The sequence below is a fragment of the Aphidius gifuensis genome, linkage group LG4, assembly GCF_014905175.1.
Source record: "Aphidius gifuensis isolate YNYX2018 linkage group LG4, ASM1490517v1, whole genome shotgun sequence".
Lineage (NCBI taxonomy): Eukaryota > Metazoa > Arthropoda > Insecta > Hymenoptera > Braconidae > Aphidius > Aphidius gifuensis.
In genome coordinates this window covers 15,092,881-15,237,059 of record NC_057791.1, presented here as the reverse complement: position 1 = coordinate 15,237,059, position 144,179 = coordinate 15,092,881, and the positions used below count along the sequence as shown (strand labels likewise).

At 27.9% G+C, this 144,179-nt stretch overlaps 2 protein-coding genes across 5 annotated transcripts; one reads left to right on the top strand and one right to left on the bottom strand.

The window, feature by feature from the left end:
- Window positions 1–34,271: 34,271 nt before the first annotated feature.
- LOC122855182 (protein tiptop) lies at window positions 34,272–111,123 on the bottom strand. 4 transcript variants are annotated; one of them, XM_044156358.1, is made up of 5 exons: window positions 110,353–111,123; window positions 58,315–58,475; window positions 56,923–57,052; window positions 41,304–41,541; window positions 34,272–40,353 (listed from the first exon to the last, which is right to left on the bottom strand). In XM_044156358.1, exons 3-5 carry the CDS (start codon window positions 56,987–56,989, stop codon window positions 36,741–36,743), a joined length of 3,918 nt encoding a protein of 1,305 aa, XP_044012293.1. In that variant the 5' UTR covers window positions 56,990–57,052; window positions 58,315–58,475; window positions 110,353–111,123; the 3' UTR covers window positions 34,272–36,740. The 4 variants fall into 4 exon arrangements, with proteins under 4 accessions (XP_044012293.1, XP_044012296.1, XP_044012292.1 ...); XM_044156361.1 differs by lacking the exons at window positions 58,315–58,475; window positions 110,353–111,123 and adding an exon at window positions 75,316–75,931 and having other exon boundaries at window positions 34,272–37,006; window positions 37,148–40,353; XM_044156357.1 differs by lacking the exons at window positions 58,315–58,475; window positions 110,353–111,123 and adding an exon at window positions 75,316–75,931.
- Window positions 111,124–112,328: 1,205 nt separating this feature from the next.
- On the top strand, window positions 112,329–141,973 carry LOC122853939 (zinc finger protein 420). Its single transcript, XM_044154349.1, has 9 exons — window positions 112,329–112,467; window positions 126,141–127,032; window positions 127,921–128,283; window positions 128,362–128,688; window positions 128,753–129,336; window positions 129,448–129,930; window positions 138,007–138,204; window positions 138,797–138,965; window positions 141,758–141,973. Exons 2-9 carry the CDS (start codon window positions 126,151–126,153, stop codon window positions 141,971–141,973), a joined length of 3,222 nt encoding a protein of 1,073 aa, XP_044010284.1. The 5' UTR covers window positions 112,329–112,467; window positions 126,141–126,150.
- Window positions 141,974–144,179: the final 2,206 nt, after the last annotated feature.

The following is a 144,179-nucleotide window of genomic DNA, read 5'->3' as shown; positions in this document are numbered from 1 at the left end:
TTCTTTTATTTTTTTTTTCGAGTCACCTGACTGAGTTATTATTATAATTTATTTTCGTCACACATGATAAGATACCCGAGTAGAAATAATAATACATATATTTCGGGATTTTACCAATTTTTAACCACCTTCACAGTGATTCATAACAGATTCGTCATATATTTTATGAGTCATGCCAGTTAAATAACATTTCAAAATATAATGAAATGAAAAAAGCCAGTATTCGTAATTTTACTATTATTTTCGTTAACTGAGCTTGTTTATAGTAAGTAAAAAAAAAAAATAAATTAATTGACACTATTTTTTTTTGATAACATGAAATTAATTAATTAATTATTTTTTTCAATCTAAATTTTGAATTGTAAATTTTTAATTCAATGAAAAATATATCATTGGTCAATTGAGTAATTTTTAAAAGTTATTATTCTCATCATAATTATTGCATTAAATATATATATCGATATATAATTAATTATACATGGATGTATATATATGTATATATTTTTTATTCGACAGGTAATCGACCTTCTTCTACTGAAAAAAATGTTTCTGATATTTGTGATACACCTGCTTTTATTATTAATAATTATTCATTGAAATAAAACAGTAGATAAAAAAAATTATTCTTGATTACTTTCCTTTCAAATGAAATTGTCATTAAGCGTATGATTTGATCATTCTATATATTGTAATTATAATTGTACTCTAGTAATAATATATTTATTTTTTTTTCATCCGGATATTTAGCTTCTCGAATGTTAAAAATGATAGATCCAAGTGTTGAGCCTTGTCAGGATTTTTATCAGTTTTCCTGTGGAGGTTTTCTAAATTCTACCGAATCAACTGATGGTTTAAGTCAAGCAGAAAGATTTATAGAAGTAGATGATAAATTTCTTAAATATCTTGAAACAATACTTAACCAAAATATTTCAATTAATGAGTATAAATATTTAAAGCTTGCCAAGACGTTATACAAAGCTTGTGATAATAAAAACTATGATATACTTGTCGATTTGGTGGAGCCCAGTGGAGGATGGCCTGTTTTAAAAAGATCTCAATGGAATGAAAGTGTATTTAATTCCAACAAAACCATATTTAATGTTGGTAATACAACACAATGGAACAATTATTTTTTTGAATTTGGGTTGTATCCGAATACTTCTTATATCGTCAAATCACCATATTCATCTAAATTAAGTTTAGAAGATTTTTTTGAAGGTCGTAATAATACCAAAGTCAAGGCTTATTACTCAGAAATGTTCGGGTATATTCTTAAATTGAACTTTCCAATTTACAATACGAATTTCAAAAATGACCTCGAAAAAATGATCGATTTTGAAATTGAGCTTGGTCGTGCAAGACTTTCAAAAGAACAACAATTAAATCTATTTTTTGATACATTTATTTAATATATTTTTTGAAATGACACTCATTGATTTGAAAAATAATTATCCGTTTTTTAATTGACAAGAATATATCAATTATCATCGTGATTCTCCAGTAAACTCATCGACAACTATTATTATTTTAAATATTAGTTACATGAAAAAATTACAATATTTGCTAAATTTAACAGAAACAAAAACTATAGCTAACTATGTTATGTGGAAACACATATACAGCAATTTGGAGTCAGCTAAATTAGCCCTCAACTATAATTATCTTGGTTTTATAATAGATAAACTTCCAATTGCAGTGGGAGCAATTTTTGTTCAGTATTATAATCTTTCTAAGTTAAAAAATGCTCAGAATAATTCTTTAAAAATAAGTTTGAATATCAAAGAAGAATTTTTAGAATTGATCAAACAGGCTCATTGGATGGACGATGAAACAAAGAAAAAAAATACAGAAAAACTTGAATTATCCAACAATATTATTGACTATCTAAATAAATTTACAAATAATTCGATAGTTGATAAATTTTATGAAAATTTAGAGCTATTTGATGATGAAAATGTTTTTTGAGTAGTTGGACTTCATCGAATATGCCAGAGAAATGGCATTAAATAACAGTTCAAAATGATAAACAGGCATCTCAATATTATTGAGTAAAATATTCATAAAAAATATATACCTACTTATATCATGCAATATATGAATGTTATTTGAAGCTACTCGATTAGAATTTATACAGCCTTGAAGCAAGTAAAACTCAAAATAATAAAATTAAAAATATAAAAAAAAAAAATTTTTAAATATAAATATTGCAAATTTAACTTGATACAAAACTTCATTGTTACTTGAAGGTTATAATGATAAAATCCAAATAAAAATTTCAACGTTATTTTTTGTCAGTAAAAAAATAAGTACATGCGCATATCAATTATCAATATAAAAAAGAAATATGCGGAAGAATAAATTGAAACAATATTTATATTATAATAATAATATTTTGTTGTAAAAAAAAAAAAAAAATAATAAAATGAAATAACACGTGCCTCATAAATGTTTGAAAATAATTCTTAAAAATTAATAATTTTTTCGGTTATCAATTTACAATATCATATCTTTAAAATAATAAACTAATGATCTCATTTCAAGTATGAGTTATATATGTTACTTTATTGAACATTTTTAATAAAATATTATTAATCACCCGCTCATCATTGAAAAAAAAAAAAATAAATAAATGGATGAACAAATTCTTGTTCATCGCACTTATTTTTCATGCAATTTTATCTAGTTTCTGCATTTTTTTTTATTATTTTTTATTTTAAATAATAATTAAAAACTATACCAATTCTAGAATTAATAATGACGATAGTTTCATCGTTCTTAATTAGATTTTTTTTTCTTTTTTTCGAGTCACCTGACTGATGAATTTATTTTTGTCACACATGATAAGATAACAGAATAAAAAAAAATATATTTCGGGGTTTGACCAATTTTTCAACCACCTATAAGGTGACTCAATAGATGCGTCATATATTTTATGAGTCATGTCAATTAAATAACATTTCAAAATATGATGAAATAAAAAAATATATTTCTGACTTTTTTCAAATTGACGCATGCTTCCCTCGAGCCATTAAATGTTGTTAGTGTATTAGTTAATAGTCAATTGATAAGAATTTTAGTATAAATTGAGGTGTAAAGTTGTCGGAAAGTTCATAAGAAAAATAAAATTGTCAGCGAGTGAAGCGCATTGTTAAAGACTGCACAAAAATGAAGGAAAAGCGAGTATTCGTAATTTTACTATTACTTTCATTAACTGGACTTGTTTATGGTAAGTGAAAAAAAAGAAAAAAAACAATTGACACTATTTTTTTTTTATAATGTGAAATTAATTAAACATTTATTTCAATCTCAATGCCAACCAGTAAATTTTGAATTTAATGAAAAATATTATCGATCAATTGAGTATAGTATTTATCAATTATTTAGTAATTTTTAAAAGTTATTACTTATTATTCTCATCATAATTATTTTATTAAATATATATATCGATATACAATTATTTATACATGTATCTACATAAATATTTTTTTTTTATTCGACAGGTAATCAACCTTCCTTAACTGAAAAAAACGTTTGTGATATTTGTGATACACCTGCTTGTGCTCATGCTGGTAAGAAAAACAATACTTTATTATTATCAAACTATTCATTTAAATTAGACAGAAGATAAAAAAGTTATTCTTGATTATTATTCTTTTAAATTAAAATGTCATTAAGCATTCGATTTAATCATTCTATATATTGGAATTAGTAATAAAATATATGTATTTTTTTTTTTTTTCATCCGGATATTCAGCTTCTCGGATGTTGAAAATGATAGATCCAAGTGTTGAGCCTTGTCATGATTTTTATCAATTTTCCTGTGGAGGTTTTCTAAATTCTACCGAATCAACTGGCGGTTTAAGTCAAGCAGAAAGACTTGTAGAAATAGATGATAAATTTCTTAAATATCTTGAAACAATACTTAACCAAAGTCGTTCAATTAATGAGTATAAATATTTGAAGCTTGCCAAGACGTTATACAAAGCTTGTGATAATAAAAGTTATGATATACTTTCCGATTCGATGGAGCCCAGTGGAGGCTGGCCTCTTTTAAAAGGATCTCAATGGAATGAAAGTGCATTTAATTTCAACAAAACCATATTCAATGTTGGTAATACAACACAATGGAACAATTATTTTTTTGCATTTGAGTTATATCCGAATACTTCTCATATCACCATATCACCATATTCATCTAAATTGAGTTTAGAAGATTTTATTGAAGGTCGTAATAATACTAAAGTCAATGCTTATTACTTTGAAATGGTCTGCCTTCAAGTTTATTTCTTGGATTTACTATAAAAATGTAGAAGATGTCCTTGGAAAAATTCTCGATTTTGAGATTGAGCTAGGTCGTGCAAGACTTTCAAAAGAACAACAATTAAATCTATTTTTTGATACAGTTGAAATGACACTCAGTGATTTGAGAAATTCTTATCCTTTTTTTGATTGGCAAGAATATATTAATTATCATCGTGGTTCTCCAGTTAACTCATCAACAACTATTATTATTTCAAATATTAGTTACATGAAAAAATTACAATATTTGCTAAATTCAACAGAAACAAAAACTATAGCTAACTATGTTATGTGGAAACACATATACAGCAATTCGGAGTCAGCTAAATTAGCCCTCAACTATAATTATCTTGGTTTTATAATAGATAAAGTTCCAATTGCAGTGGGAGAAATTTTTGTTCAGTATTATAATCTTTCTAAGTTAACAAATGCTCAGAATACTCTTTTGGAAATAAGTTTAGATATCAAAGAAAAATTTATTGAATTGATCAAAGAGGCTGATTGGATGGACGATGAAACAAAGAAAAAAAATACAGAAAAACTTGAATTATCCAAAAATATTATTGGCTGTCTAAATGAATTCACAAATAATTCCGTAGTTGATAAATATTATGAAAATTTAGAGCTATTTGATGATGAAAATGTTTTTAGTTCGATCGAGAAAATCAATTTATTTCAACGAAAATATACATTGACATATAATAACGAAAATATATGGCCACTGATAGGATCTATCATGATTGGTACATCTGCTGCTTTCGTTCCTTATTTCAATTCCATAAGTATTTTTTCTTTTCTCAATGTACCAGAATTTTTTCTTAATTCTATATATAAATATATATAATGTAAATGTAATTGATTTGTTTCAGTGATTCCGTATACAGTTCTTAAGAGTGACTTTTTTGATTTTGAACAACCAAATTACATAAATTACGCTGTGTGGGGTTCAATAATGGGCCATGAAATTAATCATGGTTTTGATATTACAGGAAAAAGTTTTGACGCAAGTGGTCGTTTAAATGATTTCTGGACAGCACATTCAACAAAAAATTTTCATAACAAATCCAAATGCATCATTGAACAATATGAAAATTATACAGTTTCAGAATTCGGGTTGAAGGTGATTATTTAATGTGATTTTGTTGTTTTTTTTTTCAACCATTTATCTATATCTGAGTATTTTTGTCTTTTTTTTCCAGTTGAATGGACGTATTACACAAGGTGAAAATGTTGCTGATATGGGTGGATTGAAAGCTGCTTACCGAGCACATGAAGAAACAGTAAATATGGATAAACGCCTTCCTGGTTTGGTCTACACGCCAAAACAGTTGTTTTGGATAAGTTATGCGAATTTATGGTGTAACAAAACTACACTAGAAGATATACAATCAAATATTGATGATGAACATGCACCAATCAAATTTCGAATAGTTGGACCTTTATCGAATATGCCTGAGTTTGCAAAAGATTTTAATTGTCCATCTGGATCCTCTATGAATCCAGATAAAAAATGTTCTGTCTGGTAAAATATTAATAATAATATATTATAACTGTCGGTTCAAATAATCGAAAACAACGATTTTATTTACTAAAATAATCACGAATAAAAAATTCTTTGAGAATATTAAAAAATTTTAACGATAAATTAAATATAAAATTCATATACGTAATACTTATTATATATAATTATTATTATACTTAAAAAAAAATTAAATTAAATTCCAATTTAAATTTTAATTCAATTGGCATAATCAAACAATTGTCAAATAATTGCATCAAACAATAGTTAAAAATAATAATCAAGCATCTCAATATTATTGGGTAAAATATTCATGAAAATTATATACTTATGTCATGCAATATATGTATGTTATTTAAAGCTACTCGATTAGAATTTATACAGCCTTGAAGCAAGTAAAACTAAAAATAATAAAATTAAAAATATGAAAAAAAAATATTTAAGTATAAATATTGCGAATTTAAGTTGATACAAAACTTCATTGTTGCTTGAAGGTTATAGTAATAAAATACAAATAAAAATTTCAACATTATTTTTTGTCAGTAAAAAAATCAATTACATTCATATCAATTACCAATATACAAAAGAAATATATGCGGAAGAATAAATTACAACAATATTTATATTGTAATAATAATATTATGTTGTAACAAAAAAAAAAAAATAATAAAATAAAATAACACGTGCCTCATAAATATTTGAAAATAATTCTCAAAAATTAATAATTTTTTCGGTCATCAATAAACAATATCATATCTTTAAAATAATAAACTAATGATCTCATTACAAACATGAAATATATAGGTATGTTACTTTATTGACTCTTTTCAATAAAATATTATTAATCACACACACTTCAACGAAAAATAAATAAATAAATAAAAGGATAAACAAATTCTATCACACTTATTTTTCATGCAGTTTTATGAAGTTTTTTTTTTATCATAATATATGTATGTCATTTTAAGTTTCTCGATTAGAATTCGTTGGACACAGTAAGACACTGACGCCACAAAAACAACAAGATATTTACAAGCCTATGAAAATTACGCCAATTATATTTTCTTAAACCGATATTTTAAAAGCAGTATTTTACTTTTTGGAAAAGGAAAATACATATCAATAAAGCGAACGAAAATAAAATGTCCATTATTTGTTTATGGAATTACCAAATTCCTTTCTCTGACTCGTTTATTGGTTTTTGAATTTTAAAGTTTCATCTTTAAATTTTAAGCATCCTTTTGTCTTTTCTTTTTATATTTTTTTCGGCAAAATTATTCTAAAAATTCTAAAAATTATTTTTGTTATAATTTTGTATGATTTATCAATTTTATTAATATAAAATATTAATTGAAATAATTCAATATTTATTTCATTATTTTAAAATATTATATAATGTAGTTTTAATTGTTTTTATTTTATATAAATTTTATATAAACTAGGTTTTTTTCGTTGACACGTTATGAGCACACATTTGACATGTTTTTTATCGCGGAGAAATATTTCCGAGCGTTTCTCCACCCAAGTCGATTCGGAAAAAATTCGTAAAAAATTTCTCCGCGGTGAAATTATTTTTTTCGCATGTTTCTCCGCGTATTGTCATCGTGGAAAAATATTTCCGAACGTTTCTCCACCCAAGTCGATTCGGAGAAAATTCGGAAAAAAAATTTGATATTTTTCTCCACATGGGTCAATTTGGGAGAAATTCGTATTAATCGCGGAGAAATTCAGGAGAAATCGCGGAGAAATATTTTCACCAGGGTGGAACTAAAAATAAAAAAACAAAATACACGATATTTGCTCAATAAAAATGTAAATGAGTCGTATTTAACGTGCTACACTTCTTTTTTTTTCATGAAGAAGCTTTTAACACGGTGTGCCCCACGTCTTGCTTTCTGTATTTCCAACCGTCAACTCCTTACAACTCATTTGCGACAGTCATGGATGTCGACTTTTGTAATGCGTTTAAACTGTACCCGATTTCTATTATAGCCCAGGGAAACCATGAAAAACCTGGGCAGTACAGCCGGCTTGCGCCTATCATAATTGAACAAATACCGAATATAGAAGATATCCGAGATCAAATTGGCTCCAGAAAAATATTACAAATGAATTTACTAAACAGTCATACACTCCATCCAGATTTAGCTGAAATTTTCGATAAAGTTACTATCAGAAGAGAGTATCGCGATTTCAGTTTTAATGATGAAAGTACGGGAGAAATTGAGACCCAAAGATTGGTGTAAAAGGAAAATAATGACACAAAAAATAAAGAATCAGTCAATATGTATACTATGTTCAGTCGCTATTATAAAATTGACAAAAGCAATCCAACGATAACCAAAGACATAGAGTATATCCGAGTTCAGTCAAGTGAAAGATTACAAATAAATCTATCAAACAATGCAAGTGCATTAAGTAATCTTACTAACATCGGAGGGCATAATTCTGTACGAGAGTTTTCGTTGGACGAAACTCTAATGATAAATTATGCTGAACGAAATTCGAAAGAACTTGGTTTTATGGAAAGAAGTACTGAACTTGGAACCAAAAACAAAAATATTATAACAATGTTCGCAATATTTGCCAAAAAATATCGTGAACAAAGTAAAAATACTGGAACAAAAAATAAAAATGTAAAAACAAAATACACTATATTTTGTCAATATTATATAATTAAAAAAACAAGTATATGTATAAATTGTTCCCTAGATGAGTCAGGCTCCGGTAATTAACAAAAAAAAAAGATAAGTTATCAGGAACTGATAAAGAGATTCATTCAATGTAACATCTACAGAAGCTGCCTCTCACCGATAAATCTTTTGCCATCAAAATTCATTGACAATGAAATAATGATTGCCAAAAGAGTTATGTACTGCGGAGCTTCTATAGACGAAATTGCCCTGGTAGTAATATTTCTTCATTTTTTTTCAACTTTCTCCGCCTTTTTTCCAACTTTCTCAACCTTTTTACGAAAATGACCCATGGTTGGAGAAAAGTTGGAAAAAAGTTGGAGTAAATTTTTAGTTGGAGAAATTGGTCCACCATTTCTCCAACCATGGATCATTTTCGTAAAAAAATGGAGAAATGGCGGAGAAAAGTTGGAAAAAAGTCGGAGAAATATTTCTACCAGGATTTTTCTTTATATTCAGTGATTTTTTCTGTATATTTTTTGATATTTTCCCATATTTATATTTACTAATATTTACCCATATGTATCTTATTTTTCTTTATATTCAGCGATTTCCCTATATTTTCCTGTATATTTAATGATATTTTTTCATATTTATCGTATATATACGAGCACATTGACGCGCTACGCGCGCTTGTATTCATAATTTCTAAAATGTTTATTGTTTATTATTGTTATAAAAAAATGCATGAGTAGAAATTCACAAAAAAATATATTTTTTTACTTTTTCAAAGGTCCTTTATTCAATGGATTTTTCAGAAATACTGTGCAACAAATATTTATTGTAAAAAAAAATATTGAAAATAAAAAGACCATTAGAAAATTATGAAGTTAAAATTTTTTAAAAGTTGAAATAATTTTTTTTACAATAAATATTTGTTGCACAATATTTCTGAAAAATCCATTGAATAAAGGACATTTTGAAGAAGTAAAATATATTTTTTTGTGGATTTCTACTGATTCATTTGTTTATAACAATAATAAACAATAAACATTTTATGTGTCGCGCGGTCTATCAAGCGCTCGTATATGTTACCGATTTAATCCTTCGAAGATCACTCTTTGTTTATTTGATTTATTTCGTTAGCAACAAAAAATCAAACTGAGTCTCACTCACTCTTTTTTTCTTTTGTTTTTTTGTTGCTAACGAAATAAATTAAAAAATAATAGAAAAAGGCAAACAGAAAGAAATTCATATAGGAGTAAGTGAGTGAAAAACAATGACCAATCAAATGTCCGGAAGACCGATGATGTTTGTCCTTTTTATGTAAGGAATATTTATATCACATTATTCAATCATTTGGTTTTTATCTATTATATTTCACTTTAACGAAATAATATTTATTATATAAAAGCGAGACCCGACCATACTTGCGAGACAAGACCGAGACCTGGTGCGAACGAGCGAGACCGATATTTATATGTGGATCGATAATTTTGACACAAATATGAAATGCCTAATGGGCAGTCATTTGAAGCTTGAGTGCGATTAGTTAGCGATATGAATCGACAGAAATACGGTGGATTTGACGTGCATCATTGATGAGTATTTCCGGTAGATTACAACTGACCAAGAGCCATCAGACACAGTCCTTCGGGTCACGTGTTTGTGTTTGTCATTCTGTCTTGTCACGAATCAATCATTATTGAATAAAGTCAACTCTATACAATTTGCCCAAAAAAGACGCTTTTAACTGTTAATAAAATACAGATTTTCACGTGATACAAATCCATTAGACAGAAAAAAAAATCATTTTTATTCAAGGACCCTTTGTAATTATTAAAATATATATAAATATAATATTTTTATTGTAGCACCACCTATACTAGATGCATGATCAATCATTAAACAAAAAAAAATGTATAACACGATATAATTAATTTATTTTGTCTTTTTTTTTTTTAATAAATTATTACAGTATAAAGTCTGTTAATTTATAAATATTAAGGTACTTTAATATTGTATATTGACTTCTTACTTTACAAAAGACTGAGATGCTCAAAGTAAACATGATTGACGTAAATGTAATTTTACTGATTGCCTCATCAAAAAGAAAATTCAAAGTCTTTTTTTTCTTTTTTAATTTAAATAATTCTGTCACATATAAACGTTGTCAGAGAAGTATATTAAAAATTAATAAATTCTGTAGGGATATATATTTTTTGTAACGTTAATTTACTTGCTTCATTTTCTTGTTACATTTAAACGATGAATTTTTTTTTTTCAGCTATGGTTGATTGACAGCCTTCATCCACTAATTGCTAAACCATTTTAAAATTTTTTTGTCTCTCGTTTCTATTCCTCTTTTTGCCTTTGGTTTTTTTTTTTTTGAAAAATTTTTTAACATTTTTTTTTTTTTAGAATGAACTAGTAAATGGTTCAACAGGTGTTGAAGTTGAGTCGCGAAAAACTTTTATTTGTCCGCGAGTACGAAACTGGGGAAGGAGAGCGATGAAAGCTAACCCCCAACGTTGAGGAGGTCGGTGGAAAGAGAGAAAAGTAAACGCAGAGTTAAACGAGCACGGGAGTCTATTAGTTTATCCTGGCAAAAACACACTTTATATAGCCACCTTCCACTTGTTTCCATTCTATTCGATCAAATTTCATTTTCTTCTCAAAATTTACCATTTTATTTTTTATTCAATCTGCTTATCGTTCAATGTACATTTAGTCTTTTATTTAATCAAAAATATATTGATTTTGTTATCAAACTACATAATATACAGTCAATAAAAATTTGATTACAAAATGTAATTCAATTCACACGAAATGTCAGAATCAGTCAGCATCAACATCAAAAATTCCAGTCATGAATATCAATTGTGTATAAATTTGCAATAGCCTGAATATTTTTCTATTCATCCATAACATGAATCATAACTTGTTCTGCGTCACGAAGTGCACCACAAAGGTCAATAAAAAAAAGTCAAAGAAACATGCGAATTCATTGCCCTCAATGATAATAATTGTGTACAACATAAAAGTAAAAATTTCAGCCAGAATAAAGGTCAAACTTGAAGTACATTTGATCATCAAGATTTGACTATTTTTTGAAGGATTAAAAACATTATCAAGTCAAATTTAATTGCAAAAAAATAGTACTAAATTTAAAAGCTATTTTACAATGCCATTTTAGATCTACCTTCATTTGCTTCAGCACTATCTCATTTGACATTATATCCTATCAGCCAAAAAGTAGGGAGATAGAAATATAAATATAAAGAGAGAAAGAAAATACGATTATCTGCCACGCATTTATTTATTTATTGGATGGAAATTTTGCTGATTAGCATCGTGCGGACTGCACTAATGCGTTGTGTCTCGTTATTCATCTATTTGAATGAGTCCCTCGGGTAAAATACTGAACCCCATTGAACCAAACATGCTGTTAGAATATACTATTCTTTTTCATGACTATGCATTAACTTATTTTACAATATCAATTATTAAATAGATTTTAAATACATGGAAAATACGAATTTTTCTTTCACATATTTATCAGCTATAAATGGTACTCATCATAAATATATTAATACAAATTTAATACTTATCGATCAACGAGTGAAAATATAAAATTTTATTTGGTTTTATGCCAAACCATTGCAAAATAAAAACGCGGGAACAAATTGTCAAGTCATGAGGAAGCCAAGAAATCGAATTCCAGAATGATCAGACTGACGGAATCTCGATCTCAACTGGAATAGGGGATATACTAAAAGTTCTTTCATCTAAATTTCAAACGTTATCTTTTTATGTATCTATCCTTGCATTTTCTTCATGTTTTTATTCTTTCAAATCTTTCAACCCCTCTCTCATTTTGTCTTTCATCTTTTCATATAACCCAAACCAATTTAGGGTGAGTGGGTTGAAGCCAAGGAACTTTGTCTTTTTTCTTAACTCATCTTTGAAAATTATGACATCGTTTCAAGCGTCTCAATGAGTCCGGGTGGATTCCAATTGCTTGCGATTCAATTCAATGTATATATATGGTTTTATCGAATATTTGTATTTCGTTCCATTAGTCAACAATAGCTTGAATTTTTTTTTCTCGATATACGCTATTTTATCACAAAAATCATAAGCTTCATAAAAAAAAATTTTTATCTTTTTTTGGCATCAAATGTGTCAGTTGGATTATTAATAAAATTCTAATATATGATTTAGGATATATTTAATGTACAATAAAATTGAATAATTATGATTGATCTAAAGAAAAGCTTTTTGTCCCGGGACGACGATCCGTCAGTTGTTTGAAAACTTATTATCTTCCCACTCTTCTTTCTGCACTTATCACTATGACTGATGAATTATAAAAAAAAAAACATCAAAAATATACAAAAACTTATTGACTCTATACAATCATCTTTCAAGCATCAGTGAATTCTAAAAAAAAAAAAAGAGAACAAAAAGCTTGCAAAGCTTTTTTTGTTGGTAAAAAAAAAAACGACAAGTAAAATTATTTTATGTTAATTTCTAGTTGAATAATTATTTCTTGATTCAAACTGTTTTTGTCAGTAAATTTATTTGTTACAGTTTCAGTTTGTGTAATAGAATCTACAATCAAGTGGGTTTATGTTAGAGTGTATATATATTCTCAATGTATATACATATTACATATACATTTATGTATATATATAAAAACAGAATTCAAAGTTCCAGGACATCAAATCCATCACGTCTGCCTGGGGCCAAAAGCTACAGATACTACTACTACAATGACTCTGTGTGCAGTCATCCCCCGAGACGGATAAATACTTATTTAACGCGTTTATGCATGCAGCCGCGGTAGCGATACGACCCGTAAATCTGTCCAAAGAAGCACAATGCTGCTAATTATATTCTCTGATGCAAACGAGTAAGACAGACTTCTCTCTCCAATTAAAGAAAAGTACAGATAAGAAAAGGGTACAAACGGGGAAAGAGGGGAATATGACTATATATTTTGGCGAAAAAAAAAGAGTCAAAAGGGGGATATGTATGAGGGTACATACCTGATAGTTTTGTCCAGTATTCTCCAGCTTTAGAATGAGCGTAGATTTATTGCTAAAGAGTAAAAGAAAATGTCGACCCATGCTCATACGGTACTTGGCAGTTTTGTGTATGTCTCTGTGTGTGCAAGAGAATAAGACTGACAACAATAGGCAAAAAAAGAAAAAGCATGACACTCTGTGCTCTGGACTGATTCAAGTAAGACAAAGATAAAAAATACAAGAGCCATCATTATATATGGCTGAATGTATATATGAGAAGATGAGTTTGTAAAAGAGGGGGTGCTTGTAGAAGCAGTAGTGGAAAAAGAACAAAGCTATAAATTTCATCCCCCTACGTCTCTTCGTTGCTATATCGCTGATTTATAAATATGACTGTAGCAAAGTATAATAATACGTAGCCACCGAGCCGCGACGGGGCGTCTCGTTTTTCCTCTCTTTCTCTCTTTTTATAACCCCCCTCATTCTCCTTCTTGCCGCCCGGCCAACTTTCAACCATATACCCCACATGTATACACACTTTGAACCAATACTTTGTCTTTTTTTACCCATCAACATTTACTGCTCTGTGTTGTATGTCTAACCCTGATACACAATTTCTGTTGATTCTCTATTACCTTATTCTTGTCTGTTGTTTCATTTGTAGTTCATATTCTCTCTTGTTCTTCAAACAACTCTCTAACGTTACTTTTTCTTTCTCTTGCCAATAGGTATTATCTTGCCAAGAGTGTTACTCTATTTCATTCGGCACCTCTTTTCCTTTTGTCATTGGTCTTCATCTATTCAATACGGCTTTTGTCTTTTAACTCAATTGGTACGTTACCGACTGACCAAGATAACTGGGAAATTCTTTTTCGGTTTACTCTATCTCTATTACGCTTGCATACAATCATGCTTGAACAATGAACAGATGTAATTGGAAATTTATTTAAATCTGGGTTTTTTGCTATGATGATTGTGAACGCGTATGAAAATATACATACCTAGAGTTGAAATTTCAAAACAACAAAAGTGCGCTGTGAAGAGAATGCATGGACCAAAAAGAAGAAAGTTAAGTATACGAATGATTTTCTGACTTAAAATTTGCAGCGAAAACAATCATACATTTTCATTTTTCGTTTCTCTTTTTCTTCTTATTTCGTTGCTGATTTCTCTTTACTCTTCTTTTACCATACCGTCTTTTTCTACAGTGGTAAAAACGTCACTTGCAGAATATAATCAGAATTTGTAGACGAGTGGTAGTTGCTAGCCCCGAAGGGGTTAGTTCGGCATGGTGTTACCAGGGTTTGAGATGCCAGGCTTTATTAAGGCGTGACAAGAAGTTTGTCCTGATGAGTGCACGACACCATGCTATAGAACAAACCCGCACATTACTTGATTTACATTCAAAAGAATATATACTTGAAATAACACGATAAAAGATTAAACGTACAATTATTATTAATTAAAATATAATCACAATAATATTTAAATCAACAAAGAAATATAATTATTCATTTTTCATTTGTCAATAAAGCTTTCAAGCTTATGAAAAAGCTCGAGTTATTGTCACATGTCATGATATACGTTACGCAATTTGCGTGACGTTATATATCACTAAAAGATTTGATGCGTAACTAGTTTTACCATGCGGTATAATTTATACCCTACACAATAAAAGAGAAGATAAATAGTTATGGTCTTTTTTTGATTGAATTTTATTCATTTTTATAGCATTCAAGTAGCTAATCTAAATTTTTTTATATACAAGATAGAGTTTCATTTTTGTTTTAATTTATTATATTGAATTTTTAAGTTTTATTTTTCTGAAAAAAAACTATATTTTTTATCTTTTAGGTATTGATTTACATGAGAAAAATAAAATAGACAAATAAATTTATATTCTAGATGTATTGATCGAACTGTGTTTATTCATAAATCTATTGGAAAAACACTAAATTACATATGTGTTTTATTAGTTAAAAAATAATGATTTATCGAGCATGCCAATGTAGCGTTGGACCGTGAATCGACTTTTATCCAGCAAGGAGAATCTTTTGTGTTCACATCTACCTGGAAAATATACTGTACCTAAAACTTTTTTTTTTTTTGTATCATGCTACTTCAAAAAATGACATAATTTCTCGAATGAATATCTGTAAAGCATGTCAATAATGAACGGGAGCTTTTTTGGGCATTAATTTTAATAAGGAAAAACTTATATTCTCCGTATCATTTTTCATTGGATGTTAGTCACACATTGTCTTTTGGAAAATAAAAAAGTTAAGGGTTAACTGCATTAAAATTGGTGGGCCAAGTGAGATTTTCCCAGCCATCCACAGGTGAACAAAATTATTTTTCACGCGATAGGTATACGACTTCACAGGGGTATCACCGACCCTAAAAAATTTACCTATATCTACCGATGAAACTTTTTTTCGGGAAATTAATTTAGTTTATCGGTTCATCACCTTTCAAAGATGAAACCTGGTCTGTCTCAGTCATCAACATGATAATTATAATTGATAATAATAATATGTAAACAGAAAAATGTTTAAGGTATTCTTTTTCATGTGAATTAATGACAACTAATTTTTTAAATGAACAAACAATTCTCCATGACTTTTAGAATTCTAACAAATGAAAACATTAACGTTTACTATTAATATGAAAATTTATGTGGAATAATTAAAAAAAAAAAAATGAACAGTTGTCATCGGTAATTGCAAGAGTTAAATAAATAGAAGAAAATGATCTTATTTTTTGTTTGGTTTTTTCCATAGTAACGAGTTAATAAATTAACGATCAAATAAAAAGCTAAGAGATTCGATCTCAATTTTAATTAAACTGTACATACATCTGTGAAAGTATAGTATGATTTATATACAACAATTAATCAATAAATATTTATCAATTAATATACGTTTATTCATTAATATATAATCTCAATATAATTGTTAAGTTGTGATCAGTGATTTAGAAGACGAAAAAAAAAAAAAAACGGATCTGTGATCTGTGTTTAAATTCGTGATCTGTTTAGAAATACGTTTTTCATACGTTCATGAGTTGTTTTAAAATTGTCGAAAATAAAATTAATTATTAATCAGTTAGTACGAATATATTAATAGTTAGTACCGACTTGGTGGTGGTGGGTGGCAGTCAATTATATTTTTATTTGTATCACGAATATTTCTCCGACTTTTCTGCGACTTGGAGTAAAGTTGAAGAAAAGTCGGAGAAAGTCGGAGAAATATGTCCACGAGGGAATAGATTATTATATTACTCAATTATTGTTAATATATAATTAAACGAAAAAAAAAAAAAAAAAAGGTTTTTAATATAAAAGCAAGTGTCAAGTGTTTAAAATCGTGTTTATTTATTTTTTACAATTTATTTTTTTTTTTTACAGAAAAATATGATATCAAGTGTACACACGTATGATGACGCATAGCTAATGGTATTTTCCACTGTTCACAATTACAACACTATATTTGCTTCTGTTTCTTTAGATTCTATATAGACTTAGGACTGTCAATATGGCATGATTAAGAATATATGGACAATGGACATATATGATGACGTTTATGCAGTCATATGAAGTCATATGTTTGTTTAATGTCTTTCTATGACTTAAGTCAAATTTATTTTGACTTCATATGACTGCATAAACGTATATACTAAAAATGACTTCACGTCACGTAACGTCATATTTTTTGTTTCAAAATATAACGTTATGTCATTTGAAGTCATCATGAAGTCCATCTTTTTTATGAAAAAGTAATAGTAAAAAGTATTTTTAAATTATCACCAGTCATTTGTAAGTATGCATTTAAAAATATATATGTTATGCATTCGTGTACTAATGTGACAATAATGACTTCAATAATGACTCTTCAATATTATTAGAGTATTATTAAATAATATACGAAATTTGAAGAGTATTATTGGCATCATTTATGGATGAATTTTGACTGAAGAATACTTATTCAATTAAAATAAACCAAATAAAAAACACGCATATATTATTTATATTATTATTTTAAGTTTGGAAAGCCTGAAAGTAACTGATTAATTGACCAAATTTTTGTTCTGTACAGTCAAGTTGCTCCAACTGGATCACGATGTATATTGTCCCACTTCCATCACCGGAGTTTACTTTCCTGGTCTTAGTTTAAAAAAATAATAGATTCTCATCGAATCACATGTCATTTGACGACTTTCGAATCCAATAAAATAAATATTTTATATAAAGACAGTCTAGGGGATGTTCAAGCAAACAAATCATCGATCAATATAAATTCAAAAAAATTAAAATACCTTGTATGTTTGTCAATGAAATAAAATTGTTTTTTTCATTTTTCATCTTTTTTTTTTTGATTGGTAAATTTGTCAAATAAAATTTTTGACAATTTTCTACTATTTACTTTCAAAATTAGGGGTTTAAATTAAGTTCTAAAATTTTATTTTTACAGAAAACCGATTTGTTTTACAAAAGAAATTCTTTAAACTTTTATAGGGATACATTTTAATTTTTTTTCAAGAACAGGGAGGGTTGTGTAAAAATTGAAACCCCTATATGAATCTATACAAATAAAAAAAAATTATTACAAATTAAACAAAGGTAATAAAAAATTGCTTATTTTTTTTTTTTAATACGGTGAGAAAAATGACTCGTCACTGTGTCACATATAGATGCAATGGATCATTTTAATTTTTCCAAGGACCTTTAAAAGAGAAAAAAAAAATTGTTGAATGTTCAAATTAACTATACCCATACAAGCATTCATATATGTAATATATAAAATGCTAGATGTTATAAATTTGATTCTTACGCGTGGAAAATCACAGTTGATTTGTACGATAGATGACTCGTTGCTTGGTCGTACGTCACAGTACAATGTTATTTATTGGCAGCAGCTGACATTCAAACGTAGTGTTTGCTATCCCATAGCTACCCCACTCTCCCTTTAATACTTTCCTTTATCACCTTCCTATGAATTTTTTTTATTTTTTCACCCTCCATATGGAATACTACGTATAATGTCCATCCTGCACGCATTTTTCAGTTTACACTATCGTTGTTTTTATAAATGTTTCACTATTTTTCTCTCGTTTCTTATTTTGCTTGTTCCCTTATTTTTTTTTTTTCCCACTGACAGATATGAACAAGCTACCTCTCAAGTGTCTCATGGTACTTTTTAAATGACATACTACAAATCAGGAGACTCAAACGTGATGATCTCACTTGCAACAGCATCACATAGTTTCCTTTTGTCTGAAGATATGTCCTGTCATCAATTTTCATCTGTTAATTTGTCGAAATTATTTTTTAATTAGTTTATTTGATAGATTTATCAATCAACTAATTAAATTATAATTAGCCCTTTATAAAACTAACATTTTTTATTCAACAAATTGATGGTTCTTAAATCTAAAATTATTTTATTTTTAATTCTACATTTCGTAATATTTCGTTTAATTTATCTAACGTTTGGAAATTTTGTTACACCTTGTATATACACATTCATCTGTCACCAATAAGTCAGATTTATTTCCAGTGTTGAAAAACATACCAGACAATTTCTTAGAGCACATAGAACGGTTCAACTTCCATATTTTGATTTGTGGTGTACCTTTGCTCAACTCAAATTGTCTATGAGCCGGTCAGTCATAAATTTCCAACAACTCGTAACTTCAATACACAATAGAGAAAAGAAAAAAAAATAATAACATATTCATACAATTAAATTTATTGGTACACTGAATAATAAAATAAAAAATCCAGGTGATTCAGTTTTTATTCAGATATTTTTTCTGTTAATTTTAAGCTTTTTTCTTGTCAATGAAATGTAATAATAAAAATATATATAAAATTACTTTTTTGATTTGTTGAATATTATTTTCATAAAATTAATAGATAACAGAATTCGCTTGAGTAACATACATGTATTTAAAATATTATAACGCTATATAGTTGTATTACTAATATCGTATGTGAATATGTACACATTCATGGGCATTATTGTAAATGCATATAATGCTGTAGGTTACTTTCACCGTTCGTTTTGATTTATTTGATATTACACTCATAAATTTATACCGGACACACGGTGGACTGAATTATGAGCTCGTCCTGAGATATAATCAGGCTCATCCGATTGAAGCTACATCAATGGCTACGTATAAAAAAAAAAAAAAAGAAAAAAATATATATTTCGAATTATGGGCATTGATCATGCATCAATCCCACATTTGAATTCTTTCATCATTGTAAAAAATATATATCTTTTGAATTACAACATCTTTTTTTTCCTGAATCTTGATAAACACCTTTTTTATTTTTGAATTTGATGACGCAAGATTAATACAAGTGTTAATTTTTAACGCAAAAAAAATATTACGAATCCAAATAGTTGCTTTTTTTTTGTTGATAAAAAATTATAACAATGTATACACATGCTACTTTTGTTACAAGGGTTACTCTTGTCTGTCTAAATTACTGATCAAATTCATGATCCGTCGCTTACAACTCCACCCAACGACCCCACAAAAGTACGGCATAAACTCCACCCCCTACCTTAAATCACTCATTCTTTAATAATAGACAGATCCCATTATAATACTGAAGATTTATGTCCACAGGCCCCTTTTCTTTTTAACGATAAATTTCGTGGCTTTTCTGTCGTTTTTTTTTTTCATTCTTTCTCTCCTCTTGTATTTCTCGGATTAACGCAAACGAACTAACGACTTGTCCACGTACAATAGAGAAAAAGAAATTATGGATACAAAGGGAGAATAAAATTTTTTTGCAATGAATCGAATGAAATTTTTTATTGTTTTTTTTAAAAAAAAACAACATTGATTTTATATTTTTATTATTATTTGCAATATTATTATAAATTTATAAATTAATTTTACGTAGGTGGGAGGCTTCGCGTCACCTACGTATTGGATTTGTCTATCGAAAATTAAAAAACGCTCTCATTTCTTAAGTAATTGTCAGAGACACTTCGTGTTAGGACCAAAAGAAGCGTATTTTCAATCTCTTTAATTTGTATATTTTCGATTTTTTCTCAAATAATTATTAAAGTTGTCAGAGCCAAAAATGTTAAAAACCTCTTTTTCTTTTTTTTTTTTAATATTAAATAACTTTTTATCTGTAAGCGTGATCGATTTGCACCGAATAATTAAAAGTTTCCTTTTATTTTGATCTTTAAATCGCCGCTATTTTGAAAACGATATCTTTGAAACTCACGGAGTTATTAGAATTCTAATAGAAAAATTTGATGTGGCTGTTTTTTTCCCGATTTACATTGGAACCCAACAAAATCATGTTTTGTGGAGATTCGACGCACAGTGTTGGCAGCCCTGCTTAGTTTGTCTCACTCACACAGATGAACATATGTTTATGATAAAATTTCGTAGTGTTGTGACTAAACAATATGACATTTTATTTGAAAAAAAAAAAAAAATTACAGTAACTAATAATTGCACATAACCCACCGGAGTATTGAAAATTTTAATTTTCGTTATATATAATTTCTTAATTATTTAAATTATTTATTCATTTACTTGTTAATTTTATTCTGTAAAAAGAGTAAAAAAAAATTGGATATCTTTTAAATTATTATTTCTTTTTTTTCGTAATTTGTTTATTTTATTTATTTTTTTTTTAATTCTTCAAGTTTTTATAAGATTTGTGGGACTGAACGTTTATATGTAAAGATGTTTTTTTTTTTTATTCAAGTCTTCGTCATGTCAGAGATTGTGGTCAAAACTAAACGTTAGTCAGATATACCGAACCGGATCTATAAATATTGTTGAAATGTGTCAAATAAATCTAAAGCTTTTCTCAGATAAAAATAATAAAAAGAAATTTGAAAGTGATGGGATGATGGTCGACAACTTATATGTATATAGTGACCCCTATTTATTGCCGAATTAAACCGCGTCACCATTAATTTACATACTATATAGTAACATTTTAACGCCAAGAGTGCGTGTGATATCCAATGTGATGTCTGATATGTATGTATATACCAATCTACTTATAGGCAACTCAAATGCAACATCAAAATTCTCTCCCCAAGTTACACACACACACATATTAGCTCTTTTGCATTTTCATATTTCAATATTATTTGCATTTTATATTTTTATTACAATATATTCATTATTATTCTTTATAACCTAAGATTTATTATCAACGATTCGTTATGGATGAATTATCATGCTCTTTATTTTTTTATTTTTAACCCTTTTTTAGTTTTTATACAACTTCTGTTTGTACAATATACAACTTCAATTTTATCATTTTTTTCTTATTTATATCTGATCGCAATCTTGTACAAAATGTTTTTTGCAATTTCATTTATTCACATAAATATTTACTGCAAAATATATTCCATTAAATCGAACATCAATTCATTACTAACCCTTCCAGTAATATTTTAAAACTATAGATATATCCAGCTAAATACAAAAGAAAAATAAATAATTAAGATAAATAAAATCTTATTATGAAAAAAAAAATAATAAATAATAGTAAAAAATGTATAAAGTAACTATACCAAAAATCCTTTTGAATCGTAAAATTTTATTCGAATCGCAAAAAGTGTTTAATGTATTTTATGTTACTGGCAGCAAGAAAGCGAAACGAATACGAAGAGAAATGAAAAGAAAAAAAAAAAGCAGAAAAAAAATGATGATATTCGAAATATTCAGGAAGATTGGATGGAATTGGAAAGTATAGTACAATGGAAAAAGACGTGAGAGTCAAAGTGTCCTATAAATAAGGCTAAACGGGCAAGTCTAAAGAATAAAAAATAAAAAAAAAAGGTTTCTGCTTCGTATTCGCCCTCTTTTTGCTTTTGTCCTATATAAATGTAGTTGAGCAGTTTTGAAGAAACAAGAGTTTACACAAACTAAAATATAGAAACAGTACAAGAAGGGCTTGAGGGTTACATACATACATACAATTACACACATACATATGTTTTATAATGTGGGTGTATTGTACTGCTGGCAAACACAAAAAAAAAAAAAAAATGTGTTATCTCATTATACCCATAACGATGGTATAGAAGCAAACAAGCAAAAAGTGAGAAAGTAAATTAAAGAGAGAGAGGATGATATTTTAGTTGTATTCAGGGGTCGTTTTATCGAGCGACGATTCGCGCCATAAATTAGCAATTATTTAATTTTCGTAGGGGCACAGGTCCTTAGACGGCTCTAAATCAGTTTTCGTGCAAAAAGCACAGATAACTATGACGTATGGCCACGGGGATGTGAAGCTAGAGAGAAGTTGTACATCAGGATATATCGGTGAAAGGATATAGAGTTGGGGTTGGAGGTTTACTGAGTGTCGTAAAGTGAAGAGCAAATTGTATAAAAAAAAAATTAAAATAAGGTATAATAACACAAAAAAAAAAAAAATACTGTATCAAACAAAAGAATATATATTTTATAGGTACACACAATATTAAGTTAAAAACTTGTGTGAGCTTTTTATATTTTAAAATTATAATATTCTTTTTTTTTTTTGTGGTCATGTTGACATTTCTTGGTCAGTATTTTCTTTCTCTTTTTTTACTCTCGTTCCACATGTTCCACTAAACCCTTTTTTCACATCAACATTGCACATAAACTAGCTGATTCACATTATGTTTGTGTATATGTATGTGTGTGTGAATATATGAATGCGTATGTAAATGACGATTGCAGAATCTGTACGAGAAAACAAGCACACTAGCGCAAAGAGCTCAGGCACAATGGCAACTAGTTTTAATTACAAAGTAAGGTGAAGCGATCAATCATAATGATGTACGCGAGGCAGGCATAGCGGTGGCCTCTGGTGGGAGCAAAAATAAAGAGAGAAAGATATAGAAATGAAATGTTGTAAAGGGATGGAAAGATTGAAGAGTAAGGGTAAAAAAAAAAAAGATAGAGCATAATATCATGAGTATTAAAATGAAAGAGAATAAGAGAAAGAGAAAGAGATAGATATGGGTTATACTGTAAGGTACCCGAAGAGGAGGTACCCTCGCGTACACTTTGCGTATAATTTACTGGCACTGGATATACCTGAAGTTATATGCTATATACGGACGGATGCCCCTCCTGACGTTGCTGTTCCGCCACGTCGTTTCATCCTCTTCGCGAACTTAATATATATGCAATATAGAGAAAGAGAAGCTGCAGCCAGGAAGAAGGATAAGTTGAATGAGGAGAAGGACTATCTCTCACTTCTATACTCGTTTTGCTATCTCGTTTTCCTGTCGTGGTCGAGACTAGAATTTAACCCTCTATATATATATACTATTAGATCATGTATACCTTCATAATTTAAGTCTGCCAAAAATATCAGATGTGAACAAGTCATGATGTTTACGATTCACTGGATATTCTTACGAGAAACAACGATTAAAAATGAAATTGTTATACATTGTAAAAAACAAAAAATAATATTTTTTTTTTCTTCGATATTTTTTTTTTTATGTTAATTACATAATAATCTTCATGATTTATCATATATTTTTGTTATTAATTATAAATAAAATTAATTATTCAATTTTTAAATTTAACAAGTGATCATAATTTTGTTTTAATTTTTACAGTGTAAAAAAAAAAAATGTTTGTAAATATTTATATATGATATAGTTATATACTTGTGTACATGCATGATATATAAATTGCAAAAGAGACCCTTCAGGTATTTTTGAGCCAGCGTGACGAGTTCTGATGAAACTTCTCTACCTTGGTCATCATCTTGTGTGGCGAGCCGCAAGAACTTTTAGTTCATAATTTTTTTTTTCTTTTTTTTCTCAATTTATATTCTCTTCACTCCCTTTTGCTTACTCATATATACCATTCTCTCCCTTTTTTTTTCCTCCTGCTTTTAATGTATGTATTATCAGTCTCACGCATATACAACAAAAACATTTTATCTATAATATTACTCGCGTGACGATCCACCCAAGCTATCAGTCGCAGTTACCACCGGTCAACCACCAAACGTAATTATTTTACGTGATTAGATGGCTGTAGACTTGTCTTATTTCTTAAACTCAAGTCATCAACTCAAACAACTTTTCTCGCCACTAAATTACAGTACTTTTTTATCAAGTAATTGATTTTTTTTTCTTGTTTTTTTTTTTTTGTTCAAAACTCAATAATTGATGTTGTGTTTAAATTAAATCAAAATCATTTTATGGTGTGAAAAAATTACTTTTTTTTTTTTGCTATTTTTAACTGAAAATTTAAAAATAAAATATGTATTGTTGAATTTAGTACTTTAGGAGAAAGGGAGAGGGTCGTTCTAATGGGTCTAATAAATTTTCTTAGGGGTACGAGCTTTGAATTTCGTTGCGCATGCAACACGCGAGGCAACCAATGATTTTTGTACTGTCATGCCATCAGTAAATCGAATGAACAAATGAGGTTTTTTTTTTCCCGATTATTCTAGATGTTAATTATTATCTGGTGAACCAAAAACTTGAAGAAATAAACAAGACAAATAACAATCGCTTGATTTAAACAATCAACAAATAAATTTGTTTTTTTTTCGATTTATTTTAATGAAATTGAAGTTCAGTATTAAAAGTAAATGATAGTTTAATTTTTTTTTTAATTTTTTAATGTGTATATGTATAAGTAAAATGATAAAAGTAAATTTTGTTGAAACAAAAAATAATGACAAATTAAAAACAACAAAAATTTCAAGGTACTTCATTTCGAGATACTTCTGCATCTTGCAAATAGACATTTTTAAAAGGTCAGTTCTTTGAAGCGATTAATTAAATTCTCGAGTAATCAAATGTGTCATTCAGATGTCGACTTTTAATTAAACTTTTCGACATTATCTTTTTGCTTTATCATCGTTAAAATTGATTGGCGATTGAGCGTTGTGTCGTCGGCTATTTTAGTCAAATTTCATTCAAAGCCAGAAACTTATCAACAGTTTATTTTTATTTCAAAAATTACATATCACTTTTATCTTTGTATATTTATCGATAATGAATCAAACTTTAATAAAAATAATACATCAATTAATTTGAATGTAATTTGAATTACAATTTCAGTATCAAAAAAGTCTTTCAAAAAAAAAACTCGGGTAATTAAATTTTTGAAGTTTCAATTGTGAGATTTACTAAAGCTTTTGAAGAGCTTTTAAAGTTCTTTTTTTTCTGGCGAAATAAACTTTAAGCTAATTACATTAAAATATTACAAAATATTACAAACGAAACTTCAATGACAAAATTTTCAAACAAAATCTTTTGACTGAAATTTCAAAGTAATTTCAAAATAATGTCAAATTTATTTTGTGTAATAATTTTGTATCAAGAAATTACAAATAATAATAAATAAAAAAAAAACATATAATAAAGCCAAGAAGTTGTTTAATACATCGACAAACACATAAAACAAGTTCCAATCAAGAAAATATCAAAAATTTCAATTTTAATATTCAAATATTTTGACAAATTTATAAATCTCCAAAAATCCAATGTCAACATTTCAAACCACCCAAAGATGTCTTCATTCGAGTTTATATATTTTCATACAATTTTATTTTACCACCATTTTCATGCTTGATTATATCTTGAAAATGTCTTCTAGTCTCAGAGTCGTTTTCGTTGTCTGGCTAAAATCCAAAGAGGTAGGAGGGTTACCTTATGAGTTCCCAACTGCGTCATTTCTTCCTCTATTATTTTCAATGATTTTCTTGCAATCATCCTTTTCTTTAACTTTTCTCTTGCTGTGTTCTTAATCCACACACACATACACCAAGTCAGTAATATCACTTGGGAAAACGACCTCGACAAAACGCCAAGATGAGAAGGAAAAAGAAGCGACACTTTTGTCAATACATGCCAGCAGTTTCAACGCGTCGAAGAACTATAAAGACCACTCGTGTCACTTTTACAATGACAAAACTTTGTCTTCATTTTTTATTTCTTTTTTAATATTTTTACTTATTTTTTGTTTTGTATTATTTTTTTTTTTTTTTTTATATTTTGTAACAAGTGTAGGTGGTTGGTGATTTACGAATAGATGAGTCAATGAGACAGGGCTTGGATTCAACCCTCTGCTTCACTATATATTGACACACCATCACCTTTTTTTTTTTTTTCTCTTGTGATTTGTCTACACTCGTTTGAAAATCACTTACTTAATAGAAGAGCTCTTGCAAATGTTACAAAAAATATTTTCCCCAAATTAAAATTTTTATGTCACATAAATCTTCATAAGCACAAATAAAAAAAATATACTTATATATATCTATGATTTTTTGCTTATCCTGGTTTATTATTCATCGTAGAAATTTAATTTTCATATTGAACATAAACAGAGAAATAAAAAAAAAAAGCTCAGCAAGTTTGTTTAGAATAAAATGAAAAAAAAATATGGCAAGTTTATTTTGAAGAGAAGAATTTATAAAAACGTAAATATGATAGTATCAAGATTCGTATTTGATATGGACCGAAGATAGTGAGTTAAAGTATACTTGTGTTGGGTCAACACACAACTACTTATACATTGTATATACTTGTGGTCTTGTGGGTACAAAGAGAACATAACCATATGCACCCCCTACGTAGTGCATTTACGTTTCTTTGGTCTCTGTCTAATTCACAAATCTCTCAACAGTTTATTGCTATTTTTATAGGCTGAAATTCAGTATCCAAGTACTTACAACTGGCGTATATGTATGCAATGAGAGTATATATTTACAAGTAAGGTGGTGACATTAAAGAAAATACTTTAACTTAGTTGGGTCGCGAATAAATATAAGAAGTGTGGTAGGCTATATGCCAGTGGTCACGACTTTCACGAAGCTTCCGTATTTGAATACAATGCATTATATTGTCTTCGTCAAATCATATATCTTTGCTGAGCTAAATAAACGCCATCTCAATATTTAGACTCGATAAAAACTGCTCCCTGAGGGCGGAGGTACTTGATTTATAAAATCCGTCTCTTTATCATATAAACTTTGAAGCAACAAAGTGAGCATTGTGTCTTACATGTGGATTATCTGCATGTTACTCAGGTAATATTTAAAAATAAATTTTGTATTAATCGGTATTACTTATACCCTGAACAAAAGTGAATACTTTTATGACTCGAAAAATGAAAGATTTCGATTATTAAATTATAAAAAATTCTATGAGTGATTTTTATGTCGTAGATAATGACCCAACGACCCAATGTAAATGCATTATCAATTGGTAAAATCTGTTGAATTTTTACTGTGTTAATTCGATGAAAATAATTATATCATCAGGTGCAATACAACTATAACTAAAACAGCTCTATTTATTACAGATGTATCGATTTGATCACCTGTACCTTTGCAGATATCGTATTAACAAAAATAATAACAATATAACGATAATAATGATAAAACACGAGATGGGTTAGCTGACTTTCGATATCGATATGGTCGTAAAAGTACTGGGCCAACGTTAACTCATGGGGATCGTGATGATCTATAGTTATTGAATTCCCCGGGAGGCTTCTACGCCCGGCTCTCCGTTTTACTCACAACCATTCGCAAGTTTCACATCAGCCACATCTCTCTTAAAACGATTTCATATTACTTGTGTATATACACGTATATATTTTAAATAAAAAACAAAGTCTATTTATTACTTGCACCTTAAATTAAAGTGTAAAAAAAAATTTAAATATCACAAAGTTTAACTCAAGTAAATTGTTATTATTTTTATATTATACTTAAAATATTCTTGGACATTGATCAAATACTGGACATTAAAATATTATTGCAATAGTTTTGTAATAAATTTTAACATTTATTATTTTAATTGTCCTAAATGATGATCAATGAGATATAAACTTTTGATAAATATATTTACCGACCCAAATATTATTAATAATTACTTTGAAGTAATATAAATTTTTTAATTAAACAATTAATTTTTTTTAATTAATATTTTATATATTTTTTGAATAAATAATTAGTGTTTTAACTTTTTGTTTATAAAAATTTTGACAAAACATTATGAAAGGAATTTATATATGTTTTTTTTTTTGTCTACTTACCCAAGATAAAAATTATTATTATATTTCAAATTAAAACGTCCAGAGTTGTATCAACGAGTTTATGATCCATTCCAATTGATTTATGCCAGCAATTATAGCGTAGCTATGACGCTCTACTCTGGCCCACGTCCGTCGAGTGAGTTATTGGTGTTAATCTCGGAGAAAACGCTATCCAAAAAGGGGCGACTTGCAGAGTGAGGATTGAAAAAGAAAAAAACATTATATAGTAAGAGTAAGTGAGATAAAAATAAAAAGTGATAGAACATCTTGTCATGTGTACATACATTTATCAGTCAGTTCATGGATGATTACGTCAACAGTATAAATATGTATAACTTCCTTGAGTCTGTTGATATATTTGCGCATATAGTTGTATCAAGTTAATATGGATTTTTTTTTTTTTTCCTTTTTGTTTACTTACTTAGTCATTGGTTTATTTTGTAGATTAAATCCAATAAATTTTAACTGGCCTAGTGCACCACCTGAATTAAAAAGAGGCGCCGTCAAAATGTTTCTGGGTGTTCGCCAATGCGCGCATATAAACCACATGAAAAAAAAAAATAAAAAGAAAATATATTCTATTTTGTCTGACCGTCAGTGTCTCCAGGCGATAAATTAAAGTCGACATTTTACACACTTTAAATTTAAAGACAAGAAGCTTTTAATCATATGGAGACACTGAGTAACAATTTGCTTTACATAATTGGTGGACACTGGGTAATGACATTTTGCGTCAAAACAGCCTTAATTATTACGCTTTGTGATTTTTATATAATCGTGTTTTTTGTTGATTTTTATTTATTTTAATATTAATTTTATTATTATTTAATAATATCATCATATTTAGTTTTAATTATGAAATATTATCAGAAATTTTTTAATGGTTATTAACTGTCTTATTGTTATTATAAAGGTTTATTTAAAAGATAATTTTTTTTAACACTAATTAGATTAAAAATATTAAAGTGTTCTTCTTTTTTTAATAAATTTTTATCTTGGTTTATATTTTATCGAGTACTTTGTTAGTGAAGAAAAATAATCAACTGGAAAATCTGTCGAACAATTTACACAGAATAGTTTTGATGCGCAGCAAGAAAACCACAACAAGAAGCAAAGTTGACAAGTTATTACACTGCACATGTAAAACATAATTAAATATGACGCTTTAATTGCCTTTTTCTAACTTTTTATTTTATTCCTCAGTAGTTATTATTAAAAAATTTATGTTAACGTTTTTATACTGATATAATACAGTCGTAAAAGAAAATTGCAATAAGCTTTTAAGAAAAATAAATTAAAAAAAAAAAAAAAACAAATTGATTACTATGACTTTAACGAATAAAACTGTTTTGTATGTACCGTAGTGGATAATTTTTTTTATATTTCTTAATTTTAAATAGTAAATAAAACATGATTACATTGGTTTAGAAATATAATTAAATTTTAAAATTAATTTTCATATTTGTAAATTTATTTACACTATTTAACTAATCATTTTTATGATTTATTATTTATAAAAAGTATTTAGTATTTTATGTAGAGTTTAAAATATTTTTTCAAGGAAATATATACTGATGATAAATAATATTTTTGCTGAAATAGACTAAACTTGGTCAACGATAAGGAGTTAATGCATGGAACACAATGCATGGTCTTTGTTATAGATTTTTTTTTTTTTTTTTTTTTTTCACTATCTCAATGAATCATGAACAGTTCACACAACAATATGAGTTGAGTATACATCTGGTGTGATTTTTTTATATTTTTTGTTTTGGTTAGATATATTGGAGCACAAATAACAGAGACATTTCTCTCTTCTTGCCTTGAAAAGTACCATTTTCCGAACTGGCAAATTTCCAAAAATTTTATTTTCAAGTTTTCTTCAATATATCAGAGTGTTTGTGTTCTTCATGTCATACTATATCCAAATTCTCAACATGTGGTACTGTTAATTAGATTACAATAAATTTGAATTAATAAAAAAATCATATATAACGAAAATTAAAATTTTCAATACTCCGGTGGGTTATGTGCAATATTATTAGTTACTGTAATTTTTTTTTTTTTTTTTCAAATAAAATGTCATATTGTTTAGTCACAACACTACGAAATTTTATCATAAACATATGTTCATCTGTGTGAGTGAGACGAACTAAGCAGGGCTGCCAACACTGCGCGTCGAATCTCCACAAAACATGATTTTGTTGGGTTCCAATGTCAATCGGGAAAAAAACAGCCACATCAAATTTTTCTATTAGATTCTAATAACTCCGTGAGTTTTGAAGATATCGTTTTCAAAATAGCGGCGATTTAAAGATCAAAATAAAAGGAAACTTTTAATTAGTCGGTGCAAATCGATCACGCTTACAGATAAAACGTTATTTAATATTTAAAAAAAAAAAGAAAAAAAGGTTTTAAACATTTTTGGCTCTGGCAACTCTAATAATTATTTGAGAAAAAATCGAAAATATACAAAGTAAAGAGATTGAAAACACGCTTCTTTTGGTTCTAACATGAAGTGTCTCTGACAATTACTTAAGAAATGAGAGCATTTTTAATTTTCGGTAGACAAATCCAATGACGCGAAGCGTCCCACCTACGTAAAAAAAAAGCAATAATAGAATTTATCAACAAATATAATTACTGAAATATTTAAAATTTTATAAAATATATTGTTGAAATTGAAAAAATAGAAAATCATTTTTATGTAAAAATAAAAAATATAATTAATTAAATAAATTTTCTACAGAATTTTCGAAAAGCATCTGTAACATTTGTAACGAGATTTGAAATTCCTTGGGCAACACCAAAGTGTCGAATACGAATTTCACGGGGACACAAACTTTTAACTCGTAACCAGAGGAATTTTAATGTTTGATTAGAAAGTTCAAGTCAAAATGACACCAACTCGTACTTTAAAATACGTGCCATTTAATTTATTTCAATTTTTGTAATAAAAAACAATAATAACAGATTGAAAAAACACGTGAATTATTTAAGACATTTAAAAAAATATGATTGAAAAGGCATATGCAAATTTTTTATCTATTATCTCCCCTTGACTTCCGCGGATGTTTGATTTAATAGAACATATAGTTTTTTTTATTTCGCATCTGACACCTGCGATAAAAATAATGCACAGTACAACTCTTTGTGCTCACTGTTAACATTTAACCTTTTTTAAAGAAATTAAGACAATAAAAAAATATATATATTAACAGTATAAAAATAAATGAGCCAAGTAAAATATAAAATTAACGAAAATATTTTTTTTTTAAATAGTGTCGGTAAGAAGGCAGAAACTTTCAAGACCCTAACAAAAAGAAAAGTTAAATGAATAAAATAAAATATAAAAAAAAAGCTAATTACCAACTGAAGTTGTAGTCATTATTTGATTAAAAAAACTTCTCTGATTTGATAACATAAATTTCTAATTTTTCATAAAATCATAAGCAATTATTCGAAAAAAAAAAAAAGTATTATCAATAAAAAGTCAAGATAAAGATTGAAAATAAAATGTACAAATCTTTTATCATAATTTCTCGGTTCTTGACAAGCTAGGTGACTAACTAATTTTATGGATTTCTCTACATTGCAAATAAAGAAAAAAAAAAATAAAAAAAACCCGTAGACACTTGGATCCAATTAGTGGTTTACCGATAACTTATAATTTTTTATTAACTTGTATTTGTATTGTGTATAATCTGCAGGTATATTCAACTTTGAAGTTCACCTATAGCATTCAAGGTTATACTGAAGAGGTAAGATATAGTGGGCAAGGCCAGACTAGATTCAAGGACTCAGAAAAGACATGTAAATAAAATACCAAACAGTCAACGTATATACATATACACAACAGAGCGGCACTTGTATAAATACTTTTAATATTTAATTTATATATAAATTAAGTATCCGAAGATTCCACAAATTTTAATTGTAATGACATTAAAAAAAAAAAGTATCGAAGATGAACCGCAAATACATTTATATTATTAATATATTGAAATACCCAAAATGTCAAAAATAAATAAAAGTTTGTATCGAAGAAAAAAGGCTAATGGTTTACCAAACCCATCTTCAAATGATGAGGCTTATTTTAAGCAACCACTGGTGAATTGGAAGTTTTTATTTATTTTTTATCTTGTTCCATAAGATCACATTTATTATGACCCATTACAGATGAATTCATTACTGTTCGTGCAGTCAGTTGTTTTGTCAACTTTTTTTTATTTTCTTGTTATTTATTTTATTCAATTTATTTTTATTATTTTTTATTTATTAACTTATTCATTATTTTTTATCATCATTATAATTTTGAATTATTTTTTTCTATAAATCTTTAGTATTCATTTTACTGTATATAAAAATAAAAAATTTATAACTATTTCAATTTATGAAAATTGATATAAGTCAGTGTGGAGCTTTACATCTTTGTCTAAATTATATAAAAAAAATTGAATAGCCTGTAAGAAAATAGTTTTGTTCAAAAAAATTAATTGTTATTTTTTTTTTTTACAATGTCAAATAATTGTCACTTAAGCAACGAAAGTGCTTTTTAGTATCTCTTTTTCATCTACTCCTGGTTTCATTGTCAATTCCCCACTTGTTTGTCTTTTGTGGAATTAATACTTGCCATTTTTTCATACTCTTTCAGGTCTTCCTGGATGTTGATACTGACACTGATGTGGCAAATGTTTGTAAATACTGTGAAGCCTTAAATTGATCAAAGATAATAAAGCTCAAATTTTTTAGTAATCTTGTTTTAACATCAACCAAAGTGCGTACCACATTATTAAGAGTTTATCTAAAAATGTTTAACAATAAATATATTTTTTATACTGTTATCCACAAATTTCCTAAATAATTATGCATGCTTTGATCTTTTTTTTTTTTATATATATTTTTGTACAGATTGTATTTAATTTGTTGAATCAAATATATACTAACAGTTTTGTCTTTTTTCAATGAAATAAAAAGGTGGAACAGCTTTATGGTACATTTGGTGAGAATTAATTTGAACCGATTCTGTGTTTGAATGATAACGATAAAATATATATGAAAAAAATACGGATTTTATTGCGAATAAATAGTGACAGAAAAAAAATGTTGCTTGCTTGTCAATAAATACATCAGGAAAATAAATGTTTGTGTGGGTTGTGACACTGATAATCCAGATATATTGAAAATATTTTATATTTTTTTTTTCGTTGTTTTTTTATTTTTTACCAGTTGTCCGTGTTAAACGTAGGCGGAAATTTGGTATTGTATAAATTTGGTGATTTTTCAGAGGACCTCTCGATGACCAGTGAATTCGGTACGTTTCTATTTGATTATTGGAATTTTTTTTTTATTTTACTATTTACTCGTTTTTTTTCTTTCAATTTTTTTTTTATGTGTGGAAAATACTGATGATAAAAAAAAAAAATTTGGACTCTTTTGTATTGTCCATTTTGGAGAAGGTAAATCATACATCAACAATTCAGTTTATAGTTTATAACATATATATTTATTTGAGCTTTAATTGCATTTCAAAATACAACCGAAATAATTAAATAATGACAAATCTGGTAAAATGGTTTTAAGAGTTTTTTTTTTTTTCACGTATACATGATGCATATCTTTGTGGGATCCCGTTTTTTTTTTTTTTTATAACTGTATAATTTAAGTTTTTAATTTTTAAATAGTTTTTTTCATTTATTTATTTATTTTTTTTCATAAGTTTCAAGAGCGTACAATTTTTTTTTAGTATTATATTTCGTCACCTATAGTTTTTTTTTTTTTTTATTATTTGCTCAGAACAATATGAATTTATTTTCAATCATCACACGCTTAGCAGTCATAAAGAGTTATTATAATAATATTTTATTTATTATTATCATTGTTATTATTTTTTTATCATCATTATTACGCTGATAAATACTTTAAAAGTTCTCGATGGAAGAATTAGAGTTTACAAGGAATACGTATACAAGTGTTTTTTTTTTTTATTTAAATGTTTATTTTGTTTTATTTTATTTTTTTTATAATTGCCCTGCCATTAAAGACCTACAATATTTTGTTAAATCCACTGTAAATTCAGTTCATTCTCATTCATACAATTGGTTTGATTTTGACATTATGACATTCCACTCTCAAGAGAGCATTCATACTAATTTTTTTTTTAATTTCTATCTTTTATTTTTTTTCTGACTTATTCACACTCATACGCGCCCTTTTCAACTCGCAATATCACTATTCGTCATCTTTTCTCATACTCACATTGTTCTTAAATTTTTATATAGATCATATGTATACGATAAATTCAATATACACAGTATTTAAATTGTTTTTTTTTTTTTTCTTTAAACTTATATTATTCTTTCTAGCATTTATTCAAATAATCGTAATGATAGTATTTTATTACATTTTTTTTACACGTGACATCACGCGTTGGCTCAATGTGACAGAATTAATAAATATACTTTAAAACCAAAATAAAATTTACAAATAGTCTATAAGATTTTTATTTGTTTATCTTTAGGTATCTTGCATGATAAAATATTTTTAAACAGCAGAAAATAGAAAACAAGGTTATAAAAAAAAAACATATAAGCAATCGCTAATAAAGGAACGGCAGCTCAAATATGTTTACAATAATGAACCTCGGTATATTGCACCGCATGGCGGACTCATCTTTTCTTATCATTCTATTTACTTTTTTTTTTTTTACCCTCTTTGGGTTATATATATATATGTGCGCTGCATTTCTTTTAGTATCACCATAGAGATTTCTATACAAGAGCGAGCGCTAATTCTAGTTTATGCCTATTAACCTAATAATTATTTAAAAAGTGGTATACATAGTGACATTTGGCTCTAGTTGAGTCAAACTAATTACAATAATTGTATTGTAATTTTTTCTTTATTTTAAAGTCGATTCAAAATTTTTATTTACTCGCCACTTTATTATTCATATCAATAAAACCATTGCAGTTCACTTTTTCGTTTTTGATTTCGTTAATTTATTTTTTTGTTGAGTTTATTTGACGTGGTTTAAATTCAATTTTTTATGTTCTAAACATCACAAAGATTGGCGACGCACTGAGTCAATTATGACTCAGCTTAATTGCCACGAGATATGGTGACATCACAATAAGTTAATGCACTTCGACTTTATTTTACACGCATATGCATAACATACGAGTTCGGAGCTTTTTTATCAACAATTTTTTTTACATTTTTAATTTGATATTCTCAATGGTATTTGTAGTACAATTTTAATCATGACAAAAAGATTTGATTTTATACTTGAAAAATTGAAAAAATATATATAATGTCATTTCTAATATACTGATAAACTTCGTGATGAAATTTTGAAGACTAGCAAACAAGAAAATATGAATCGTTAAAAAACTTGAACTCTTGCTCTAATATTACATTATTGAATTGATTAGAGATTACACTATCAATTTTTCAAAATTTCACCGTATTTATGTATTTTTTGTTTCAATTTTTTTGAAGAATTCAATTTGAAAAGAAAATAAATTAATATTTCAAAGAATTTCGCCAAAAAAATCTTGATCGTTTGTGTACTAAAATAGAACTGGAAAATATCTGATTAGTTTCTTTGAATTAATCAGTTTATAAAAGATCTATTTTTGAATTTTTTTTTCATTAAAAATCTACTGCAGATATTTTCAAATTATAAATTGTTTTATTTAATTAATAAAGTGACGTCACTTGTTAATTTTTGACAAATCTACGAACGATCAAATTTTTTTTTTTTTGCGATAAGAACGAAAAGAAAAGATGAGCACAAAAAAGTCACTCTACTAGCCAGTCTCTTCGTTGTTTTTACAGAAAAAATCATTTTTCAAATGAATCTTCGATTGGAGAAATGGAAAAATATTAGCGTGATACATTCAACAATCGAAAAAAATTATTTTACTAGTCAAATCAGTCAGAATTGATTTCTTCGTAGACGAATCAATCACTATTAAAAATGTTTAAATAAATCAATTGAATTAATTTTTTCGATTATGAATGCACCACGGCAATAATTAAATGAGAATGCATGATAGATGATTCCATGATATACAATAAAAAAGAGAGAGGCCAGAAGGAAACTTTATATATTAACTACTTGGCTTATACGCAGTCAGTTTATATTATGAATACACTAATGTACAAATGGCACTGTTACTTACAGGGCCCGGACTATACGTATTTACTGGACAATTGTTTTGCCAGCTCAGTATATTTAAGAAACTTTGAGTGAGGACTTTCTTCAAGTGGCGAGGAAGCCGGTTGGGAAGGACTACCATTAGACTGTGGAATAGGTGGTGACTTGTTGTGCTGAGAGCTTGGTGGTGATGATGCACTGTGACTTGGACCACTACCACTCGACGGCTGTGTTGTACTGCCCGTTGTCGCTCCATCATTATTTGATCTCCCCATAGACAAAGGATCAGCAATTGCACCATCTTTAACAAAATGCATTTTAGACAAATGATGTCTATACGCTCCTTTTGAAATAAATGGCGTATCGCAGAATGCACATTTCATGATAGAATCAGAAGTGACTACTGCATCATTACAAGCCCAACTAAATGCTAAAATTGCACCTGGAGCTGGTCCTTGTCCAGGCGTACCGGAACTACTGCCACCGGAAGTATTTGTTTGTTCTCTGCTTCCAGATCTAGAACTACTTGAACCACGGGTTTCAGTCTTATCACAAAGCTTTTGCAGAGCTGCAAGTGGATGACTACTTGTTTTACGTCCTTGAGAATCTGCATTGGTATTTGAACCTCCACCACCGCCAGATAAATTATCAAACATGGAAGATAAAGCACCTAAACTGCTCGTCGCCTTTGTATCGGGAGTTCCTCGAGGTGTCACTGAACGATCACTACTTGCAGGACTACTCGTGCTATTTCGACATGGACTTCTTGCTGGTGGAATTTCAATTTGACTTGGGGGCCTTGGAGTTAATGGATTAACAGGAGAAACTCCTCTGCTATCTTCGATATTTTCATCATCTTTGCCATGATTGTTGAAAGAACTTGGTTCATTTTCATCTCTACCGTCGTCAGCAAATTCTTTTTTTACCATTATATTCCTAGTTTCTGTTGTCTGTTCATTTTCATTTGTGACTGATTGATCAACATCATCATCTTTGGGCTCTTTTTTTACAACAACTGAATCTTCTTCTCCAAAGTCATCAGGTATTGATTGCCGAGTTGGTGTGGAGCGTGATTTATCAGGAGTTGCCGGATGACGGTGTGATGAATTTGAAAGTCTCTCATGATTCATTGACAAATCTAAACGTCTTTCAGGTGTCATGGTATCTGTTCGGGTACTTCCTCTTTCTGATATTGAACTAGACTCACTGCCACTGCGCTCTCGACGTGCTGCTGCATTTATAGAATTGTAATGTTGCTGCTGCTGTTGCTGATAATTTCTCAATAAATTCATTGTTTGAGGATCTACTAGAGGCTTTGTATAATCTACACTTTCATCGATTCCTAAACGCTTAAGAATGCTCGATCCAATAGGAGCACCTGGCTGCGCATGGTGAAGACCAGGTTGACCATGTCGCACTCGAGAATCAAAACTTTTTTCAATTAATTTCTCGATTGCATTTAGGACAGATGGTGATGAAGTTCCTGTACTTCCTCCTGTTTCATTCGTATTAGAAGGTTCTTTGCCAGGAGTTGTCGCATCACTTGCTGAAGACGGTGATCTATGATGCCTTGAAGAAACAGAAGATGTTTCTTCATTGACACTTTTCCGACCGCTTTCATTAGGTGGAAGTACTTGAGGCATATGATTTGACATGAGTGCATTTTTCAAAAAATTCCTTTGATTTACACCTATCGTACCAGCACCAATACACTGGCGTATGTGTTCTACAAATATTGATGTTTCAATTTTTTCTCCACATTTTTCGCACGTAATTCTTCCAGCATGTTTGCCTAAACTGTGATTTAATCCAGTTATACTATCACCATTTTTAAATTCATTTTGCGCCCTCTCAAGTTCAAGAAGTTTTCTAACTGGTAATGATTTTTTTCGCTTTTCTCTGGTCTGCCTTCGACGGCTACCACTCTCAGTTATTGAACGCATAATATGTTCTTTATAATGTGAATTTTTGACCATGTGATTGCTTAGTTCTTTCAAGGAACTGAATGCCTGATCACAAACTTTGCATGTTAGAACTGCACTCACATGACTGCTTGTTGCCCCAGCTCCAGGACCACCAGTACTACTGCTATGCTGATTACCACCACCTCCACCACCACCAACATTACTACCACCAGAACCCCCAGTGCTTGGTGAAATTCCTCCAGCACTTCCTGCTGAACCTGTACCACCAATTCCACTAGAACCACCGCCACTACCACCTTTACTATCATCAGATGATTTCCATGATATAATCTGTTCTTGTGAAATAATATTTGTGTAATGCTGTGTTTGTTGCATATGTGATGTCATCTCTGCTAAAGACCGGAAACTTTGTCCACACCACATACACTTAAGAATTTGCCTTGTTTGCTCAGCACCCTTACCAAGCCATACATCTTGTCCCCGGACAAGTTTTCTTGGAAGAGGCATTGTCTCTTTGATGAGCAGATTTAGTTCAGATGGACTTTGTTTATTATTTGGTGTCATATTGTTTCCTCCTCCTGATGATTGTGATTGTGGTGATGAATGTTGAATTGACTGTAATGATGGCTGATGCCCTGATGAAGGTGATGGGACGGGCATATTAACACCACAATGTTTGGCTTCTTTCATGTGTGTTGTCATTGCTGCTAATGTTGGAAAACTTTGTTTGCACCAAACACATTTGAGTACATCTTTAGCTTGATCTGCACCTTTGTTTAACCAGTGAGACTGCCATGCACTATGCCGACTACCAGACGCTCCACTCGGTGTGCTTCCTGCCGAGCTTCCACCTGATCCAGATGAACTTCTGTACATTTCCTCACCTCCTAATTTACTTAATTCACTCATTTTTTCAAGTGCTTTAGTTGCTTCACTAGGCTGATACGGTTTGTCCAATGGTGGTGGTTTCATTTTACCATTCCACGAATGATGAGGATCCACTGGTGTGCTTTTAGGTGATAATTGTTGCTGACTAGTAGCTGCAGCAACAGCAGCAGCAAAATATGGAAAATGTGAAGCAACTACAGGTGATGTCCATGGCGACACAACAGGCGGTCTACCAAAAGATTGTGTTGATGCCGATTCTTGATTAGTAGATGGCGTACTGTGTCTTGATGATTTTCGTGGGAGTGGTGGTGGTGATTTATCTTGTGGGCCCCGTTTACGACTCGAGAAAGATAAATCTAGAGGACCATTATTAGTTTCACTGGATGAAGATGGAGTCGAAGGTTTACTTAAATTCAAAATTTGTTCATCCTCTTCTTCTTCAGTCGACGAAGCTTTTCTCGTGCTAAAGTCGAGTACTGCTGGTTGGGGGGTACTGGTAGGTGATACCTCACCAGTACGTGTCGGAGATACAAGATTGCTTGGTGTGACTGCAGGAGGTGAACACGAAGACGATACTAATGGCGATACAGAACCTCGTGCCGATAAAGGTGAATGCCCAAGAAGAAGTCTTTGATGTGTTTGTTGTATATATGCTGCCATGACTGCTGCAGAATGCGGTGGCAAAAGAGGATGATTTCCCAGAGGTAGAGGAGCAATGCTGCTTGGGCTGACTGGGCTAGTACTATTATGACTGGCGTCAGGTGGTGGGCTTTCGGTTACTGGACCAGATGATTCTCGTGAGTCTCTTGAAGGACAGCGTGGGCTCATTGGTTCTCTGAAAAATGACATGATATATTATTAATAATGATAACATGTAGCTATGAATATTAAAAAATGATTTTAAATATTAAATATTCGTATAAATTTTTTATTTTCTGTAGTTATTACTATTTGCTTCGAGCAAATGAGAAATGATTTATTCTTGGAATGTTGTAAATTGTAATTTATAAAAAATTAACTATTCTACAATAAATACCATCCAGTAGCTCTATTATAAATCATTTAAATATTTTATAATTTAATTTATATAGTGGGTGTGTGCATACAATAAAATTAAAGTTATTTTTAAATTTGAGTTTACAATATACTAAATATGTTTGTAAAAATCAATAAAGACATGTAGATCAATCTACATATATGTACCTATTAATTTAATATTTGTAAATAAGTAGTCAATAAGTAGTTTGAGACAATGATAAAAAGTAAAAAAATTATAATAGCCCATGAGTGACACTAGACTATAAAAGCACGTTGACTAGAACTGTCGACGGTTTGTACGTTACTGACTGAATGCATTCAGTGAGAACATAGGAGACTGTCGGTACGCATGCAGGGGAAGCTTTTCGAGGTTATACGGGATGTGAAGAGAGAGAGTAGATGAGGGTAAATAGTTGGGTGGGGGCTTGACGTAGCAGTTAACTGCCGACAGAGTTGCGGGGAGAAGAATGGAACACGCGCCTATCTCAATTAGCCAAGTGACACGTCGGCATCCGCCTGTGTGATATCAAGCTTGTTTATCCCCATTTACACAATGTGAGAGAACTAACCGATGATTTGTTAGTGATAAAACAAATTTATAAACTAAACCTAGCGTCAAAAAGCACTATTTACTAAAGTCTCACTAAAAATATAAATTTACTTATCAGCATAAATATACAATATTATCAATATGTACATATGAAAATGAGTAAACAATCGGTATTAATTTTAACAGTGCATATGTACCTGTCAGGCGGTCGAGTGTCTCGAAGATCTGTTAGGTTTAACTGAGCAGCTGATAGTGATTGTGCTGATGGACTTGGTGTTGAATCATCGTCATCACTTGCATCTGCATTTTCATCATCTTTTGCAGTAGGTGGACAGCCACGATCACTAGGACTAATTGGTCCATCTTCATCTACACAATCACCCTCTTCAGCTTGTAATTCTGTGCCAGGACCTGCTCCTTCTATTCCATCGTCCCCTGGAATATTAAAAATATACCTTTTTTATAGTTAAACAGATAGTCAGATATATTGACAATAGAAAGAAGGGCAAAGGAAATTTGAATCATTGACAGGCAAAGAAAGTATATTCTCTTGAAATTTGTTTGGACTACGTAAAAGTAGAACGTAAATCAATATGAAAAGGTTTTCTCAAATAGAACAATAATACTATCAGTTCATTTATCAGCTTATCGCTAAAATGCTGTCATAGGCCACCCAGCCAAGCTTGGTATTTCAACTGGCTTGCTTCTTCGACGGCATCAACATTATTTCAATGACAGGAGACTCTATTGTGAGCTTTCATCATTATAGCAGTGGTATTATGAGTTTTAATGAAATCATTTTCATATGACTTTTACTCAACATTTCTGTAAAGAAGTTTCTCCTGGTTGTTTTTGATTCAGATAAATTTTGTTCCAATAGTGTGAATTTAATGTTCTTGAAATTTAAAAAAAAAAAAAAAATGAATAAATAACAAATTGATTTACGAATCTATATGTCAGTATCACCATTATTTAAAAAAGAAGGTGGAGCATTATGCAGGTTCTAGATGCAAATAAACTCTTTTTAGTGTTTTCAATGGCAAGTTTTGTTTATGTCTCGAATGAAAAACAAAAAAAAGTAGACCTTTCAACCCGGACACATAGCAGAACATATTCATTCTATCAGTAAATTTAACTCGTGCAAATTCCGCCATCTTGAAATTATAAAAAATAAGATGAAGAAGGGAGTGTCGTCATTCTCAATGTTGTTTCTTAGCGGTCGAGCATTCAAGGTAAAGGTACATAATCGGGTGGGGCTTCTGGTAACTTAGCCACCATCGTCCTACTTTGAAATCGGCCAACCAAACGTGGTTTTGTTGTAAACGTGATCGTTTGTACGTAGTGCAGCTTCAAGAAGGGGATAAAAAGGAGATCGTACATTGATCCGTCGAAGCATCGGCAACTAATTACGTAGATTTATGTTTCCATTGTTCATTGTCTACCAGAGTCGGAGAGTGGCTTGAACGTATACGTAGTTTGGAGCAACTCACTGTTTGTGAATTCCTTCTCCAAGGCATAGAGACGAAAGAACAGAAAGCGAAAAGAGCACACGTTCAAGACAGAAAGAGGATTGGATAGTCTGTAAGAGTCCAACAACTATCAGAAAGAGAACAGTAGACTCGAAAGACCTTAGATGGACCACCAGCATACAACTCCGCCTGCTACTGATATAGTCAAGGATATAGTCTCCTTACTTATTTTTAATTTTGCGTGATTTATCAAAAAACAAAAAAAAAAACAGCTTGATGAAAATCAAAGTGTACGAAAATTCTAATTAATACCCTTTTGAAACTGCCTACAAGTTGTTTTTGGTAGTCTAGATAAGTAAAATGATAAAACACGAAAAAAAATTAGTTAATTTATTTAATGAAGACTGAACGTTGTTAAAAATATTTACAAAAATGTATGAATATATTAATACCAAGCTGTACCACATCTACCCTAAGCGACTTCCGTGTTTATAAACACACGCTGACTATTTTTAGGGTGGCATCAACGCAAAGGGTTGAGTCAAATATAGGGCAAGTCCTTCGAAATTAACAGTGTCACGCAGAAAAAAAATCAATAAGTAAGTAAATAAAGTTCACTGCTTTTATTATATCAAAATTCGTAAATATATTTTTTGCAACAAATAAATATAAAAGTAAATAAAAAACAAACGTCGTAATTTGTTTGATTTAATTGAATTTATTTAGTGACTAAATAGTAAATACAAACAGAAATATATATAGCTACATATAAATCCAGACGAATCCCAGAGCAAAATAGTGATAACATAGTTAAGATATTGTAATTCACTTGTGGCCTGCCACCCTAATGACTGACGGGTTAATCCGATCGTCTTCATTTTCATCGTATTTCCGGTTGACTAGTCAAAGTGTTAAGCATTAACTAAATTTATTAATATTTTCGATCAAGTGAAAACTGACTCATCTTGTATAAACTTTAAATCTCCATTATAAATGAATAACACTGATTTTTTTTTACCTTCTTTTTTTGCTGTTTTTTTTTTTTTTGTTCCATCAATATACTGACTGTGTGAGAGAATTAAGAAACAAAACCAACAGCAAAGGTGTGTAGGCTACCTGAAACTGATTGACTGATGACTTGGCCGTTATCCCAAGTCAACACACACTCCATCAACCAGACGTATCTCGATTTGTCTATCTTATTTTATTTTTTCATTCATTTTACAAGAGATTTGTATTACTATCACATATCTATCCTTGGAATACAATTGAATTCAATAGGTTTTTTTCTTTACACAAAATCAAACAAAAAATATTCAAATAAAACAAAAAATATTTAAATATAAACTCGTATTAATAATAATTATTATTTTTTATATAAAACAATATTATAATACCAAAAGAAAAAGCTCAAAATTTTTATTAATTTTAAGGTTTTCCAACTACTACAGTAGAAAATATTTCAAACATAGATAAAAAATAGTTAAATATAATTAATTTCATCTCCATTTTCTTGGACGTATGTATAGCTTTTTTCATTTTATAATACAGTTCCTTATTATTTATTAAAAGATGGATGATTATGTCTACAGAATTTACTGGACAACTAATCCGTCAACCGGCTTCTGTCATTCCAGTATATACGATTATATATGAGTATGTTCATTTTAACATATCATATTAATGCCTGCGTAAGGCCATGTGATAATTCTCTAAAGTATAGAAGTAAATCCAGTGACTAGATGATGAATGGAAAAAACTGTCCGTCTACAAGGACCCAGAGTTGCACCCGACAGTAATGATGGATGTAAGACTCAAGAAGGCGATATTTGCAAACCAGTTTTTACACCACAGTGTCGATAAAAAATATGACTTTGCATTTTTATTATACAAGTACACTGACAAAACTTAATTAGTCATCAGAACAAATACAAAAAAAAATATATATTCAATGCTCATTTATTATTATATCCATTTAAAATATTATTTTAAATTTTTATTTCTTTATATTGCAGGGGAAAAAACATGAAAAACAAAAGTATCAAGTTGGACTTTCTTAAAAGTCTGTAAATTAAAAATAAAAAAAAGCTAATAAAGTAGTATCTGATTGAGAAGAATTCGATGCAATCATTGCTTAAAATGAAAAAAAAAAATTAAGTTAAATCATTGTGGATGTAAAGAATTGAAAGAAGCCTTTGGCAATGTGTAGATTTTTTTTCGTTGGTGATGTGACTTGATGGGATGAATGATTCACTGAGATGAACAAAGAGTGAGGTATAAAATGACAAGGAAGAAACGCCTTCATCACGATGTCCATCAACTTTAGATTTTTCGTTTCTTTCTCGTTCTCTCCTCTTCACTGTCATCTGACACTTCCCGTACTTCTTGCACTTTCCGTCATGCTGTCTTTCTACGTGTCAGTCTTCTAAACGAAAAGCTGCTGTAGAATCGCTACCGTGACAACAATAATTGTCAGCGAAGTAACGTCCTTCTATGTCTCTCACTTTACGATGAGTGACTAAAATATAAAGATGAGATGATGCTGGTAAAATATAGTTGGGTAGTTGGAAAATGTAAAAGATATGATGGATAATTTTCAATGTATGAATATGTATAATAAAGAAAGATATAGTCTCAAAGCGATTGCAATAAATACAAAACAGCTGAGATGCCAATATACCTTTTATATCGTCAGTTGAGGTTATCGTTTACACACATACTCTTTATAATTTTGCAACCAAATTGAACTACCAATTGTACAGTATTTCCGACTTTATGGAACACCTGTCAATCCATTTCAACTGATTTTTTTTTTTATCTGATACAACTGTCATAACATATGATTTGACAGGTAGTTTAACAACAGAAATCGATATCCAATTGTTCTCAGAACCTTCTGTTTATTATATAGAAAAGGTACTTTCAATATTTGTTTTGAATGCAACTTGGACACACACAATGCACATGTAACTTAGTCTAACCCTAATATATATATTTATCTATACTTTTATATCATATTTACAAGATATTCTATGTTAAAAATTTTATATTTAATCATAATTCAAATGAGCCAAGTCAAATGACCAAAGTCTTTAATGTCACGAGCTATTTTTATTACTATGTTTTATGCACTTGGTGTTAGCTTTTAGGTATGAATTGAACTTGACAATCTTCCTTGAAATTAAAACAAAAAAAATCAGTTTATTTTACAATAAAACTGTTGTAAAATTTACATGATTATTTTTATTTAAAAAAAGTTATAAACAATTAAAATGTTTTCTTTAGCAATCAAGACATTGTCAGCAATCTGGTGAGTTATTTTATGTATTTTTTTGAACTAGAATTTGAAAGCAAAATGTAATGGGAAAAAATAAAAAATAAAAAAAAAGAAATTAAAAAAATAAGAAGAAAGAAATAAAGAAAGAGGGGTGGACGTGAAGAGATAGATACTGAGAACGACGTTGGAACAGATTTATGCGACACACATGAGGCAAGTGGTATAACTCACTCGATCGTCTATAATATCGTCTCTCCCCGTAAGCACTTTACCCTTACTCACTCTGTGCTCCACCCAATGTACTTTCTCGCTTTTCCCGCATACCCCCTTATCATCTCTATATATACTTTTGCCACAGTAGAAAAGAAATAAAAGACAAACGCACAAACCAATACCACTGGATTCTACATGATATTTATTACATATCGGAATTATATTCTTTCAGTGGTTCCCATCAAACTACTGCAGTCTAGATGAAACCAAAGAGATACGTAGACTCACAGATTTATCGCAGCACTAGAAGATTGGCGAGCTATGCATTAGCCAGTGTTATATATAAAACGTGGGAATTATTATTATTTTTATTTTCTCTTTAATTCATTTATCAATATATTATTTTTATATTTTATTTGTAAATACATTATACAGTTATTCAACACTTGATGTTTGTTAAAAAAAATTACATCAAATGATTATTGAACTAAAGATCAACGACTTTTTTCTGTGTTAAAAATATTGACTGATCAATTATAATTCACCCAACTATTTCATATGGAAAAAAAAATAATATAAAATATCAAAATAATAAAAAAAAGGGTGACTATTCAAGTGATAAAAATTTAAAAATAATTAACTTGATAAAAACAAAAAAAGTTTGTTTACGTTGTCAAGACTTATTTATACTATCAGATATAAAAAAATATAAAAACAAAAAAATAAAATAAAGAAATTGTAACTAATCATATACTGTCAAGGAAATCAATAACAACGCACCTTTCGTTTGAGTATAAACTGTTCAACTGTTTTGTACATTACTGCCATATACATACTTCAATATTCAATGTCGAATAATAGTATGTCGATACCCTCATACACAAACATTTATATGTATATGAAATTTGTATATGTACAATATACCAACAGTCTCGGTAGCCACACCATTATATATCGTGAGCAGTGGAGAAGTAATTTATAGTTGCAATAATTTATTGGGTACCATGGGGGTTTATACTTGCCTGACGCGAAGCCATCCGTCACCGCCAGTGACGTCACCGCCCTACCAACATAATGACTACCTTGGTCCCCAGACTGTTCACCACTGGTTCTATTGTCGAGTTTTGCTTTTTTGTATACAAGACTGAGATTTGTTTAAATGCGTTTTATACTCTTTGATATACAAATTTTTTTTCTCTTTCTTTTTTTAGATATATAATTTGTGCAAGAAATAAATACTGATAATTTAATTTACTAACAATTGCAAAAAAAAAATATGAAAAAAAAAAAAGATAGCCAACTGATGTTGATATATGTTTGAGAGGTTGGTTGAAGGATATATGAGACATGAGGACATGTATTTTCTAGAGTAAATATGACATTGACGAGTTAGTTAACAGTAAATAATATTCAACGAAAAATGTTTGAGCCTGGTTTATCAAATTAATCAACTAATATTGCATGACACTAGCCTCCTTAAATTGTATTTTTATTTGCCAGTTGTTGGATTACCATGATAGGTCCATTTGCTTCATCAGCATGTATGGATTAATGCAAATAAATTCACACAAAAGCGCAAGAAGTATTTACTGTGTATGTGTACTCACTAGTACCAACTATTTTTACATGACAGCTTTCATCTCTGTCTAGTATGGTGCAGTGTTTTTCTGAATTTTTTTACTTGTAAAAAGTTTTATAAAAAGAACGAAAAAATATATAAAGTTATATAGATATTGAAAAAGGAGAGAAAATATCAGCGAAGATGTGGAAGTCTCGTCGACAGGCATCAATCGATTGTCAACCAGGTCAGACATCTAACCTAATCTGAGATGTCTTTCCCCTATCGTCTTTTCTATCTCTTGTACTTTGTGGTCAATAATTTTTCGATTATCAAAAAAAGCCTTATATAAAATTGATTTGATTTAATCAATTTTTTTATTTATAATTCTAACAATTGTCAATTTTAATGAACTTTATTGAATAAAAAAAAAAACAAAAAAAAAAAAAGTTAAATTGTTATTAAAACAAGAAAATAATATGTAGAGTTTTTTTATTTATTATTTTTTCATCTCATTATCCATGTAGTTTGTTAAAACAAGTATCCTTTTTAGGTAAAATTGTGATTCATGTATTTCAATTGATTGGAAGTAATTGAAAATAAATTTTAGTAAAGGTCAAGAAAATAAATACAAAGATAAAGACAATTAATGATTTGTTGAACAAAGATATCTCATTGACACAAGCTGTTTTCAAAATTGACAAAAATAAATAAACCCTAACTGTCAATCTACTATTGCTGAAAGACAGTTCTGTTCTTTTTTTTCTCTTTCTCTTCTTTATACTGATCTCGCTGTATGTGTACTTGAATCGAAGAATGGACATTTTCCCCGCTACCTCTTTTTCCTCTTCTTCGTTCTCTTTCTTTGGTACCCACCCTCTTTTCTGTCGCACACCATCAACCCTCTTAACGTCAACCCGATATCAAGACTGCCCTCCGACAGATCAATGCTGTGAGCACTAATGTCGACGTCTGAGCGTCCACCGAGGCGACGTCTCTTGCTTGGACGGACACATGGACAACTAAACGCCTCTCATTTTGTGGACGTCTGTTTAACGTCCAACAAAAATATTAATCAATCGTCTTCAACACCAGAAGTGCCAACGGAAGTTTGATGATTGAACAAAATTGAAGAGAGAAAGTTGAGGACTATAGAAAAGGATTTCTCTGATTAGAAAAGAGGTGATGCAGGATCGACAGCTTGGTAATATCTGTTGTCTCGTTTTATGTCAAAAAATCAAAAAATGATTCTCACTACTTCATTACATATTCAGTTGAATCAATAGTTACAACAATCCAACAACTATATTTTTATATTTTGATGTATAGATTTTATATTTTTCTCCAATGGTTTTTTAATATTTAAATTCAAACTATTTACTTCCACGCCCAATATCAATCACACGACAACTTTTTTTGTTTTTATTTTCCTCCATTGTCTGTTTTATTTGTTTGCCATGATATCTTTTAAAAGACTTTGGTGGTTTTCAAGTAGTTCAAAACGCAAATCCATCGGATAACAGACCAAGTTACAGCTGTGAATAAAAAAAAAAAACCTACGACATCGAGTTATTCACACTTGAAATGCCTTAACAGACAAAAGAATTCGTCTAAAATTGTCCATTTCATCACACACGAACATACTGTTAGCCCGTTACGTATTTTACAAGCATTAAAATAAATTCCAAACATTTTTTTTTTTTACTTTTGGATCGAGTAAAGTTACCCTCTTAAGTCTTAACATGCAAAGACAGGGTTTATATGGTAAAGTACAAGAATTTAAATATATATATAAAAATAAAACTTGATTATTGTTGATGGACTGACCCTAGAGGTATTGTAGGTTGAACAATTTGAATGTAAAATCAAATAGTTGGTTCGATATTGAAAATGGACGAAACTGTAAAACAGTGAGAGAAAACATAAAAGGTGGGGTCCCTATATACACAGACAAACCAAGTATAAATGAGAGAGGCTAGATGATGTAGAGAGGGGATAGTTGTTTCATCTGTCACCTACAGACGTTGCTTTCCTTTCCGTCATCATTCTATACTCATACCCAACATCAACGATGCCAGTGACTTCCTTGCATCGTCTCACCTCTTGTTTCCTGACCCTCTGTGCTTTAATAATAACAACAATAGAGAGTACCAAGAACCAGAAGCGTATAGGGTTTACTCAAGCATCGCGGTATATTTATGTGAGGGGTGAGTGTGTAGAGAGAGAGAGAGAGAAAGAGAGGGAAAGGGTTAAAACAAAGATGAAAATAGTAAATAAAGTAAAGAGTGAGTAGTACAGTTGTAATATAAAAGAGAGATGAGATAAAATGAGGAAAGGTTGGATGGAAAAGGGAATAAACGTAACGGGTCACAAGACGGCCCTGTCACGTTCGCTTGCAGCCTCAACCCATTCCCTGACAGGTTCGCTTTTCTTTCTATCTCTCTTTCTTTCTTTTACTCTCAGTCACTTTTCACTGACTCGGTATACTCATATAGTTCGTCTATGTACGTTGGCTCTGGTTGTCTCTACCACTGGACCCTTATTACACGTCGCATGGGTCAACTTCATCGGGGAGATGTCACGCTACACCTACAACCCACCCCCCCCCCCCTTCAACATTAACATAACCTCTTGTCTAGTACACTACTATTGCCACACTGTACCGAGAACATACTCTACACGGAGAAATGCTTTTAGCCTCTCAAAAACCCCATTGGGCATAAATATATTTATATTTATTTATAAAATATAACAAATAGAAAACACACATCATCAGCAATTTCTATTTTAATTAATTTCTCTTTTTACTATCATTAATTCAATTTGTTTTATGCTCAAAAGCAAATTATTTCCTCAATACAAATGCCCTTTGTTTTCCCTCGTTTATACATTCGTTTGTACAAAATCGATTAATTTCATTAACATGTCAGACCAACTTTTATTTTATTTCAATTGGAATTTAATTATTCTTTTTTTTATATTTTACATTGCAATTTTAATGATATAATGATATTGTGCAGGACCAGAGGGTCATACACAGACTATTCAGTTAAAAATTCGAATTTATAATTAGATTTGATTTCATAATTCTTGATTTCAACAAAACTGACCGTCAGGGCAAAATGAGAGTGAATATACATGATGTTTGCATTTTCATAAACCATCCCTTCCTACTATCCTTTTTTTTTTCCCTTTTTTTGTTGTCCCAGTATTTACCAATACCTCGAGGCAGTAATTTTTGATCATTTTGTCTCTTTTTAACCGGTTGAATTTGTGGAGATATATATAATACACACATGGGTCATAATAATCAGCAGTAATGATGAGTGTTCTCATCGTGTGAAATTATTTTCGATAATGAACTGTCAACTTGACACATACTATTAGTTATGTAACAATATTATATTTATTTTCTGCTATTTGAGCAAACTCACGATAAAAGATATGGCTCATTGCAGCTGGATTAATATGCTTACCTGCAACATAAAAAAAAGAGAAAACAAATTAATAAATTACATGATTTTTAAACACTGTATTTGTATAAAAATTTTTTATATAATGTACGATAAATTTAAAAGAATATATCTTGTAATATTGATATATGTATATATAATTTTAAATGATGTCTAACAGATCAATTTAAAGTAGAAATTACTTCGAGCTAATAGTTTCAAAAGCCCCAAAATTATAATCTCATAAACCGATTATATAATAAATCACTGACGATTTACAAAACAGGATGGATTATTGATTATTATTCGACTTGGAAGTTTAAGGAGCAAACAAGTTGGAAACGCAATCGTGCAAGTAAAGCTAGATTATAAAAAAAAATTCTCAGGATGACAATTTTAAAAGTACCTTATACAAATTTGCGTAACATTGCTTGAAAGTATTTAAGTCAATTTTATTTGATTTATCAAAGCGCAAATTAATCATCTTCAACTAGACCAAAGAAATGAAATTAAAAAATACAGAACACTTATATTTAATCATCAAAAAGATAAACAAATCGACCAAAAGTCTTATGATGAATATAAAAATTAATCATCTTTAATTGCTTTCAATTAAAACTAAATTTTTTTGAGTAAAAAGTTTTGAGTCCGTTGACGCGTATACACTTATCAAACTCGGTGTGTTGGGGAGTTGAAGAATGAAGAGAAAGAGCAACAAGGTGAGAAGGAAGGACAAGATCGTATAATGTGTACATTGGTAGTGACCGCTAATAAAATGCCAACGAAACTGAGCTGATGCCCTCATGTATAATGTGTACGGTCGACTAACGAGAGGGCTAAAAGCAAACCAAGTTCATTAGCAATAACTGGGCCCATGTATGATAATTAACTGTTGGACTATAGCCGACACAAAACAACCCAACAAATATATACTCAAAACAAATCTGAAGGTAAAATGTATGACGAATTTTCAAGGCTGCCAAATTTATTATTATTTTAACAATAAAAAAAATTAATTAAACATAAATAATTGTCAAATTTTTACTTTGATATTGTAAATTAAAATTATATTTTTATTTTATAATCAGATAGTTTTTCTTTATTTAAAACTATATTTAAAAAAGAGAAAAATATATTTTAAAAAATGTAATTTAATTGTGTGTATGCTGATTGAATTATTAATTGGATAATGGCGCATTGGTTGAGGTCACACGCGTATCTACAATGCCAATTTTGCAACTTGGTCAAATTGATCACGTCGATGTTGAATTTTTGAATTTTTAAAATATATATTTATGTAAAAAAAATAAAGCGAAAAATCATTAAAACAAAATGAATGTTAAAAAAAAAAAAAAAAAACATTGAATGATTTATACAATAAAAAAAATATATATATATATTTAAATTTTTTAAATGAATAAAATATAATTTATATATGAAAATGAACAAAATAAATTAAAAGATATATAAAATAGTAATAAATGTAATTAAAAAAATTAAAAATAAGAAAGTGTAAAATGCGAAACGGATGAGCTTTGTCGGCTCACCTTGATTTTTTGCAAAAATTTGATCGACATACCAACGAAACGAGTTGACTTGGACACACGTCGTGTGCACGTCTCGCTTAAGTAGTTACTAGATTGAAGCAGACTGACTGTTCACAAGATGAAAAAATAAAATAAAATAATAATAAGGATACAAGAGAAGTGAAGAAACAGAGGGGTTAGGAGAAAATAAGGCGGGTGGAAGGGTCGCTTGTCTCATCTTGCCAGGCAGGAGATCCGTGGATGATCAAGACTGAAACGAACTACGGCATACGGTTGGAATATAACTCCAAAAGTGTCAGAACGATAATCTGACGCTAGCAATGTGATGGACAGGACAGACAGTTCACTCAACCTCTGGGCTGGTTGATGCCATCAAGTCAATCCAAGATGCCCTGTTCTCTCTCTTTCTCTCTCAAACTACATTAACCATGATTAGAGAATTTATAAAAAATATTATTATGTACATCTAGTAAATATATACAATGTATATAAAATAGTATATTATATATGAAATATCAAATGCAAAATAAAATTACTAAAAGAATAATTTAACAAAAAAAAATTCTATGTACATTTCTTTTGGTGAAGAAAAAAAATTCTTGAACGTCAGTATGATTGATTTTAAAAGTCATTGAAACTATACAATGAATATTTAAATACGATGAGACAGACAGTGATTTAAATTAATTCTGATGATGATGGTAATTTATATTGACAACTACGAGGGTTATCATGCCCTTCAGAGTACACACCAGAAATGTCAACAACAATGATGCATATATCATTATTTCATATCATATTGAAGATAACCTTTTGGGATATTTATATATTATTTTTTCTTTTTTTTGTATATATATGTTTTTGTTTAAAAATATATTATACAAAAAATAAAAATAAGAGACAAGTAGACAGCTAATATGTCGTTCTTTTGTTGCGTTTCGTGCAATTCTCTCCTGGCTTCGCAACAAATTTCGGTCTAATTATTTGGTAGAAGGGGAAGTCCATGATGTCGCTCGGGTGGATTAAAATGCTGAAGGGTTATAGATATAGGTAACAGAAGGACATGCGACACTGTATCCTAAGGCAAATTTACATGTACCTACAATTTGTGGATTTTTTGTTTATTTATTTTTTGACTTTCTATTATTATTTTTTGCTTTTATCATTTGAAAATATTTTTTATAATTTCTGCTCCTTTTTTTTTTTACATATTTCATGATGCGTGGAATATTTCTTTCATGATTTTTTATATTTACAATTTATGAAAATAGAAAATACATACTTTTTCATTTATCAAAATGTTTAAAGAATGAAAGGAAAAATTTGAAATAAAAAAAAATATTTTATGACTTAATGAATTGATAAGAAAATCAGAAAAAAAATTGATTATTTTCAGTTAAAATACATTTTTGTTTCGTACATAGACATAAGAACAGAGAAATATTAATTTGATAAATATTTTTTTTTTTTTTATTCAATGTTCGTGACATGCACTTGAGAAATTATTTATCGACAAAAATATTTTATCATTAAAAATAAAAAATTATTTCCCATTGCAATCAGACATATCAAATTTATATAAATATTTTTTTCAAGTCATGGAGTTTATTTTTTACTACTGTATATTTAATTTACTCGATTACTGAAATGCGACAGTGGTCATATAAAAATTGAGTTGATTGTTAGCATGTCACGATAAACATTTATACTCATAAGACACGAAAACGCCGATGGTAATGAATTTCGCTGTCTCTCACTGGCTTGCAAAAACTACATTTAAATTCTTCATTTTGTGTTTTTTAAGTAAAAATAAATAAAATACAAATAAATATATCAAAATATATCAAAAAAAAATCTTGCAATTTTGATAAACAGTTTTTGATAAAAAAAAATGAACGAAAATTGATAAAAAATATAAAAAAAAAGATTAGCCGAAAAATGAACTTACAAAACCAATCATCGTCAAAAAAATTAACAATTTCTCCGAATACATTTGCAGTGTTGTATATTAGTCAAGTTAATTACATACATATACGAATATATATGCAGGTAAAAGATGAAAGAAAGACGGGTTTTACGAGGTCATTAAGAGCTCGAATGACACAGAGGCAAAGAGCTACTGACCATCACCCAAAAAAAAAAAAAAAAATTAAAATAAATAAAGAAAATGAAATAAAAAAAAAAATATAAAAATAAAGAAGAATAAAAAAAAAAAGATGCTGTAAAAATTTGAGCAGTAGTTGTCTTATCTTTGAACGCACACGACGACCTTCGTCTTCGTTTTGTGCTTAAAGCCAAGGTGACTGAACTTTTTCAAAATAACCTTACAATATTATCAACATTCTTTTGTCATCTATATATACTGTCATTATTTTTTTATTTTATATTTTTTGTCTATAGATTTTCTATTCAATCCAAATTGATATCTCATAAAAAAATCAGTTCGATTTCGTTGGTGAAATTTCAGGAAGATGCAGCAAAAGAAAAATAAAAAAACATGAGGAAAATATAGTTGAGACTTGGGGTTGAAAAAAAAAGTAAAAAATAAAAAAAAAAATGAATCACTGGACAAAAGATGGAGGTAGCACTGGACACGGAACCGATTATTCGAGCACACAAAGAGGAGCATGTTCATGTTGGTTTATTTGTGTGCATGTACCTGGGGGATCTATCCAATAGTCACCCAAGGGAGTGGGAGAGGGTGTGAGAAAGAAAGGTTGATTATTGGCTGCTCTTAAAAAAAAGATAGAACTCAAATGTACATGTTAAATCAAACAAACATACACCGTCAACTGATGGAACCAAAAGATAATAAAAAAAAAAATAGAGATCAACGTAAGTCCGCTCCCGGCAATTCTCGACATTTCATGACTACCTTCTGTCGGAATTTCATATTGACAGATATTTAAATGAATATTCTCATGGATCCACTTTGAAATATCAAAGTATACAGAACCTTTGCTTTTTTCTGCATCAATTATCTCATCTCAAATGGCAATAAAAGAGTAGAAAATCAAGCGAAAGATTCATTTAGATATGCGACAAAGTATTTTTTTTTTTTCACTTAAATACGTCAACAAATTTTATGATATTGATTTTTCATGTTAATCAATGACTATCTTGATGTTTTTTTTTTTTCAACAAATTTAGATTATATCAACCGTCATGCATGCACTGATTGTGCAAATATTTTTTTTTTATTTTTATTCAATTAAAATTAAATAATAAAATTTTCTTACATTAACACTGTTAAATAGCAAAAAAATTATTGTCAATTAAAAATTGAATTTAAAAAAACATAAAATACTAATTTAACTATTTAATTAATTAATTTAATAAACAAATTAATGAATATATAAAAAAGAGCGAAAGGGTTACGAATAAAGTCGATGAAATTTCTTCAAAACTTGACTGAAAATAATTAATACACTTGTGTTACACCCCATTTTATATTTTAAAAAATATAGCTATACACTTGCTGCATGATTTTTGACCTGAGCTAAACTCAAACATATTTTTTTTATCCTAGTTTATGAGGTGACCTAAATATATAACATCTAAATTACTAAACTTTTCTCTCGAAAATTATGACAAATAAATATATTATGATAAATTTAATAAATTAATTTTCTGTTTATACATTCAACTTAATCATTTTGATATATATATGAATAAAAATAAAAATATTCTGTCAGTGAAAAAATATATTTGCATGCGAACACGAATAATAGAATATCAAAATTTAAGAAAAAAATAAATATATGATACAACATATATAAAGTTTAAAAATATAAATAGAGTGACAAGTGAATATATATATAAATATAGAATACAGTTGAATTTATATGTAAAAAATTTTTCGTCAATCTTATGTCAACTGTCATGTATATCTTACGACATACGAAATCGATATGGACACAAAAAGGGAAGCCAAAATACTTTAGTAAAAATAAAGTAGAAGGACAGGCACGCGAAATTATTGTACTTCTGTCCTATGTGTCCCGTCTTTCGTGAAGCTATTCTTTTGGTGTCACATTGAAAATACACAACCTCTGACGTGATACTGATAAAACATTTTGCAGATAGACAGCTACGTTTTGTGACGTGCAATTTAACAAAATATATATTCAATTTTATATGTCATGAAAGTTGTCTATTTCTTATGAATTTTTATTATTTGATATTGAGCTTTTCATATCTAATGTAAATTTATTTGTTCAAAGTAAAAAAGCTATTCAATATTTAAATTTTAAAAAAAATTGATATACGAGGTTTTTTTTTTTTTTGAGGTAATATTTACCGGTAACGTTATCACCGCGTTGCTGTGGCCACCGAAAAGAAGGCCTCGGTTGCTGCTTGCTGCGCATATCTTCCGTCCGGCGCGGCAAATTAGCCGCTTGATTTTTCAACAATTGGAGACCACTACTTACCTAAAATCAAAAAAAAATATATAAAATAATTAATTATAATTCTTTATTAAAAATTTATAGCATTATCTATTAATTAAAAAATCAAATTTGTGGGTGTAAAAGCACATTTATCCTCACTAATGAATAGCAAATCTTAGGCAATGAATAACCTCAAGACTGGCTGCTAAGCAATTTGAAGTTTTTATTGAACTTGAGACTTTACTGTATTGTGAGTCATGAGCAATTCCTATACATGAATTCATGTGTATTGTGAGTATTTTTTTATATCAAGGGTGAGTTTGGGCTTTTCATAGTTCTTTTATATATATTCGCTCCCGTAGAGTAGACCACATTCAGTTGCAGTCGTATATCTTTTTAGCCCTTATACACCCTCGAAAAACGGCTGCCTTTGTTTTAGATATTTATGAGGCGTTTTAATTCACGCGTTGTATTGTACCCCCCTCTATTTAAGTGACTAGTTTCACGAGAAAAACTGTTAAAGGTATAAAAAATAAAATAATGGCCATAAGGGCAACCTGATAAAGCTCTCTTTTTTTTGTCCCTTTATTTCATCATTTTTAAAATATCGTAGGAAAGAAAAAAAAACCAAACATTAATAATAATAACTCAGTTAAAATGATAAAAAATATATCAATCATTGTATCATGTTACTTGTATATGATTTTTATTTTTTAAAATTTTTATAAAACAGTTATACCGATTAATTTTGATATCATCAACATAAAAACTACTTCAAGATGAGACTAAGAGGTATCATAAATAAATATAACTATGCTGAAGTTGCAGCAAAGAGTCAAGTTCCATTCGGTTAAAGTTATATATGTCATGGTATGAGTCGTGGCTATCTGTCGTACTCGACAGTCCTCTCACTTGGTCGCCAATCCCTCGTGTCTCTTCTATTTTGTTTCCCCTGCACGTCGCATCCCATATCTTCTATCCCTATATACAACTACGAGTCACTAGAGGTGCACTCACCGTTCTTCTTTATATACGTGTATATGCGACGCCAGCGAGTTTCAACAGTAACCGTACGTCACCCTGACGTCCCTTCTAAGTATTTTTTTTTTTTTTTATATTTTACACCCACTCTCCTCCCGTTTACCCTGTCGCACTCTTTGTCTTTTTATTTTTATCTTCTTTCCGACCTGTGTCGATCTTGCTATGCTCTTTCTCTCTAAATATATTTTTTTATGCTTTATCTTTTTCTTTTTCTCATATATTATATTTATTTCTCTATCCCGCTTTTTTTTGTATATCTTCACCTATCTCTCTATGTCCCCTTGTCACGCAGTTATAAAAGCACCCTCGCATGGCGCCCTCCTTAACAGCCTTCACTCTCTAAAAGCCTGGGTGTGATCTATGGCGGGACGTTGCGTCACTCCGGGAACAGATGCAAGGCTCGTATATTACCCAGACTATATATCTAGAAAAAGATAGAGATTGAGAATGACGAGTGATCCACAAGGGAACCTGTATATGTATATATAAATTTTATATATATAGATACTGTATATGTGTACAGTGAAAAAAAAAGGACAAGGGGGTGAAAAGGGGGTCGAAAGAAGAAAAAGACACTATGGTTTGTGAAACGGGCCTCAAAAGAATGGCCAACGACACAAATCACGCTCAGCCTTTGTCACTGGAAAACCCAGGGGCTGTTTTTTTTTTTTATTTATTTTCTAGATAGATGAAAAAAAATGAAAATAATAAATATTTTTGCTGCATTTATGATACTTTCTACTAATGCAGTTTTTACTTAATGCAGTGATTTTGCTGAAAAACATAACTCAAATGGGTAAGATTTTTATGTATTTTTTTTTTTCATATAAACATAGAGCTTTATTCCAATGATTGAGCTTTTCACTTTGCACGATCTGTCAATGAATTAAATAACAGATTACACAATACATTGAAAAAAAAAGCTCAAATATTATTATTATTATTTTAAGTAAAAATAATAAATATTGGTTGTATATTACAATATATTTCTGCAAAACTGTAAGAATTTTTTTTTCTTTTAAATGTGAAAAATATAGAGGTTAAAAGTTTTCTGGTTTAAACATTAACCAGCTGTCTGCAAGGCGCATGACAAGAAGCAAAAAAAAAAGCACAAAAATAAAAAGGAAATATAGTTTAAAGTATCCACATAATATATATATGTGAAAATATGAGATATATAAAGAGTGTGTGGTAGTTTTGAGCAAAAGCAGAAAACACTGAGAGAGTGTAATATGTTAGTAAATGTTAAAAAATGAGAAGGATAGAGGGGATGTTTAAGAGAGGGGTAGAAAAAAGAAAATTCAGGGGTAGTAAAAAGAGAAATATATATAGGCAAAGATGAAATGTACCCCTACCGTGAAATACGCGTACTTTTCGAGTGAACAGACGCTTCCAGAATCCCATAAATCAGGTCAGGGTTGGCGACGGCGTTGTGACTGCGCCATGAGGTCGTCAGTATGAGTGTGAGGGTGAATGAAGGAGAAATGTGGGAGATAAAAGAGAGAAGTAAGGTTGGCGGGTAAAGGTCGACGCACAACAATTTCACTAAAAACTATGCGCATGTGCTATTATTTTACCTCGTGGTCGTAATTCTTAAAGTTCTTTCTGTCAGTTTCTATCTCACTTTATGAGCACGCGGTTATCGACTTATTATACTCTTTAATGTTTTTTTTTTTTTTTTCTTCCTTTCTTTATCGTGCATCTATTTATTTGATATATATATTTTTTTCGTAATAAAAATGAAGAAACTCAATGGTTTTTCTTTATTTTTTTTTTCAGGGGAAAAAATTTATGGCAGATTGGATTAGCCGATCGATACTGTAAGATGAAATCGACAATACAAAAACGTGTGGAAGGGATGCAGAGAAACAAAAATAGGGAATCAGTTGAATTGGGAATATTGAAAAAAATATTAGGGGTACAATGATATGTGTGATTCTCTGCCAATTACATTTCTCTTTTGTTTATTAAATATTTTTTTTTTCATCTTAGATACTTATATAATTTAAAAAATAAATTCTACTTTGCATGGGGGTACTTGTTTTTGACTCTTTTATCATTACAAACTACCAAATACTTTGAAAGAAAAAAAATGACTTGTTTCAAGTTTATTTATGTTTGTTTTTTTTTTTGGAAAAAATACAGCTTGTGTTAAACTTGTCATTTGCTGAGAATTATCCTTATAATTCTCATAGCTGTGCTAGTTTAATATATATTTATTTTTTTTTAGTTACAAATTTATAGCAAGGGAGTATAAAAACCCAGAAGGACAAACTATTTATGACATGTACGTGGTTTTTTTCAGGATTCTGTGATCCACAAGAATGAACAAGACACGTATGTCTTTCGTTAAACTTTCTAGATGATCGTTAACAAAAATTTTTTTGAAAAAATAATTTATAAGATATATAAAAAAATATCAAGCAATAAATTGTGAAAACAAATGTCGTTCAAAATACACAACACGTAAATGATTGTCACTAAATTAAAGAATTAAAATTGACGAAATTTTCAAAAGTTATAAAAATGTCAGTGAGTGCAAAAAAGCGTTCAATGTGACAAGACGATTGATTCATTAGACACGCGTGCCCAACATCAAATCACCAAAATAGATCTAAAAAATATATATATATGAGAATGAAGAAGACTGAAAGCAGTGGGTCTATATTTGTTGATGTGTATCTTAATATATATATATTATTATTTTGTGAGTGTGCAACACTCACTGGAATTTCGTGCTCACGACTAATCCATCGTGTGTCTTTATTGCCTCATGTTACATTTATAAAACGATTCGAGACAAACACACACACCGGACCAACCATTATAAATTGGTTAAAAAAGAAACTGTTTTCTTTTTTTTCTCACTCACCACTTTATTCATCCTGACAACGATTTTCAAAACTGACATATACACCAACATGATTCTCAGAGACTCTCAAATGTCACGTCTTCTTTACATCAATCCAAAATAAAATTATAAAAATAAACAATAATAATATCATTTTTAAATAAATCTCATATATTTAAAAAACGAATTTAAGATAAAAAATATTCAAAGAAAAAAAGTAAACAAACAAATAATAATGACCGCCCAAAATAATAAAAATAAAAATGTGAAAAACAAATTTAAACTTTTTGAATATAAAGACATTTTGGTTGGCATTAGAGTTGGGTAAATGTCAGATGAAGTATCCAGGGATAATTACATTACGTTGTCCTCCTCACAAACTCCCCTTTTTCAGCTACCTTCAAGTGTCTCCCCGGGGCACCAGTCAGACTCATGCATACTCATACAATTTATTTAGCCATCGGCTAGACTTCCAAAGGATAGCCATTTTACTACAAAAGATAAGTATACATTTTGTTTCATTGCAAAGGTGTAGCATAGATAAGGTGCTTGTTGCGTTGAAACGTCCCTTGGTGATTGTCCCAGAAAATTGATCCCCCTCTTCATTCTTCTGCATAGCCACACTATCTTTTGACTATTCACATTGTATAACATATACCCTAGTATTCTTTTTTTCTTTTTCATGTATATCTTTTTTTTTTTATTTATTTTCTTTTTATACTAGCAGACAAACTGAGTGTATATTATCACCCAGATATCTCTTGTCCATCCTCGTCGTTACCCTAATTTATATACACTCTCTTCGACATTACTACATGTAGGTTTATTTTATTTTCGGTAGCACAAAATACTATACTAAAACCTATTTAGAATTATTAGGTAAAAAAAATAAAATATAAAAATTTATAGATAAACATAAACAGAGAAAAAAAAGACACCTTTAAATGTGCAATACAATTTAAGTTGATAGTAACTTTACTAACTCGAAAATGTTTCAAGTAATTGGCAAGTAAAATACAGACTTTCATAAAATTTATTCTGTATATACATAATGACTCTATATGTATTACATAAAATATATATGTCTTATGTAAAATACAACCTTTAGAAGTACTAAAGAAAATAGAAAACAAAAATATAATTCATCATATATAATGTGTTTATTATTATTAAAAGCACGGAGAAATAATTTTATAAATTATTCAAACAATTTACTTGTGGCTGCACTTTTTCTTCATTTTTTTTTGCCATATATTTATATGCATCATTATGCAGACAAGAATTGATCGATTACATGATAAAAAAAATTAATAGATATGAGAAAAAATAAATAAATAAAAACATGATGAGTCTTCAAATTTCATCAATCTCGAAGGTAGATAAGTGTTTGATTGTCTGCGATAACAGTGGAACTAATTCATTGTCTTATATAAAATTTAAGACGATAGTTTGCATTCTAAAGAGTTTATATTAAGTCTATATATATAGATCAGAAAATATGATAATCTTGTTGTGTGCGGTCTTTTGAGTTTCATCTATTCTTTTATATAATAACTTTGTTTTTTTTTTTTTATATACTTTGATCGATATTATAGACATATTATATAGAGCTAATGATCGTCAGTAAAATAGAAAGATTAAAAAAAAACGAGTTTAAAAAAGGAGGAGATAGTTGATGAAGATCGATACGAAGAATATCCTAATCATGATGATTACTTGAATGAACTTAGATCAAAAAAACATACGATAATATTGTCGGTATAAATTCAACGAGTGTCTTATTACAATGATGATTATTTTAAAATTCAAATAACACCAGTCACCAAGAAAAACAATAAAATAAATACAAAGAAATTTATAAAAAATTAAATTTTATATTTCAGTAGTTTTTTAAGATGACAAAATTGATTGAATAAAAAAAAAATTTTTAAAAAGAGTTGTAAGTAAATGGTGGTGACAAGGATAAACCAAACTGAGTCCAATGACAAGAATGAAAAGCAAGGTGAAGAAGAGAGAAAGAGGGGTAGAATAACGATGAAAGCTAAGTAGGTATAAAGGAGACTTGGGTTAGTGGACATGAGTTCAATACGCGAGACTACTCGAAACCAGCTGTCACTGACATCGTCTCAGGCAATCCAAAACTGACCACGACAGCCAAACGTTAACTCTCTCTCACGCCTTACACTGATGCTGAATTCACTCATCCAGCAGCTTCAATTCCCTTATTTTCACAATTTCTTCATTCCTCCGTTTTCTAGCAAGCTTCAACGTTTATAATATACAACGGTTGTACTTTCCTTCTCTGTACATGTACACTCCTCTCCATCTACAACTGAGGTAAAACTTGTATTGTGTATGTACTGCAGTAGCCTTAGAAAACGACTCAGTTGGATTGATCCGTCTTGGCCACTCACCATATACACCAACAACTCTTTTTTTTTTATATATATTTAAAAAAAAAATTGTATTTTTTATTTTCTGCCTTGTAAACTTTAATATTGATGTGTATATCGATAATATTGTGCACACCCAGGTTATGATGGCCAAGTCCCTGGATGACCCGTTGTTATATATAACTATACAAATCGATGAAAGCTACAACCAAGCCATCATTACCCTTCAGCTAACTCACTTGCTTGACTTAAACTTTATACGAAGAGGGGATAAAATCAATCGATAAGTTGGTACTGTATACGACAGCACATGACAAAACACAACGAAATCAAAATGATCTTGATATTAAATTGTGTGCTGAATACCTATATCTTGTTTGTTAATTATATATATATGACTATGATATATACATTAAATATAAATTAATAAATAAATGTATATCGAAATAACACAAGTTGATTATATATATATTTATGATATATAGACTAATAAGCCAGATGCTATCTTATTTAATATATTATGTTTCTTCGTGGTGGGGCATTTTAATAATAGAATTAAAAAGAAGAGCAATGTGAAAATGCACCAAGTCATTCGCTAGTCATCAACGAACCACTGGGATATTTATTTTTTTTTCAAAAGAGAATGACGACCTTTTTGATATTCTATGGTTAAATTTTTCAAATGAAAAAAACGTTCAGAGAATTCATCTATATATCAAAAAAAAGAAATTTAAATTTACAGCTTCTTTTTATTGGCGAAATTGTTCTGTATTTTAACCCAAAAAAAACAACTATCTTTTAAAAAAAAACTCGCAATTTTCTCCCGGAGAAAATTCTCCGTAAATTCTCCGAAGAAATTTGAAAAAATTACGAGGACATTATTTTGTATAAAAAAATCAAAACAAAAACTTGCAAATCTGATATATTTATTTAAAATTTGGCAGTTATGTTGCACTGATAATGATTAAGTCATACTACTATCTATCCAAAAAAAAAAAATTAAAATACAACAATAAATAAATGAATCATACAGTGATATTATTATGATTTCGTTATAATTTTTTTTTTTGAGTTTGACGTGGTAAATTATAATGATAGGTATAGCAAGAATAATGGTAGCAGTGGGGATAACATAGCACACGGTCACTTGGTTTGAAGAGTATATACAAGTGATTGATGGAACGTCCGTCATGGCCAAGCCATCAATCTATCCACGAGCTGTATATTTTTTTTTTCATATATTTTTTTCATCGTTGTTGCCACTACCGTACCCATACATACATTTTATTATTTATTATTCCTGGGCTTTTTTTTTTGTCGTATAGGTATAAAATTATAGAGAAGTCCATGTGACTTCTCATTTTCTTTTTTTTTTACATTTTGTATTCGCGGACTTGTTTCTCATCGGCAAAACCAAAAGGCCCCATAGTGACGTAGCATGGCATATAACGTGTTGCTGTGTCACGAAACAAATACACATTGACCAATCATCGTGGTGCAGACAATGACGAGACTCAACATGACTCTTCTTTTCTGTCAATCATTCATGTATGATTCTTTTACTCATCGTATACAACTTTACAAAGCAGTTTCATATATAAATGCTATATTCATTTGTTATTTTATTTTTTCTTTTTGTTTTTAAAACTAATAAATTCTCATTCAATTTAAGTTATTTTAGTGTATTTTTCTGTTTTATATTTTATTTCTTTATTCAAGGCTTATTAATGTTATATACATTTTACTGGATAACTGAGTGGTCGTTCAGAGGCAGGCAAGTCGTTTGGCTTAAGAGTTTTTAGTTTCACTATATAAGGCTATTTGAGAAGACATCAAGGAACATGATATCTCAAGCCGGACACAGCAGATACATTCACCTGAGCCTCTTATTAATTTTTTTTTTTTTTTTTTTTTATTTTCTTCTCATTTTCTAGTTGTTTATTTTTTTTGTTAACAATATTTAATATAATTTATATATTACAACAGTAAATTAATGCTCTATTTACCAATTGAAAGATAAAACTGATTGTATGACCTTATTTTTGTATTTATTTGTATTTTTATAAATAATTTTTTTTTCTTTAAAGATGTATATATTAATAAAGACGTAAATAAAAAACAAATTGTAAATGTTGAATGTATATATAGTTAAAGATTGAAACAAATGATAATATATTTGTGGTAGGTCATGGATAAAGCTTCTAGCTTCTAGCTTTATATCCATGACCTAGCATGGTGTTAGAAAGTCAGTGCAAGAGGGTTAACAGGGGGGTTCGGTGAGGTAAAGAAGAAGGCAGTGTATATAACACGAGAGTTTCATTCATGCAAAAGTCTATGACCACGCGCTCCGTAGTATTACGTAAGAAATACATTATGTATTTACCGGTATATATATGTACAATATAAATTTTTTATATTCAATTAAAATATTAAACTGTTAAAGTTTTAGTCTGGTCGTTTTAATAGTAATATAAAAATTACAAATTACTTTTTTATTAATAAAATCATCATTTATTAATTTAATAAGATAATTTTTTTATTTTTTATATTAATAAAAATAATATAAAATTAATAATATTATTGATTAATTATTTTACATAATCATCAAGATGTTTTGATAAATATAAACAAATTTATTTTGATTAAAAATTGAAATTTTATTAACACTATCTTTGAGTACAAACACATCATTTATAAATTATCAAAATAATCATAATAAAAAATTTAATAATTATAATCTAAAAAATAAAAAAATTATTATTCAGATTATGTGATTTTAAATGGAATCGGTTCAGTGACTTTATCAGTCAACCACTCGATACAAGTGTACATTTTAATATCTATACAATTTGTTGTGTACATAAGCAAAAAAAAAAAAAAAAAAAAACATAATTATTATTAATTAATAATAAAAATTAAATTAAATAATATAAAATAAAAATCTAGACAATTTTTTATAAAATATAAATGTATTAAGATCATCTACTAATATTTTTTTTTTGTGTTTGCAAATAATTATAATAAAATATAATTTTTTTTTTTCATTCTACTTATGGGTGACTACATAATTTAAGTCATATATGGTATTTTCTTCCGGGCAATTTTTCTTATCAAATAAAATCTTGAAATCGTATTTGATTATTTATTCATCGGTATCGAGTGCGCTATCGATCGTTGTTTCAAGTCAATGCCCGCAATGTTTCACCGTTCAGGCGATAAAGAGACTTAATGCACGAGCGAGCATCGACCTTGTGCTCAGTGTATATTTCGCACATTGGGTTGAACGACACACTTTCTTCTATTTTTTATTATTGTTTATCATTATAATATATATGTATTTTCTTGTATTTATTATAGAATTAATAATTATTTATTTAAAATTATAAGGATTAGACGTATATACCGATATTTATTTGTATTTCATATACAAATATTAATCGAATAGATAGTGAGTATATACAGTCAATTAACGCATTTATAATGTTTAATTAGACCTTGCAACTATTAAAAATATAATAGTGGTGATGATAAATCATAAGGTTATATCTAATCTATACAGGGTATATATATATACACACACGGAAGCATGTTAATTGGATACGTATTTATGCATTTGTATGTTTACTATAAAGGCTTATCAAAAAGAAGAGAAAGAGGAAAAAATTTATTGTGTTATATATGTACATGAAATATGTATGAGAGTTAGATTGCCAATGAACGGTTTACGGTTTATGATAACTTTGAAATTATGACGAATGGCTATTCCGTGAAGACGTCAACGACTCACGTATTTAATAACACATACATGTACAATTTGCTCACTACTAAATACAACTCAAGGAAAAAAAAAAAATATTTTTTTTTATTTGTGTAAATAATAAAAATATAAATCTAAATTTATTTTTTTAATTTATCATGATAATATACTTTAATTAATAAAAAAAAAAGGTTAATTTAATTAAAATTTAAACTTAATTTAATATTTAAATATAATTAATTTATTTAATTTTATTATTTTTTTTTTCTTTATTAAAAAGTAATACAAATGATGTAATTATTTTTTAATAAATTTGTTTTTTACATTTATTTTATTTATTTTTTTTAAACAAAAATAATTTTTTTTGTTAAATAAAAAAAAAACATAATAAAAAGTTTAGTGTATATATTTGAAAGACGTCAATCGATCGTTTTAGTCACTATCAATCAGCTTATACGTTGTAAAATAATCGATGAACGTGACAATTCAAGTTGAGGCATGAGGATCGACATTCTTGACGAAAGAGGACCAGCGAAAACACCCAATAAGTAATCGATCAATCAATTCGCGAAAATAGCTGAGTCACATTTTTGAAATGAGACCATGATAGACACAGTCTGGACATAAAATATTATCATTATTTTAATGCACAATAAATAATAAATAATATATCAAACGCATTATTATAAAAAAAATTAAATAATTTTATACGTAGGTGGGACGCTTTGCGTCACCTACGTATTGGATTTGTCTACCGAAAATTAAAAAACGCTCTCATTTCTTAAGTAATTGTCAGAGACACTTCGTGTTAGAACCAAAAGAAGCGTATTTTCAATCTCTTTAATTTGTATATTTTCGATTTTTTCTCAAATAATTATTAAAGTTGCCAGAGCCAAAAATGTTAAAAACCTTTTTTTCTTTTTTTTTTTAAATATTAAATAACTTTTTATCTGTAAGCGTGATCGATTTGCACCGACTAATTAAAAGTTTCCTTTTATTTTGATCTTTAAATCGCCGCTATTTTGAAAACGATATCTTTAAAACTCACGGAGTTATTAGAATTCTAATAGAAAAATTTGATGTGGCTGTTTTTTTCCCGATTTACATTGGAACCCAACAAAATCATGTTTTGTGGAGATTCGACGCGCAGTGTTGGCAGCCCTGCTTAGTTCGTCTCACTCACACAGATGAACATATGTTTATGATAAAATTTCGTAGTGTTGTGACTAAACAATATGACATTTTATTTGAAAAAAAAAAAAATTACACTAACTAATAATTGCACATAACCCACCGGAGTATTGAAAATTTTAATTTTCGTTATATATGATTTTTAAAATTTTAAATAACCAGTCTATATTTATTATTTTTGATTTTTTTTCTTTTCACACATTTCAGTCAACAAATCAAGATGAAATAATAATAACCACAAAGAATTTTCAGTGGCCAAACAAGTCAATGTCAGTGTAAATAATTTTATATATAGATATATTCATAAATTGTCAAGATGGATGGGTAATTTGTCGCGCAGACTGGCTGCTTCAATCATGTTTTATATATATATATATATTTTTTTAAATAAACTTATGTGAAAAGACCTTGTGAATTTCTCACACGATATTAAACGCAAAAGTAGCCACTATATATAAAATAAACGTGCAAGTATTTGTATATAAAAACAGTGAGAAAAAAAAAATAAAAAACAAGTATGAATCAATGTTGTGTATTTAATATATATATAAGAATTTTGACACGAAGCTCTTGATGCATTTCACAATAAATTAATCAATTAATTAATTCCGGATACAATATAATATATAAAATATACATACATTCAACTATTCAACTCCAGTATTTATATATTTTTACATATGTGTATGGTTTGTGTATGTGTATATTTAATCTTATGCAGTTAATCTCGTTTTGTGTGAGAGACAGACTGGTATACTCGAGAAATTGCCTCTGGAAAAGAGATATTCCATGTGGTTTGTATAAAATGAAAAGCTGAATAAATTTTTATATATTTATATGTATATTTCCTGCCTATAAATTTGTATTTATATATATGATTTTTCATTTTTTTTTTAAATCCATGAAGCAATGAACAATTATGACATGTCAAATTTGTTAATGAACTTTTTTGAAATTTATATATTTTTTTATTTGACTGTAGTTGTAATAAGTTGTAATATAGTTTTAATTAAAAAAAATATGTTAAATTTATTAATTTAACATGTAAATATATTTACAATAATTTTTGTAATTTTTATTTTATTAAAAACCAGATATTTATTGATTTTTTAAAATTGTTATTGTTGGTTTTTTTTAATAATTGTAGTTACTTGGTGATCATGTGGCATGTGTCATTATAAGAAAATATATATAAAATAAACTTTGAATAGTGTGTAGTGGCTTGATGGGTGAGAGATATATTATAACAACTATCAGACACACTCTTCGAGACAGTCAAATTGTCACAGCGATGATCGATGTGGCGCCTCTTGAGAAACGTCGAGGCCTCGACATCGCTCGAACATCATTCGTTGCAAATAATAACGAGTGGTAAAATTAATCAAGACGCTTATGCACACTCTTAAATCATACTTATCCAAATAATGTATATTTTTAAATAATCATAAAAATTTCAAATAATTATTTTATCAATTTGTCCATTTTTTTTTTCACCACGAATTTAATTAGTGTCATTGACATTTAAAAAAAATAAATAAAAAAATAAATATTATTATATTCAGCTGCTGTGTTTGTTATTAATAAATGATAATGATTTAAAAAAAAAAATATTTTACTTTTAACAACTTTTAATATGTCATTTGTAATAATCAATTATTAAACTGAGAATTTTTTTTCTTAATTAAAAAATTAGTAAGTATTAAAAAAAAAAAATAATCATTAATTGTTCAAGTAAATTAAAATTTGTAGATAGATAAAAGGATAAAGATTAAAATTTTATAAAAAAAATTTAATTAATTTCATTTGATTATATAGGGAGTTTGTTCGAGAGCGAAGTAAATATGTTTTTTTTTTTTTTTTAATTTAAATTAATTACAATGTTATTAAGTAATGAGTAATATATATTATGATGTCATTAACAATAATTTATAATATATTGTAAATAAACTGATAAAAGCAGGGGTATTTTACGCTTTTTTTTTTTTGTTTGTCTTTGTCATACGTATATATTTTTTACGGAACATTAAATTCAGTTTTCGGATCGGACAAGTTTTTATCGATGTACATAGACTGTGTACTTAAAACGAAGGTTGTCGGAATTGATAATGTTGTTTCATTGGCTTATGATGATTAAGGAACAAGTATCTAATCATACATTAAATTTTTATCAACTTATTAAATCATAAAAGCTGTGTTAAAACTACCCTTGATTTTCTTGTATTCCTCGGGCACCAGAGAGCCCTTTTTCAAAGTCATTGTCGTCATTAAATTCATGATGAACAATAGTTCAATTTCAACTTAATAATTATTATTATACTGCACTGCGTAAATATACAACAACTTAAATGATTTCAATTCTCCAAATAGAAATAAAAAGTATACATATAATAAATAAAAAAATAGAAAAAATTATTAGAATAATAAAATAACAAAACATGCCCATTGATAATTCAAAGTGTACGATAACTTATACACTATTTATTCTCCCTGTTGTTGTTGTTAGTGTGTAATGTATTTGTATGTTTAGTCAAAGTGGCACGCATCGGTTATTCTATCGGTGCGTGAAATGCAAATCGAGCGAAATGAATTTGTATATTTCTCATTCGTAACCAAAAAGAGAGAGAGAGGAGAAAAAGAGACACACAAATATCAATATACATATACAAAATATATACATAATAAACACAGAATATCACAGTACAAATGTGAAAAATAAAAAATAAAAAAAAAAAGCATAAAAATCAAATGGTGGGTAGTGTACAATATATACCAATAAATGAAATACCCTCGGGCTCACCAAATTAACGCACGCTGGACCGATCAGCTAATATTTTTTTTCATAATTTTCTACCATTTATGATTTGCCATCATTTACTCACGTGTGTGTGTCGTATTCGACCAGCTGGATATCTCTATATCTATCTCACCACATTTAACAATTTATTTAGAAATTGATTCATTACAATTCAATCTTTTCAAGCTCACATTCAAAACAACATAAAATTAAAAATAATAAAAAATTGATAGTACTATTAATTAAAAAGTTACATATTAATAATTAATATTTAAATATTTTCTTTGTGTTTTATTATTTAAAATTCAATATTTGTTTTTATTGAGTATTGTCGAGACATATTTAAAATAAAAAAAAGAAAATTGAGTAAAACTTTAAACGTGATTGAAATGGACGAACGTAAAAAAGCCTTCATCCTGTGCTTTCTCCCTCCAATTCAACATATAGAAAGCTTGGAGGCAAAAATATTGATCGTATACATAATTAAATACCAGCACACGGTAAAGCATCACAAAGAGAGCTTACTTCAGCTTTGATCTGCTGACAGACGGGAGCCGTCATCGGGCGACTTCAATAGACCCGCCTGCAAATCGCTTGGGTATACCTTTACTTCGCTGCTACTCTCAACATGGCATGTGATAGTATATTACCCAGACTTTATATATATATATGTATAGGTATACATGTTTAATTATGATGATATTAGTAAGATAAAGAAAAATAAACAAACAAAAAAAAATGTAGATGTATGTACAACAAACAGTGTAGCAAAATGGAAAACATATTTTGATAATATGATCAAAATATACTGGTATAATTAAAAATATGTTATCAACGCACAAAATAAATTCGAAAGAATGGGAATTAAATTTTGCTCTTTTTTAATTTAGTATCTAAATATGATGGTCAATTTTCTCTTGTGGAAAATTTCTTTCGATTGAATTGGAAAAATACATAAAAAAAAAAAAAAGCTGCTTAATTAAAATTCATGTTTTTTTTGTTATTGAAGGGATTGATTTTATAAGAAAAAAATAATGAAAGCAAGATGAAAAAAAAAGAGGGAAGAGATAAGTGAAATTGTAATTATTGATTATTAAATTTGAGACGTGGATCAACGAGCCAGATGGTGACATTTGAATGTTGTTAAGTATATAGGCACAACTTGTGATAGATATATTATTTTGAAAATGATATTCTAAATATATATCTAGATGTGTGTTTGCATAGATGTTAAATGTTTTACACGTGCGATCACAAGTGTGTGATCGAAGAGAATTTGATGTAAATATACGCACATATTATTGTAAGGCAATGCTCAAAGCTTAAACAACAAAAACAAAATTAGATGTAATATTTATATTGACAAAAATATGTTTATAAATTAATGTTTGTTCATCCCAAGTGGAAAAAATTTGTATAAAATATATATGGAATATATATAAAATATGTATGGATTTGGACGTACAAAATTTTCATAATATTTGAATATATTTTATATATATTATATATATTTCAATATATTCTAAATATATTTAAATTTTATATTTTTTAATTTTTTTCTAAATATTTTAAATATTTATATATTTGTAAATTTTTGATAAATTTTTATGTATACATTTAAATTATAAATTTTTTTTTATTAATGTTTTTTTTTTTTTTGATTTTTATAAATAAAAAACAAAATGAAAAAAGATGAAAAAAAAGATAAGTAATGAATTAATTGTTATAAATAAGAAACAGAGAGAAAAACTTGTGATAAATAATTATTTCAGTAAAATGATAATTAAAAAAATTTCTTTATTTGTGTGTTTGCAAGATGTTATTTTATACATTATAAACAAATGAAATACTTAAAGTGTCAAATATATATAAAATATATATACGCAATATATATTGAAAATCAACAAAAACAAAATTAGATGTAATATTTATATTGACAAAAATATGTTTATAAATTAATGTTTGTTCATGTTAACTTATTGAAACTAAAAAATATATTTTAGCATTTTTAAAAGTGTTGAAAAATTAGAGAAGAAGAGAAAGAAAATTAAAATTTAAACATGGGCTAATTGAAAGTTGTTGATGTATATTTTTATATTACAAATATCCTGTTGTAAAAAGAACAGTCGTCATTGATAATTGTAAAAGAGAGATAGATAAAATATGTGTTAGTATGTTACATTATATTTTTTTCAAAAAAAATAAAAAGGTATATGGTTTTTAAGGCAGATATATCCTGGCGTAGACTAAGTGCGTAGTTCACATGGTCTATGCTAGATTATATTTGCCCCAAACACCGAAAGAGGATCATAACAAAACTGCGACAACCAGATACGTCATTTAGGGGTTTGAACCCATGCTCACAGGGTCCGCTAACTCTAGGCTTTTGCCGACTTGACCATCAGCTCACTCGATGAACCAAGAAAAATAATTATACTTTATTATTGATTTGAAAAAATAATTCAACTTAAATTTAAATTATTCATCATGTCATTGCATTTACTCTTGTATTTATAAAAGGCATCACTCAATTGTTGTATTTATTCAAGTGCACTAAGTTTATTCTATGATGACATATGTCTATTTTATTGAAAGTATAAACTGTATAATTGGCAGCAGCAAAACTTTATAATTACAAATATAAGAAATATAGATCAAAAGTTTATCAACTTGACGATTGACATTCTTAAAATATCACGTGATTTATATTGTTATATTTTATTTAAATTTTAATTACCTAAATGTCTAGAAGACTATGAAGCCATCAAGTATATCAAATGCCAATTTATATATTTTAATTCAATCTGTTTTAGAAACGAGAATGATATAGCACGATTTCAGTCGGTGAGTCTTTGTCTTACATGATTTTTCCGATACAAAATTGTTTTTTTTTAAGAAAATATTCTTACGAAATATTTACCGAGTAATTCCAAGATTTTTCTCCGTAGTTTTTCCAGATTTTTTTCATAATTGAAAGCTTCGAAAAGCTTTATACAACTCACGTTTTTAGTATACTATATAATCAAAAAATTTAAAAATAAAATCAAGCAATTAATAATTTAATTTCAGTTTGATTGAGTCATCATTCTATATTAAAAATCTCTTAATTAACGTTATATAATAAATAATTTATTATTTAATTATCAACAAGTATAAATATATATTTAATTTTTTTAAATCACAAATTTTTATTCAACTTTGTGTTTTGTTTTTTTTTTTAGGATTGTTTGTTTGAACAACGTGATACAATTTAGACTCGTTAACAAGCATTCCACCACGAACTAGTCGAAATGAGGTGATCAATCGTAATTGAGTTGCTGGTGACCACTGTACAAAATTTTATTTCCATCTATCTCTTTTATACAAACATGCATCTATGTGCTGTTAAAACATATATATATTTTTCGTGAATTTAAAGTTGCGTACATGAGATAAATAAAATACCAAAAAAAAATAAAAAAAATTGTGTATATGTGTTTACATACTGACTTTATTGAAGCACGCAACGCCGGCGCACGAGTTTAAAACAGGCGGTTGAGAGTCAAGTGCAATATCAAAGCTTTTTCATCCCCTCTATCCTCTAACCCCTTTAACTCTCAACACCCCTTTTGCTCTTTGCCTGAAAGCTCACTCAATTCCACTTGCATTTACGCGAAAACATGCGGAATGTTGATTTGTTTTCATCGATTTTTATTATTCTCATTTTTTGCTATACCCCAAAATTTTTTTAATTTATTTATAGTTTTTTTTTTTTTTGATTCAATTTCTATAGATATATATATACCACACCTCATCACACTCGTTACCTATATATGTATATCGTTTACACTCTCTCGCGTTTATACTCGTGAATCAGCCACCTGCTGTGTACATATACTATACTCCAGTCTCTTGTTTACACATTTCATATACGTGAGTCTTATTGGGACTTTAGATAAGAGTCACTTGGAAAAATAATAAAATTAAAAAAAACATTCAATCATATGTCGAAGTAGAAAAGGCATGTTCAATGACTATTATTTTCATTTATTTTTCTTTTTATCTTGTATTTATTATTCATGATTATTTATTGTCATTATTATTCTGGCTTGAAATATATTTACTCTTGAATTTTCTTTTTCTTTTTTAACTCTTTATTTCATTTAGAAAAAAAAAAAAAAACTCACAGAAACAGAAAGACAAAAGTTTAAATGATGATTTTATTGCAGTCAGCATTATATTTCTTTTTAATACACTTGAAAATTTATATAAAAAGTATTGTTATAATTATTGACTCACCAAGAAGAGTGGCTCCGGTCGGATAAAATCCGTCAGTCGTGTTTTCTTAAAACTCGTTATATCAAACCCATACCAACTAATGAAACACAAGGTCTTGTCATTATAAAACCATAATCTCACAACAAATCTCACGAAATAAAATGCTTAATGATTGCAATAACTTTTAATAATCAAAAAAACATCTATAAAAATAATACGAATTTTTTTTAAATAATTCAATAGTGCTGTATATCCAATTCACAAATAAAAACGTCATTCACTAATAATAGAAACGTTTAAAAACAATTATTCAACACTGTCATTAACTTTTTGAAAACAAACACATACAACAAATTATTTAAAAAATAATAATAAAACAAAAAACAACTATAAAGAAATTTAAAATTCTTTCGTCAAAAAAATCTGGCACAAATATTGCTTATTAACTCATAATCCAAGTTATTTAAATTGATGTTAATAATAACAATATAATAAATCACAGAATGAAAAAAAAAAAAATAAAAAAACCGACAGATTAATTTAGTTAAAATTTATAAAAATAAATTTAGCGCGTTTAGTATTTTATTGCGTTAACAAACGTACACCTTACCACTTCGGCAGCACGTGGCGCACTGACGGCTCGCGCTATGTATTCCCCCACCAAACATAACATTTCTCCTCTCATCTTTCCATCACCCTGTACCCCTCAATACTGCCGCGGCCCTGACCTATCCCCACCGCTTGGGAGGGGCACCGCGCATCACCCTCCTACCTAACAAAATATACAGTCGCAGCCCATTCCACCCACGCCCCCAACCCATCTCAACATTATTCTCAACGACTCATTCTTTCTTTTTTTATCTCTTGCCTCTTTTATATCCATCACTCTGTTCATGTGTGTGTCTGTGTCTGTGTTTTTCCTCTCTGCCTCTCCCTCTCTCTCTCTCTCTCATTTATTCTTATCCTCATTCACCCATCACTGAAGATACCCATATACTAGTTTTATTTTTATCTCTTTTCTTTCGTTTCTTTTAACCCTTCTATTTTATTTTCTATATATATTTTTTTTTTATTTGTTTCAACTCGTTCGCACTCAAGCATTCTTTTATTCTAACCCGACAATTCTTTCTTAACACTTATATATTATATATACACCTTCTCATTGACAATCTATGATGACATTACCCTGTCTATTTTGCTGATTGCAATGTTTGTGGGAGAATAGAAACTGACCAATTGAGTCATTGAGCTGATTCATGACTCATAATTACTTTCAATGACTCCTTGTGATTTCTTAAGAATTTTAAAATATGACGTGATCTGTAAAAAGTTGTTCTGGATGGATGCACCATGATTATTGATAATTTTAATGAAACAAATATTAAACTTTCGTTTATCGTTGATTTTATTTTCTTTTTTGAAATGTGTTATGAGTCATAATACTCAATAACTTATGACTATTATGCAGGGACCGTGATGGCAAAAAAAAATTACAAATTTAAAATTCAGTTCTTTTACATTTTACTTGACTTTATATTGACTTGATTTTTTTTTCTGCAACGAGCCAGTTAAATTGAAAACTTACTGGAATAAATTTGTTAAATTAATCTTCAAAAATAAAAATAAAAAAATCAATAATTACTTAAAATAGAATAATCTTTTACATACAGATGATAGCTAATATTTAGATTAATAATTCAATTCAGATTTGTGTTATATTATTGCTTAATTTATAGTTATTATTCATAAATTTATCAAGTTCATTATCAAATTTATAAAAATTAATTATAATAATAATAAATATAATATATTGATTAATACTTAAGATGAAGCAAAAATAGCTAGGTTATATTTAAACGAAAAGAGCTAATTAACGAATTTTGAATTTGTAATTTTGCCATTCAATTGCTAACTATGTTCTGTCTTTCGTTGCCACTATTTTGAACAATCTAACGACAGAAGAATGTTGAATACAATTATCAAATTATTAAATCTATAATTCCAATTTACATACGTTGAATTACAGGTCACTGAAAATAATCAAATATAATTATTTTACTGTTACACAGTATCATATAATTATTTTGTAACAGTATATTATTATCTTTATTAATTTGCCATTGATTGCCTAATTGTGCCACCGAATAAATCGTCAAAAAATAATTTTTTCCATACATAAAGATCCATCAGTTGAATATAATTTTTCTTTTTTGTAAATTAATATAAAATATACATTTACAAGCAAACATGAAATTTTTTTTTTGATAATCGGATTAAACAGAATGTTGTTTTTAATTCGCATGTGCGTGTTGTGCGCGCGAAAGCTTAAATTGCCGCCACTTGCCACCCGCAACGTGCTCCGACCACAGGGGTGCGAAAGTGATGAGGAGTAAAGGGTAATGATCTACACACATATATCTATATACACACAATTTTGCAGTATACATATATATAAAGTTGCGAAAGTGAGAGCCCGTTAACTTTTTCCAACCACCAAATTTTTTTTTTTTTCTATTTTCATCCCTAAATTCTTTCACCATCACCATCAACAAAAAAAAAAAAAGCAAACTTTTATCAACATTTATATGTACTCACGTTTTTAATTTTTTTTCTTTTTTGAATAAAAAAAAAATAAACCCATAAATTTATAACTGTAGCCATAATTTATAATAATAAGTATGGTGAATAGTTTCTACGTATAACTTCTTCGACACGATCGAATGTCAGCAAAGGGTGATGCTGGCAAAGTGTTTGATAGAAAAAGAGAAATATATAAAAAAAAATAAAATGAGTGAGATAGAGAAAAAGATGAGGTGTATTACTATATATATATACATGTAAAAAGTTAGAGAACGCGTACAACGACAAGAACGACTTCGACGACGATGGTTACGTTCTATGGATCAGGGAGCTTGATAGCGTGCCGAAGTCGAGGCGTACAGCAATAAATCCATTTTTCGTGAAGGGTCGAGGAACGAGGGGTGAGAGAGTACAGTATAGAAAGAACCGAGAAGGGTCTGATTAGCAGCCTGACTCGGCCGTACAGGATGACAGCTCGGTGAGTTATAATATTGCCCATCCATCTATTTATCTACTCTCTATCGCGCGTTACTTTACTCTCTCCATCGTCATCTCCCTCTCCTTCCCACCCTTCTACACCTCTCTTGTTATATATTGCTCTCTCACTTGTATCCCTTACTCTAAATCTAATCTCAATATTCTACATTGTCGACCACACACTATATATTAAAAACATCAACGTGGGAAATTAATAAAATATAAAAAAAAAAATAAAATTATATATAAAATTATATGAAAAATATCAAAATAATAATAATAATAATATTATAAATTGGAAATTTATATGACTCATTTTTAATGAACAGTCGATAAATTAATTTATTTTTTGTGTAAAAAAAAAATAAAATAGAGAGTTTTGTGAATAAGAATCAACGATAGAAAAAAAAAAATAGAAGATTTATATATATATAAGAAAATAAAAAAAAAAAAATTAAAAATATAATGAAATGTGGTTATGTGCTTTGTGTATATATATATATAAAATCGATACATGTATAGACAGATATATTTATATGTACGTATAGATGGAAGGCGGGAACAAGAACGAATAAAATAAACCAAGTTCATTCGAGATATAGCATTGAGGGTGACCCCTCGCAAATCTTGGGACTCTTGAAAGCAAAACGCGCGCGCCCAGGACACCTCTCTATATACATTTTCAACATCAGAAAGATGCATCCAAAACTTTAGACGGGAACCAGTTCATATATCTCAAGTATGGTCGCAATAAATAAGCGACCTGTCCGTTCATTCTGTTCGCTGTTCGCCGTCGGGCAAATTCTCCTTCCACCGCCATCCCTTCCCGCCCAATCGACGCGACCCTTTGCAGCATTTCTTTTTAAATTCTATATATACAAACACCCCACACTATATTCCTATCACTACTACAACTATACAATAGTCCCTTGAATTTATAACGAAAATAAAAAAGTGTAAAATAATATCTAATATTGGATATAAAAATAATATACTAGACTTGGGGGTGTATTCCGAATCATTGAAGATTTTAATTAAATAAAAAACACTTTGTCAATATTTTTTGTTGAGGTATATTTTAGATGGAAAGAAGAATGATTGCAGGTTCAATTTAAATGTGTTAAGTTGAATTTTAGAAACAAATAAGTTTACATTTTAATTGAGCAAAGTAATTCAGCTAGTAATCTTTCGTTAATTTTAAAGATCAAATTACGATTTCTTTAAAAATAATTATCATGAATAATCATGACTCTCATTAAACACAATCTTCTTGACACATAACAAGTGTAAAATAAATTAAAACATTAATACGGAAATACATGAGGTTAATCAATATTAACAAACCAAATTTTACATCAATATTAAATGTTAAACATTTTTCAAAATGATGATAATAATATTTGGAAAAAAAAAATCTAATAAGCTTATACGTCCCACGTATACGGACGGTTGCTTCATCGGCGCAAAGATATGTTTATAAATTGTGCACCTTTTTGCAAAACTTATATACCATGTAATCCGGTTGCTAAGCCACCATGCAGTTTATATTGAAGTACCTGGAGCCTGATACGCAAGTTTCCTGAATAAAATGTCAAAGAACGGAAAAATGAAAGTTGACTTTTGTCGATGATATTATCATATACCTGCATATGTTGTTAATTTTTTTTAATTATTTTTTATTTCATTTGATAATAAAGTATAACTTTGTCAATTTATATATCAAATATAGAGACACTCGAGTCGATAATGAAAAATGTATATTTTTAATTAATATATAGAGTAAGAAATAAAATACATGAAGCAAAAATATTTATATAAAAATTAAGAGTAGATTGTATAAAAATTGATTAATTAAATAATAATTTAAATTAGACTTTGTAAAAGATTTTTTTATTGATTTGTTTAGAAAATCATTTTCGTAATTTACCTGACGTTTTACTGTTATTTCACTTGACTTAAAAAATATTTCATTTGATAAATATAACGAAAGTAGAAGATTTTGTTTGGAAAAATGTTTAAAAAATTATTTTTTTTATTTATTTATAATTGGTATGTATTAAAATTGTAAACAGCCAAGTCACAGTAGATCAATAAAAATTAATATCAAATCAAGCAAGACGCATGAATGTTTTGTATCATCAATTCTTCATTTTAATAATGTTTTTGTTTACTGTATTTTTATTTTATGTTACAGCTATGACATGGTATCGATCATAACTCTTTTCGTCGATATCTTATTTGGTATATGAATCACGCGATGACTATCCAAAAGAGATATATGAATTGAACAAAACAAAGATGATCATCAATATACTAAAAAAACTGATGAATAAAAAGAATAAATATTGAACAATAAACAATATAAAAAATGTCTATATCTAGTGATCAGTGTATACTGATAAACAACTGCTCATATTTATTACGATTTAAAATGTAATTTAAAAAATATTTAAACAATAACTTACATATTTTAAGAGAAACAAATGGAAAAAAATAAATAAACTTTTTCTAATTTAAAATACGAGAAAGAATTGAATAAAAGGAATTCTTTATATATTATTTTTTTTATTTTTTTGATAATCGTAAATTATGTAAAAAAAAAAAAAATAAAATCTTATCGTTTTTCTTGAATTTTATGCGACTGTTCTCGTCATAACTCGAAGCCTATCTGGTCTCTTTCGCCTACGCAGATGTCTTTTCTTATCGCTCGTTCTCCCTCTACTCTCTTTTATGGTTTTTTTTTTAAAAAAAAAACTCTGAAAATTTTTAGTAAATCGACCAGCATTCGTGGTCACGGTCATCATTATGTATATATTTTATTTTTTTTATTTCAAATAAAAAATGAAAAAAAGCATAATAAATCTGGCACGCGAACGTCGTAAAAAAAAATTTTAAAAACATATACTTTTAGTAAAATTTTTTAAGGATAATTTATGTAGAATTATATTTTCTTTGTTAATTGTCAGTCGGCAATTTCATTTTAATTTTATTAAATTAGAATTCATCTATTTATTGTGTCGTTTAATTTTAAATAATAAATGGGAGAAGAATATTTTTTTATTTGACAGATAATTATACACAACCTTCCAAAGTTTGACCTAGAGAAAAAATGTTTAAAAAAAAAATAATGTTCCCATTAATTTAATTAGCAAAATGATTATTCTATCGGACATTTACTACATAATTTCGATGCTATATTCATTATTTAATCATAATATATGTTTATGTCTTTTTTAAAATTACAATTAAATATTTTTACGCAATTTTAGAGGACAACGTGTGGATATTGCCAGTTGGCCAATTATCGACTTGCGGTAAAATTATAATGAAAACCGTGCGGTAATACTATAAATTGCGCATTTCAACAAAAATTTTCAAATAACTTTATACAGCTTTTTTTTCTTAATTTAGAATAAACTATTCCGAAAAAAAAATAGAAAAAGACTGTCATTTAAAAATTTAACAAAAGAAGCTCCGGTAAAAAAATTCAGTCTTCTTGAGATCTCATAGAGATCTCTTCTAAATATCGTTTGTGAGACGGATAGAGATTTTTCAGAGACAAATTTTAAAAAAACTGAAGAAAAATTGAAGACGAATTAGAGATAAATTGAACAAGTTAACAACGAATAACTTTTTTTTCAATAAATATCTACTTGCACCAAGTCCCACTCTACGTTTTTTTTAAAATATGGTTTCTAAGATTGACCTAAATATGTGTAAATAAATTCTTTTAATTCAATAATAACACAATTTTATTAATAAACATTCAAATTTTAAAATTCAACAATATCTATTTGCACCAGCTCAAACTCTGACCTTAAGTCCGACTCCGACCTTAAATTCGACTCTACGGTTTTTTAAAAAAACGAAATCGGAGATTGACTTAAATATGTGTAAATGAATTCTTTTAATTTAATGATATCACAATTGAATAGATAAACACCTAAATTTTAAAATTCAACAGTATCTACTCGTACCAGCTCTGACTCTGACCCTAAGTCTGACTCTAACTCCGACCTCAAGTCCGACTCTACGTTTTTTTTTTTATCTGTTCTGTCACTAGGAAATTTTTTTATCGTCTCTAATTTTTCTTCAATTCTTCTTTAATTAGGAGAGATCTTTATAAGATCCCAAAAAGATCGACTTAATTTTTTTACCCATTAAAAATGAAATAAAAATAAAAAAATGAAAACTTTTCCCCCAAAAAATATATTTGATTTGCAATGACATTAAAAAATGTATCTTTTTTTTCATTTTGTTATCGTTAAATATCTAAGTAAAAACTTGAATAGTTGAATTTACATAGACAAGAAATCTTGGTGAAAAATCATCCATATATAATATTCAAGTACATGTATGCATAAATATCGTTATAAAATATTTTCTATATGTATTAGAGAACATATATGTATTATCAGTTCAAACGTCAATCTGATCTACTACTATATAAAGGATATATGCAAGCATACCATCGTCGAAGTATGCAACGGCAGAGGGGCAAGATGGCCGCCGTTCTTTTGGATGCATATATATAACTACAATACATATATAAACATAGATGCATATAAGAAGGCCCCCAGTTTGCTGGCATCACCGACATTTAGCATAAATCACTCCTGCTATACAACTCGTTGCAGCACACAAACTGGCTAGGGCCTATATCCACGCGTTGCCTTCTATATACACACAAAATCCAACTGTTCACCATGGCGATCTGTTACTTTTGTGTATTCTCTTTGGTATATATTGGTCCCTTCAATATATGACTCCTCTTTTTATTTCTCATCTTCTTTTTTTCATCTTCTCGATTTAAGTCTTCGACTCTTCGCATTGGTCTCAACACTGTAGCCACTCGACACGATTTTTTTTAAACTCATACCACTTGATTGTAATCCACGCACCTTATCGAATATCATTCGAATTCAGAAAACAATATATATTATCATGGACAGTTTTTTTTACCCTAATTTTCTATCATCACCACAAATCTTTATATTCATTTATTTTTTTATTTTTTGTAAAAGGTATAGACTTGCAATTAAGCAAATCGGTAGTCAAACCTTCAGGGGTATTTCTCTCGATTTCAAAGAAGCTGCTGTATTCCGCTCCAAACCAAAAACATCCACTTAAAATAAACTAAAATGGTCAAGTTTAAATGAAAAATAATAAAAAAAATTTTAATATATTTTAAAAAGTTGATGGTAATTTTTTAAAAAAATATAAATCATGTAAAATTTATGATTTAAAAAGAGAGCTTCTTCAAAATAAAAAATACTTGTTTACGTATAAATAGAAATTTAAAAATTAAAAAGTGATTAAGAATTTTTATTTTTTTATAAAATTAATTATATCAATGATATTATATATTGAGAATAATTAATTAACATGGTCATTTTTAACTAGTAATAATTAATTCAATAAAGCAAATAATTTAACTATTAATAAATAATTTATATCTATTTTTAGATTTTGTTTAAATACTATTTTTGATATTTTTTTTTATATTTTATTATACTTGTTTTGTTCTAGAGTTGCTATATAAATTTGAGGTTGTTTATTTAAAAATAATCAACAAAAAAAAAACATTCTATTTCTCCCACCATTCTAATTTATTTATTATTTTTTTTTCTATCCCCAAAATGTCAGTGGGAATATTTATGGCAAGGACCTCGACTTTATTTTGCGTGCGTATAAACAAAACCCAAAACTCGGTTGACACTCCGATGTAACTTATTGTCAGCGTGTGTCTGTATATCTTTTTTTTTTTTATTCAAAAAATCTCAAGTCTTGTAGTGTTAACTGATGCATATATATAAAGTCGAATCATTAGTGATAGAAAAATCGAAATCACTCGAGTTTAATTTATTAAGAGTATAAATGCAATGGCATAATGAATAATCGAAAGTTAAGTCAATTTTTTTTTCAAATCAATAATATGTGAGTATAATTATTTTTCATAGTTCATCGAGTGAGCTGATGGTTAAGTCGGCAAGAGCCCTGCCTACAGTGCTTGCGGTCTCGAGTTCAAATCCTGCAAAATCAGGTTTTTTCGATTTTTTCATACATAAACAACTTTCAATCAGCCGAACAATGAAGATAATTGTTTTCTGGTGTTTGGGGCAAATATACCCTAGCATATAGACCATGTGAACAACGCACTTGGTCTGTGCCAGGAACTATTTGCCTCAAATTCATGATACCTGTTTTTATTTTTTTTTAAAAAAAGATAATTTACCACACTTATTCTATCTATTTCTCTTCCATAATTATCGATGACAACTGTCCTTTTTATATAAGGAAAAATCTCAAGTCTTGTAGTGTTACCTGATGCATATATATAAAGTCGAATCAATAGTGATAGAAAAATCGAAACCACTCGAGTTTAATTTATTTTTTTTTTCATTTATTTTTGAAGATCAATTTTTAAAAATTACCTCTGAATTAAGTCTGCATTTTAACTGACTGAATGGTAAAAAAATCAGTGAAGAATGTTCAACTGTAAAGGAAGAATCCAATTATTAATTTGTGATTTTTAATTTTCATCTCGTGAGAAAGAGACAAGTCAGCAGAGGACAAACCAAATATTTTTTGCGTATATAATATACTTCTGCAAAGACCCTGTTGTATTTGAGTAAATTTTAATAAAGATTGTTTAATAAAAAAACACTGTAAAGGACACAAAAAATAAGCGCTTCAAAGAGGCCTATATCGTCACACCACCCACACACGAGTTGTAAGTTTTACTACCGGTTTTTCTGCTGCATTTTATATACATATACATGACTGTACATATATAGATATAATACGACAAGTTCTAGAGGTTTCAAAGCAATTATCTTATTGCACTCAGTTCATTGCCCGATCAGCTGATAACTTTTTTTTTTTTAAACCTACTTTTCGTTTATGATTATAACTACTAATTATATATGCGAATTTCTGCGATAAAAAATATGCTCTCACCTCTGTTAATCAGTAAAGAAATATTTATTTTAACAAAATTTATACTGAGTTTTAAAAAGCTCCTTGATTCACAGTTGCTATAGTTGTGTAACTGATTATTAATTTAATTTTAAAATTATACTTTTTAGTAATTATTACTAAAAAATATAATTTTAAAATCAATTTTTATCTTGTAATATTACTAATTAATATAATTTTGGTTTATCTATTTTTATTTTTGAGTGAACTGGTTTATATTATTGTCAATCGAGACATATAAATGATGGTCGTTGAAATTTTTTAAATAAACTAAAATTTATTAATTAAATTTTATTTATTATTTAACTATTCAATTACAAACTGTAATTGAATAGTTAAATAATAAAGTACTGAACAGTCCGCTGATACAATAACGATTATCAAAATCTAAAAATTTCGTAGAAAGCATAACTGAACATTTAAATTTGTCAGAGAAATTTGTCCCACAAGTGAGCAACTTGGTTACAAACAAGTTCATGAATCTGTGAAATTTTTATTGAACCAGTTTATCAATAATAATTCAAAATATTGAACTAATAAAAAATTAAAAAAATATGTAGTAAGTGGAGTCATTGTTTTTATTATGTAGTATTTGTACTTTGTATAAACTAAAATTTGTTTTTGACAACATTTTGTAGTCGTAGTGTCACTAATTATTCTGGTAATGAATGGGCTCCAAATTTTATGTATATTAAATTCACTGTGAAACGTTAAATTATTGAGAAATATAATGAAGGTTTGGACGTTTTTTAGCTTTAGAATAAAAAAAAAAACACAAATTAATATTCAATTATGATGTTCTTCGCATATTGGGTCAGTACATAAATAGTCCCATCTTATTTGCCTAGGTAGAAACTAATGTCAATTTGACGTCAATTGATTTTTCTGAAGGCTAGTAGTTGACGTCAAATTGACATCAGTTTCTACCTGAATGAATGATAAAATTTAAAACTGATTTTTAATGATAACAATGAATCAACAATTAACAATGAAATAATTCGATCGTATATCGTATTTAAAGATAAATTTTTGACGTCAATTGATTTTTTGTTGTTGACGTCAAATTGACATCAGTTTCTACCTGAATGAATGATAAAATTTTTGATTTCTCATATCAAATTAACAATTAAAATGAAAAGTTATCTTTAATTTAAAGATAAATTGACTTTAATTTCGTTGTTATAAATCAAGGTTAATGAAATAATTTCATCAAACGAGTATGGCTATATTTTAAATGACCAAATGTAAAAAAAAAGCACTCACTTTAGGAAAAAAACAACAAATAATGGACACGTTTTTTGATCATTGAAACAAGCTTTTTTTTGACACTTATAGATTTCTCTATAACTTTGGTCTTTGATGCAATAATATATATTTGACGTGGCAAGTATATTGATGTGACTTTCTTAAAGTCACCTTCAACTTTCAATTCTATTTATAATATAATGATAATCATTAATTTCATTTTTTATTTCATAAAAAGAAGACACTGAATCGTCGTGAGCACCTTATAACGCTCACGCACCCGGCCTTGCATAAAGTACCTGAGGCACAAAGAAAAAAAAAATATATATAAAAAGTAAAGAGAAGGCAAAACATTGTGGCACCGGTTGCAGGTTTTCGGGTTATATGATATCATAAAAAAAAATCACGTAAAAGAGTGAATAAACGAACGAAAAGATCATCAGTAAATGCAAAAGTCTCTCTCATATATATATACACACCAAGAGATTGAGATTTTATTAAGGTATTATAATTTGTATATATAAAGCATCAAATATGATAGAAGAGAGAGAAAAAAAAAATAAGAGAAGGTAAATTTATTTACAATCAGGTTTTTAAGCAGCTGTCTGTAGCCACGTCACTCATGATGATGCTTTTCATTATGTCTCTTATCTCTTGTCCGATCTTTTTCTCGTCACCCTTTCACTCCACTCATCCCGATCCCTCTCAGCACTTGTAATAAAATACATGAAACTCGTCACAAACGAAGAAAGACTTGTAAAATTTTTACGTTACTTTTCCATTACGATATACATTTTAATATATTCACAACGAAAAAAAAATAAGTTCAGTATTTTTTTTTCATGTGTAAAATATAATTAACAAATAATTGTACTCCAGTTTAATCATCAGACGCAATTCCCTTGTTTTTGGGATAATTAAAATTAGTGTGTTATTTTTTTTCTTTGGCAAATGAAATTATCAAAATTCACCTAAAATCATTCAGCCAAAAAAACTAAAAAATTATCTCGTAATTTTGCATTAAATATCAACCCATTGTTTCATGGATAATTGATTAATTTAATATGATAATTAATTATATTTTAAATGTATTGAAAACTTTTTTTTTTTCATTAATAATTATTTACAAAATTGAATGAAGCTAATAATCTCATATTTCCTGTTGTTAATGTGAAAAAATGTGTATAATTTTCGAGATGAAATTAAGAGAAAATTATATTGCAAATTGCAGCGCAAATATATTTATTTATTTCTTCAAAGTATGCAATTTAAAATGCCTTGACATTGACAATTTAAATGTTAACTTTATTCCATAAAAGCTCATTCACTGTGTGCCATATTAAATTGATATTTATAATACAGAACAATTGTATTTATTTAATACACTTTTACATAATTTTGTTGTCTCGTTGAAAAATATTTATTCAAAGATAACTGAGGCCCAATTGATGTTGTTGTTTTAATTTATATATTTTTTTTATCTTGTAGGATTTGAGCAGACACACAAGCAATTGACACACTGATCCATCCGTCACACAGGCAACATTTAACGGAATTACAGTCAATTCAATGTTGCCTGCCACTCGAGTTGAAACATTCAAAGTGTGTATATACATATATTGTACTACTCGTTAGGTAAATGCATACACACATGTGACCTAACTATCGATTCCGAGGTCGTTTAAACATATATAACTGACTCTCGCGTCTATCTCGAATAAATTGACGGTTCAATGCACGATGCGAATGTGCAATTTTTATGGACGAACAGTTCTCAAACTATTTTATGGTGATTTACCGATGTGGATAAACGCATAAAGTGGCCTCAATCGACTATTGATTGTGTGAATATTTTCATACAAAAAACAAAATTCAAAAAAAAAAAAAAAACAACTTGAAATAATCAAACAGTTTAAATATATAACTAAATTAACATAGTGTTTATTTCAAAATTTATTTTTCTTCGTCATTAATTTAGGTTGATATGTTTACGTAAATTATTTTTGTGTCTAAATTAGTGTGTTTGTATACATCAAAACTGTAACTAAATACCGTGTAAACATTGATCTATATAGATCACCTGAATAACTTTTTTTTTTTTCAAAAAAAATTATTTATATTAATTTTTGAAATTAAATTGAGGGTGCTCTTTTTTTAAACCGCCCGTAGGATTTGCAAATAATTTGGACAGTGTATTTTAGACGTATCAAAGAATTAATGAGTTTAATTTTGTTTTTTAATTACGAGTCGTTAAAAAGTTATGAATTTTTTAACATTTATTGGAAACACTTGGTCTACACAATTTGTTCTGAAAACAATTCGCAGAAACATCCCCCTGGGAACATGTGTCTCCACCACTGACTGCAGTAACCTTGAATAGAGACCATTCATAGTTTATATATGCGTGTGCGTGTGTGAAAGTGTGTATATTAAATCCGACTAATTCAATGCACATGCACAATGCACAATGGCAAGAATGGTTTTCGTTTTTTTAAATGCGATTACTTCAAATATTAAGCTGTCACTAATTAGCGATTAAAAAATTCTTCTGATGACTTTTTATCGACTAAAAATTAGTCAATTTTTAGTGGCATTTGAGTGACATCTTCTGTCAATATTTAAAAGCTCTAAAAATACTCAAAATTTTTTCACGCGGTTTGTAAACTCACCCTGAATTTGATTTCTTTTTTTTTTTTTTTGTTTTTTTTTTATGTTGAACGTGCAAATTGAGGGTCAGTGAATTAATAAATGGCCTTATATGAATTTTTGTATAATATTACATGCTCTTAGGAGCAAATTAAATGCCAGATAAAACGTGACAGTGTTGACGATGAATGTAAGGAGTTTAGTATTATCACGATGCGTGCCACCCACTCGTCACCGTTTGTCTTGACTCGGTGCGAATAAATTGTGGTTTAAACATGTATATTTTATAAATATAAATATATCAATTGAGTATATATAATACATAGATATTTTTTATATACCAAGTATACATGAATACAGCAAAAACCGGTCATCGGCAAATTTTATCTAATTCGTGTGAAACAAAAGAAGCAATAAAAAACGAAACAATTTCAGGCAAATGTCCCGTGAAATTTTGTGACCATTATATTATACAGCTGACTACTACTATACGGAGATTCCCTTCCGTCGGTCTAAAGTTTTCAGGACAAAACATAGCATCAAGAGTAAAAGCAGTGAAAAGACATAAGGCAAAAAGAATTGGTAGAACTTGGAAGAAAAAGATGTAGATATAAAAGATGAAGAAAGTAAGAAACAGAGCCACATTTTCACTGCTTTCCAGGATCGTTTTAAAAAAAAAAAAAATTTTGACTATAAATAGCAGTGTATTTCTAAACGAGGTACAGAGAACGCATTGGATCTAAATTATGAATTTCATCAGCAGCAGTCTGCCGTTTCATTCGCCGTTTAGTTTTCTATATAACCAACTCTCACATCACAAACCAACGGTTTTTTTTTTTTTACTTTTCTTTTCTTCCCTTTTTCACGAGTTTACTCTCATCCCCTGTAATATTTTTACATTTTTTTTTCTTTCTTTTTTCACCTACCAACTCTCATAACCACTTTCCCTCTCTTTCTGTATTTCTTTCGCTGTTTTTTTTTTACTTCTACTAAGGGCACGCGGTGTGTGCCCCAGAGATGAAAAGTTTTGGCAAAGACATAAAAATGCGGCGCTGCATTTCCTTTTTAAAATAAAATGCGCTTTTTTAAGTTTATTATTATCATCAAGTTTTGCAGCATTCATAGCTATATCCAGTTTCTTCTTCATCTAACAATTTTTCTTCTCTATTTTATCTCTTCAACTCACTCTTTCTCCCCCGCGTACTTAGCCTTTTAAACTTTGTGGAATTTTTCGCTATCTTATTTTGCAAATGAAAAAATAAAAATACTCATGTACATAATTTTTTTCTTTTAAATAAATAAGAAAGACTTATAACCATTTGCACAAAAAATAAATAATAAAAATAAGTTTATCAAGAAGTACAGTAGTCCCTTGTGTCAAAAAACGATTATAATTATACAAATAAAATGATAATGTTTACGTTCTTATAACTATTTGTATATATTTTTTATAGTTTTTAAAAATGAATTATTAACACCAATGATATTTGCAATGCTATTTAACGTTTATTGGACTGTCTTAAAAACACTCGAAGCATGTCTTTCACTGCATACACTGTATAAGGTCATATTAATTCACGATAAATTGAATAAACTGATCGTTTACTTGGAGAGAAGCTTAACGATCATCTTTAATTTTAATTTATTTATTTTTCTTTTTTTTTGGATTTATTTATATATTATTATTTTGTGTATACGACTAGTATATATGTACCTCCCAGTAGGTCGTCTATACACAACGACATTTTTTATTCTTTTAAAAAAAAAAAAATTCTTTTTTTTTTTATATAATAAGAGTGGGCTCCCTTTTCGGGGCAAAAGTGAAGACACAGAGACGCATTGGACTTTCCAATAAATAACAAGATAATCTCAGGAGAAATCAAGCAAGTTATGCCCGCCATAAAGGTTGACCCACGCACAAATACATGTATATATATTTTTTTTATTTATCATATATATACACACAGTTAATGTATATTAACACAAATTTAAAGAAAGATGGTCTGTGTGCATTACACATGGTGAATATATGAGGACAAGTAGTGAACGCGTTGATGGTGGCATGCCAAAGACTCACCACCACTTGCGGGGGAAATGATTTACCGCTGATTATCGGACATTCCTGATTTCCGTCGGGTCGACGAGCACTATATGGATTTCGATGGATCGCATCACGAAATAAATATACATCACTTCTTTTTTTTTTTTGATTATATTTCCCCCATCACACTCCTACTTCTTCTATTTTATTTATTTCATTTTTTTTTTTAATTCTTTACACATCATTCTCTTTCTTTGATTTCCAACTTTTTTGATTTCTGGTCTCTCGTAAATACTTCCGAAAGCGGCGTCTGTTATTTTTATGCGTATCCAATAGGTCTCTCCAAGAAACCATGGATATTCCCACGTCAAAAACAAAAAAAAAATATAAATTTTTCTTGATGGGCGAAATAAATAAGTTTGAGTTATAGCTATTGACGTGTTTCACCTCGATTGACGCAATGTAAAAAGAAGAAAAAAAAAAAAACATATATATATTAAATAAAATAAATTTATTTGATTTTTTTGTGAAAATAAATAATAGTCTATCTTTCTCATCACACATATACGTATATATATGAGTAAAATAATGCTGTAGAGTATTAAATTCAAATTTTATGTACTACTTTCGAATAAATGTTCCACCAGGGATCGCATTTCTGATTTCACATTGATTACAGTATTTTATCAAAACAAAATAAAAAACGTCACTAAAATTAAATATTATATTTAAAACATCACAATAAAAATGTAATTTATTTATTAATTTTAAAAAATTAACATTTTATAATTTTCATTTGTTTCAACTATTTTTATTTATTCTGAATAAAATAAAACAATAAACTTTTAGTTATATTAGACTTGATTTCCAATAAATATCGGTATCTCGTCAAAACCTTTGTATAAATAATTTCTGGATAATATAATTAATTAAGACTTTTAAAAAATTTAGATCGAAAATGATGAAAGCAATAATAATAATATTATAATAATATTAAATAAAATAAATTTATTTGATTTTTTTGTGAAAATAAATAATAGTCTATCTTTCTCATCACACATATACGTATATTATATTTCTCAATGATAATAATTTATTAATTTATTATTTTTTTTTTATTTATTATTTATTCTACAGAGGGGCTTTCTATTTAAATATCAATAATAATAATTATAATGTATTATTAAATAAAAAATTGCGATGATTGACAAGTTTGTGATTCGATTAGAAATATTACGCTTGGTTAAATCGATGAAAGATGACATGTTGTAGTGAGAAAACAAAGAAGCGATCAACAGAGGGATGAATTTCTCTTGAATCTTCGGTTGATTGACTTTTGTCTTTTTTATTTTTTTCACCTTATCGGGTGTTAATAGTGTGTGTGTGTGTGTGTGTGTGTAAATGTAACTGTAGAAGTAAAAAGAAGTTGTATTTGCAGTCGACAAGTTACCTTTTAAAAAAAATACATGTACATGCATATACACTCACACAAAGTCGTAACGTTTCGTATTACTTGAAATATTTTCGCTCTAAAAATTTATGACATGATTTTATTTTTTATGTTTATTTATTTTTTTATTATTATTATTTGGACAGATAACTACCTGACTGGAAGCTCCTAATGTAAACGATTCAGAAGCCAACTGGTCAGATATTGCGTCAACTTTTAGTAATACCTTTTTTTTTTCTTTTTAAGGAAGTTCAAGTGCATAAGGCCAAGTGATAATAAAAAAAAGATAAAGCTCATGATAAAATATTAGTTTGTTAAAATGTAATTCAATTTGTAATAATTTATTACTGTTTAAAAAAAAAAAGTTATTTATATTAAACATATTTGAAGATTATTCTTTTAAAACCTCGTAACCATTTTTGATTGGCCCAGTTAATATTTGATATTTCAAACACCAGAGGGCGAGTTACCGAATTTAATTGGCGGGTTATTTAAATCGCGTGTTAGAGCAATCTGTCAAAATTTTTTTAATATTATCAAAAAATATCAACGCAATTTGCTGTGTGACTTTTTATATTTATAAATGAATTGTTATTTATAGAAATAGTACAAGACAATAATGTATGAGATTGTCCACGTGACAAATCAGTCTCAATCACGAAAAGGCATTAGTAGATAAACACATATATATATCTCTATACCAAGTATAATTTATTATTACATTCCATCTTTGTCTTTTGTCCGCACTTTTGGTGTTTATATATATGTATTTTTGTTATCTCTTTTCTCAGGCTATACTGTACCGACTTTAGTATACATTACAATACTATATAACTATGTATTTAATATACTCTTGGCTTAGACTAACATGCAAGTAAAACCAATTATTGTCATTAGACGCGTTATAAAATATTTAAAAGGAGTTGTGGATCGTTTATATTCATAATGCCATATACGTAAGAGTATGCAATTTCTTACAACAACAAACAATTTATTTATACATATATATTTCCACAAAATAATTGTTAATAATGTTTACATATTTACAATTCAACTGAGATATACATTTTATGCAACTATTAAATATTAATATACACATTTTTCTTTTCAATTTGATTCGTAAAAATATATTAATTAATTAATAATAAATATTAAAATTGTTATTAAAATTTTCTTGATCAATTCAGTAAAATTTTGAATGTTAATTTATTGTAATTTTTTTTTATTACAAAACTTTTGAAAAATATATTTAACTAGTTATAAAAATATTCATCGAGTGGATATTTATTTTTTTTTATGAATAAACAGACAACTGTATATGGAAAAAAAAAAAATGTTTGATATAGAATTGAATGACTGGTTTGTGTGTGTGTGATATCTGCACAGTAGTTGACACCTGACGAATTGCTTAACGTCACTAAAACAGAATATTCATTTGATAATTTATTGCCCACGATTAAACAGTGCCTTTGCAGACACTGGCTAATGCGCGAAATCGTTGGCAGCTCATCACCATGTCATGAGAGGGTCAAAGAACCAATATATCATCCAGTGCATAAAATAACTATGTGATGATATTTAACATCAAAAGGACAATTTCTAACTATTTTATCATTTATATATAAATATTTCATATATTTTACATGTAAATATCCAATTTAATTATTATTAATGGACAAATATTTTTGGAAAAATTACATGCTACATTTGTAGAAGCAAATGTGTTATTTCTTCACAGAAAATTTAAATGACTTTGATAGTTTTTCGAAGCGAGAGAAGAAGAAAGGTAATAAAACTTGATCTGAAAGAAGAGAGAGTTAATTAAGTCATCAAAAATTAGGGACTTAAAATGATAAAATTCGAAGATAATATTTACCAAATTAATGACAAATCAATATTCTAAATTCTGATCGCATTTATATATAATTTTTCGACTCCATAATGTTGTTTATTTATTGCTATGTATAAGTTTAATTTATAAATTTATATAAATAAATATATCCACATGAACTATACACATATTGTTTTGGCATATGACAGATGGGCCCATCCAAATGGAATAACACGTGCGTGAGTGTTATACGTACATCCAAGTATCAACGTAGGTGGATGAGGATGAATGGCTCTCGTCAAACAGTAGGGACCGCCCGTTGCTTCGCGCCATAATGCTTTTGCCACTGTTGCTCTGTTGATGCTGCTGCTGTATTATTTTTTGGCTCTTTACGCGGATGGATATTATATACTCACAGTGGGGTCATGAAGATGGGGTCAAAAAATGAAGAAAAAAAAAAATCTCAACCTGTACAAAGTGTACAAAGAGTAAGGGGAAAGCTGAGATGAGTGAAACGTCTTATTGATAGCCTCACACATTAGCCACTCTATATACTTGTTTGCTTATATATACTTACACAAAAAATGAATTATATTTATAACCAATGATTGAGAATATCAAAACTACCACAGATATTAACATCAATATTAAATTGTTATTTCAAACTTTGATTATTATTTGATATAAATATAAATTTTCAATCATTTTATTTGTAATTTCTCGAGTATAAAAAAAGTCTTTTTGGGATCTTATAAAGATCTCTCCTAAATCTCGTTTGTGAGACGGATAAAGATTTTTCAGAGACAAATTAAAGAAGAATTGAAGAAAAATTATAGACGATAAAAAAATTTCACAATGACAGAACAGATAAAAAAAAAAAAAAAACGTGAGTCGGACTTTTGGTCAGAATGTGAGGTAAGGTCGGAGTCGGACTTAAGGTCAGAGTTAGAGTTGGTGCAAGTAGATGTTGTTGAATTTTAAAATTTCAGTGTTTACTTATTTAATTGTGTTAGTATTGAATTAAAAAAATTTATTTACACATATTTAGGTCAATCTTAGAACCCATATTCAAATAAAAACGTAGAGTCGGATTTAAGGTCGGAGTCGGACTTAAGGTCAGAGTTAGAGTTGGTGCAAGTAGATGTTGTTGAATTTTAAAATTTGAGTGTTTACTTATTTAATTGTGTTAGTATTGAATGAAAAAAATTCATTTACACATATTTAGGTCAATCTTAGAACCCATATTCAGATAAAAACGTAGAGTCCGATTTAAGGTCGGAGTCAGAGTCGGAATCGGACTTAAGGCCAGAGTTGGAACTGGTGCATGTAGATATTGTTGAATTTTCCAATTTAGGTGTTTATCTATTTAATTGTATTATTATTAAGTTAAAAGAATTCATTTACACATATTTAAGTCAATCTCAGAATCCTTTTTTTTAAAAAAACGTAGAGTCGGACTTAAGGTCAGAGTCAGAGTCGGAATCGGACTTAAGGCCAGAGTTAGAACTGGTGCATGTAGATATTGTTGAATTTTAAAATTTGAGTGTTTACTTATTTAATTGTGTAATTATTGAATTCAAAAAATTTATTTATACATATTTAGGTCAATCTTAGATTAGAACCCAATTCAAACCTAAGCTTAGAACCCATATTCAAATAAAAACGTAAAGTCAGATTTAAGGTCAGAGTCAGACTTAAGGTCAGAGTTAGAGCCAGTGCAAGTAGTTACTGAGGAATTTCAAAATTCAGATGTTTATCTATTTAATTGTGATATCATTAAATTAAAAGAATTTATTTACGCATATTTAGTTCAATCTCAGAGTCCTTTTTTTTAAAAAAAACGTAGAGTCGGATTTAAGGTCAGAGTCGGACTTAAGGTCAGAGTTAGAGTCAGTGCAAGTAGATATTGTTGAATTTAAAAATTTGAATATTTACTTATTCAATTGTGTTATTATTGAATTAAAAAAATCTATTTACACATATTTAGGTCAATCTTAGAATCCATATTCAAATAAAAACGTATAGTCGGAGTCGGTGCAAGTAGATATTTATTGAAAAAAAGTTCAAAAAGTTATTCGTTGTTAACTTGTTTAATTTATCTCTAATTCGTCTCTAATTTTTTTATAATTATACTCATAAATATTGCAAATTATTTGTGGTTGTTTTGTTGTGATATAAGGCTATTGTTTAAAATTAAAAATATCATCAATTTTGTCAAGATTTTTTGACATTGTCAAATTTAATTGTGATGATCTATAGATCATATATATAAAATACTTTTGGTCAAGTATATGGATTAAACAATAGCAGTAACAAATCAAATGGATTATGCTACTATTTTATGCATAATACGTTTGTAAAGTGGTGATGATAAATCAAACTGTCATTTTACAATAAACAATAACATTTAAATATTATGCCAGATGGTTTTCAAAATTTTTTAATAATAAAAATACAGCTTTAAATTTTTTTTATCTTTAGCTATTTAATTTTCATAATAAAAATTGTAATTTCTAAAATATTATTTTTCATTTTGTTAATAAAAATAAGTATTTAATAATAATTAAATGTTAAAAATTGGTTTATATATATTTGCAAAATTTATTTTAAAACTAATTATAGTTTCTTTATTTATTTTATTTACGTGTTTTTGCTCTTTCGCTGTTGAGTATTTTTGTGTATACATATATGCGTTTATATATTTGACGATAGATAAATACATGTATGTGATATTGTATATATTAAATACATGTATATATGATGATCATCATGTTAAATTTTACGTGCACGCACACAGAGTATACATACGCACCCATGGGCCACAGAAAGTTATAAATCAAAATTTCATTTCAACGTTCTAACGAAGGATCAAATAAAACACTTTAATTGACGTTTTTACTGCGGCCAGCAGCCGATCCCCCGAACTCACTGCTTTTACTCCATGATGGTTTGTCGGTTTCACTACCTTATAAAACTGCTTTTATGCCAGTCCAATGAAGAACAAACGCTATACATATATATACAACTTTAAGCCATCATATATGCCTCAACGTCTAATCATTATTTTTATATTTTCGATTGAACTTATGAAAATAAAATAATTAATTTTATTATTCTTCTCAGTGTTTGAATTTATTTTTATTTACAAGTGTGCGATTATTTTAATTTTTAGGGATTAATGAAATTTCGTAGAATCTATGAGTGGACTTTTTTTTGACAAGTATATAGTTAGGTCTATATTGTGTTTATAAAATTGGCGAGAAGGAAGTCACGTCTGAGACGCATATAATATGGCGCCAATCACGGCTCAATAATGCCAGGTGATTATATACGTTAAAGCATTGTTAAAAAAAACCATACAACCGCCAACTTTAGTATATACATTTACAAAGGTAATTATCGGTAATATTCAGACCTTCATTTCTTTTTATTATATATTTTTTTTTAATTTATTTTTTGTGTTTGTTCTGGGGTTTCTTTTTTTTTTTTTTTTTATATACTTTTTCGAAAATTAGGATTTAATTTTTTTTATATACATAATTTTATTATTTTTTGGAAATAAAAATATTGCTTTTCATATTGCATCAAAGTTAAACATAGAGAGATCATTTTTTTTTTTTTTTTTCATAATATCATACCCACAATTTTGATCGATAATATAATAACAGAAATATGCATCCTCGGAATTTAAAAAAAAAATAATAATCACAAAAATAATCATCAAAAAAAATTTTGTATTATAGTAATTTAATTTTTTGAAAGGTTTAAAATTTTATTTTTATAAATTTTAAAATTCTTAAAAATGTATTGGATAATTTTTTTTTGTGAAAATAAAATTAACGTAAAAAAAAAAAATTATAAAAATTGTGTGTGAATATTTTTAGTTGAATAATATCAATATTTTTTCAAGATGAATTATGTAAAATAATAAAAAAAAATAAATTATTCAACATTAAAAAATAAATGTATAAATATATTTCAATTATTTCTTTTTTTTATTTTAATAATTACTCATTTTTCCCAATAAATCATTTTTTTTTTAAATTAATTCATCAATGAGTATTGTTAATCAAATTCAACTGAGTTATAATTTTTTTCATTCATAAAAACTTTCAAATTAAGTTGAAATAAAACTGATTCCCGATGGGTTTCAAAACTATTTTTAGGGTTTGAATTTTGGGTCCATATTTGGTTAGTTATTTGAATGAAAAACAATAATTTCAGACAATGATAAACGTCTAATTTTGAAGAGTCTGCTTCCTGATCAGTTAAACATAAACATACCCTTCTTTTTTAATCCAGCCAACCCTCTGCATATATATACACTCATCTTGATTCACCCGTCATCATCGTCTTCCAAGATTCTCTGTTGTTTTTTGCGGTTTACGACGGTTCACGTTACAACTGATTATTAGGCTCCAGTATTTTTTTTTATTATTATTTTTTTTTTATTTCAAGTCAACTTATTACTTCCTTTTTCCCTTCTCTGCCAACCCCTTTTATTTTTTTTTTTTTATATCGTCATCATAAGCGGTCGCATACATATATATACAACCATTATACCAAACATATATACAACACAATCCGCCTGTAATGTCGGCCATAAAATTAAATTAGGGTTATAATACAATTTTTCACAAAGGTCCGCTCTGATAGCGACGACGACGACCGACACAGTCCACAAACGACTGAATATCATAGACCGTCTATTTTTTTTTTTCATTTGAATTTTTTTAATAATTTTATTTTAAAAAAATAAATAAATAAAAATAAATTATATACTGTACTTTCAATTATTATATATTTTGATCATTCATTTTACATAAACATGTCCAAAATTAAGATGAGAATTTTAGATAGATTTTTTTTTTTAATTTCTCAATTATTTAATTTAATTATATACACTAACAAATGACCTCATTGCTGATTGATTTTCTTTTTTCCTTTGTTTTTTCAATATAACAATTCAGTTATTGAGCTTTCATAATAAAAAAAGAATTTGAGTTTATTATCCTCTGTGATTGTTCAATAAAAAATTATGACAAGTATATATTAAAAAAATTATTTTTAAATATTCATATTTTAGATATTTTTGTATTAATGAATGGTCGAGTGAATATTTGATTCTGTGAAATTTACCATTCACACATTGACCTGTTAAAGTGTTAAATAATTTAAAAACAAAAAAAAATAAAAAAAATACTTTTTTAATTAAATAAAAAAAAATAAAATATCAACGTGGAATATTATCACCTCTGAGATTCGAGAGACATTCGAGACTTCCGTTTATCGGGGTTTATTCAAGAGGTTGAGAGGTTGAAAGGGTGGGTTCATGAATTTCAAAACAGCGAGAATCATGAAGGTATGTGATTTAATATACACACATACATATACCTATATTGAGGATAGCGTAATAAAGGGTGAGAAAATAGGAAGAAATTGAAGAAGAGGTTGGTGGGTGGTACTGAGAAGGGGAAAGACTTTGTATATATATACGAAGGTTGTTGGTAGCAGCGATAACAGAAGCAAACGTGAAATGGAGGTGGAGTAGGCTGCAGACACAGGGTGCGACATGCTTTATGACGTCTGTTCATCACATAGCCCCAGTGTCATAAATTAGGAATCACCCCCTTGAATAGATTCTGATCTATGACAGTGTATATATACTATATATACATTTGCAGTTAAATCGCCTTGACTTACAAACCAATGTATATACACAAATATTATATCATGTTTTTTAAAAATCATAACACTCTGCTCAATCCTCTTATATATTTGTGAAAAAAATATAAAATAAAATAAACATACGAAAATTTTATAAATATATATTTAACAAGAAAAAAATTTATGAAATTTTAATGATACTGATGAGTCATGTAGCTCACAACAAGTACTTTAACTGTCATAAATTAATAAGCTGACATTCATTGGCATCAAATGTTAAATTTAACACTTTTTAAATAACAAAATTGGTTTACATATATTTTTTAAATATTATAATTTAACTTGAAAAAAAAAAAAAAATGTTAAATTAATATTTGACATGTTCAATTTTCTATTAAAATATTTAAAAACATTTTTTGTTAATTTTAAAGTTGAATATATAAAATAAAGAAAAAAAATTTTAAAATAAAACATTTGTAGTTTTATTTTGAACATTTATTTTAATAAATGTAAAATATTTTGGACAAATGTTAATTTAACATTTGAAAGTGTGCAAAAAATTTAACATTTAATTTTTAACATTTACAATTTTTTTTTTTTTTTTCAACCGTGTATCGTTCATCAGTGTGTCGATCGTTGAGTTATTTATGTAGGTATAGTCATAACTAACGTTTGAACACGAATGTTAATCAGTCAAGTCATCATTTTCTATAGCATTGAACAATCCCTTTCTACACCACTTGAACTCTTCCAATATATATTTTTGCTTTAGCTTATTTATTGCACTTTCCATTATTTTTTTATCCAAGTTTCAAACAACTGTCATGTATATATAAATATAAAATTTAGTTTGCTAATATATGTATATATTTTATCTCTACAAAATATAATAAAATCACATTGTATTTATAATTTTTTGTGATTATTATTTATATATATATATTGCTCATGACTGTTGTCATTTTATTTTGACTTTATTTTTTTATCGTATCTTCAAAGTTCAACTGTCTCACTCAGATTCGTTTGTGCTTGTCAGAATGGTTTCTTTTATCGTACCGCACGGATAAGAGCTTCTCTATACATTGACAAGTTGACGAAACGTACAGAGCAGCATTTCATTTATTTCATTTATTTTTTTATTTTTTGTACTGGCGCATCGACGAGAGCCTGTCCGTCGCACTCGTCCACGCGCGCTTTCGTCAACGATGAAAATCGGAAAAAATAAATGAAAAAAAAATAAATAAATTTCTTTCTCAAAAGCTTTCGTTTTGCTCTTTCTATTTTTTTTTATTTTCTTTTGGTAGTTTTCTTCTTAGCATTCTGTACTCTTGAGTAAACACTTGACGTTGGCTATTGATTGGTCTGTCTACCATCAATAGGTCACTTTAAAAAAAAATTTACATAAATCCACAAATACACATCCAGATAATTCAAAAATAATAATAATAATAGAAAAATAACCTCATTTTTATAATGAAGTTTTAAAAAATCAATGTAAAATTTTTAACACTAAAAATAAATTTTTTAATTCAGACTAAATTATAGATGCTTATAATTAAAAATTAATATATGTCATTTAAATATTTTTTTTCTTTCTTTTCATTTATAAATATATTACAATTAAATAAAATTTTCTTTTAAATAATTTTTATTTATTTATAAAATAAAATAAAAAATAACCTACCAAAATAAAAGAATAAAAAAATATACTTTTTTTTTTTGAGTAACATAAAGCAATCTAAGATTAAGATTAATAATGACATTACAAGAAAGAATCTAATAAACTATAGTCAATGTAAAGATACTGAAAATACTAACAAGAAATAAAATAAATAAATACTACTAAATAAATATATTTAAGTCGTATAAACGAGAGAGAAAAAAAAATAAAAGTAGTATAAATGTTGTCAAGGAGGCCTCAGTATTTTCACATCTACGTCCAATGTACATTTGATAGCAAAAGCTGTCCATCTCACAGCACGTCGTGGTAGAATAGAGTCATGTAGCAGCAGCGACAGCAATTCTTTCATCTCTCTCTATTTCTTTTACACATATACTCAAAAACACACACCCAAATAATTTTCTTTTATACCACGAATGATAATAAAAAATAAAAAAATAAAAAAAAACTATGACAAAAGTGCCCACCCAATTCCACCCTCTTGTCTATTTTTTTCCTCTCTCTCTCTCTCTCGTCATTTCTAGTTTTCTTAATACTATTGTGTGTGTGTGTGTGTGTCTATATGTATATTTATATCTCGTGTGTTTCTGTACAGTACAGTAGTGAGAGTTGATACGATGCAATGCAAGGAGACGACGTACAGGAGAAATGGTCGACGGGTGGTAAAGAGAAGTGAGTATATATATATATATAAAGTACATGAAGATAAAGTGAGAAAGAGAGAAAATAAATGAGGGTAGGTGGGGGATAGCTGTCGCTCGCCCGGGCAACAGACGTCTTCTGACCCGGCCGGTGGCTCAACTAGACTGTGCTTCGTATCTATATAAATATGTTTATATATATAAAGTGAGATAGAAAGAGAGAAAATAGTAAAGAAAAAAAAAAAAAAAAGAAATATATGTAGAAAGAGAAAAGATTAAGTGGGAGTGGATGGGATGCATTGGTTTTCATGGCAAGCAGTACTACTGTATATTCCTTCTCTTGGACGATGAGAAGAAAACTGTATGTAAAGAAACGTTGGTGGTGGTGATGGTGATATTGGTGGTGGTGGTGGTGAATTGGCAAGGGTGATGTGAAAAAGGAAGGAAATGGGTGGCTATGAGGAGACTGAAAAAGGGTGGTAAGCGTATCGATCCAAACGAAGCTTGGCTGACGGCTGACGAAGCCGTCACGCGAGACGAGTCGAGACGAGACGGACGTAGACTTTTCTACCCTTCTTTTTAGCTACGTGGCCACCCGCTCAACGACCAAATGCGCGCCAAGGGTGGCTATGTTATGTTGTACATATATACCTATATATAAAAAATGAAACAGAATGAGACGCAAAATAAAGAACAAAAATGAGATAAAAAAAAAGAAATAGCCGTCGGCAGTGGGATTTTGAGAAGGGGGTATGAGCTTCTAGTGGTTATATATACCTTCCCCTATTTTACAAAGTACTGTACTCTTTTTTTTTTGCTTCATATGTATTGTCAAATGATATATATATAATTATTATAGATATGTATATAATATCTTCTATTCTCAGTATAAGGGTAGAAAATAGTCTTGTATTATATTTCTCTTGGCCTTTTATATACTTTCCAATGTTTTTTTTTGTTTTTTTTTTTCTACTTGTCGTTTTTTTTTTTTCATTTTTCTTTTAACTTGATTTTTCACACATTTTCTTTTCATTGGGCTTTGTTATACTGAGAATTTTTAGCCAAGATATCGTACTAAGAATTTAGTATATACATAAAAATAGTGACACACCACTTAAAATGATCCAAAAAAAAAAAAAAAAAAGTTATATCTGTTTCTTCATTTTGTCATTCAGTATAATATTTTGATTTTTGAATATCTTGAAAATATAATTATCCAAGTAACAATAAAAAGAAAATTAATTTTTTCAATGAGTTAGTTTTGAGGCGAGAAGTGGACTGTCTATTCCCGGGCGTTTTATCAAAGACAAAAACAGAAGATACACGTATTTTGTATTATACAGTTTATATAAGAGAAACGACTGGCTATGTTATTTCTATTTATGCAAGTGTATGTGTGTTTATGTGATTGCTTGTGTTGAAAAAGTAGTGTATATATTGTTTTTTTTTTTTTGTCTTCTTCTATCAGTGGGATAATGGAATTTCCATCGTAATGGAGATCTCCCTCACTAGTGAGTTTTGTCCTGGTCAGTATTCTCAAAGTGTAATATGTATAGACATATACACATTTCTGCCAATATATAGTGAAGAAACACTCGTCTTCTTTCACATATGTGTCCCGGCATTAACCAGTCAAGTCTCGACATTTTTGCAATTTATTTACTTTAAAGAGGAAAAAAAAATGTATAATGATAATTCAAGTATACTGAAGTGTCTGGTAAACACTTTTCGCTTAACGATAATTGAAACTAAGTCACGCTTCCACAAATTTTATATATATATGTCAAAAATTAAAGCCCAGTTGTTTTTTTTTTTTTTTTGGAGTAACTTAACTGGAGCATACGGCAGTGTGAAATTTAATACACACCATGTATTATATACCGCTTTGAATAATTTGCTAGATTGAATTGAACCTTTTATTATTTAAAAAAAAAATTCTTTGTTATTTTTTTTTTTTTACTTTGTTCTATTTTTCTGGCACTGCTAATTATTCTCGTCAATCAATTTACTAATTGTGTAAGATAATTTTTTAATTTATTATCTATGCTCTTAGTAAATTTGTATTATTAACAGTAATTTGAATTTTTTTATTTTTTATCTTTGTTGTTTTTAAAAATTAATTTGAATAGCTTTTATGAACTAATAAAAATTATTTAATTAAACCAGTTTTAGGTTGTCAATTTTTACAATTAATAAATAATCAATTAAATAATAATAAAGAAGAAAATTCATTGCAATGAGAATAATTTTTCTCATGAATAAACCCAAAAATTTTTGAATTAAAATAAATTTGTTTTAAAAGAAACAAACTTTTACCTCGTAATCTTTTTCCATAGAAATTAAATTTACTAAAAATACTAAATTCAAGTATTCTTTCAACTGTAGTAATTGCTTAATCATTTCTTTCTTCAAAAAAAAAAAAAGAAAGGAACAAAAAAGTTCCTCGAACCGATAATGGCTATAATTCAATAAAGTGCTTTGTATCTAATCACGTATTTTTTGTCGTCACGCTAAATAAATTTTATCTTTGTAAATTATTTCAATAAATTCTATAAAATATTACATTTAAATGAAAAATTTGTTTAGCTTTAAAATATAATTTTCATCAAGTTCAAAGCTATTGTAAAAAAACAAAAATTAAAATTTTTCTAATTACTAATTTTCACATTAAAATCAATCTTCAATTTAAAATATTTTTATTCACGTGAAAATAAAAATTCTACTTTACACAATTTAAAAATAAAATTAACATTCTATTTTTTTTATTATTTCTAAATTCATTTTATTGATTAAAAATTAAATTTACTTATTTAAAAATTTCCATCTCTCTTCACTCAATATATAACTTTTTCTTGTTAAATTTTTTTTTATTTTCTCTAAAACTCTCTTCATGATGATACAACATGTATATAATATTCCCGCAACGTTTCTACGACAACTTGAGAGACTTTAGACACCAGGCATCGGGCATTCGTCATCCGGCCATCTTTTTCTGAGGGCTAATTTATTAGCGCCTGAGAGTCAACTCGAGGACGTTGGTCTCCCGCCGTGACACCCATACACTAAACACCAACACACACTTTAAACACACATGTATATTAATTCCCCTTCTTTTAGCCACTTAGCATATGACATTTTCAATTTTTTTTTTTTAAATATATATATTTATTTCGTGTTGTTGTCACTGACTTCAATAAATAAACAAAAAATCAAACGAAAAAAGTTTATTTTTCATTAATTTTTTAAGTTAACCATTTTTTGTTTTTTTTTTTACCATTAGATTCCGAGATCTATTCAAATATAGAAATTTCTGTTTATTTATCAGCCAAGTAGATGCCAGTTGCATGATGGCTTTTAGTAAAAGATTTACGATATATACTCGCAGACAAAATTTTTTTTTTTTTCTTCATAATCCACAGTAAAAAATAACGTGAATGATTTAAAAAAAAAAAAATTATTTAAATTCAATTTAACTTATTTACAATATTATTTTTTTCATGTGTTAAATTTTCACGCTATCATGTGACTAAACATAACATAAGAATTTTAAAATACCAGAATAGAAAATCAAAGTGGATAAAGAATTACGTAAACTTTCACTTTTGAACAATAGAAAATTTTTTTTGGGTGATCTTGGGTATTTTTTTTTTTTTAAAAGAAATTCAAGGACAGTTGACCATAAATCTGTCTCAACTGTCTCCAGGAAAATCAGTCGGTTGGTTGTCAAAAGAAAATAGAAGTAAAAAAAAAAAAAGATATATGCGTGTATTTTATATGCGTTTCATCTGGGTTGATGAAATGAAATGAAAAAAAAATAAAATAAAATGCACTCACACATATACTATTTAGATGAAAGACAGTGAGTTTTCTTACTGGGCACTTCCGGTGTTATATATATATGCATAAGCGAATCAATGCTCCCCCTAATTTCACTAACGAGTATACCAAATGTAACTAAATATAGAATTATATGCATGTTGATATATATTTTGTATATTCACAGTCAAAGTTACGAGTAACTTGGTCATTTTAATAAATGATGCGATACTCTCGTCGTATCACTCACTCATTTTGCAGCATCACGACTTTAATATGTACTCATATATCCAAAATAAAAAATAAAAATATGCTTTTTGAATTCAACGTATTACCCGAGAGTAGGTCGTTAATACATCGTGATTGCTTCTTTCGTGGATACTGTATAACACACTTTCATGCTCGAAATAAACATACTATAAGGAAAATTTTTTTAATGTGTATACCAAGATGTGGACTAGTCATCTGACTGAGTTGCCGCCTTGACGCTTACTCCATCAATGAAAACAACCTCATTTTATTAGACACAATAATAATAAATTATAAAGCTATATAATTTTTACCTCAATTTTTATCGTTTTTTCTTTTTTCAGTTAATATATGGATTTATTTGTCATTTGCCAGCTCATTTCGTTAAATGTAAATGATCATTTTTTATTTTGGGATTTTTTTTAATTGTTCAAAAATACATTACACGTTTTATATCAGAAATTTATATGGTATATTTTTTTTAATTTATTTTATTCATGTTTATAAATAATTAATGTAATTTATGTAACTCAATAAATGCATTTTTTTTTTTATTTTAATTTTGACTTGAAATAATTTTTTTAAAATTACGTAATTATGGTGGAACTCTGGTGGAAATTAAAATCAATTTGAGAATTAATTTTAGTTTTATTTTTTATTTTAAATCTTTATTTTTATTATGACGAACATTAATTCGATAATTTTTTTGAACAGGATGGTTACTTTCCAATGGAATACCCCATATACATTTAAGCTCAAAAATATCAAAAAACTAAAAAACAAAACAAACAAAATGTAAATACTCTATTAAAGCTTTTAAAATTTTCCAAAACAAAAACAAAGCTAAGAAAAAAAAAAAACTTTTAATCAAGTAGAATAAGTCTATATTTAGTCAGCCATCAATAAAACCACTTAAACTATAAAAATCTAATCACAATGGCAACTAAAATTACCTAAAAATTAAAAAAAATAATAATTTAGATTTAAAATATAATAATAATAATCGCCAGAAAGATGTGTTTATGTTATTTTTTGTTATTATAACATTGGGTCAAAAATATAAATTTACCGGCATTGAGATGAATTCTAAAAATAAAAAAATATTCGACGTCTTCACCCCGCGTGACTTTGCAGAAGATTAATCGCCCGTGAGAATCAAAAGGGAATGCGTGCTCGTTGAAAATTTATCGTAGTCAGTATATTTCTTTTTGGTACGCCCACGTATGTCTTGATATCCTGCGTCACAGAGAAAAGGAAGCAACACCAAAACTCAAATAACACCATTGCCGCACAACTATACACATTCACATATATATATTTATTATTATATAAATAAATATCATTTAAAAACATGCATCATAAAGAATAAAACATTCATTCCCTCAGGTTAATAAATATCGAAATGTTAATTATTCATTTGAAAATTGCCAATATATATATATAAACATATATGAAGAAAAAAAAAAAAAAAATGTTTGTCGAATTTTTATAAGTACGTTTTGACCAAGAGACACAGTATATATATGCCCTGTTAATACCTTTCACTCTTCAACCGGATACGATAAATATTAAATTGTGAAATTAAACGCCCCGTTGGTTTTTTGCATATATGAACTTAAATTATTAACAAATATATATATATAACATAAATGCATTTAAGAAAAACTTTTTTTTGTTGATGGCATTTTACTTGTCAACACAAATTTTATACTGTCAAATTATTCTCTAAATATTTTTATACATGAAAAATAATGTTAATGCATTATCAGATATATTTATAAAATATATTTTTATAATATATTTAAATGATTGTTTTTTGTATGGTAATATTAAATTAATGTCAATTCACGTCATCAGTGTTTATCACTGATGTTCATTTCATCGTGATACTGATATATATAATATTAACACAAAATTAAAGTGAATATATAAGTAAAAAAAAAAAATATCAGTAAACTACAACCACATGCTCATTGTGTCCTCGTATTTTGCAATACAACCAGACACAACCGAAGAATTCCGACCGCGTCTCGGTTGAGTCGGCTGTCAGGTGAGTTCGATTTATGTGCACGCCAATCCGACGAGTGATTCACTATACATATATAATGTATTATAAATATAACTATATAGATGTAGTGTGAGTGAGCAACATTGAGATTGCTTTAAAATAAAAGAAAAGTTATATTATATGCTTGGCCAAAGTGCAGAGGAACATAAGAAGCTGATGATGAAGAAAAAGATGAAAAATAAAAATAAAAAAAGGAGATGAAGAAGAAGAAGAAGAGGAGGAAGACATGGATGGAAGAATTGTGATACTTTGCAAGAAAGTTATACTGAATGTTTGGCGCCTTTGAAAATGCAAAACAGCAACGAATTTTAAAGGTATCATAAACCAAGCTACTAGCAATAATAAATTAGCAAAAAAGTCTTTATTTTAAAAGTTTTATTTTGATTGGACTTTGTGTATCAGCAATATAACACAATACTGACATGCTTGTGTTCTAGGTCAATGAATTAATATATTGACAACTCGGCATGTTTATGATCAAGTAAAAAAAAAAAATGTATATAAATATAATAATAATGTGTATGAGTTATTATCTGAATCAATGTTTGAAAAAAAAATTAAAATCAAGTTCATAATATTTATGATATATTTATATTATAATGCATTATAAAAAGTTTTTTTTTTTTCTTTTTTTATGGTTGAATTGAATAAATTAATAAGGAAAAATAGTGTTGAATGTAATAAAAAAAAAAATCTTTATCATGGTTTTTAACAATTTTGCTTTGAAAAATATGAAGTTTTAAGATTTATGATATTGTGAATTTGCCTAAGGCAAGAACTTATCATCTTTTCAAAATTTTAAATCACTAAAAAAAAAAAGTTTTCATGACTGGAAAAAAAAATGTTAAAATTAAGAAATTTTCTTAAATTAAATATAATTTTTTTTTTTATTAAATTCAAGTATATTTTATTTATGTAAATTTAAAACAAGTCAATTTTATTTTTACTTTTTAATTATGATAAATATTAATTTAATAAATAAATTTTGTTATTCAAGATTTTAAAAAATTATTTATTGACCCAAAAATATTTTATGATTTAAAATAAATAATTACTTTCAATTGCAAATAAGTTCTATGAACATTTTTATATTTTTTCTTAAACAAAGAAATTTTTTTTCCAATCATAGAAGCTTTTATTAATCAGTGGTTACAAAAATTTTGTATAATTTATGACATAGATAATATAATAACCCTCTGAGTAATTAAGCAAGTATTATTAAAATTTAAACCACTAGATTATATCGTTTTTTGATATCAATAAAAATGTTATTCATGCAATATGAATATTTGTAAAAATAATCCCATTTATGACATAGATATGATAATAATTCTGAGACTATATAATTAAACAAGTATTATTAAAATTTAAACTACTTGATTATCTATAAATATATACTTTTTTTCGTCGAAAAAATTTTATTAATATTGAATGAACATTTGTGAAAATAACCGCACAAATGTTAAATATGATAATATGAGATTGTTTGTGCCTCATGGCCTCCCACGTGGGTGAGAAACGACGTGGCGCGCACAACATTGCCGAGTGTTAACTCATCTAGTGATGATAGTAAACATCTCACTCATCCAGGTATATAATTATATAAATTAAACTTCATTTATTATGAAGCAAATAATTATATTATAAATATATTTAAAAATAAAATTAAAATAATTAAAATAACTTACATTTCATGCGTTGTGGAACTTGTTGTTTTCTACGTGACATCTGTTTTATTTGTTGAATTTAAAATTAAAGAAAAATATTTTTTTAGGACTCGTTTTTTAACAAACACGATGTCCTGATGATATTTTCAATAAATATATATCAAATATACGACTAATTAATCTTCATCACTGATTATTACCATCATTTTTTTTTATTGGCATATTATTTTTTTAAATCATCATTATCATAAACGTCATACGTTTTAAATTCACTGATATAAAAAAATAAATAAAAACATAATTAAAATATATATAAAACTCCTTCACTCATGTAAAATTCACTTGATATATTTATGTAAAATAAACTCGAGTATTCAAGTAAAAATTGTTGACATCACAAAAATATATTTTTTTAAATCACTCAAATATGTTTTTATCATAATGACATATATTTACACATTAAAAATGACGTTGATAAAATTTAGTTGGTAAATTGGAAAGTGATGATGCTATTGACGATAATAATTATGATGAATATCTTTATGACACTTTTTCCATGATAAAAATTATTCATATTCCATCGGTGACAATTCAAATTATCGACAAAAATCAGTTAATGACATTAAAATCCGTTACATTATATCCATGTCCCTCCAATGTCAATCAATGTCCAACTACTTTCATGACTTATGTCCTGTATTCACTAACCAATTAATTTTAAACACTTTCAATATAAAAAAAAATCTTTCATCATTATTATTTTTAAACTAATTAATTAAAAGTTTTTTTTGTTTTTCACCAAAAAAATTTAAAAAAAAAAAAAAACTAAACAAGCTCAAAATTTAAACCAAAAATTGAAATTATCTTTGGTTTATAAAATTAAATTAATCACAAAAAATTAACATTGATTATTAAATAATAAATTTTTAATTGATTTTTATTTTTTTTTTAATTATAAAGAGATGTCAGTTTGTCACAAGATAAAAGGAATTAAAAATTTAAAAATCAAAACAAATCAAAAGACCAGTGTCAATTAATTTGAGTTCAACTTTTGTGACACATTTGATGTTAAATTCACAAACAATAATTGCACTGTATATTGACTATAAATAAATGACAATAAATATTTTTTTCATTGATAATACTATATATTGTTTAATAATTGTTTTAATCAACAATGTATTAATACTAATTATAGTCAGATGCTGATTTTTTTTTTAATTTTCCGTTTAACTGTACAATTAAGATGCACAATTAAAAATTAATAAAAAAAAAAAAAGAGCAAAAATTAATTAAAAAAAACAACAAACAATTCACAATACGCGTTGTGAATTTGAAATCGTACGGGCGGCGGTCCAGCGCTGACTGACTTCAGACTGGCGTCGCGGTAAAGGATCGCATGGTGGGGGAGGTCCTCGCTCCCTCGAACCTCCTCTCTACCTCAATGCGACCGATACCCGCCCCCACCTCATTTCTTATCAGAATGCGCGTGATATTTCTTATTACTCGTTACTCGTATGTGACCTCACGAATCTCAAAGTCGTTCAAACAACATGCATTTATATTTATCATACTTCAATGTCTCCTAACCAAATAAAAAGAATAAAAAACATAATGGCTCTACCAATTGATCAATACCTAACCTCAAATTATTTCAAAAATGATTTTCTCAATAATTTAAATGTTTAATTTGGTAAATTTTTTGTTTTTATAATATATTTATTGTTTGAAAAAATTAATAACAATTGGATTTATTATTAAACAGGTATAAAAAGGACTAAATATTTGGATGATTAAGTGCGTGAAGGATGCCACGCGTGTGAGGCCCCCATGAATAACAAGAGTGGGCGGGAATTAAGTCGGCCTAAGTAATATAAGGATGGGAAAATTGGTAGAGGCGGTCACTTCTTTTACCTCTCACTTCAACTTGTACAAGATAATATACAAGCGCTACGATGCTTACTGTGGTTAATATCAGTACTACGGCTGCGCGAAACTACAGCTGTGAATTTCTCGTTGTTGTTGTCATTTTGTGTTAATGTATTTATTATTTCAAAGTTATTTCAAACAGTATAAAATATTTTGAGTGTATTATTTTAATTTTTGAGTTTCAAGGTACCTAAAAACATACGTGACGTGAGTACAATGATAAAATTATTTTTTTAATCTTAAAATATCATAAAACTAACCTCAAACTTTGACAGTTAAGTAGAATCATCAAAGTTATTCAAAAAAATACATTATTAATGTCAATAAAAACTTTTAAAATATTCAATAATTAAAGATAATTATGTAAATTAATTAATTTTTAAAGTAAAACATTATTATTTCTTATAAAACAAACAAATAAATATAAATTCTTTTTTTTTTTTTTTTGTTTATAATTTTTTTTAAGTTAATTGATAAATTAAGATGTCATATTAATAAATTGTAGTAGCCATATGTATATTGTAAAATAATTTATAATTCTTTGGCGCGATTTTTATGATAACCATAATGTGTGTGATTCAGTTTGTCGCCACTTCATGGCGCTACATAACAAACCGCGTAAAATAAGAACCGCCTATTCGCGTCTCAAGTAGGAGGAGTTTAAGTGATCTATAGCGTCATAGAACACCCCCACTATGATAAAATTTTATCCGTCGGTAGTATACAAGTTGGTTATGTTAACGCCCACAATGTGGTGATCGCGCGCACTTGAATAAAGCCTCAGCCCCATCGAGCAGGAGATATGTTTATGCTTTTTGCTCGTGTCTCTATCTAATAGTCACCACTGAGGTGCACTGAGGGCTCCTATGTTACCTTCACAGTGCTACAGCAAAACCATCGCAAGCAACTCAACTCTTCTTCGTCTTCTTTTGCTTCTTTCTCTCTTCATTTTCAATTTTTTTTTTTTTTAAATTTTTTCATCCAATCCAGACCTTCATTACTCCGCTAAACATTCCTGTCAATTAAAAGTGCACGAGTGCCGATTTAGTACCGATCCTCCTTCTTGAACAAGAAATTTTTTTTTTTATCTTTTTTATTTTATTTGTATATCTTTTTTTTTTTTTTTATGTATATGTATTTTTTTTTTATCCTCACTGAACCATAGTGGTGAATGCTTCAAAAATTTTTCACATCATTTCTTCTCATTTATATTATTTCTTTAGTAAACTTGTTTGTCGTATGGTGGGTAAATTTTTGGAGAAAAGGTTGAAGAACTTTCTGGTATGATGTTTGTGTTTTTGGCGACGACAACGACTAGATTTTTCCTCAATGGTATTTGAAAAAGAGAAAATAAATAAAAAAAAAATAATAATAACATAAAAAAAAAAAGGAGAAGAAAAAGAAGAAGAAGAAGAAGAAATAATAGTAGAGTACCAAGTCTTTCATTGACTTAGTTTATTGGTGGTCTTCGTAGAGGTCGGTTACGATATCCAACTTTGTAGATGGGTAAAATTCGTGGCGCGACGTTTATGAGAACATTTCTTAGGCTGCAAGCATTTCGATATCCAAGCGCGACTTGGCCAACGATTCAACATTTTTCTATATGTCTGTACCATACTTTTGTATACCTTTATATTGATCACAAATATCATTTTCCACCACTTGAAATGCGGGAAACAACATTCAACTGATTTACTTTATCTTTTTCAATATTTTTTTTCCTACTTTTTCTCTCTTCAGTTTGTTTATTTGTTTGTTTTTCTTTTTTTTTTTTTTTTCTTCTGTACTTATATGAATTTCGTTCAAGAATATATATATGATATCTCAAATTCAAAAGTTACATTGAACGCAGTCATGCATTGATTTTGATTTTACTAGATTTTTTTTTTTATTTTTTTATTTATTCATAGTTATACAGTAAATTCTTGTTTTCCAGTAGCAAGAAATGACTTTTCAGTGTTTCTTAAAATATATGCCTTTTTCGGTTTCTTTTATGTTTCTTCACGACAAATGTTTTTTTTTTTTGTGGACGCTTATTCAAAGAATACTTTGGGTCAGGTATACATGTACAATATGAGAAGCAACCTGGAGAGATTTTTTTTTAAGGCATTTTTCGTTGCGCAAGGTGTCAATTGGAAGGTCATCTTTTTCTTCTCTTTTTGTATGGTTTATTTATTTTTTTTTTTTTTCGTTTTCAACGTTAAACTACTTTCCCTCAACACTATACGGAAGTCAAACACGTCAGCTGTATATTTTTGGCAAATATTTCGAGTTCATATATGTATTTTTTTTTTTTGTAAATTTTATTGCTGCGCAGACTAGTGTGCCAGGCATTAATATTCTTTGCCAATATACTGATGCGGTTTATAATATTAATGAAAAAAAAAAAAAAAAGATAATAAAATTAAATGATTATTGAAGATGGACAATATTATATGTATATAGACAGAAAGTGTTTTATGCTTGGCGAAAGTTTTTTTTTTTTCTTCCCGTAACATTCCAAAGTTGAATATATGAAATTCATGAAATTCTTGATGGGTCAGAATAAAAATAGCCTTGGCTATGCATTGAGAAAATAAATTTCTATGATTGGAAAATAAATAATAATCCAAAATTAAGAAATTTTCATGAATTACGAAATTTTTTTTTTATTTTTTAAATTTAAAAATATTTGATTTATGTAAATTTAAAATAAGTAAATTTTTTTTTTACTTTTTAATTATGATAATTATTAATTTAATAAATAAATTTTGTTATTCAAGATATTATTATGGTTTTTAACAACTTTGCTTCAAAAAATTTGAAGTTTTAAGATTTATGATATTGTGGATTTGCCTAAGGCAGGAACTTGTCATCTTTTCAAAATTTTAAATCACTACAAAAAAAAAGTTTTCATGACTGGAAAAAAAAAAATGTTAAAATTAAGAAATTTTCTTAAATTAAATATAATTTTTTTTTTTATTAAATTCAAGTATATTTTATTTATGTAAATTTAAAACAAGTCAATTTTATTTTTACTTTTTAATTATGATAAATATTAATTTAATAAATAACTTTTGTTATTCAAGATTTTAAAAAATTATTTATTGACCCAAAAATATTTTATGATTTAAAATAAATAATTACTTTCAATTGCAAATAAGTTCTATGAACATTTTTATATTTTTTCTTAAACAAAGAAATTTTGTTTCCAATCATAGAAGCTTTTATTAATCAGTGGTTACAAAAATTTTGTATAATTTATGACATAGATAATATGATAACCCTCTGAGTAATTAAGCAAGTATATTATTAAAATTTAAACCACTAGATTATATCGTTTTTTGATATCAATAAAAATGTTATTCATGCGCAATATGAATACTTGTAAGAATAACCTCACAAATGTTAGGTAATAATATAAAAAAATTTCATGAGAAGAAAGGCATGCAATTGGCAAATTGTTTGAAATATATATTTACAATGTATACAAATACAAGGCGCACATATTGAAGTAAACATAACTTATGCTCTTCGAAATAAATAGAAAATAAGTTAAGATTTGTTTGAAAGTAATAGCGTTTAATGTTTCGACACCGAAGTATCGCAGGTGGACCCCCGCTGAAGATCAACTTATAAACTCAATGCCCTCTTGAATCTGACCTCTTTCAAAATATTTATCATTATTCTTTAACTTGGCAACATTCATATATTAACATGACGTATTTTCAAATTTATATTATCTTATTTTTTTGTTATTTTTTCATCATTTATTTTTTTAAAACTTGTATAGAATATATATACACATTTGATCAATAAATATTTCAATATTTATACGTGGGCGATGATGAGAGTGCGAGCACAAACATCTAGAAATATCGACGATAACACTCCTACGAACGATTTAATTCACCATTGACATTGTAATAGTCGTTATCAAGATTTACAGTCATCAATTTATGTATTTATATTCTCAACACACAACATCATGTAGACTATCCATTCAATTAGTTTATTTTTATATTTATTTTAAAAAATATACAAAAAGTATAAAACAAAAAAATATATATTTCAAATAGTTCTGATCCTTGAAAATAAATACCTGATGTTATCCGACAGGACATTTTATATACATAAATATAGCAGATGTTTATCTTTCACGATGTTTATATGGTGAACTATTTAATTGTCTTAAATTCAATTTATTTAATTATATTAAAATAATATACAAATTTAAATAATTTAAAATAATATATAAAAATAATTCATTAAAAATGAAAATTTTATTTTTGAAAAATCAATATCATTTATGTACGTACATAATAATAATATACGTTTAAATATTGATAAAGGTTTTTTTAATTAGAAGAAATTTTTCCGAACACTCGTTCACTCGAGTCTTTTTCGGAGAAACGGTCAAAAAAATTTTTCCTCGTCAGTTATTTCGGAGAATATTTGAAGAAATTTTTTCACACTTTTCTCCGCATGAGTCAATTTAGGAGAAATTCGGAGTAAACGCAAAAAAATTATTTTCACCAGGGTGTTTAAAAAATATAAATAAAAGATATTTACTATATAATATTTATATATGTTCGAGCACTAAGCGTGTTTTACGATCCGGACCTTTAATAGGTTCTAGTCAACAAAAAAAATCCTTAACGTATTCAAGTAATTGCTCATTCTCTCTTCCGATTGATGTGTGCACTAGATGATTCGCTTCTAGAGTTATGCTGCTTGCGTTAACTTTATATAAACAAAAGCAACACACAAATCCAATTTTTTTTTGGTGGGTATTTTCTTCAGAAAATGTAACATACATAAAAAATATGAATTTTAATGAGTTATATTTTCAAAAATTCTTAATATATGTTTACATGTTTCTTTTATTTTCATAATGAAAATTTATCATGAAAATAGCTGAAGAAACATGTAAACATATATAATGAATTTTTAAAATTGAAAAATTATATATATATATATTTATTATAAAAAAATATGTAGTTCAATATTTATGAAAATTTAATTGATAAAAAATCGACATAACATATTACGCGTTCAAATTAATAAAGGTTTTTGATTAATTAATTTTTTTTGTTTTTTTTTTTTCATTATCAAAAACTTGATGATTTATTAATTCCACAAATTTGCGTGCATTCATTCAAGCAAGCAAAATATCGGTAATTAAATAGAAAAAAACAATATGACTTCAAAGATATTATATTTGTTTATTATTATAATTTTATTAAATAATAGTTCTGATCCTTGCAAATAACTATACCTGATGTTATCCGACAGGACTTGGTGGTATATATGGGGTATTCTTAGTCAAATCACGGGGTCATCTGCCTGGCCCCCTTGCGATTTTGACAAGATGAGCTATTTTTGATTGATTTTGGGCTGAAATTAAGCCTCAAATTTTTTGAATTTTTTACATCAATTTTTCTAGACTCGATCAACTTAAATATCACTAATTTTGGAACTTCTCAAAAGGGGCGCTTTTTTTTCTAAATTTTTTTTTACAGAATAAGGTATACAATACACGCATTTTAAGCATCGCGAAAATATGGGCCTAGAAATATAAATATTTTTTTTGGATTTTTAAAAATTTTATTTTTAGCAAAAAAAAATTTCTAAAAAAGCAGAAACTGAAAATTTACCGAGCAAAAATCTAGTGATATTTTATTTTTTTTAAATCAAAACTTATGAAATATTCATTTTGAAAAAAAAAAATTATTTTTATAAATATGTAAATAAAAAAAAATATGTAATTCAATACATATAAATGAAAATTTAATTGTTGAAGAATCGACTATTAACATGTTATACGTTCAAACTAATAAAGGTTTTTAATTAATTATTTATTATTATTATTTTTTTTTTTTGGTTTTTTCTCATTATCAAAAAATATTTGATGATGAGTTGATAAACTAAAAATATTTAATTCGATATAAATGAAAATTTTATTTTTTAAAAATCAAATCATATACGTTTTTATTAATGAAAGTTGATATCAACTCGGAGAAATTTTTTTTTGAACATTCATTCACTTGAGTCTTTTTCGGAGATACAGTCGGAAAAATTTTTCCTCGTTAGTGATTTTGGAGAAAAGTCTGAGAAATTTTTCACACATGTCTCCGCCTAAGTCAATTTCGGAGAAATTCGGAGTAATCACGGAAAAATTGAGAAAAGGTGTATAAAAAATATAAATGAAAAAGTTCATCAAAATATTTATAGATGCTCGAACGCAAAGTGTGTTTTACGATCCGGACTCCTAACATATTCTAATCCACAAAAAAGAAATCCTTAACATATTCGAGTAATTGTTCATTCCCTCTTTCGATTGATGTTTGACCTTCTCCTGACGAAGTTATGCTACTTGTGTCAACCTCAAAGAAAGATATAAAAAATGTCAGTTGACATGTTTCATTGAGTGATTGGTGATAATACTTTGCAAAAAATAAGGATATATGTTCACATTCATGATACATGTTTACACGTTTTTTTTATTTTCATAATATATTTTTATTAAAAAAATAAGAGAAACATGAAAACATATATTATGAATTTTTAAAACAATTTACAAATAAAAAAACTAAACTCAATATAAATGAAATTTTTATTTTAAAAAAATTAAAATAAAATATATGTTTAGGTTAACAAAGGTATATTTTACTTTGTTTTTTTTTTTTTTGATTTCTTTCATATTATCAACAACTAAATTATATCAAATCTACAAATTTTCGTGCATTCGCAAGCAAATAAAATATCGGTAACAAAATAAAAAAAACAATAACCACAAAACTATTATTTGTTTATTAATAATTTTATTAAATAATAATTCTGATTCTTTAAAATAAATATACCTGATGTTATCCGACAGGACATTTCATATACATAAATATATCAGATGTTTATATCTTTCACGATGTCTATATATGTAAATATGTTGAACTATTTAATTGTCCTAAATTCACCTTATTTAATTATATGAAAATATACATATTTTTTTTTTTTCTGTTCAAAGAAATGAAAGATATAACTTGAGCGTTGGATGCTGGTTTTTTTTAAATCAGGTTTATATATGTCGGAAAATTGACGGTTTTAAAATGGGTGGGTGGGTCAACTCCGGTGGTCTTCGAAGATCGGCTACCATCTTGCTCTGATACAAACACATAGCATTTATTTTATTTATTTTTTTTCTTTTTCTCATCGTTCTTATTTATTGATTATATTTAAACCTGAATTTCATTAATGTATTTGTATATAAAAATTACATTCCAATTTTATATATATTTTTGATATTTTTATATATATTTATATTATTTTTTTTTATGTAACATATAGTATATATTTTGGATATTCAAAAAATAATTTGTCTTGTGTTTGAATGTATATAAGAGAAGTATAGTTATAGTTGGAAGCTGCCAACAAGCTACACACTTCTGACTTAGCCAGAATGAATAAATTACCTTTCTATATGAAAAAGTCGTTTGTATTTACCGAGGTGTAGATATAATATATATACATATGTACATTCAATCGTACATATGTAGTGTTAGAGGTAGTTTCTCAGGATAAAGCATCAGTGAATTTTTTAGGCTTACTCAAAGAATACACTGCGAATATATTGAGCAACAAAAAATAAAAAAAAAAACATCACAGCTACTTGAAAGAAAAATCCTCAGTGTGGAAAAATTTTCTTGTGCTTGAATAAAAGTATTTTAAATTGAGGAAAATTTGTTTGGAATATAATAAAATGAATTTTTCGTGTTTAAAAATATTTTTTTTTTTTACATTAAATTCACTGGAAAACGCTGACCAATATATTAGTAATGAATATTAGTTTTAATTAGGTAAAAATTAATGACTACAGTGCAATTCTAAGATTTAATTATTGATAAATTTTTGTTAATTAATTTGGTTGATTAATTATGATGAGTATTTTACTGGTTTAACATGAAAGTGGACAAGTAAGCCAACAATAAAACTTTAATTTCATTAGTAAGAAATTCATGTTAAATAAGATCTTGCACAAAGTAAAAAATTGAATTGTTGGGAATGAATTAATTTATAAATACTATTGAATTGTTATTAATTTGAAAGTATTTTTGTCATATTATTACTTCCAACGATTACAAAGGTCAAAGACAGTTGATGAACTGCCAAAGTGATTTAACTCTTTCAACAATTTCTGACAGATAAAATACGATTTTCTTTCGTAAGTTCATTAACAGACAGTTTTGTATCGAAAAAAGTTCAGTTTTGTCTACATCTTTAGTCCTGTTTTATTTTTAAATTAAAATATCAAACTAAGAATCTGTGAATGTTTTTTTTATTTCAATAAAAATTTTCCTGTTGAAGAGAATACATGTCAAAAATAGTTTAAAGATTTAATATAAAAATAAATAATGTACTCAGTCTCGAAAAATAAAAAGAAAATCTACCTTTCAAAAAAAAAAAAGTTTTATAAAGATCCACCGATTTAACACTTGTCTCATATGAAGTATCGTAATTTTACAACTAGTTGGCGCCACCATACGACACACACAGTCAACACGTTATGAAAAATTCTCAAAAGCATATTTGCAAAAAAAATAAAACACCGCAAGCTTTATTTCACTCGTTTAACTTCAATTTCAATAAACTTAAAGTCCAATTAATCATAAAAACAAAAAAAAGAAATTCAAATAAAAAAAAAAGACATTCACTTTTCATTTGTAATCTTAAAAAAAAAAAAAACCACAACAATACATCACCCTCATAACAGAATAACAAACTTACAAATATAGATGTACATCCACATAATAAAATCCAGAAAAAAAAAAACTATATTAACAAAGAATAGAAGGAAAAAAAAAAATAGAAAGTTAATTCACTTGAAACGCCGTAATACACTTGACTTTGGCTAGGTTAAATGAAGCTGTATACTCAAAAATATATAGTCACACTTGGAAGTTGATGAGATTTCAACACGCGACGTCTTATTTTCCTTTTTTTTTTTTAACCTGTCTAAAAAGTATACATAGTCTCGAATGAGACAGACATTCGGCAAGGTAGAAAAAAAAAAAAAAAAAAAATATACTAGCAGGGGAGGGAAAAGAATAAGGTTCGTTGTGAAAACGTGAAAAGTGAGTCTGAAGATAAGAGGCAAAAGAAAAAAAAAAAAAAAATGCACCAAGTGCTTATACGTTGAAAAGGGGTGAATGATTGAGGGGCAAAGGGGGAGACAGAGAGAGAGAAGGAGGTTAAAAAATATTATAGAGAAAGATGTACATAAGAGATGAGTCAAAAGTAATAAAAGAATGAGAATAAGAAAAATATACTCTTATAAATGTATGGTGAAGCAGTCGACGGTCCGTCCGTATCGATCTGTGGTAGATTGACACGTGTCATGGCCGCTTCAGGGTCTTTCTCGGTGTCCGGGAGGATATCGGAATAGTTCCAGCGGAACAACAAGAAGCCATGAGAGAAAGAAAGACAGAGAAAGTAATAGAAGAGTGACAGAGGACGAATGAAAAGGAGTAGTACCAATGGGTGGGTGGGTGGGAGAGAAGGAGGAAGAGGGTTTGAGGGTGGTTGCTTGAATTGGCAAAGAGACGTGAGCAGGGCGAGGCGCAGTGTATATGCTATGAGTTTGATGGCATATACAAAGAGAAAGAGAAAGAAAATAGTTGGTTAGGTACAAGAGAGAAAATAGTATAGTATTGGGCGTTGAAGGGAGGAAGGGAATGAGGAAAGAGGGGGGGGGGAAGGATGAAGAGTATAAAAGGGAGAAGAAGGGTGGTGGGTTTTGGGACATTAAGGTGCGTAATAGCCAGCGGGTCGAGCGCGCACCGCGGCATCGATTAGACAGAGGCTTGCTCACCCTCTTTTGTAGATGCAACCACTGTTTTACCTCTTCACTTCTCCTCATCTACTTTTGTACTATAGTCACTACTATATTTCTCTTTCTCATTCTCTATATATTTTGTATTATCTTCCTTTTCTCCTGATTTCCTCACTAAAATTTTCTCTCTTCTTCACTATATGTATTCTCTCGCATGTCTTTTCCTATCCTGCAAGCTTCGCCTGCCGATTTTACCTCTTTCCCTCGAACAAAGCACAACTGTATGAGAGAAAGGGCACACACAAGGGAGAAAAAATAGTACGTGCTCTACATACACTCATCCAAGTGGAAAGCTGCTGGTACACATCAAGCTGTCCTGCTGTGTGCCTTAGTTGCTAGCTCCATGTCTGTATAATCTTTTTTTTTTTTTTTTTCTCACTTATGCTTCTCTTATTATTTACCTATATACATGTATTCCACTATTATCTGTATTGCCTGTATCGAAAAAATAAATAAATATATATATCTACTACTGTCTACTGTACCCGGCAATGTATTAAATGATATTGGGATGAATGTGTGTGTGCGTGTGTCTGCTTAGGGGATGTTTTGGTTATATATACAATATACATTTATACTTTAACTCAACAATGTATTGAGAAATATATATGTATATACGCGTTTTCGTATCCAGACAACATCGTCGTCTAACGTCGTTATAAACATTAACCGACCGGCTCAATATTCCCCCGGACCTTGCGGCAACTCTAAACCCAACATGTCCATTCTGATTCAACGAGTCTGGCTTTACTTGTCTTCCATCTATTCTATCTATATAGCTATATAATACTACTTGGTAAACTTGTAAGTATTGTGTATATACTCGGACAGTTGTGGGCATTTTTTTATTTCGAAAGTAGTATTTTCTGGGTTTTTTTTTTTCGTCAATGATATTATTTTATTTTTTATGCTTATATTATGGATTTCGTTCAGTTTTTTTTTTTTTTTTGGCTCTTTGGGTATATGGATGTTGTTTAAAGCATGCTTAAGTACTGTCGAATATATTAATTTTTAAATTAATTAATAAATGATGTTATAAATTTCAATAATTTTTTTTTATTTTGATTATAATCAAAATATATGGGTAGAATATAAAAATGTAACAAATTGTGGGTGCGGCAGATAAGAAATGTAAGGAAAAAAAAAAAAGGGAATCACAAGGTTTACTTAAAATTTTTTTGCTGATCTTTTGAATTTTAATATAGGCGTTTATTTGATTTTTTAAAACTCCCTTGAATGTTATAATACACACTGGTGTGAAATTTTGTTGTTTTCACAAGTTTGGATTTATAAAGTGAGCTGAATATTTTGTCCGTTTGGAATCCTTCGATTTCACTAGATGACTCCCAAAAGATTCTCTTTTTTTTTAAATGTGTATTGTCTATACCATTTATTTTTAAATTGTCATATGAATGGTCAGTATACAATGATATATCTGCAGTTGATATAACTCGAAAAGTCATAATAATATTTGAATGTAAAAAAAAGTAGTTCAACTTTTAATGAGACTTATTTAAATATAACTCTCAAAATTATATTATCTATTTTATTGATCATTAATTAATTTCGAAATCACTGATAAAAAAAAAGCTTCTATGACTCAAAAAAGAAATTTCTTCGTTTGAAAAAAAATATAAAAAGATTCATAGACATTCATTTGAAATAAATTGAGAATGATTATTAATTTTAATTAATTTTTTTTTTCAATGAATGATTTTTTTTAAGTTTGAATAACAAAAATTATATTCATTAAATTAATTTTCCTCATGTTTATTTGAATAAAAAACTATGAAAATAATATATTTCTCTGTTTTAAATTTACCATTAAAATAAAAAGGAGTAAAAAAAGATTCTTAAAATTATAAATAAAAAGATTTTTAGTTTGAGAAACTTTTTCGCAGGGTATGCAGAGCTTTTTGATATTTTTTTGTTTTTTCATGATTTTGATTTTCATCAATTTATAAATAAAGATGCTAGTATAGTGATTTATGTCTAATTAAATTCCTCTTACTCATTATTATTGTTATTACAAAAATAATAACAAACGAAAAAAAAAAAAAAAACGAAAAAAAAAATAGGCAATCGCTCAATCATCTCTTCCGCCAGATTAACGACTCTGATGATGATTAGACATGTCAACTTGCTGATACAACATTTAATTATTTATCAAACAACTTTATGTCAAGACAGTGTAAATATCAACCTTATTTTTTTCCTCAAACATTTCTTCTTATTCAATTTTTTTGTCAGCCACTTTTTTTTATTTTGACATTTCCATCATCGTAAGCCATAAACTTCCCAACCAAATTTCATACCTAAAAACTATACAACATATAAAATTGAAAAATTTACGTGGACTAATGTTCAACAAGTTACAAAGCCACCTACTTTTTTTTTCACACAAAAATATAAGTACTCAAACAACCAGCTCACTACATACCCTCAACAATTTTTAAAATCAAAATAAATTCTTTTCTCTTCTAAATTTTGAAATTCAATAATTGTTCATCTGATTTTTTTTTCATTCAACATCCTGGTGGCAGGTGTGTAATATCAATTGTTATCTTTATCTTAAGAATTCATCAAAATCATGGAATTATATAGGATTATATTACAATTATTTTCCGATCATCGATCAAATTTTCCGGGCATGTGTTCGATCACTTAACCGCATCCAACAATAATACAATATTATGACAAAAAAAAATTCATAGAAATAAATTATTGCAATATAAATAAACCTAATTAATTTACAAATTAAAACAAATAAATATTAACAAGTTATTTAAAATATAAATATATTTATTTTGTTTATTTTAATCGAGTTTAAAAAGGGAGCCAGTGACGCTTACAAACATATATATAAAGTTGGTTTTCGAATCGACGTAAAGGGTGAGGAAAACACACCGAGCAAAAACCGAATAGATGGTGAGGAGTCAGTGGGTGAAAGGAGTGGAGGTAGAAAGATATAAAAGGGGGGTAGCCCCAGGACTGGGAGAGAAGTGTCGTCGTCCGAATAACGGCCAGGCGACATCGACCGATCTTCGCGCACCTCTTCTTCCCTCTCACTAATACATACTCTTTTTCTTCTACCCCTCATTGTATATATACAATTTTACCCTATCTATATATTGTTCTATCTTTATCATGCTTTTCACATTGACTCTCATCTCTCTTATCCTTTTTCTCTCTTTCGTATGTATATATATACACGAAGCGTCAACTTGTTTCCCCTGCTATATTCCGCGAATATTGAGTTCAATTTGCCTGTTACTCGACGACGACCAACCAGCACAGCCTCTAATGCGATTGTCCTTGGCATTTTGTTTCTGCATGTTTGTTTCTGTCTTTTATGTGTCTCTCCTTTCCTCTCTCTTTCTCTCCTCTTTATTTTAATTTTTTTTTTTTTTTTTTGTCCTCTTGTGATTCTTCAGTAACTCCAACTCCTCCTTCTCTTATTCGTCCACCCACTATGTCGATTTTTTTTTTATATTTGTTTATTTTTTTTTTTTTTTGACTTAATCCCAGGCAATGTTCTCTTTTATAATATAAGGAACAATTTTCGTATGTGAATGCAATATGATATCGAAATAACAAAAGGGATCAAACAAATTATGTGACACAAAGATTAAAAAGAAAATATACCTATATAAGCAGTCAATATTGTGAATGACATGTATGTTTTATTTATTTATTTTTTTCTTTTCTTAATAATAAATTTTGTCTGGATGGTTAATTGAAAAAAATGTTCTATTTTTTCTTTCGGTTTTTTTTTTTTCATTATTAATTAATAATTAAAGTTGAAACGGGATGTGAATCCTCAGTTGAGTTATTATAATTGATTGAGACATATTCAGTTCACATTAAATATTGATCGTGTCAATTTTTATATTCTTTAAATATATTGCTCTGAAAGAGTACCAGACAATCGTTTTTTTTTTTTTTAGAAATATATGTATTTAAATTATATATAAAAGAATCAAAAGTTTGTAATGTATATTTTATTTTTCTTCAGCAATATAGTGATGGACAATTATGAGGATGATGATGACACACATTATTGTATCAAGTGTCATTTGACATTAAGTGGATTGGAAAATTACATAAGACATAGACAAACAGATTGTCGTACAATTGATACAAAAAATGACATAACAAGTGAATCATCAATAACAACAGAATTATCAGAATTATCAGCAAATTTTTTTTTTAATTCATTACAATTACAAATGTGTACAAAAACAAAAACAACATGTGATAATCGTATGACTAATGAATTAGATAAAAAATTAATAAATAAAAATGATGATAAACGTGGTAATAAAAAACAACAAAAAAAATATAATGATGATATGACAAGTGATACATTACAATCAGTTGTTAATGATTTAGAAGATTTAAGTGATCATATTGCTATTCCATCACTTGTTGGATTTCCTGATATTGTTAATTTTAATGATACTAATAAAACAACAACAATAACAACTACAACAACAACAACATCATCAACAGTATCATCAAAATTTGTACCATCAACATCATTAAAAACAAATGATAAAAAACGTAATGATGATCATCGTGGTTGGCTTGATGATACATTTGAAGATATTGATGTTAATAAAGAACCAATTAAAGTAAATTTTAATAGCTATGATACTGATGAAGATGATGATAGTGATGAGGAAACTAGTGATGAAGATGATGATGATCAAGATACTTATTCAGATAGTGATGAACAAGATGAACAAGATGAACAAGAATATTCACAACAAAGACATACTGGTGGTAAATGGAAACCAGGTCAGTTACTTCATCATATAACAACAACAAATGATGATGATGATACTGAGGATTATCGTCCTGACAGTCCACCTTCACATACAGGAGGAAAATGGAAACCAAGTGAGGTAAAATAATTTAATAATCAATAATATTTTGTATAAAATATTTGTGTCTTTTCTTCACTTAGAATTGTTTAGGAAATTTTAATATTTTCAGTAGATAAAAGTATGTATGATCAGACATTAACAGGTAGAATTTTTCAATTTAATTTTTTGTTGTAAGTCCATGAAAATGGGAAGCTATTAGTGTTATAAATTTTAATAATTGACCTTAAACAATACCAATAAATAATCTATAACTAAAATAAAAAATAACCATCTGTAAATATCCAAGAAAAATTAGTAAATAATTTTTTTTTTATTGTAATTTTTTAGAGTTAATTTTTGGAGTTTATTTTTTAAAAAAGTCTGCATATCCAACGACTTTATGAATAAAAAAAAATGAGTAAAAAATGTCTATATGTAAACGTTGGATCCAATTATTAATTATTTTTTTTATCTTGACTTGTTATATACTGATTTTATAAAAACAATAAATAATTCATAAAAAATTAAATTACTCAAATTATTGGTAAATATTTACATCTGACGTTATTCTGAGACTAAAACATGATCATCAATTCAATTGTAAATAAAAAAAAAAAATAAATAAATGTATATTCAAGTTGAATATCGCGCGACTTTGTAATTAAAGGATCGCGTGACATACAGTCGTTAAGCTAACTCGACTAATTGTCGTTCTTGGTTTATTTGTGTGTGGGGTTTGATTTAATATATATATGTTGATACAAATATACATTAAATTCAATGTAAAAGCATACTTAATTTTGTGCTTATTGTTTTTAACAGAAAATCGAAGAAGATGATCAACAACATGATCAAGATGACGATGAAGATGAAGACGATGACGACAGAGAAAATGAAAAAAATGAAATTGAACAAGAACAACAACAGCATGAATTAGAAAATGATAATTATGATGATGAAGAAGACGACGATGAAGATGACGATGATGACGAGTATAAAAATCCATTAATATCAAAGAACCAATTACCACCACCAGGTCATACACGTGGTAAATGGATTCCTGGTACTTCAATTGGACCGACGGAAACTAATATCACTGATAATGGTTATTGGTGCAGTCCTTGTGGTCGTAAACTTGCATCAAAATTACTTTATAATCGTCATTTACGTTCTGATCTTCATACACGTCGTAGTATACAAGAAATTGAGGGTGATATTAAATTACCAAAATCAGTTGGTACACTATTACAAAGTAAACGTCGTAGTAAACGACAACAATTACTTGAAATTGTAATTATAAATATTTTTATATATTATCATAATTATTAAATACAATTGTTATTTATTTAAATCATTATTTTTATTTAGAAAAATGAAGCTGAAAAGAATGAGAATATTATTGATAAACAAACAAAGAAAAAAAGACAACGTGATAAAATAGTACTTCATTGTGAAATATGCCATGCTCGTGTACGTCGCCCGCAGCTTGGTAAACACCTGCTGTCGCACTATCATTGTCGTATTGCTGGATTAAATCCTTGTAGTCAAAAAGCACAAAATTTTATCTTAGAAAACATGAATTACGTTGTTCGACAGTGTCCATTTCAATGTTCAAGCTGTCGTTTTTATTGCAACACTGAGGATACATTTTTACTTCATTGGCGTTCAAAGCTTCATTGTAATTCTCAAGATGACGTAAGTATATTTTTAGCATATAAATAATAGCATAGTTTTTATAAATTAATTGGTTGCAATCTAGGATGACTATCATTACTTGTGTGCTTGCTGTAATTTTTGGTGCGAGACAAATGAATTGATGGAAAAACATATGATTAGTATAGAACATCGTAATGCTGTTATAATGATAAATGGTTCAGTACCAATTGTCATTGGTAAACAACGTATTTTATCATGTGATACATGTTATCGTCGTTTTCGTTATAATTTTCAACTTCGTATTCATGCTAAAGATACTGGTCATTTTGTTAGTACAACAGCAAGTGATGATTATCAACAAATAATAACATGCAATATATGCTGTCAAATATTTCGTTCACAAATTGCACTTCAACGACATCAATTATCATTACATAACATTAATAACTCAACTGATGATAAAATAACAAAACCATATTTTTGTTCATTTTGTTCGTTAAATTTTGAAACTTCACAAGATGCTATTATACATCGAAGAACACCAGCACATAAACAAATTGTTAAAGAACATAAATTACCAACAAAAGAATTATTACAAAAAACATGTAAACATTGTAACAATGTTTTGGAAAATTTAAAAACTTATAAACGTCATTTGCTTCAGTATCATCGTGATTTTTGTCACAGGTAATGTTTTATTTAAAAAAAAAAAATATTAATAATAATTAAACTATGATTTTTTTATTTTTTATTTATTGATTAAACATTAGTTAATTTAATTTTAATTACTTTTTTTAGTTGTCCAAGATGTGGAATGGTTTTTGCATTACACCAAGAAATAACAAAACATACAAAAAATTTTGAATGTCAAGAAAATTTAAAGCAATCAGAATATCTTGATAATAATGATAAAAAATGGAAATGTAACAGTTGTTCATTTTCTGTAAATTCACATTCAGAATATCTGTTTCATCAAGCACTTCATGGTGGGATAATTCAGACAACTACACAACAGCCATCATCAAGTAAAATAATTGGTAAATATTGTTGTCCAGTTTGTGATAAATTATTACCAAAAGAGTCATTGAGAAATCATATACGTACACATACTGGTGAAAAGCCATTTACTTGTCAAAAATGTTATCAATCATTTGTCATGCGATCAACATTTAATGCTCATAATAAAATTTGCCAAGTGATAAATTTAATTAACAAAGAAGACAGCAAAGAACGTCAAAGAAATTACATTTGTTCCGAGTGCAGTGCAGCTTTTTATACCAAGTAAGTGTTTTTCTATTTTTTTTTTTTCAAATAGAAATGATTTTTTTATTTTGTCAATTCAACAAGTATATTAAAATAAAATAATACACATTGCTATAGAAGATAATAAAAGTGTTTTTCATCAAAATAGTAAACAGGCCGAATCATTAGAATAAAAATATAAAATTTCTTTAAGTATATTAACAACTTGTGTGTTAGCTAGACATAATAACAGCTTGTATAATGTCACAGGTCATTTTAGTATTTTAACGATCTACAAAATTATATATCCCGTTTAAACTCATCTCTTCGTTTTAGTATTATATGCATATAAGATTTAGAGCATCTTACACGACAGCTATAAACCAAATGTTAACACCTCAAGCTATTTCACTTGGTTTTATTCGCTTTATAATTTATGGCAATGTGTGTGAGAAAAGAATTGATTTTTTTTTCCTTTTTGTTTTAATATATACATTGAGAGTATATTTAAGAGATAAATTTCATCATTAAAAGAAGAGTATTAACTCTTTGAAATTCAACATTTTACAATTGTTAAAATAGGACAAAATTTAACAATTTAATTAAACATTGAAATTTGACTCTTAAAAGATGTTAAAAACAATCAACATTAAATTTTTTTCCTCTCTCATCATCAATCCATAACTTGTATAAAATTTTGAATTAATTTATAAATACATGTACATATTTGTGGTAGTAAAAAAGTGTCAAGTTAAAAACACGTTAGCAAGGTAGTTCGTTAGTCTCAAGATAAAGCACAAAAAAAATTAAACTAAACATTAAAAACAATATATAAAAAGAGCAATGATGATGATGAAGACGAAGAAGAAGCATAAATATATAAAAAAAAAAATAAATAAAATAACGAAAACAACAACAACAAAGAAAAAGATGGTGGTAATACAGTATAGTGATTTTGGATACATACTGTAGAATCCATGGGGGTGGTAACGTAGAAGGGGATCCGAGGTAATTACGCGCAACGGTCAGCTCCTGTGTACCCGATCTCTTCGTCCCCCAATTCTGAGAATACAAGGCCAGTGCCAGGATATATGCGCATATTCAAGATAGTATGTTTGTTACATACGTGAAAGCTACTGATCGCGACTTTGTCTCTTGATTTTTTTTTTCCTTTATTTCAAAACGTTTCATCTTTCCTTTTTTCTTTTTATTTTTTTATCTTTCGCTCTGTATTTTTTTTTGTCTCTCTCTCTTTTTTTCTCTGTCTTTTCTCTCATTTATACCATCAACAACATTCTCTACTCTTGAGAATCATCCAGAAGTGAGCAAGTGAATATCCATTACATAGATGTGCACAAAAATTCAGCAAAAGAATCACCTCAATGTCCTTATGTATCTATATATATATTTTATCCAACCACTGTGTTTTGTTGCTCCACCTCTGTATACCGGTACGTGCGTTCCCTTGAGGTATTTTACATATATGGACCGCGATGTAGTACGCGCACGTATATCTTTTATCTTTTCGTTTGTCCAGTATAATGGCGCTCTTATACTTCTCAACAACCACGTACGCCTTCTTCGAGGCTTAACCAGAGAGCTTCACGTTAATACGAAAAAGATAGGCATACTCGGTGATATTCGTGCACCCTTTTATGTTTATAATAACACTAAATGTATATATGCATTTTTTTTTTTTTTTTTCATATCAATTATAATGGCTGATAAATATGACTGTATATAAAGTCTTAATTACTGCAGCAAAATTGATTTATACTTAACGGTTTATATAATTCATGTATGGTTTTTTTTTTTATTCACTTTTATTTTCTTATGATAAATTGACACTTGGGTCAGTGGAGAAAAAGAAAAACAATTTGATTGTTTAACTGCTTGTAATATTTTTTGATCAAGTCAAAATTAGACAAATTTTTTTTTTGTACTTATATACTCAACATACTTACTCAAAAGTTATTTAAGAATAAATTTGTCTAATTTGTTTTTTGATCAAAAAATATTACAAACAGTTAGACAATCAAAATTTTTTAATAATTAGTTCCAAATTAATATTTTAACTTTAAAATTTAATCTGAACACATTATAAGGGTATGTCATCATAATTAATTTTAAACCTCATTTACATCGATCTGCAAGCTTCGTCGAGGTGCTATTCATCGCCAGAATTAGTGACACCACGACTACAAAATGTAGTTAAAAAACACAAGTACTACACTTTATACATAACTACAATGACTATACCAACAAAATATGATGACTACACTATTTACGAAATTTTTAAAGATTTTATTGAGTTTAAGAATATTTTTTTTCACAATTCTCCACGTTAGTATTTTTCGGAGAAAAAAATTATTTCCTCATTTCTCCGTATGGGTCAACATGGGAAAAATTCGGAGTAATATTACCAAGAAATTCAAAGTAATCGCGAAAAAATTCGGAAAAATATTTTTACAAAAATTGTAGTGAAAAAAGTACAAATACTACATAACTAAACGTGACTACACCTTCACTATACGTGCTACTAAGTACTACACCATGACTACACCAATGAATAGCCCCTCGAGCTTTGTATAAGTTATAAAATATATATTTATATATAAATTAAATAGATAAAAAATAAATTTGACATATTTATTGCATAAAAAATAATATATAATAACAATTGATGTATATAATAGTGGAAATCAATGTAGCTGGTTTAGACCGACATTTATTTGTGAGCACGTTCTTCTGAACGAGGAAATCGAGGTATAGAGAAAAAAATAAAAATAAAAAAAAAAAAAAAAAAAGGGTTGGGGTAGACTGAGAATGAGTTTATAGAAAGAGGAGAGAAGAGATATATGCAGACAGTTTAGCGGTGAGAATGCGTTCTTCGCGAGGAAGGGAGTCCAGTTGTCACGTGAAATATTGCAATTCATAAAATAAAACAGAGCTCTGTGGTTGTGAATGCGCGTAGATACAGACTCTGAAACTCCATTCTATGTCCACTTGAAACTCGAAAATATCTTTCCTTTCTTTTTTTTTTTTTATTTTTTTTCATTTATTTTATTTCTCTTTTTCGCTCAAAAATACTCACTCGTTTTCACCTCTACATTTTACAATCATATACACCACTCTTTTTTTTTATTTATTTTTTTATTTTTTATAGTGTACATATCCTATACTATAACCACCTCCATTTTCGTTTTCATGCAACGTTCTGAAACACAGCCAAACCACGAACCCATTGGTCGCACGTCTACCAAATTTTTTTCATTTACATTTTCACCCAATGTTTTGCCATTTCTCTTCAATTTTGTTACTATTATATTGTGTATATCTATATATCAAACCTGACTCTCGAGATAGGTCAGAAAAGAAGTCACATATAATACAAAGAATTGTTTTTATTTTTTTTATATTTTATTTTTTTATCATCTTGGAAAAATAGTCAAAAAGACAAAGATCTCTATAACCCCTTGAAGAGCAAATTACCAGCCGACATGTTTATTGTAAATGAATCCAACTAGAAGAAGGAAGATGGTACTTGAAGAAGAAAAAAAAAAAAAAAAAAAGATAGATATATAGATAGAATCCCACACCGAGCAACATATCTCTTCTTTTTTTTTCTTTTTTCATCTTTTATCCACTCTTTCTATTTTTTTTTTATACATATATATATTTACATATATATATATTTTCAGCGAATAGCATGGCTTAAGTCTAGGGGTGTATATACCACCGATTTATGTGACTGTGTTATACGCAGATCTGCTAGCCGCTCTCTGGTACAATTAAGCTCGCGTTATAATATTGTTGTTTATATGATATAAACGCCACGACAGCAAGGCGTTAAAACTACCCTTCTCGAAAATACTGTATATATATTTACCGCACATCATATTCAAATACACACACATATACACAAAGCAGTTGACTGTCTTTTAATGCTCAGAGAGCAAAAAGGGAATTATAAAAATACACATCACGCGTATGCGGATTAGGTATAACTCGTGAACTTTTTCAAGTAAATAATCACTATTTATTTTTTTTTTAAAATTACTGTATTTACAGTACATGATATAATTTAAGGTTCTAGAATTAAATTTACAATATTTTTTATGAGATCAAACTTGACCTTTATTAATGAGCAATTCATCAGCGAATCAAGAACTTGCTAACCAGCTTGAGTAGGGCCTGAACACTAAGGACATGAACTAGCTTGTGCCTGGACTATCAAGGTATGTGTCAAGCCTGATAAAAACAACTGACACAAGCTTGACAAGAGTCAGGGCTAACGAGGATTCGTGTATACACACTCTTGACGTGCCTGAGAATCCTTACTTGGGCACTTCATCGACTTTTTCTCGCACTCTTTTCCCCTAATATCTTCCTGACGCGGCAGTCTTTAATTCACCCTCAATTTTTCTCTTCTTTTTTTTATTTTTACATTCTCTGTCTCTGTGTGGGTATATTGTATATATGTGTAGAGATTAAGTCAGACTAAAAATAGAACATTATCTATACAAGCTTTTTGATTGGTCTTTGCTAATTCAAACACATCCAGACTTGGTCACGTATTATTTTTGATATGATACTGTCGCTGAGCTTGCAGAACATGCAATACCACAGAATGACAATTTTTTTTAATTATTATATTTTATAATTTATAGAGATACTTTTTTCTTTTTTTATAATATTATTTAATTGAAATTAATTAGTATTATTGTAAGTGAATTTTAGCTTACAAAAAGTGAAAAATTTTTGAGACTAAATTTATATTGCAGAATTGAATAACACAAGAAAAAAAAAAAAGCTCAATTATTAGAAATGAATCCTCAAAATATTAACAAATATAAATCATTTAACAATTTTTTAAATGAAAAAAAAAAAATACTTTCTGTTGAAAATATATTTTTTCGAATGAAAAAAAAAATAACACGTTAATTTTTTTTTTCTTTTAAATAATTAAATTATCATTTTTAATGTGTATATATTTACGATAAAAATAAATGGCTATTAAAAACCAGAATTCAACATTTTGATTAAGAATAAAATACATCTAAAAATAAAATAGAATAATAAACCAAAAAAAAAAAAAAAACCCAGACAAAAATTAATGTCAATTTTTAAAACTAGAATAATTAAACATTGTTAGTCAAAAATTAGCATCGATTTAATATAAATTTTAAAATCAACTCTCTCTTAAATTTATCAATCCGTTGATTAATCAAATAAACTGAATCTCCTGATACCATTCACCTCGACAAGTAATATAATTATCCCAGCCAACTATTACTTTCATATCGAGTCAAAAGAAAAAATCATGATTAATTCAAAGAAAATTGATTTATAGTTAAGCTAAATAATCACCATATCCAACTTGATATCCCAAACCGATAATAACAAAACAATAAAAGAAAAAAATAAATAAAAAAAATGCATGCGAATAATATATATTTCAACATCCATCTAAATTTGATTAGTATATACATATACAGTCGAATGGAATTAAATAAATTTACATCCGCATCAACAATAAATATTCGCGTTCAAGAAAATAAAGATAGTATAAAGAGTCAAGATAAAAAAAAAAAAGAGACTGTGAGAGATTGATGTAGGTTCAGGTATATATATATATATATTTTGGATAAAAGACACGAATGGACTGATGGAATAGGCTTGCTGGTTAAAACCTGGACGAAGGTGGGATTGAGTTATGACAGCATTTGCTACAGGGGGCCGGCTTGGGACTAAGCCCATATGCTGTCGTTATTCTTCTTCTTTTCATACGTATATATATATTGATACATATAGATACACACATACACAATTTTAAAAAATTTATAATATACATTTATTCTTTCTCACACTGTTATAAAATCATTCTGTGCTTGCAACAAAACTAACCAAACGTCGGCCATGCATCACCTTTGGTTCAGTCTGGGTCCTGCCTCTTTCGTTCCACCACCACCATTGCCGCCTACTTCTTCGCCATCATCAAACCGCACTCTCATATATTCATTTTATTTATATTTATTATTTTATTTATTTGTTTTTTTTTTTTTTTTCTTGTTTTGTCCAAGTTACAGAGATGAGACTGATGAAGCTCAACAATTCAAGGATGCAATATACATCCCAATATACATACATCAACTACACATCCTCAGACTCAATTCTATACCTCTCTGAAATCTTAAAAATCATCTACCAACACATACAATAATAAAACAACATTTATACACAAATTAACATTCCCATTTATAACTTTTTTATTTATATATATATTATTTCTTTATTATATATATGCGCGTGTAGATATATATATATTTTCAAAAAAAAAAAAAATAAATAAATAACAAAGATTTATATCCATATGGTTTTTTTTTTTTTTAATCATTTTTATTTAATCAAAATGAATAAAAAAAAATTGTATTTTTTTAGTCATAAATTTTTTTGTACAACGGTTATATTATTGTTCTATATATTGTTTAAGAAATATTTTTAAATAATTATATACTTAATGGATTTTCATATTATCACGTTAAATATCAATCTGTCATTTTTTTTTTTTTCGAATGGCATTGAATATGGATACATTAAAAATTATAGTTTTAAATTAAAAAAAAAAAAAAATGACGAAATCCTTAAATATATATATTTTTTATTTTTTTTAAATTCTTGTTTATGAGTACATTAATATTTACTGAGCATTAGATTAAATATAAAATGCCAAAAATGTGAGAATGATTATATATTGAATGAACAAAAATAACATTCAATAAATATACTTTTTCAATGTCATGAATTCACATTGGTGATGCTATTAAGAGGCAATCAAAGAAGTAACGGGTTGATCCATCAGAATAAGCGAAAGAAAAAAGTTAAAAAATTATACAAAAAAATAAATAAAAATAAATATATTGAGAGGATAATATTAATAAAAAAAAAAAATAAAGTTGATGAATATAGCTAGGTGATAGAGGGTTGGAATAAAGGGGGATAAAAGGGTGAATAAAGCATAGAAAATTGCTGTATATGAGGGCTCTCTTTGGACTATATCAAAGACAAAAAGAGAGAGAGAGAGAAAGAGAGAAAAAAAAGAGCCTAATGTCCGACAGGCCTCGCGATGCGAAGGACCGACCGGCCATAAATACCTCACCGCGTTCAGCCAATTAAAACAAATCATTTTAATGCGCAACCTTTTTAATTAATGCCCGCGTTCGTTCGCTCCCATCGCTTAAATATATATATATATATATATTTTTTTTTTTTTACTCTCACAATTTCTATCTCAACTTATTCAATGTGTGTGTGTGTGTGTTATATTCAAGAATCATGTACTACATGAACGCTTCAATTTTGTAACTCAAACTTTTGCCTTCAGAGCTATTTTTTTAAAAATAAGTATTTTTTTTTTGTGCAACATATATAAAATTCAGTCACGCCAATAATAAAACATTCAACGAATCATTTGGCACATGAAGTGAGTCTATTTTAATTGCTCATAATAATTAATTAATTATAAAAAAAAGTAATATTAAAAAATGATAAATAATAATTATTACCGGACAAATAGAAATGTATAATATAATGACAAGAAAATTTTTTTATTTATAAATAATTTATATGAGATAAAAAAAAATCAATTTATTGGCAAAATGGAAATGTATTTTTTTTATTTTTATATATTTATTATATATATATATTTTTGGTATGTTGAATGGTTCATTATTTCATGACTTGAATAAAATTTATATTGATTGGTTGATGAATTAATTAAATGGATATACTGAAATTAATCTCATCAAATAGTTTATCTCTTTTCTCAGATGTAGAGATGACTGATATAAATTATATATAACTGACCACATCCTGTTATTTATTTTATATTTTTTAAAAAAACTCCAATATTCAGAATTTTTTTAATTGTGTCTCATCAACATGAATTCTCAATAAATTTTAGAGAAAATTAACTCTGTGTGTGTTGATTTAATTTAATTTTTTAAAAATATAAATTTATAATTTTTCATTAAAATATTTCACAAGATATTTTTGGGTGATAATTTATCAAAATATTTAGTGAATAATGATGTTTTTTTTTTTGTTTGATTTTAGACACAGCTTGCGTCAACACATGCTTCGACATGATGGAAAAAATTACAAGTGTAAATATCCAGATTGTCCAACGTATTTACGAACTGAAAATGAGCTTAAGACACATCTGACAATTGTTCATGAGACTGATACTGTTGATAAAAAATATCAATGTAATAAGTGTTCTTACGCTGGAAAAACTAAAGCTCAATTACGAAGGTAATTTAAAATTAAAAAAAAATAATAATAAAGCTCATTGAATAATAAATGGATTTAAAAAAAAAAAAATACAATCATTTTCATCACTAAATATTATTCATCCAAGCAAAAAATAATGTAATTATCAACTGAAATTGATTATTAACTAATTAGCGATTTATTTTTTTGTTTTTTATATTTTTTTATTAGTTTTTTTTTTACACAAAGAACTTTAAATTCACTTGACTGAATCAAGACATTTTGTTAGCAGTAAATTTTTTTTTTCTCATATAAATACTAGGTATATAAATTTTTTTTTTATTTTACATTCTTAATTAAATACAAATTGAAGTATGGAATTAATAATAGAACACCTTTGGTACGGTCGAATGAGCACATCCGGAAGTTGAGTATAGCTCGTTGGACTGAAATAATTCAGATATAAAATGAAATGAAAAAATAAAAATACGTATGTGTATTTATAATCGAGATATAAATATAAAGAAAATAAAATTTAATTTCTTTTACTTATATGAGTTATTATAAGTAATAAATACTGTTATTTATATATATTGTTTTTTAATAGTGCTTTTTTCTTTTCTTTCAATTTTAGACATGAAGTTAAACATGAAGAATCAACTGATGAGGGTCAATTGAGTTGTCAGTATGAACATTGTATGTTTGTCACGAAAACAATGTCACATCTTCAAAGACATATTCGAACACACACAGGAAAAAAACCCTACAAATGTCGTCACTGTACTTATGCCAGTAATAATTTGGTAAATATGAATTGATAAATAAGTAGATAAGTTGTTGATCCTTTGATTTTTCCGCGACAAATGGTTTTAAACTACAAAAACTATTCAAATAGATCTATATTTTTTGTTGAAATTTTAATTTAACATTAAATTCAAATGTTAAATAATCAACATTAAAAAATGTCAAATTAATATTTGAGAAAAATATTGATTTAATATTTTAAAAAATAATAATTAACTTAGCTTTTTAATGAAATTTAAACATTTTCTTTTTGTTAATTCTGTAATTGAATAAAAACAAAAGAAAAATGCAAATAATATTATCGACTGTTTAATAAAATTGTTAATAAAAAAAAGAAACTGTTTTCGGAAATATTCTAGAAAATTTCAAGAAAAGTTTTTTATTAAAATTATTGATAAAAATGAGAAATGATTTCCGGAAATTTTCTAGAAAATTTCTGGAAAATTACAAGAAACTGGTTAGCTGGAAAATGATCTCATTTAAATATTTAAGACAAATGTTAATTAAACATTTAAAAATATTAAAAATTTAACATTTAGTTTTTTAATTTTGACATTTGTTATTTTTCAATTAATAATTTATAATTTTTCTTTATCATCAATACATTAAATTTACTTATTTGTGGTAGTAAAAAAATGTCAATTTATCAAGGTAGTTTGTTGGTCTCAAGAGTCTAATATAATATATCAAGATTAAGCCAAGAAAAACACAAACAAAATGATTAAAAAATTTATGACGATGAATAAAAAAAAATAAGTATTTTTGTTAAAAACAAAAAGTAAAAATCTCAGTTTAAAATATTCAAAGCAAATGTTAATTTTTGAGATGCGTTAACATTTAATTTTTAATATTTACATATTTTCAAATTGTCGGGGGGTTGTTGCACATGAAGAAAAGGAGTGTTAGAGGACTAAATAATATAAGAATTGACTTATTTCGATGTTATATACATTATACGTCTTGAATAATCGTGTCAGAGGCAGCCAAGTGATTGCTTTTGGGTGTGAGAATAGCGTGTAATCATCCGTGGTAAATCATAACGAGAGTGAACAAGTGTCCTGATGGAAGTAGCATAAAGGGGGACAGTGAAAACCAAGAGGATCAGAGAAAGAGAGACAGGAAGGAAAAAGGAAGGAAGGACGGAAGGAAGGAAGGAAGCAGGAAAGCAGGCAGGCGAATAAAAGGGAGGCACATGTAATCTGGTCGACGCACTACTGATTTTACAAAAATATACCATCAAATTTTAACAAAAAGAAACAAAAAACAAAAAGCTCTTTGTGTGTCCAGTGTCATAATCAAATTATAAATATTCAAACAATCATTAAGTATTTTCTTTTCTATGCAATTTTGAAAAATAAAATTAATTTATTAATAAAACGAGTATAGTAATTATAATACTGACTTGAAAAATTGAAAAAAAAATTTACCAAGTGATTTTTTAATCATTATTTATAAATAATATACATATTTTATTTATTTTATTTTTTTTGAATGAAGAGTCAGTGTATATATTGCTATCAGAAAGACACAGAAAGGTGCTCGTATATGCGAGAAGCATCCCAACTAAAGCATCAAAGAACATTAGCATACCGGACCGCGGGTATGACTGGACGTGCGTGTGTGGGCATTCAGTGAACACAATTAACTCGTTATCTTATCGTGGTGGCGGCGGCAAGGTCTAAACATTAAGGTGTACCTTGCTTAATTTACGCCACCAAAGTCACAAGGAGAAGGGTAAAGAGTAGGTTTATATATATACGAAGGTAGACAGGATAGACGAGCTTAAAAATATATATACAAAATAAAAAAAATTAAAATATAAAAGGGTGAGTAAATATAAAACAAAAAGAAAATATAATAACTATAGGAAAATTAAATTAAATAGAACATGAAAAAAATAAAGCTGAACAAATAAATTGTGTAGAAAATTTAAGTTTCAAAGTAACAATTTGCTCGAAATATTAAACTGAGATTTTTATATTAAATTTGCTTAACATTAAAAAATGTATAAACATGCCAAAAAATGTTGATTTGACATTTAAAAAAATTTATTTTCTTTAATTTTTTGAATTTTAAAAATTAAACTAAATGTTGAATTAAAATTCAAACAAAAAATCCAGACCTACTTTAAGATTCAAATGAGTTTAATTTTACTTTTTTTTTTTTTTTTTTTATGATTACGTAGACTACATTTTTATTTTTTTTTTTTTCATTTTCCTTGAAAATGTTTTTTCTTTCGATTTATATTCACATGATGATTTGGATTATTCACGAACCATATCAAAGTACTACAATTCTCTTTTTTTTTCTATTTTTAAACATTTTTTTTTTTTTATTTCTTCATACCCTATTTCTCAAGATTAAAAAATTAAAAAGTAAAAAAGATAAATAAAATTAATTAATTAATTTGCGTCAATATATAATAATGGTAAAATGAGAAAAGAGGTTTTGTAAATTTATAAGATTTAAACACGAGAAATAAAATTTGATGGTAAAGGCTTCTTGGCCATCAACGGTTCGTATAAGTGCCTTCAGAGTAAAAATATATTTACAACAACGAGTAGTCGGCTACTTAGCTTCCCATAAAGGAAAAAAATATATTTTACAAAATTGCATTTAACTTGTAATATTTCTCAGCAAATTTAATCAATAAAAAATTCTCACACACAGATATACACCCAACGACAATAATCATATATTAAATTAATAGTTATAATTATTTCCATATATACTTATCAAATACAATTAACATAAATTAATTTTTTTTTTAAATATATATTTTTAATTACAGGAAAATCTACGAAAACACATATTATCAACAAAACTTCATCCTGGAAAAATGATATACGAGTGTGACACATGTCATAAAAATAATACCGCAAATTTTTTTTGTACAAATTTTTCAAAAAATTTACGTTCACATCTTGTTGAATCACATCCACAAGAATTTCCAACGCCAGATCATGCCTCAAGATATGTATCAAGTTTATTTGATGATAAAAATTAATATTATTAATAATTATAATATAATCATCAAATTAACAACATAATAATAAAAATAAACTGTAAAAATATTTTTTTCCATCAATTTATAATAAACAAATAAATATATATTTTTGTTTTACTGTAAAAGGATAATTATTTGTTGCTTTTATTTGATAAAATTATATGACAAGGTCATGGTATTATTTTTTATAACAAGTATGTGTTGAAGGTCAAACTCACTGGGTATATCGTTTTCAGACCTGTCTGGTCTGATAGGTGTCGCAAGTATTTATTTTTCTCATCCTCTTGTCCTCTTATATACCTTCTTCAATCTCAATGCAAAAATTAAAACGAGACAAGTATATATATATAGTTAAAAAAAAAATCGTTGAATGGTTTGAGTGTGAAGGATAATTTATTGACTAATTAACAAGGATGTCCTTCATTACCAAACCAACACACAAACAATAATGACAAATACTTGTAACAACAAAATAAATACTTGTATAAAAAAGTGACAAGTATGTGTGTGTGCAACAATAAAAAAAAAATAATCAAGCAATAGGTATATGGTGACAGTGTCGTTCTATTTTAATTTTGTTTTTTTTTTTTAATTTATTTATATTTATTTAATTCTTTTGAAAGGACTCTGACGTTATTTGGCGCCCGAATATTTACGACTTGTCGGGATCCCTGATCCTCATGGTTTGTTGGTGTGTTCAGTGCTCTCCTTGCCTCTTTTTACATCCCCCTTTTATATATCCTTCTTACTTGTCTTCGACACCGCTGTAATTTTCTTTAAAAAAAAAGTCACCGCCATAACGATGTGTGTCGCTGATCTTCAATGCGATTTAATCCTCAATGTTTTTTTTTAAATATATATAAAAATACTTTTGGAATTTTATTGAAACTGGTAAACCACTTGCAGGTAAACCAGGTGCAAGACAAAGGCTTTTGTAATTTTTTCATTTAAATTTCTGTTAAGTATAAATCTTTTGTAATAGCATTACAAGTATTTTTTTTTTTGTCAGATTTATTGATGATTCGTTTCTTTTTTTTTTTTGCAATAAAAAACATTTCTTATTATTATACAATAGTTTAAAACGAGTTTTTTATTTTTATGAAATTATATATTTGATTTGTTTTAATGTTAAAAAGTAAAAAATATTTTTATTTTTATAAATTTTTATATCACCAAGTGTGTCAGTTTTACCTCCCTTGAGAATCATGAATGTAAATAATCTTCTCATTATCTTTTTTTTTTTATTTAACTTTTTGTTTTGATAAAAATAAAAATAAATGAAATTTTTTGGATAACAAGTTTTAACAAATGAAGATATAACAAAAACTTGAACAATTCTTTTGTACATCAAAGTAAAAAAAAAAACTGTCATTTAACATTAAAAAAAATAAAAATAAATTAATCAAAAATTTTATTTTTCATTCTTCCAATTACAGTATAGAAAATTTGTCCCCAATGACTTTTCATCTACTTAATAAATATACATATAAAAACTCAACGAAACAAACATGAATATCCATAAATATTAACTAACTCAAGTGACTTGCAGTTGTTCTATGTGGTATCGTAAATACAAACCACAAGACTCACGTGGAACAGTAGCACATGAAAAAGGGGCTGTGAGGAGGTGCTAAAACCACGGGGGTTGATACACAGTTGTTACCTATATATACAAATTGTTTATGTTGGCATACATGTATCTACAGAAATGCATAAATGTCCTCTATGTTGAATAATTTCTTACCCTTCTCATAATTCTCTTTAATCAAAAATTGAATTTATAATTTCATAAAACAATGACAAAGATTTATATACATATAACTTGAATTTTCATTTTTTAAATTTATTATTTTTTCATACTCCAAAATGCTCTAGTATTTTTTATTTACATTTCCAACTAAACCGCATTAATATTTAACAAAACAAATTGATCTAAATTTAAATAAAATTAATAAATATAAACAAATAAATAATTAAATAAATAAATTTATAATAATAATAATAATAACATTAAGAAATTGATAAAATTCATGGGGGAAAAGTTGTTAGGTAGATGGCTTTTGTAGATTGATAGTCACTGCTTTTAATGCCGTTTGTATGTAGCGGCGCGCGTATAAGCGCCTCGTCTTACAGTAATTAGCTCAACAAACGCGCCACCCTGTCCCATCAATTGCTACCCTACGCTTAGACCTCCAGTTCGTTATCT

Bases quoted from the DNA above. Each gene is read 5' to 3' on its own strand.
- LOC122855182 (XM_044156358.1), bottom strand. From the start codon at position 56,989: ATGCGCAGCAAGCAGCAACCGAGGCCTTCTTTTCGGTGGCCACAGCAA. The intron at 41,542-56,922 runs GTAAATATTACC...TTAATATTCCAG, and splicing joins ACGCGGTGATAACGTTACCG to GGGACGATGGAATAGAAGGA. The intron at 40,354-41,303 runs GTACATATGCAC...GTCATTTTTCAG, and splicing joins GACACTCGACCGCCTGACAG to AGAACCAATGAGCCCACGCT.
- LOC122853939 (XM_044154349.1), top strand. From the start codon at position 126,151: ATGGACAATTATGAGGATGATGATGACACACATTATTGTATCAAGTGT. The intron at 128,284-128,361 runs GTAATTATAAAT...ATTTTTATTTAG, and splicing joins GACAACAATTACTTGAAATT to AAAAATGAAGCTGAAAAGAA. The intron at 129,337-129,447 runs GTAATGTTTTAT...TACTTTTTTTAG, and splicing joins CATCGTGATTTTTGTCACAG to TTGTCCAAGATGTGGAATGG.